We start from the raw sequence: 144,179 nt of genomic DNA, 5'->3' as shown, positions 1-144,179 counted from the left end.
ACTCCTTTTCCTATTTGGAACTAGTCTGTTTTTCCATGTCCAGTTCTAACTGTTGCTTCCTGACCTGCATACAGGTTTTTCAAGATATGAGAAAATTTTACTAACTTCATAATAAACAATGTGGGAGTTTTTACTTAAACTTTAATTGGATACAAATGTTGATGTGAGAGGATGGGAACATATAAAAATGAACATTTATGTAGGGGAAAAAGCTAAGCATGGGAAAAATCTGTCACATAGGCTAAGAGCAATATCTTTTAAATGCATGTTATGGATAATTTTACCATCTAAGTTTTTGTTAAGACAAGTTTATATCTTTCCTAATGAATTATGAAAGGTGTTTAAATTGGAAAATAAATAAGAGAAGTAATGATGAATTGTAAAATGCTGATGTTGAAAATACTCAGATGCATTCAATTATTTTTAGCATATTGTAATTTCTGAAAGGCTGAAACTGCTTCTCTTATTGAAAACTTCCCACCTGGCTAGGTAGAATTATTTAAATAGTAATGCTTGAAACTAGTCTTTGTGTAGAAACTGTTAACAAACATAGGGAGTGATTTTTATCATAGGATTGAGTCTGTCATCCTCCTACTATTGTAATTTCACATTTGTCACCATAGCAAAATCTAAAATTACTTTTGTGCTCTACCTACCTCTCAGTATTACTTAAATAATAAATATCAAAAACTGCTTTGCCTGAAACTTAGATTTAACTTGAAGTAGTAAATTTCTATTTAAAAGAAAATATGCTATTCTCGTTCAGAAATCTAGCTCCAAATCATTTCTCCCCAGTGAAGTGTGCTTTTATTGTTTATATATTTCCTACTCTAACTGTTGAAAAATTGTTGATATTTATTATTTAAATTACTGCCATGTACACAAGAGTCTTAAATTTGATTCACATGGTGTCAACAATAACTTTAAAACTTTAGAAATTTCCCTACATGATACCATGTCCTACCTATAAAAAGTATAATCCAATGTGAACATCAAGTAGTTTATTAACTAGATATAACAGCAAGGCAATAGAAATGGAAGAAATCGTTGATGGTTTCTTCCATGGGGCCTTAAAATCATGAAAGCATATGCAATTTATGTCTTGGCCACAAGTTACTGTTTGTAATTTCCTTCAGGTTACAGAGTCTTTCTAAATTCAGTAGATATTAATAACTTTTCTTCAATGGGTGATTTAATTAATTGTTGGTATTTGGAAAGGTAGATTAGAAAAGAGTGAGAAGCTGGAAAATGCTGATTAACAAAATAAGCACAGTTGGTTCTACCTGGCATATAAAGAGTTTAGAAACTGTCCCTCCATCCTAAAAACATTAGAAAGGTGAATAAAATGAAAAGTTAACAAATCTCCATAGATTTCTCAGAGTGAGGTCACAGGACAAACCATTGTATTTAAAATTGGAGAGAGAAACAGGCAGATACAGAGACCAGAGCAGAACCGCAAGAGCTGAAACTCCATAGGACCAGTACTGGTGTAGGGAAACCTGAGCTATAATTAATGAATTGCTAGAGACTCAGTGTGGAGACAATAGATAGAAAAACTCCAAGGGGACCCAGTCACAGGGGGCGCCTACACTTCTGTGAGTTTAACTCCAGGAGCCCCATTAGGTTCTTGCAGTGGAGAAAAATTCCCTCCTGTTTCCAGCAGGAGAAAGAGAAATGGAGCTATTTTGAAATATGCCTCTTCTATCTCCCAAACTACAAAAGTCTGATGAAAGATATTAAGGACCTGAAGAAGTGGAGAAAGAGTCTATGTTCATGTATAAGAAAACTCAATATGTCAAGATGTCAGTTCTTATTTTGTGGCTATCAACAAGTTGATTCTAAATTTTTTGTAGAGGACCAAAAAATTCAGAATAGTCAACACAGCATTGAAAGAGAAGAACAAAGTCAGAGGACTTACACAACCCAACTTCAAGACTTTCTACGAAGCTATAGTAACCAAAATGATGAGGTATTGGAAAAAAAATACAAATATAATAGAACAAAGAGAGTTTTTTCATCAAATAGTGCTGGAATAACTGTACATGCACATACAAAAATTTAGAGACTGACTTTATATCCATCACAAAAATAGCTCAAAATGGATCACAAACTAAATAAAAAATCTAAGAGTATAAAACTCTTAGGACATAAGAAAAAATCTGCATAATCTTGGATCTAGTAATGACTTTCTAGATATAACACTAAAATAACAATCCATGAAAGAAAGAATTGATAAGCTGGACTTCATTAAAGTTGAAAAATTCTGCTCTGCAAAAGACATTGTCAAGAGAATGAGAAGACAAGCTAAAGACCAGGGAAAGCATTTGCAAAAGACACATCTGAAAAAGGACTATATCCAAAATACAGGGTACTTTTAACTCAACACAAGAAAATGAGCAAGCTAATTGAAACATAGGCAAAAGATTTGAACACCAAAACCTCACCAAAGAAGATAAACCGAAGGCAAGGAATCATTTGAAAAAATGTTCAACATCATTAAGTCATTCAGTTCATTTCAGTTCAGTCACTCAGTCATGTCCAACTCTTTGCAACCCCATGAACCGCAGCACACCAGGCCTCCCTGTCCATCACCAACTCTTGGAGTTTACCCAAACTCATGTCCATCGAGTTGGTGATGCCATCCAGCCATCTCATCCTCTGTCATCCCCTTCTCCTCCTGCCCCCAATCCCTCCCAGCATCAGGGTCTTTTCCAATGAGTCAACTCTTCGTGTGAGGTGGCCAAATTATTGGAGTTTCAGCCTCAGCATCAGTCCTTCCAATGAACACCCAGGACTGATCTCTTTTAGGATGGACTGGTTGGATCTCCTTGCAGTCCAAGGGACTCTCAAGAGTCTTTTCCAACACCACAGTTCAAAAGCATCAATTCTATATATGGAATTTAGAAAGATGGTAACAATAACCCTGTGTACGAGACAGCAAAAGAGACACTGATGTATAGAACAGTCTTATGGACTCTGTGGGAGAGGGAGAGGGTGGGAAGATTTGGGAGAATGGCATTGAAACATGTATAATATCATGTATGAAATGAGTTGCCAGTCCAGGTTCGATGCACGATACTGGATGCTTGGGGCTAGTGCACTGGGACGACCCAGAGGGATGGTATGGGGAGGGAGGAGGGAGGAGGGTTCAGGATGGGGAACACATGTATACCTGTGGCGTATTCATTTTGATATTTGGCAAAACTAATACAATTATGTAAAGTTTAAAAATAAAATTAAAAAAAAACACATCAATTCTTCAGTGCTCAGCTTTCTTCACAGTCCAACTCTCACATCCGTACATGACCACTGGAAAAACCATAGCCTTGACTATTAGGAAATTACAAATTAAGACAATGAGATACCACTACACATCTATTGGAATGGCCAAAATATGAAGCAAGCAATACCAAATGCTGATGAGCATATGAAGCAACAGGAACTGCTGATGGGAATGAAATGATATAGCCACTTTGAATACAGCTTTGCAGTTTCCTACAAAGCTATACATACTCTTACCATACGATCCAGCAACTGCTCTCCTTATATTTAACCCAATGTGTTGGAAACTTTGGTCAACATGAAGTGAAGTGAAGTGAAGTCATTCAGTCATGTCCGACTCTTTGCGACCCCATGGACAGTAGCCTACCAGGCTCCTCTGTCCATAAGATTTTCCAGGTAAAGTACTGGAGTGGGTTGCCATTTCCTTCTCCAGGGGATCTTCCCGACCCAGGGATTGAACCCGGGTCTCCCGCATTGTAGGCAGATGCTTTATCTTCTGAGCCACCAGGGAAGCCCATACACAGAGACTAGCAAATGAACATTTGTCACAACTTTGTTCATGATTGCCAAAACTCGGAAGTAACAAAGATGCCCTTCAGTAGGAGCATGGCTAAATAAACTCTGGCTGTTTCAGGTATATAATAGTCCAACGTGGGTTTGAATTATGGCTTTATCTTTTAAATGTTGTGTGACTTTGGGCTGCCTAATTTTTCCAATCTCACTTTTCTTCTCTCTAAAATATGATAATACCTGCATTATATGCTCACGAGACTTGTACGAGGTAATATTTGTAAAGATACTCCCTCCAGCTCTTTCTGCTCCTCTTCTTTTGCTGTTTTTCTCCTCTTTTCTGTCTCCCAAGTAATCTTTAGGCTGAAAATGAAGATCAACAAAGGCAGAAATGGATGAAAAAACTGCAAGAAGATTGTGACATCCAAAATGCCAGTTATGCAAAGAGGAAAGGCCATTTGAGTTCTCATTTGCACATTCAGTTCAACTCAGCTGTCTGGGGTTCCTTCTGAACTAAGACATGGGAAGCTGGTCCTATTCCTGTACTAAGTAACAATTGATGCTAATATGTCTTCAGCAGGTGCTCTCTTGTTTACCAGGCTTTTGCTTTTGCTTCTAGAAAACTGACTTCCCTTAAAATTCTCAACTTTTAGAAGGTGTTCATATTTGTGCACTTTTAAATTACATATTCCCTGATCAGAATTAGAATCTTGCCTTGTTTTTACCAGGATCTTTAATCTAGTCCCTGAACTCCAAAAAGACACTGGAATGATATTTTCTGCTTATTAAACAGCATCCCTGTTGTTAACTGTCAAGTCCCAAGAGATGACAATCAACACATTACACATTCATGACTTTAAATCTGATTCTCCTCAGAAATCTTTTCTTTTGTATTTAGTCATTTCTTCCCAAATTCTTCAAAAAAGACTCTTACTTCTAAAGGACAAGAAGACTCTAAAACTCACTTAATACTTGATTCTTATTTAAACAAGAAATTGGACCACCTGATAAGGACATTTTCAACTTCTTTCCCTACATGTAGTCTTATACAAAGCTTGATTCTTGTGTATTTATTTTTAAGGGCTGCCTTACAAACACAGGGGCTTAAAGCAACAGAAATGTATTCTTTCACAGTTCTGGAGGCCAGAAATCCAAAATCAAGTGTCAGTAAGGTCAAACTCCCTACAGAGGCTTCAGAGAGAATCTCTTCTTTGCATCTTCCAGCTTCTGGTGGTTCCCAGCTCCCTTGGCTTGTGACCACAACACTCTGGTTTCTTGCTTTTGTTTCCATGTTGCTTTCTTCTTTTCTGTGTTTCTGTGTCAAACCTCCCTCTACTTTTCTCTCATAAAGACACACATGATGACATTTAGAGCTACTTAGATAATCCAGATTTTTTTCATCTCAAGATCCTTAACATAATCATATCTGCAAAGACTCTTCTTCCAAATTAGGTAATGCTCACATGTTCCCAAGATTTGATGTGAGTATATTTTTTAATTTTTTATTTTTTGGAGGGAAGCTATTTTTAAGCCTACCACGTTGTGTTTTCCTCTCTCTTTTATCTTCAAGTGCTATTACATGCTTAGTCACTCAGTCATGTTCGACTCTCTGCAGCCCCATGGACTGAGGCCTGCTAAGCTCCTCTGTCCATGGAATTTTTCAGGCAAGAATACAGGAATGGGTTGCCATTTCCTATTCCAGGGTATCTTCCCTACACAGGGATCTAACTTGTATCTGCGTTTCCTGCATTGGCAGGCAGATTCTTTACCACAAGTGCCACCTGAAGAGTCATTATCTGCTTGTTGGCCTTCACTCTTGATCCCATTCTACTTTAGTTTGGTTCTCTGAATAGCAAAACCCAAGACAGGGACTTGGTTATTTGGAAGGTTATTCAGAATTGAAAATATCTCATCCTACCCTGTGGCTTCTCTTTTCACCCACTACCTGTCAGTCTGGGCCAGAGTTCTCTCTTCCACATGATTTCTTGGTCCTGTTATTCAGAGTTTTCCTTAGCAAAGCTTCAGTCTTATCCTATTGTATTAGTGTCACTATTATTTAATTCTTTCAATAAAGACATTTTAATTTTTCATTTCCCAAAATATATTCTATATGAGCACATGTTTCAAAGCCTTAGGTCTACCTACATTGATTTTCTTAGGGATTTTCTGCAGAAACCTCCTGGCTTTCTCTCACATAGACTAATATATGGGGATAGCTCTATGGTATCTGTTTTTGTTGGTCTCCTGAAAATAAGATAAGACATCTTTTTTGCCAGGCTTTTGAATCATCCTTCCAGAAAAATGGTTTCACCACATCAGGTCTGCATACATGCAAACATTCAGTTTCATTCAATTAGGTGCAAATATGAACAAGACAGACTGTCCTAAATTAATTCACTATGCAGAAGGAGAGAATAAAACAAATAAACAAATCACAATGAACCCAAGGTAAGGTAGACTTTTAAAAAGAGAAAAGAGGAAAGGATAGTACAAATGAAGCTCCTAGTCCACAATGTCTCCTAGAATAGGGCCTGGGCTAAACTGTAGTTGTAATTGAAATTATCTGTTTATATCTTGGAGGTGGGTTATGGAGTAAAACTAAGTAGAAGGTTATTGGTGAGGTGAACTAAATGGATAAATATCTTTTCTTGGCCAGGGTTTAGACAGCCATATAATTAGAGAACACAATGAAAACAGGAGCAGAGAAGATGGACAACAGTAGAGTGTTTGATGTGGTCTGTGTTATCTGTGGGTTGGCCTTGTGCTTCACCAGCGCTGGTTACAAATGAGATGACATGAACATTACCATACCAAATCCCAATGACTTTGAGTTACTACCCATTTGTCAGCACAATTCTGGGCTTACTTAGTGGGTCCTTTCCCTCAATATTTCTGGGGTTCCCTGGGGGAACATTTCTGTGCCCTTGATTCAAGTTTGCCTTGCAGATTGATTGCTGCCAAGTGCTGGGGAACTAAGACACTGTTTTCAGCTACAACTCCTAGTCCTCAAAGCCTCACCTGCTTGTTTTCTTTCCTCCAACAATCCTGCCATGCTACAGATGATGGGGTTGATAGAGATCTGAAGGTCCCCATATATTTGCATCTCTCTGAATCACTTATTTAAGTGATTCCAACCACTTCCATCTCTGATGTTGCTGAGCTTCACTCTCACTAACTCTAAATCAGTCTTTACTTGATCCTGCCCTTGCTATAGTCTGGCAGATGCACTCTACTGCAAATTCAAATCTGTGCATGTGTATACACACACACACACACACACACGTAGAGAATGTTTGCTTGCCTGCTGCAGGAAGGATTTCAGTATCAACTAGATCCAGTTTCCCTTTAACAAGCTAGAATGGTGTGAAGTCTAGCTCACTGATTCACATTTCCTACTTTTAGAGAGGTAGTACTATTTTTTTATATGTAGACATAAATGTATCTCCAAAACAAACTTTAGGCATCAAATAAATGCTTTTTAATGACTGAGTGAATGAACTGGATTTTCCTAAGTGATTTCGATGTCATTTCTTTTTATTTGACTTTTATAGGGATAAGCACAGTCTTACGGATTTTAAAAATATATTTGTAACATCCAGAGTAAGAAAATGTTAGGATCCCATAGATTTTTCTATATAAAGCTCCTTTAAAAATTTATAATTAGTAGATGCAAACAGACAAATGGTGTTGACTTCATGATCTCTTTGCAGAGTCAACATCTGTGAGAGACACAAACTTGGGTAAATGCTTGGGTTGAAACAAGTCGTATCTGTACCACAGCTCCTGTCCTCTGGATATGGCTAATAGATACAAGATTCAGTCTAATCACCCAAGCTAGGACAGTCTAATGACCCAAGCTAGGGCAATCATGGAAACACATAAAGATAGAAGTGGTTGAAACGAAATCATCATATGATAGAAGTTGCTGCTAAGATATCTGGAGCTGCCCTAGTTTTTGTCATTATCATGCTTGGAGACTCAGTCTTTGCTTTAATTCAAACAGTGACCTTAATGTCCTTCCAATAAATCTCTGTTTTGCTTAAGTTAGCCAGTGCCAGCGTCTGCTATTTGCAACCCAAAGAAACGTAAAGAATAAATTATGTGGTCCTAAAAATAAATGACAATGTGTGGAAGAGGGATGCTTTATTCACCAGCCAACAAAATTGGAAGCCAAGTCCCAGAATCTAGTTAAAATGTCTTGTCAGGAAGTCCTGACTTGATAGAATTGGGTACGCAGGTTTATTGGAAATCCCAAGGACTTTGGTACTAGAAAAGCTAAATCTGAATCGTAGCAACATTTTTTCTTTGTGGGATTTGGTCAAGTTAATGTTAATTTAAAAATATAAAGAGATACAAGAAGGATTATAGAAATATAAAGTTAACATATAACAATAATATTAGGTAACATTAAGAAATATTATGTTATACTTCTATACATTGGAAATGCTGATACCTGATCAGTGCTATTATGAGAATTAAGGAGAGGGTAGTTCGCAAGACAGAGAGCCAATATTTATAGTATTTGTGTAGAAATGGTTGAAGATAAGGACAGAAAGACACATTGGAGCTACATTTTGGAAAACTTGAATGCCACAGTGCAAAACTGGGAATTGATTTATTTGGGAACTTGAAGGCATTGCACTGAAGGTCATTGAGCACGGGAGTGATATGATTGTTGTTGTACGGCTTGAAGATTAATATGACACCATGATATAGGGTGGACAGTTTGGAGATGGTAAATGGCAGACTCTCAGGAGATGTTACAGTAATCTAGGTGGTAGCAATGAAAGCCTGAACTAGGCTGGTAACAGAGGGAACAGTAAAGGGTGAAGGTACTAGAGACACATAAAGTGCAATGAGCTGGCTGTGGTGATAGCTAAAGGAGAAATATATAAATCAGAGATTCTTGAATTTCCAATCCTGAGGGCTTGAGATAAAACCAAATATGATTCAGGAGCTAGAAGTACTTCACGAGATACAATTAAGCAAAATAAAACTATAACATTTTTACATTTTGTAACATCTAAAGTTTCTTGCTGCTGCTGCTGCTGCTAAGTCACTTCAGTCGTGTCTGACTCTGTACGACCCCATAGATGGCAGCCCACTAGGATCCTCTGACCCTAAAGTTTCTTAGCCATTTTTATTTGTGTTTCTTCATTCATATTGGGTTACAAATCACTGCAAGGAGATCCAACCCAGTCCATCCTAAAGGAAATCAGTCCTGAATGTTCATTGGAAGGACTGATGCTGAAGCTGAAACTCCAATACTTTGGCCACCTGATGCAAAGAACTGACTCATTTGAAAAGACCCTGATTCTGGGAATGATTTAAGGTGGAAGGAGAAGGAAACAACAAAGGATGAAATGGTTGGATGGCATCACCGATGTGATGGACATGAATTTGAGTAAGCTCCAGGAGTTGGTGAAGGACAGGGAAGCCTGGCGTGCTCCAGTCCATGGGGTCACAGAGAGTCAGACATGACTGAGCAACTGAACTCAATTGACAAATCACTCACCATTTATGTAGTAAGCTGATTACATTTTTCTGGAATTGTGTTAAAAGAAAGAGTTTGGCTTTTCCTCAGACCTCCAGTGCTTTCTTATGTATCACATACCATTAAATTGTGGGTATCTACTTCAACCTTACCTGTGATTAACTGAGCAATTCCTTTGTACCTGAAGTACTGCCCATAATTTTACATTAACTATCTTATTTTATGTTTTTAATCTGTACAAGCTCCTTGGAAGAAAAGTTATGACCAACCTAGACAGCATATTAAAAAGCAGAGACATTACTTTGTCAACAAAGGTTCATCTAGTCAAGGCTATGGTTTTTCCAGTAGTCATGTATGGATGTGAGAGTTGGGCTATAAAGAAAGCTGAGCACCGAAGAATTGATGCTTTTGAACTGTGGTGTTGGAGAAGACTCTTGAGAGTCCGTTGGACTGCTAGGACATCCAACCAGTCCATCCTAAATGAAATCAGTCCTGAATATTCATTGGAAGGACTGATGCTGTAGCTGAAACTCCAACACTTTGGCCACCTGATGCAAAGAACTGACTCATTTGACCCTGATTCTGGGAATGATTGAAGGTAGGAGGAGAAGGAGACGACAGAGGATGAGGTGGTTGGATGGCATCACCGACTCAATGGACATGAGTTTGAATAATCTCCGGGAGTTGGTGATGGACAGGGAAGCCTGGCATGCTGCAATCCATGGGGTCACAAAGAGTCAGACATGACTGAGTGACTGAACTGAACTGAATCTTTACAAGCAACTCTTTGAAGTAGACACTATTGTTCTTTCTCCAAAAATAGGGAAGCAGAAGTTCCAAAGGTGCCCATTACTCAACCCATGGCTGGACTTACTTTCTTGAATGAACTTCTTTTATTTTTCCAGCCACAAGAACAAATCAGCATCAGGGACTTGCCTCTTGAGACAAATGAAACATGGTTCTGAATGATTATTCTTTCTTTCTGAAGCCTAAATTACCTTTCCTTAGAAGATTTACTAGCATTGAAAGTATCCAACCTAATATGTAACAGGTTGTTAAAGGTGATTACTTTGAAACAAACAAAATTAAATTACAGATAAGAGTTCTAAAATCTATTTTTTTATGGCAGTGGTTTTCCAACACTTTGTACCACAAAACACTGAATCTGAGTTACAAAGCAACCAGTGACAATGGTTCTTTAAAGCAGTTGGGTCTTATGGGTTGGGGTATTTATGCATGGCACAAAAATATTTGGAGCTGTGTGACATTGCAAAAGTGACCCAGAATTTTTCCTGATTGATTCTTTAAGTAGTGTGCTGCTGTCTTATCCCCTCTTGATCTCTGCAAAAAATAAATACATACTTCATGTGCCAAATCTGACCCAAACTTCATCTTAAATTTGTAACTACATTAATCCATTTGAAAGAGGTTACTGACTGCTTAAAATCACTATAGCACGTTTCAAGGCACATTCTGAAAACAAGTGACTCAAGTACAGTCTTAATTGTACATTTTACATTGATGTGCTCTGGCTGAGAATTACATAAAAAAAAAAAAAAAAAGGATGACCTTTAGAAGTTTAGAGTTATCTGTTAATATGTAGATACGTTGGTGAAGTCAGGTAAATTTCTGGCCTTTTCTGGGCCTAAGTTTCATCATCTGTAAAATATAGGTCTATGAAAACTTACAGTAGGTGCTCAGTAAACACCAGCTGTCTTTCTACCTAAATGTGTTACTGCTCTCAGTGTCCTTGTTAAAGGGACTTTCTCAGTTCAAGTTTCTTTCCATCTACCACACATACTACATTCACACTTGGTAGTTTTTCTTTTTTTTCCCATTTTCTCTTGTCAACACCTGTTCTTAGGGAAGCTTTTGACATAATTTGTACGATGAATACTTAGAATGAACAAATCTTTAAAATCAAGGTAAGAACTTGGTCATTAGGCAAGTAGCAGTGGTGTTGATTGATTTTGTCCAAAGTAGGATTGAAAAGAGGAATGTGTGTCGATGTGCAAGATTTGTGTTCAAAGAATATCATTTAAGCAGTATCTTAAAGGATAAAGAACTTTTAAAGCTTAGGATGAAAAGAAAATTTCTTAATTAATTTGCTTAACAAATATATTTCTTTATTCCAACTTGTGTTTCTACCTTGGAACTCTAGTCTGAGAACACTCTGCAATCTTTGTACTGAAATCTTAAATAGTCCTTAGTTCATAAAAGCTGACTTCCCACTATCAGCTAATAATTTATGAGTCATGATGCCATTCCTATCTCTTTTTTTTGCCATTCCTATCTTAAAGATAAATGACTCATCCAGAAAGAAAAAAAAATGTGAAGTTAAATTGCCTTGCAATAATTTCATTGGATTTATTTTATGTTCCAGGAATCTTGAGATCAATAGAACACAAAGGGAATTCATAAAAAATATGGCGATTTTGCTTTACATATTTCCATTTAGTTCTCTATATTTTAAAAATAGTACCAAGTACTTTGGTATTAAAATACCAATTCAAATTTTAACTGAATGAACAAATAAAAATTAATGATAATCTTTGATATTGCAATTAGTGTATTTATTGATGTGGACAGATAGTCACAATGAATGACAAACACATAAAAAGGTTATAGCAAAACACATATTTATATGTAGTAGCTACATGTACATATTATGCTATGTACATCATATAAAGTTCAATCTCTTTTTTTGGAACTTTTACACATATCTAGGTGAGAAAATCCTAAATATGGTTTTCACTGAATTTTACAGTGATCAGCACATCAGTGTAATGACCACCCCACTTAAGATGTAAAGCATTAACCTTAGCCCAGATGTAACTCTTATGGTCCTTCCCAGTCATCAACCCTGACAAAGATAATCATTATTAAACTATCAAGATTTTTGCTAACATAAATTAATTGTGCCTATTTTAGAAATTTATGTAAAGGGAATGATAGTGTATTTATTTCTGTTTATAGTTTATTTTATTCAACATATGCTGTTGAATGTATACCTTATATATGACTTATTTGAATGAACATTCTCCAATGAATATATGCTTTCTATAGTTGAGGATGGATACCTGAGTATTTATTTCATTTTTGACTATTAAGAATAATGATTCTATATACTTTTTAAATATATATAATAATATATATATTAGGTTTCAGGTGCATAGCATTGCAATATGACATCTATGTACACTAAAAAATGATCACCACAAGTCCAGTTGCAATTCATCACCATGTAGTTGACCCCGTCACCTATTTTGTTCACTCTCCAGCCCCCTTTTCCTCTATGTGTGTGCTAAGTTACTTCAGTCATGTCTGACTCTTTGAGACCCCATGAACTACAGACTGCCAGGCTCTTCTGTCTATGGAGTTTTCCAGGCAAGAATATTGGACTGAGTTGCCATTTCCTTTTCCAGGGGATCTTCCTGACCCAGGGATCGAACCCATGTCTCTTACGTCTACTGCACTGGCAGGTGGGTTCTTTATCATGAGTGCTCTTGCCTGGAAAATCCCATGGATGGAGGAGCTTGGAAGGCTGCAGTCCATGGGGTTGCTGAGGGTCGGACACGACTGAGCGACTCCCCTTTCACTTTTCACTTTCATGCATTGGAGAAGGAAATGGCAACCCACTCCAGTGTTCTTGCCTGGAGAATCCCAGGGACGGGGGAGCCTGGTGGGCTGCCGTCTTTGGGGTCGCACAGAGTCGGACACGACTGAAGTGACTTAGCAGCAGCAGCAGCAGTGCCACCTTGGAAGCCCCCTTTCCTCTAGTAACCACTAATCTATGCCTGTATCTATGAGTTTATTTTTGTAGTCTGCAGATATGAGTGAATTCATATGGTATTTGTCTTTCTCTCCATGACTTCTTTCACTTACCATAATATCCTTCAGGTCCATCCATGTTGTCACAGGCAGCAAGATTTTATTCTTTTTTAAGAACATAAGTCTGGGTAGTATTCCATTATAGATAGATATCACATCTGCTTTAATTCATTCATCCCTTTGAAGGTATGTAGCATGTTTCCATATCTTGGCTATTGTTAATAATGTTGCAATGAACATTGGGTTTCATATATCTTTTTGAGTTAGTGTTTTTGTGATTTTTAGATAATACCCAGAGATAGATAAATACCCAGAGTACCTGGGTTATATGTCAGTTCTGTCTTAAATTTTCTGAGGAAACTCCACGCTGCTTTTCGTAGTGGCTGTGCCAATTTACTGTCCCACCAACAGTGTAAACAGAAGTTGCCTTTTCTTTGCATCCTCTCCAATGTTTGTTTGTTTATTTTTCTTTTCAATAATGCCATTCTAACAGGTGTAAAGTGACATCTCATTGTGTTTTTAATTTGCATGTCCCTAATAATTAATAATGTTGAAAATCTTTCATGTGCCCGTTGGCCATCTCCATGTCTTCTTTGGAAAAATGTCTACTCAGATCCTCTGCTCATTTTTAAAATCAAGATTTTTTGTCATTGTTGGATTGTATGAGTTTCTTATATTTTTTGATTTTTAACTCCTTATCAGACATCTGATTTTCTAATATCTTCTCTAATTCAGTAGGTTGCCCTTGCCCTTTTGCTTTGAAGATGCCTTCCCTCACTGTGAAGAAGCTTTTGAGTTTGATACAATTCTATTTGTTTAATTTTGCTTTTGATTCTCTTGCCTTTGGACTCAGATCCACAAAAACACAGCTAAGATTGAGGTCTATGAAGTTCCTGCCTATGTTCCTCTGTTTTCTTCTGGGAATCTTATGGTTTCAGGTCATATATTCAAGTCTGTAATTTATTTTGGGTTAATTTTTGTATGTGGTATATGATAGTGGTCTAGTATTACTCTTGCATGTGGCTGTCCGGTTTTCTTAACATTATTAATTGGAGAGACTGTCCTTTCTTTGGGCTTCCCAGGTGACTCAGTGGTAAAGAATAAGCCTGCCAGTGCAGAAGATGCAGGTTCAGTTTCTGGGTTGGGAACATGGAGATAAATGGCAACCCACTCCAGTGTTCTTACTTGGATAATCCCATGGACCAGTAAGTCTGGAGGATTGCAGTCCATGGGGTCTCAGAGTTGTACACAACTAAGCAACTGAGCACAGCACAGCATCTTTTCTCTATTGTATAGTCTGTGCTCCTTTATTGTAAATTATTGTCTTTATATAATGTGGTATATTTCTGGGCTCTAAACTGCATTCTATTGATCTGTGTGTCTGTAGTACATTCTTGTCTACTCACTTTTTTTCAACTATTCTGTGTTAATTTTTAAAAATTTTGCTGAAATATGTAGATGTGGAAGTTCTTCAGAATAAATTTGTGGATACTAAACTTTTAAAATTCTTTAATGTCTAAAAGTGCCTTTGTACATTCAATGCCATTGCATTTGAAGGTGGTTTGATTGGATATACGTTTCTAATCTCTGATGAACATTTTTGTTTTTTTTGTTTTTTGTTTTTTTTCCTTTGAAATTCTTTTTTTTATTAATTAATTTATTTTTTTACTTTACAATATTGTATTGGTTTTGCCATACATTGACATGAATCCACCATGGCTGTACTTGTGTTCCCCATCCTGAACCCTCCTCCCACCTCCCTCCCCATCCCATCCCTCTGGGTCATCCCAGTGCACCAGCCCTGAGCATCCTGTATCATGCATCGAAACTGGACTGGCAATTCATTTCACATGTGATAATTTACATGTTTCAATGCCATTCTCCCATATCATCCCGCCCTCGCCCTCTCCCACAGAGTCCAAAAGACTCTGTGTCTCTTTAGCTGTCTCGCATACAGGGTTATTGTTACCGTCTTTCTAAATTCCATATATATGCGTTAGTATACTGTATTGGTGTTTTTCTTATGAGCATTTTTCTTCAGAGCTTTGTTACTCTTCTGTCACTTACTTGGTGTTCCGTCTCAAGCTTGCTGCTTTTCTCAGAGCCCATTCGTTCCTACCTTAGCATTCTCTTGGAGTTCTCCTGGACTCGCAGCTTGGGAGCCTCTTTCCAAATGTACAAATTTGCAGATGTCTCAGCTCTTTAGGCTTCCATTTTCAAATGGGCCCCTCTAACAAGCCCTTGTTACATGGGAACTCAGCCCTTGACTTTCCACACTACTATGAATCTATAAATTTTGTTTAATATTTTTATATTGTTATCCTCACCTTAAGGTGAGGATAATATCTTGAACAGGATTTCTATAAGGACATAGTCCTTAACATCTTATTTATTTTGTACCTTACAATTTAATATTGGGAACAATGTGAGTTTATTCAGACATCTGTGCTCACATGCTAGCTTTGCCTCTGTGATAGCTGTATGCCCACCACCAAGCTATAGATCCCCTTTTTAGTTCCAATATTTTCATCTGCGGTTCAGAACTAGTTATCATAGGGTAGTAATACAGATACAGGGAAAAGAAGTCAATTAACTCAATGTTAACCACATTATGTTGGTTGTTCCAACACTTCCTTTGTAAGTGTTGTGGGAAATGGGGCCCAGGTTGTAGGACTTCAAGCTTAGGATTCTAATTCTTGCTAGCATATCCTTTGTCTTGGTGAGTAACCTTGGGCTTGTGATTCCAGTTTTTTGAGGCCCACTTTCTCCACATTTTAAAAAGAAAGGTTGGAGGCTTTGTATAAAACAAATCCCACAAAACCCTTAAAAAGCCTATAGTTCCAGTAGCCTCTGTTTCTAAGCTTCTTAAAACTTATGTTTAATCTTTGAGTGTATTTTACAGTTCCCTTTTTTTGCCCCCACTGCTACCTTCTGTAACATTCACTTATTCACTTTTTTATTTAAAATTTAAAATTTTTTCAATGAAAAAAAAAAACAACACAGTTATTAAGTACTAGACATTGCACATAGTTGAAAAGGCCAAATGTATGCTTGCCCCTATGGATCTTACAGATTAATAAAAACACATGCATAAAAATTACACCTAGGCATATATATTAATGGGTCTTCCCTTGTGGCTCAGCTGGTAAAGAATCTGCCTGCAATGCGGGAGACCTGGGTTGGATCCTAGGGTGGAAAAATCCCCTGGAGAAGGGAATGGCTACCAACTCCAGTATTCTGGCCTGGAGAATTATATGGACTGTATAGTCCATGGGGTTGCAAAGAGTTGGACATCACTGAGCAACCTTCACTTCACTTTAGTATGTATTAATAGTTACAGGTCCCAATAAGAGATACTAAGTAAAGGAGCTGGCAGCTAAGAAAGAGAGTAGCCTCGGTGGGGAATTATTTTGTTGAGAGTCAGGAAAAGTTTCTCTGGAAATGATATTTAAAATGAGAATTGAAAGACAAGAGTAAGGTGAACAGTTGGCACACATTCTATAGGGAGAAATGCTATTTAAACACTTAGGGCAGGGCCATAATTCATCCACTGGTCAATAGGTTCTAGTACTTAGAAAAACACCCTGGTAGGTCTCAATGGGCTTTTTGATTGCTCAAATGGGGGAATGTGAAAAAAGCAGCAAAGTATAGTTGCTCTACATGTCAACGTAGGAGTTTGAGATTATGAAATGAGGAAAGAGGTGACAATAAAGGAAAAGTATGAAAGAGAAATAACGTGGGAGGGCCTGTGGATGAGGACCTATCAATAACAATGTTAGAAGAAACATAGAGAAAGATACAGGGAGAAATTCCTAATTGGGGATATAGGCCATAATTTTGCAGACACAGTAATGACTGATGTTGAATGTAACATTGTTACTTGCCTTTTGATGTATTTATTCTCTTACACTTATCAACATTGTATAAAATAGGGCAACCACATGAGCCTTTGGCTTAGTGATTGCTTTTTGGGGGGAGAAGATTGAAAGAAGTTAGCGTGGACAAGCATAGCGGCTGAGGCAATTGCAGAGGCTACATGACAGGCGAGGCTCAGGATGCCACATGGATGGTATAGGAGCAGTTTAAAGTGTGGAGATTCCTTAAAAAACTGGAAATAGAACTGCCTTATGATCCAGTAATCCCACTGCTAGGCATACACACTGAGGAAACCAGAAGGGAAAGAGACACGTGTACCCCAATGTTCATCGCAGCACTGTTTATAATAGCCAGGACATGGAAGCAACCTAGATGTCCATCAGCAGATGAATGGATAAGAAAGCAGTGGTACATATACACAATGGAGTATTACTCAGCCATTAAAAAGAATACATTTGAATCAGTTCTAATGAGGTGGATGGAACTGGAGCCTATTATACAGAGTGAAGTAAGCCAGAAAGAAAAACACCAATACAGTATACTAATGCATGTATATGGAATTTAGAAAGATGGTAACAATAACCCGGTATACGAGACAGCAGAAGAGACACTAATGTATAGAACAGTCTTTTGGACTCTGTGGGAGAGGGAGAGGGTGGGATGATTTGGGAGAATGGCATTGAAATACGTATAATATCATATATGGAATGAGTCGCCAGTCCAGGTTCCATGCACGATACTGGATGCTTGGGGCTGGTGCACTTGGACGACCCAGAGGGATGGTATGCGGAGGGAGGAGGGAGGAGGGTTCAGGATGGGGAACACATGTATACCTGTGGTGAATTCATTTCTATATTTGGCAAAACCAATACAATATTGTAAAGTTTAAAAATAAAATAAAATTAAAAAATAAAAATAAAATAAAATAGCCACATCATCTAAAAAAAAAGAATGACTTTGATGAAGCAATAAAATATTAATTATATTAAAAATAAATAAATAAAATAAAATAAGACAGTAAAAAAAATAAAATAAAGGTCCACTACCAAGTAAAGCCTATACTTAATTGGATAAGAGCTGAGAATATTTATTTGTGTACTCAAGAAAATGTGATCCTGGAAACCTGGAGAATTGAGAGTTTAGAGCAGTGGTGCTCAGGTGGAGTGATTTTTTTCTCCAGGGGACATTTGGCTGTGTCTGCAGACAATTTTTGTTAGTATCGAATGGAGTTGAGGTGGGGCTGCTGGGATTTAGTGGGTACAGGCCAGGGAAGTTGTTAAGCATCCTACAATGAACAGAAAAGCCTCTCACCCCTCACCCTGCTCATCCAAACAAAAAATTATGTCTCAAAATGTCAACAGGGCTGAGGCTGAGAAACCCTGATCTATCTGAAGACATTTTGTTATTATTTCCTAGTTTTGTTAAAAAAATACTGGTTAAAAAAATGTCATAAAGAATTTATATAACCTTTATGTGGCTCAGACAGTAAAGAATCCACCTGCTAATTCAGAAGACCCAGGCTTGATCACTGTGTTGGGAAGATCCCCTGGAGGAGGTCATGAAAATCCACTGGAGAATTCTCCACTGGAGAATTCCAAGGACAGAGGATCCTGGTGGGCTACCATTCACGGGGTCACAAAGAGTCGGACATGACTTAGTGATTAACAATTTCATTTTCTCTTATGTTAGATCAATCTGTGATACAATTTACTTTCCACAGTATCTAAAAAAAAACATGCATAAAATCACATTTTTTTAGTTAAAAAACTTTTTCTAAAAACAAGGACTAAAAAACAAAAAACCCACAACATTTTGTGCAGTCAGACCCAAAGTTGTATTAGACTAACAAATAAACTAGTTTAGTCCTAGTAGGCCTAGACAAGAGAGCATGGATAGTAAATAAAATCCATTCCTACATACAGAAATCATTTCTCAATGGCAGTTTCATTGATAGTGTATCCACATAGACCACAAGAAATGACATTTGAAGAATGAGCATAGGTGAAATCTGTGCAGAAGGACATGGAGGCAGATAGTATTTGTATTATAAAGGAGGCATGTGTTGTGATGTATATATTGGATGAGGAACAAGAAAAGAAGGGACACTGAGGAGGGGTCTATGGTGTTAGGTTTGGTGAATTTTGATCAAAGTTCTGCCAGTATGAATGAAGAAGAATCTGGAACAATGCTGGTGTTCATATAATATTAATTAAATGGATACATAAATAGAGGACAAATAAAATGGATATGACTTGTTGATAGATAGGGCATAGGACAATATCTAAGCTGTCTCTAGGGTTTCTGAAGTGGAGCACTGGATGAATGGCTCTGTCTAGGAGACAGACAGGAAGGAGTAGATTTGCAAGAAGGATAGGGGAGTCTGGAGTTTCAGAAAGAGTCTCAGATTAGCACTAGAGATTGGGAATCATTTACACAGTAGATAATGAATTAGATGTAAACTAGATAGCTATTTTACAGACATTCCAGTTCATCTGACAGAAACATCAAGTTAACCTGCCAGTGTATTCAGGTAAAGTGACAAGGATTATTACCCCAAGATGTTTAAGTATTACCTCAGATGTTTAAAAAAGTATCGAATATAAACAAAACTCAATCTCCTTGGAAGCAGGTGCCTTGGAAACGCAACACTCTTGTTATGACAATGCTGCCAATACTCATATTTTTAGATTTCCTCTTTAGGAATTACCTCGAAACTTTACAGATCTTCTCTAGGAAAATCATCTTTTCAGGAGTGCATTTAAATATACATGCTTCTTGAAAAATACATAATAAAAATAATAACAATCACAACAATATGGAGTACCTACAATGTGTAGCAAATCCTGTACTAAGAGTAATGAACGCTATCATATTTAGTCTTCATAACCACCCAATGAGCTAAGTACATCTAATATTTTTTAGTTGAGGAAACAGGCTCGGTTCATTTCAGTTCAGTTGCTCAGTCATGTCTAACTCTTTGCGACCCCATGAATTGCAGTACTCCAGGCCTCCCTGTCCATCACCAACTCCCGGAGTTCACTCAAACTCACGTCCATTGAGTCCGTGATGCCATCCAGCCATCTCATCCTCTGTTGTCCCCTTTTCCTCCTGACCCCAATCCCTCCCAGCATCAGAGTCTTTTCCAATGAGTTAACTCTTCGCATGAGGTGGCCAAAGTGTTGGAGTTTCAGCTTTAGCATCAGTCCTTCCAAAGAACATTCAGGACTGATCTCCTTTAGAATGGACTGGTTGGATCTCCTTGCAGTCCAAGGGACTCTCAAGAGTCTTCTCCAACACCACAGTTCAAAAGCATCAATTCTTTGGCGCTCAGCTTTCTTCACAGTCCAACTCTCACATCCATGCATGACCACTGGAAAAACCATAGCCTTGAATAGACGGCCCTTTGTTGGCAAAGTAATGTCTCTGCTTTTGAATATGCTATCTAGGTTGGTCATAACGTTCCTTCCAAGGAGTAAGCGTCTTTTAATTTCATGGCTGCAGTCACCATCTGCAGTGATATTGGAACCCAGAAAAATAAAGTCTGACACTGTTTCCACTGTTTCCCCATCTAGTGAATTCCCCATGAAGTCATGGGACCAGATGCCATGACCTTCGTTTTCTGAATGTTGAGCTTTAAGCCAACTTTTTCACTCTTCTTTTTCACTTTCATCAAGAGGCTTTTTAGTTCCTCTTCACTTTCTGCCATAAGGGTGATGTCATCTGCATATCTGAGGTTATTGAGATTTCTCCCGGCAATCTTGATTCCAGCTTGTGCTTCTTCCAGCCCAGCATTTCTCATGATGTACTCTGCATAGAAGTTAAATAAGCAGGCTGACAATATATAGCCTTGACGTCCTCCTTTTCCTATTTGGAACCAGTCTGTTGTTCCATGTCCAGTTCTAATTGTTGCTTCCTGACCTGCATATAGGTTTCTCAAGAGGCAGGTCAGGTGGTCTGGTACAGGCTAGGTAGGAGGACTTAAAATAAGTTGCCCAAAGCCACACGAGTCTGCCTGACTCTCTAAGCAAAGTCTTTTGAATAGTTTGAATAATAATAATTTGATTTTAAAATATAAGTATAGAATAACAAAACTCATTTCTAAGATATCCCTAGAGAATCTCCATCCCCCTCAATAAAAGGAATTCTCAAAGCCACTGAAATGTGTATAACTTATTAAAAAATTATTTTGAAGAATAAGCTCTAATTAGGTATATTTTGTTTGGGTAGAGTTTGATGAATTATTTTAATTATTTTACTGCCACATATTGTGTTCAAATTGTAGGATAAAAAACAAAGCTGAAATATGACTTCTACTTATGTCGAATTTAATTACAAACCACTTTTATTCTTTTTGTTTTCCAGATTTGTTCTTTTTGTCTTTTCTAGATAACATGGTCTTGAAGCAAGTGACTGACAGAAAAAAAAAAAAAAGATTATAGGAGTATAGTCACTTACAATGTGGTGCTAATTTCTTCACAGCAAAGTGAATCCATCATATATAGGTACATATATCTCCACCCTCCTGGATCCCCATTCCATCAAGGGAGCCCTGAGTAGAGTTCCCTGAGCTACACAGTGGGTTCTCATAAGTCATCTATTTTATTTTATTTTTTTCCTTCATAAATTTTAAATACAAGCAGAATAAAAATCACATTTTTTTCAGGCAACAGTAGCAGTTCAGTAGGTAAGTGGCTTGATCACATTTGTCTGTATTAGTAACGCATGCAAGCAGCTTCCGTACCCGCCTGGGCTCCGGTCCGCCTGGGGCTCCTCCCTACAAGGGCCCCGCTACGGGCCTTCCGGTCTCCTCCCCGGGGCCGGAGTGGCGGGCCGGCTGCTGCTGGCGCTGCCCTGCTCGAAGGGCTGCGGGGGGCTCTGGCCGTCGTATCACAGGAGTATATACATGAGTATACACAGGAGTATACACAGGAGTATATACACCGTCGTATACACAGGAGTATATACATGACTTTTAATTCTTTCATATTACAGAATTTTGCAGATTTTTTCCTGCAAGAGCCTCAATTAAAAGAAGAGACTCAATTAAAGAGAATAGAAGAGACTCAGTTAAAACTTGAGATGAATCAATTTAACTTACTCAGTGTTTTCAAATGTAGAGAACAACATGTATGCATACACACATGTATGCACTCACACACACCAAGAATGAATCCATATACTTTTGGTATACACCAAATTCTTACCATAAGTGAACTTTCTGAAAGCCACCCAAGAAATTACTTATGAAGGCTGGTAACATAATAGATATTAATTATTAAAGGGAATAACTTCTAAAATCTGTTATTCCATTAAACATACAGCTACAAAATATTTTTAGGTCCTCATATGATATCAACTGTTAATATCTTTCTTTTTACTGGATATGATAGAGGAAGTGGTACAGCTATGATCTGAATATGATATGATATGAAAGAGGAAATGATATGAAATGGATATAATACAGGAGAAAGTTCATCTATACTCTTTTTCTTTCTGCCTTAGAGCAGGGTAGCTATATGAAAAGGGAAGAAAAAGAATATACATGAAAGCAAAACAACTCTAATCCTTCCCCATGAAAAAACCCTCCAAGACCTATTTCCCTCAGTAGTATCTTTTTCGTTGTTAAATTCATAAAAGAAGAAATGCTTAATGTAGACAATATATTTGTACAGTATTGTTATATTTGAAAATTGTGTACACAAAATGTCTCAAAGATAATTGAATAAAAACAATGGGTAGTCAATATATAAAAGTAACCAATCATATTATTACAGTATGGAACTCGGAGTATTTCTAAGGGTTTAATGTGTCTTTGCCTTAAAGTATAATCATGAGATATCAGAAAAACCAGATTCAAAATCACTGGTTAATACTCTTCAAAATGTATATCTTCCTAGGCACTGTGGCTAGTATAATTTTAGTAAAGTACCCTAGAATCAGAGAAAGCCATGATGCCATCCAAAATCCAATAGGAACTAATTTAAAATATACATAAAATGGTGCTTCCAGATGACAAAAAAGAAGCATACAATATGAAATTCCATTTACACAGTTCAGATGGTAAAATATAAAATTTGGAAGCATTGCATGAACTATTCAAGAGCATGCGATTTTCAAATTTGAAGAAAATAAAATGTCTTAAGAGAGCCAAAGGGTTTCACTGGTACCTCAGTGGTAAAGAATCCACTTGCCAATGCAGGAGACATGGGTTTGATCCCTAGTGGGGACGATCCCTGGAGGAGGAAATGGCAACCCACCCCAATATTCTTGCCTGAAAATTCCATGAATAGAGGAGCCTGGTGGGCGTATGCACACCAACCACAACTACTGAAGCCCATGTGCCCAAGAGCCCATGATCTGCAACAAGAGAAACTACTGCAATGAGAAGCCCACGCCCTGCACCTAGAGCATAGCCTCCTCTCACCACAGCTACAGAAAAGCTCAGGCAACAACAAAGACCTAACACAGCCACAAATAAATGAAATTATATATGTAAAGAGAGAGCCCAAAATGCAAAATCGGAATATTAAAGTTGGATGAGTAAGTAGACTACTCAGATGTGATGAACTAATTAGACTAATATGTAAGTAACTTGAATTAGGGAATGAAAATTGTAAAACTGCACACCTTTGTAATGTGAAATGAAAATATCTCCTGCCATATCAATAAATAAGAAATGTCACAGCCATCAGTGACTTCTGGCCTCCAAATGTGAATGAGGGCTCCCCAAACTGTGATGGAGTGGATACTGCCACCCCCCACGGTGATTGCTGAAGAGCTGGGAGCAGGCAGGAAGCAGCCATCTGCCACTCTTTAAAGTGAACGAGGAAACAGGCTTGGCCCCTGAGAGCTGAGGTGTATGAACTATGAATGGAATGAATTCAGTGAGCCCAGAGGCTTGCATTTTCCCATACACAGAATGCTAAATTCTTTAACTTGATACTTGATCTTTGATGTTCAGACTGCCTGCTCCCTTTGTTGCAAACAGGTATGTAGCCTTACTTCCCCTACCTCCTCCTTGGAGTAGTTTTCTCCGAGCTATTGAGATGCTGTCTCCTGGGCTCAGAGTCCTAAACATTCCCACCAAATAAAATAGCTCTCTACTTTCACGTTGTGTGTATATTTTTAGACAGTAACTATGGAGTCTGTTTAGTGAGTCTTTCAGCATTTTCCAGTTTTGTCTTGGGAGAAAAACAGAAAACAAAGCAGGTAAAACCCACTTCCCTGCCAAGTCTTTCTTTAGTCAATATACAATCTTATTTGCCAGACAGGAAAATCCCAGTTTGCTTGGGAAAATATGTGGAATGAAATTCTCTCAGTTGTGTCTGACTCTTTGCTACCCATGGGCTGTAGCCTGTCAGGCTCCTCTGGCCATGGAATTCTCCAGGCCAGAATACTGGAGTGGGTAGCCATTCCTCTCTAAGGGATCTTCCCAACCTAGGGACTGAACGGAGGATTCCTGCATTTTAGGCATATTCTTTATCATCTGAGCTACCGAAAGTATATTGGCCACTTTACTGGCAATTCATGACACCACCCTTATGGCAGAAAGTGAAGAGGAACTCAAAAGCCTCTTGATGAAAGTGAAAGTGGAGAGTGAAAAAGTTGGCTTAAAGCTCAACATTCAGAAAATGAAGATCATGGCATCCGGTCCCACCACTTCATGGGAAATAGATGGGGAAACAGTGGAAATAGTGTCAGACTTTATTTTTCTGGGCTCCAAAATCACTGCAGATGGTGACTGCAGCCATGAAATTAAAAGACACTTACTCCTTGGAAGGAAAGTTATGACCAACCTAGATAGCATATTGAAAAGCAGAGACATTACTTTGCCAACAAAGGTCTGTCTAGTCAAGGCTATGGTTTTTCCTGTGGTCATGTATGGATGTGAGAGTTGGACTGTGAAGAAGGCTGAGCGCCGAAGAATTGATGCTTTTGAACTGTGGTGTTGGAGAAGACTCTTGAGAGTCCCTTGGACTGCAAGGAGATCCAACCAGTCCATTCTGAAGGAGATCAGCCCTGGGATTTCTTTGGAAGGAATGATGCTAAAGCTGAAACTCCAGTACTTTGGCCACCTCATGTGAAGAGTTGACTCATTGGAAAAGACTCTGATGCTGGGGGGGATTGGAGGCAGGAGGAAAAGGGGACAACAGAGGATGAGATGGCTGGATGCATCACGGACTCGATAGACGTGAGTCTGAGTGAACTCTGGGACTTGGTGATGGACAGGGGGCCTGGCGGCCTGCGATTCATGGGGTCACAAAGAGTCGGACATGACTGAGTGACTGAATTGAACTGATTGGGTAAAAACATTTTATCACAGGTTAATATGATAAGCAAATCAAGCTACAGTATGAATAATTTTATGTGAAGGAAAAAAATCTGTCTACTTTTGTTAAAGTGCTTGTGCTCTTTATTTTTGTTATAGTATCTCAGTTGTAATTTCAATTTAAAATGTTTAAGGAAAAATTAATTATAGGTTGAGATTTTATTTTTATTTATTTTTTAAATTAATTAATTAATGTTTTACTTTACAACATTGTATTGATTTTGCCATACATCAACATGCATCCTCCATGGGTGTACACATGTTCCCCATCCTGAATCCCCCTCCCACCTGCCTCCCCATACCATCCCTCTGGGTCATCCCAATGCACCAGCCCCAAGCTTCCTGTATCCTGCATCGAACCTGGACTGGCGATTCGTTTCTTATATGATATTACACATGTTTTAATGCCATTCTCCCAAATCATCCCCCTCTTCCCCTCCCACAGAGTCCAAAAGACTGTTCTATATATCTGTGTCTCTTGTTTAGTGTTTGACAACATGGGAATAACTTTGAAAGTTTAATATTTACTATTAATCTATTTATAATTCACTAGGGGTAAAAGGGAAGCTTGGCATGCTGCAGTTCATTGGGTCGCAGAGTCAGACATGACCGAGCAACTGAGCAACAAGGGGTAAAGAAATACTTAAGAATTTGTGAAAATTTTGTTTGTTAGAAGAGTTTGTGCTGGTGTTTTCCATTTTGTGCACATATACACACAAGGTCCCACTCAGCCATCGCGAACTCAAAGGAGATCAATAATAAGCTTTGCAATTCCTGCACAGCACACCAATATGCTTTCACATCTGCACTGAGAATACTCTCAGTGTGATAGTTAAATTATAGATAAAGTTTGCTTCCCTCATCAGGGAAGCAGGTAAAGAATCAGTCTGCAATGCAAGAAACTAGGGTTTGATCAGGGTCAGGAAAATCACCTGGAAGAGGAAATGGCAATCCGTTCCAGTATCCTTGCCTGTAGAAGCCCATGGACAGAGGAGCCTGGTGGGCTGCAGTCCGAAGAGCTGCAAAATGTCAGACATTACTGAGCATGCAATTTGAATATTTAAAATGGTAAATGTAGATGTTTTGGTTAAATACAATTATAAATTAGGTAAAATATTAATCAAAAGCCACTGTTATGTATATTTATAGCTTATTCATGGTGTTGTATGGTAGAAAAAAACACAATATTGTAAAGCAATTATCCTCCAATTAAAAATAAATGAAGAAAAATAGAAAAAATAAATATAGAATTAACTAAAATAAAGAATCTTGTCATTTGAAAAATTTTAAAGTATTGACTATATCTAGATAACTGTTTGAATAAAATATAAAACAAAAATAAAGTGATTGCTAAATATTTATTGTATTTATAATTACAGGAAAAGATTATAAATTGACTTAAAAAGTTTAATGTGTAACTTAGGTGGCATAGTGGAGGATCAAAGGCACTTTTCTTCCTGAAACAATTAAAAAACCAGGCAAGTGATGTGAAAATAATTTTAAAGAAATTGCGCATTAGGCAATGAAGGCCAATGAGCCTGGAGATGAGAAATAAATGAGGTGATGAGCCTTCCAGGTTACTTCCAGGAAACAATTTTCAGGTTGTACCAAGGGAAACACATTCCAGACTTTTTCTTGGGTTACAGAGACACCATTGGGTGTCCAGGGAGGCCAAGGCAGCCACATTTTGCAGGACAGAATACCAGAGAAAAAAGAGTTGCCTGGAGAAACAAGTAGAGTCCTGAGAGGGATTCCCTGGAGTTTTCAGCTAAGGTTTGATCAGCACATACATGCAGAAACTATTCAAGGCTGAGGAAGAACTATCTGAAAAGATCAGAAGGAATAATACTTGAACTCACATAGGGCCTAGAACAGTACTGTTCCCAGCAGCTAGAGTGGAAAATCTTACAAATTACAGCCCATGGCATAGATCACTAAGAAAGTTCTTACATCAGTAGTGGGGAAAGATTAAGCCTTGACTATGTCCTCATCTTGCCAAACAAAGAGGCGCATATAACCTTCCAGGCTCCTCTGTCCATGTGGATTCTCCAGGCAAGAATACTGGAGTGGCTTGCCATGCCCTCCTCTAGGGGTACTTGTCTAATATACAATTTAAACATACATAATTTATTTCATGTCAATTATACTTCAATAGGTTTTCCTGGGTAGCTCAGTGGTGAAGAATTTGCCTACCAAGCAGGTTTGATCCTTGGGTGGGGAAGATCCCCTGGAGGAGGAGTCTTCTTGCCTGGGAAATCCCATGGTCAGAGGAGACTGGCAGGCTACAGTCTATGGGATTGTAAAGAGTCTGACATGACTTAGCAATTAAACAACAAATACTTCAGCAAAGGATCTATAGAATCTTCATTTCTTAATTCATTACTTTAATAAGTTGAATTTTAATTTAAAAAATAAAAATATTTCTATAAATAAAAACTTTCATGTACATTAAAAAATTGATGCTGTCAGATGTAAGCCAGCCTAATTAAGACTCTTTGCCGTGGGGTTCAGAAATTTGTTACAACAGCCCCAGTTGATTCTAACTCACACAGGTTTTGAGAATTATACCTTTAGACAGTCAGAAGCTTTATAAATTTTACATTTGGCACAAATCAATTTGTGCATCTTTTAATTCCCCTAACAATTTCATAATTTTAGCTTAGAAGTTTTTCAAAGGATGAATAATAATTGAATTGTTGGAGAAGGAAATGGCAACCCACTCCAGTATACTTGCCTGGAAAATTCCATGGACAGAGGAGCCTGGCAGGCTGTAGTCCATGGGGTCGCAAAGAGTCGGTTATGACTGAGCATGCGTGCACAATGTTTGGCTAGGAAGATGATAAAATGTATTCAAGTATAAGTAAGAAATGCACTTGCTTGGTATTTTATACAATTGTCCGTGCTGGAAAAACATCAGAAATAATTACATCAGAGGCCCACCGTCCAGGTTCTGTGTGGCAAATATCGTTCCATTACTTTCAGAGTTTCATAAATACATCAGGATGTAGTGGAAAAGGAAGTGGTTTGGAGCAGAGGAGATTTTAATATATAGGATGTTGCTTTCATATTTCTGCTTCTTAATTGAATGCCCTTGTGAAGAACAAGGAAGTGGAATGTTTGAAAGGAGGAATTTGGGGAGTAAAGGAAACAGAAGAGGGTCAAGAGGGGAGCAATGAGGGGAGGACATCACAATGACAAAAGAGACTTGTTGAAAGTATATGGAGTCCCAACACATAGTTATAATAGGATTTACTGTGTATATAGTTTCCTTCTGCCAAGAACACCAACTGAATCATAATTACTTCAATAACTTGGTAGATTCTTACTTTTGAAATTGATAAAATAATTCTCACTGTGTTTTTATTTTTTTTATGAACCCATGATGACAAGAATATACTCTTTAGAGAGATTCTGGTGGGTATTAATGCTCACTATTCCTCATTGCCTAGGTCTGAATGGAATGTACACCATTTTCCTAAAGCACAGAGCTGTGTCTCACAGTCCTGATTTTAATTCAGAGTAGTAACTGGCAGGAGGTGGATTCTGGAATTGTTTACAGATTGTCTGTTGAATAATTGTTATTGAATATGTAGTAGGGACTGTGCAATCAGGCTAATTCAATGAAGGGTGTTTCTTCTGAAATGGGATTAAAGCTTGTAAGGATTCATTAATGTAATGCATGTAAAGCACTCCACCATTGCTTGGAACATAGTGATTGTCTAATATTAGCTATTAGAAGTACAGAGGCAACATGGCACAGTTGAAAGTCACTAAATTATGAAGCAGAAAACCAAAATACTAATGCCCTATGTACAGGATTTTGGGGAAATTTCTTATCACATTCAGAGTTTCTTTACTTAATCTATGAAATGCATTTAATACAATCTCTGACTAGGAGCTAGATCAGATGGATATGTTGAAGTCCTTTCTAGGACTAGGTTCTGTTCTACCGAAAGAGGACCCAAATGAGAAAATGAAACGTCTGAGGGATTAGATAGAGACTTACTTGAAAAAGACACATGAAAACAACATTCACAAGGTGCCTCTTGGAGGCATTGAGTCTCTGGCGTTGAGTTGTGATTTGCCACGTGTCCCCCAGATAATTCCCTTTTGAAACATTTTGTAATAAGATCGAGTCAAAATAGAGGCAGGTAGAATGAGTGGCACTTTGGTCATGCAAGAGCTAAAAGAAGAAAAGTAATGAGTTGAGGAGAACTGCTAAACAGATTGAGTACCAAGGTTGCTGATCCATTCCTGATTCCAATTAACCTTAATTTGTTTAGAGGCTCAGCAACGCCAAATGAATATAGCTGGACAATTAGCGGATCAGCAACATGAGTTCAGCTCACCAAAGGCTGTTTATCAGCTGGGCATGATGAGGGCTCATTTCTGCTTATTCTGTGATAAATGTCAGGGCACGGCTCTGTCTTGTAGAGCTCCTTAACTTGGAAGTCATAGAATGTACACATTCTGAGATACTGAGTGTAGGAATTGTAGGAGGAATGACCTGAACTTCATCAGGGGATTTTATTAGTAAGTACAAGCTATTTACAAGTGAATATTAATAAGACTATCTCTTAAGCCCAGGAGGTTTAGACTATGATTAATTCTTTGTCACATACAGTGCTTAGCAAGGACTGGGTGTCCAACAAATGCTAATGAAGATATTTCTTCCATTTTTAAACTTTACTAAGTATTTCCGGGAGAAATATCAATAACCTCAGATATGCAGATGACACCACCCTTATGGCAGAAAGTGAAGAGGAACTAAAAAGCCTCTTGATGAAAGTGAAAGAGGAGGGAGTGGAAACAGTGTGAAAAAGTTGGTCCGTCTAGTCAAGGCTATGGTTTTTCCAGTGGTCATGTATGGGTGTGAGAGTTGGACTGTGAAGAAGGCTTAAAGCTCAACATTCAGAAAACAACAGAAGATCATGGCATCTGAGTGAACTCCACCACTTCAATTCACGGGAAAAGAGATGGGTGAAACAGTGGAAACAGTGTCAGACTTTATTTTTCTGGGCTAAACATATGAAAACCAAAATCACCACTAACTTGCAGATGGTGACTGCAGCCAAACTGAAATTAAAATTCAGTTCAGAGTTCAGTCACTTACTTTGCCAACAAAGGTTGTCTAGTTAAGGCTATGGTGGCCATCCAAATCCTCTGTACTGGAGTTTTTCAGCAACTTTCAGCATCACTCCTTCCAAAGAACACCCAGGGCTGATCTCCTTTAGAATGGACTGGTTGGATCTCCTTGCAGTCCAAGGGACTCTCAAGAGTCTTCTCCAACACCACAGTTCAAAAGCATCAATTCTTCGGCACTCAGCTTTCTTCACACTTCAACTCTCACATCCATACATGACCACTGGAAAAACCATAGCCTTGACTAGATGGACCTTTGTTGGCCAAGTAAAGTCTCTGCTTTTGAATATGCTATTTAGGTTGGTCATAACTTTCCTTCCAAGGAGTAAGTGTCTTTTAATTTCATGGCTGCAGTCACCATCTGTAGTGATTTTGGAGCCCAGAAAAATAAAGTCTGACACTGTTTCCACTGTTTCCTCATCTAGTGAATTCCCCATGAAGTGAATTTCCCATGAAGTGATGGGACCAGATGCCATGATCTTCATTTTCTGAATGTTGACCTTTAAGCCCACTTTTCCACTCTCCTCTTTCACTTTCATCAAGAGGCTTTTTAGTTCCTCTTCACTTTCTGCCATAAGGGTGGTGTCATCTGCATATCTGAGGTTATTGATATTTCTCCCGGCAATCTTGATTCCAGCTTGTGCTTCTTCCAGCCCAGCATTTCTCATGATGTACTCTGCATAGAAGTTAAATAAGCAGGGTGACAATATACAGCCTTGACAAACTCCTTTTCCTATTGGGAACAGTCTGTTGTTCCATGTCCAGTTCAACTGTTGCTTCCTGACCTGTATACAGGTTTCTCAAGAAGCAGGTCAGGTGGTCTGGTACACCCATCTCTTTCGGAATTTTCCACTGCTTATTGTGATCCACACAGTCAAAGGCTTTGGCATAGTCAATAAAGCATAAATAGATGTTTTTCTGGAACTCTCTTGCTTTTTCCATGATGTTGGCAATTTGATCTCTTGTTCCTCTGCCTTTTCTAAAACCAGATTGAACATCTGGAAGTTCATGGTTCATGTATTGCTGAAGCCTAGCTTGGAGAATTTTGAGCATTACTTTACTAGCGTGTGAGATGAATATCATTACTGATTACTAAATGTGAATTAAAATGATTCAAATGTGTGTCCAAAATGATAAATACAAATATGCAAATCATATTTGCAACACACTGTTGATTCTTTATGAAAATTATGCAGAAAGTGGACTTGGGTTCTTATAGGGCAGGAGGAGAGATATGGTGAGGTCTTAAAATGAGAATGGGAAGCAGCAGCTAATTTCAACTCTGATAATAACTTGATGTGTGGCCTCAGGCAACTTATTTAAATTCAGGGAGCCTCCAGTTCTGTCAGGGTGATAATAATATATGCCTATTTCCCACATGTGTTGTGCGGATTAATTATTTAATGTTTGTCAAGTGCTTTGAAGATGAAGACTAAAGACTAGATGCAAAGTTTATTACTTGGAATAGGTTATACAAGGAAAACGCAGTCTTTGTTGCTGGTGAGTGCTGATGTGCAGAAAGAGGAGTTTGAAGGGATACCAGTTGAAAGTGTGAAAGAATTGAAAACTTGATGATGAGCAGCTACTTCTCAAGGAATCAGGAATTGTTTATCTGTCCTCTACTTTGGAAGAAATGTGTTTGACAGCTAAGCATAACAAGAATGTATTTTAAAGTTATGTCTAGAAAATATCTCCATCACCAAAGCAGTGTCAGTTTGATTTTCCACCATATCTACATTAACTGCACAATGAGAATTCATCCTCTAAATGGCTCTTAGACAGCAAGAATTCCCCAGCACAAAGAATTTATTATTTTATGTTGAATCTACCTTAGAAGTAAGAATTTAGGCACATTAAAATTGTTGGTTTGAATAGAGTTTTAAATTAAGGAACTGATAATTTTATGATTTCTGAAAGTGGCAGAAACTAAAAGTATTTTCTAGTTAAGTAAACAGATAATCATTTTATTCTTTCATGTTCATCTATTTCCTAAGTGTGTAAGGAATTTACTCAAATTCATAGATGAGGGTTAATGGAAACTCAATGAGAAGGATTCTAGAAGGCTTTACAGCAAGCAAATGTCAAGGTTAGTAATTGCTAATTTGGTTAATTCAGGACTAAAACAGCACTGTGTTTTAGCTATCACAAGTCACTAGCCACAGATTGAATGACCAAACCCTTTATTTTGGACACCTATTAGAAAAATCACAGAAATATTGAAAAATAATGTTACAGTGTTACATTATGCACATGAAGAAACCAGGGCCCTGAAATTAAAATGACTAGACCAAGATTCCATTGATAGTTGATAGCTGAACAAATATCCTAATATGTATACATTATTTTTCCACACTGAATCCAACTATTATATTCTAGAGGTTAAAAATAACAAAAATATGACAGGATAAATATATATGATATATATATACATGCATATATATGAGAGGTATACTTTTAAATTATATATTTAAATTTACAAATTTAGATAAATTAGATTTTTCTGACAATATTATTTGACATAGAATTAATTGAGATTAATTAATTAAATTTATTGTTGCTGTTCAGTAGCTAAATCATATCCAACTTCTTGCTACCTGATGGACTGCAGCATGCAAAGTCTCCCCTGTCCTTCACTGTCTCCTGGGGTTTGCTCAAATTCATATCCATTAAGTCTATAATGCTATCTAAACACCTCATCCTCTGCTGCACCCTTCTCCTTTTGACTTCAATCTTTCCCAGCATCAGGAGCTTTTCAAATGAGCTGGCTTTTCACATTTTTATTAAAGAATAACATATTTCCACTCTGTTTCACAGTAATGACAATATTACTTCCAGTTAATAATTATATTATTGTTTTAAATTAACTAAAAACTTAAACATGTTATATCATTTACTCTTTACAGTAATCATTTGTGTTTAGTATTCTTTAGAAAACTCATAGCTGTTATATAATAATAAAGATAATGTTCATAATGATAACAATTATTAAAATAGTAATTTGAGTACTACATGCCAGTCCCATGATTCATTTAATTTTAACAACTATGTGACAGAAGTTTATTACTGTTCATTTTACTGTAGAAGAAATGAAGTTCTGAATGTCAAAGTTCATACAGTTGTTCCAATATAGAGCTGGATTCAAATGCAGTTCTCTCTGAAACAGTATGAAAGTTACATGCAAGTTTCAGGCTGAAAAGTTTTACACTTTCCACCACACTGTTCTGCAGTTTCTGTGTGTACTACAAATGTTACATGATTTATTGACTCTACTGTGACTCACCCTTTGTGTGTATTCATCTCTTCTTTCAAATAAAGCCTTTAGGGATCTGAAGGCAGAAACCATTCCTAGTTTACTTCTGTATATTCACAGTTCCTAAGTCGTTATCATTAAGAATATTAAAAAATATTATTCCAGGCAATTTGGGAAACGGAGAAGGCAACGGCACCCCACTCCAGTACTCTTGCCTGGAGAATCCCATGGACGGAGGAGTCTGCTAGGCTACAGTCCATGGGGTCACAAAGAGTCGGACACGACTGAGCGACTTCACTTTGACTTTTCACTTTCATGCACTGGAGAAGGAAATGGCAACCTACTCCAGTATTCTTGCCTGGAGAATCCCAGGGACAGAGGAGCCTGTTGGGCTGCCGTGTATGGGGTTGCACAGAGTCGGACACGACTGACTTGACTTATCAGCAGCAGCAGCAGCAGGCAATTTAGGAATAGCCAGTGGAAGCAAAGATCTTATCATCTTGTAGTAGAAATAAACCATTATACAGCTAGCCCAAATCACGTCATACAGGTAAAAATATGATAGTATTAGCTGAAGTCACTATCACTATAAATATCATGTGTTACATTTTGTGATGTTTAATTTTATGTGTTAACTTGACTGGGTCACAGAGTGCTTAGACGTTTGGTCAAATGTTATTCTGGGTGTGTTTGTGAACGCACTGCTGGGTGATATTAACATTTAAATCATTGAGCTGAGCATTGGTTTCCCCAAAGAGAGTGGCCCTATCCAATCAGCTAAAGGCCTGAACAAGACATAAAGGCCAATTCTTCCATGAGTAGGAGGAAATTCCTGAATACAAAGCTGAGACATCAGTCTTTTCCTGGCTCTGGATTCAACTGAAAATTCAGCTGTTCTTGGGTGTTGAAATCTACTGGCTTTCAGGCTTGAACTCATACCTTGAGTTCTTGTTCTCAGGCCTTGGTCCTCAAACTATAACTACATGTTGGTTCTCCTGGATTTTTAACTTTTTGACTATAGGTCTCAGGATGTCTCACCCTCCGTAATCATGTGAGCCAACCCCTTATAATAAATTTCTTTATATATGCACTATATATATATTTTATTTATAAACATATATAAATACACATACATATAGATAGATAGCAGAAACTATTGGCTGTGTCTGGAGAGCCCTGACTAATGCAGATTCCTTCAACAAACATTAATTAACCATTAAATCTGTTCACACACTGCCTTAAACATATCTCCTGAGTGCTTGTGTTAGGATCTGGAGAAACAAACAAATAAATGCCATCCTCTCTGCTCACAAAGGATATTATAAAACAAGTCAAGGCCACAGAACTTACATGTAGAATATAAGGAACCCCCTGTAGCACGTGCTGAACGTCAAACAAGTAAAACTCGCAGTAAATACTGTTAGAATCTTGAGGGAATATTGCTCACTTCATGGATAGGGAGGCCATCCATCACACTTTAGCAGGGACAGTCAAGTTTATGCCTGTTGTCTCAGCCCTGTTATTTATTGCCCTATTTCACTCTCAACAGTATTCTAGTTAGACAATAAACTATGAGGTCACCTTACTCACAGATGGGATGGAAGAAAAGCTCTCTTTAAAAGGTGAATTGTGGACCATGTCTTAAAAGAAGTAACAGACATGAATCACTGATTCAGCATTGTGAAATGTGTCTTTTATTATTTCCTTAAAATTTTCAGCTATCTGTTGCTTCAATCCCACTGTCTGCCTTCATTCTAGAAAGTCCTCTGAGAAAATAAGACATATTTTACAGGAAGGGAACAGAATATTTCACTGATGTCTCAGTTCTCTTTCTCCAGGAGGATGGCAGGCAGTTCAAGTTCAGCATTACTCGGCCAGTGTGTTTGGTAGGGAGGCAGGGGGTCCCATAAGCGCTTTCATTTTTACAGTTGCTGAAGTAATTACTAGTTAGGAATTAATATTAACCAGAGTAAATTAGGTAAAAAGTCACTTCCATTCACTCAAAATAATTGCCTGCTAAATTAAAATTGGCTCACATTTGAGGAAATAATGTAAAAATGTCTTCAGTGGATATATTTGAATACTTATCAACACAGATGAAAAGGGGACGCATTTGGGGAATGCTAATATAACATTTAAGTATGTTTTACATGAAAATCATGTTCAACTTTTCAGAGCAAGATAAAGATCCAACCTTTGGCAAATAACGCCACATCCTCTGCTAGAATTTACTCTGCCTATGATAGTGCTCAATAGAAGCGGACTTGGAATAAAAGATAAGCAGTGGACTTAGGTACAAGTTTCATAATGGAAAGTGATGTATTGTAGTCTTCATGATAACACATATAAATTAAAAATTTAGAATATATGCTTTCACAGTGAAAAGTCCACACCATCTCCCAGATTGGTAGATGCCAATTTTTGAATGTGAACACTTTGAGAACAAATGCCATAGAATATTTATTTTGTTATCTCTCGTATATAATAGAGTGCCTGCTATATACTAACTAGGTAGTTAAAAACTGCTTGTTGAATTACTTTGACTCAACTAAACATTTTTTGGGGGAGTGGGGGTTAGGGAGCTCCCTTGGTAGCTCAACTGGTACAAAATCTGCCTGCAATGCAGGAGACCCCAGTTCAATTCCTGGGTTGGGAAGATCCCTTGGAGGAGGGCATGGCAACCCACTCTAGTATTCTTGCCTGGAGAATTCCCATGGACAAAGGAGCCTCGCAGGCTACAGTCCAGGGGTCGCAAAGAGTCAGACATGACTAAGCACACAACACAAGCCATTTTTACATTATTAAAAGCAGAGACATTACTTTGCCAACAAAGGTCCATCTAGTCAAGGCTATGGTTTTTCCAGTGGTCATGTATGGATGTGAGAGTTGGACTGTGAAGAAGGCTGAGCGCTGAAGAATTGATGCTTTTGAACTGTGGTGTTGGAGAAGACTCTTGAGAGTCCCTTGGACTGCAAGGAGATCCAACCAGTCATTCTAAAGGAGATCAGCCCTGGGATTTCTTTGGAAGGAATGATGCTAAAGCTGAAACTCAAGTACTTTGGCCACCTCATGCAAAGAGTTGACTCATTGGAAAAGACCCTGGTGCTGGGAGGGATTGGGTGCAGGAGGAGAAGGGGACGACAGAGGATGAGATGGCTGGATGGCATCACTGACTCGATGGACGTGAGTCTGAGTGAACTCCAGGAGTTGGTGATGGACAGGGAGGCCTGGCGTGCTGTGATTCATGGGGTCACAAAGAGTCAGACACAACTGAGTGACTGAACTGAACTGAACTGAACTGAAACTATGCACAAAAATAGTTATAAGTAGCATTGGGTTTTAAAATAGATTTCTCTCTCGATATATATATATTTGATATCAGGGCATATGAATTATACTTTTGAATCATATACTTACTAATCATATACTTATGATCACCAAATGCACACCCAGAAGTGAATTAGGACACATTTAGTAAAATTCTTAGAGAATAATCTATCCTGGCTTCTTTTGTTTATTTTGCTGTGTAAAAATTAACATACAGATGAAAATACATATTTCTCCTTTCTAAATTCATCTGTCATTCTGGCATATTTCAACCATATTTCAAGTCTTAAGACTGGTCTTCAAACAGTCTTTTGTTTAAATATTAAGCTTTACTCATTTCTTCTATGTCAGGTATACAAAGAGACACTTCCCATTAAATAATTTCTTTAAGAAATCTATTTTAAGTTTCCAGTTTCTTATGTGTATAATCATCAATTTAAACATTTATTCATAGGAAAATAATTCTGTTTGAGTTTTTAAATGAATAAACATGAAGAGCAAGAGAATTTTCAAAATCTTATTGTTTTGACAGTACCAGATAGGTGTTCACTCCAAGGCTAAAGAAAACTTAATGCTTTAGCAATATAGCTTTCACTTTGAATCACAATATTTTTTAATGGACTTGAAAATATAATGAGCTTAATTTCTATAACCCAACCATGGCATAAGCTACAGTTTATTATTCTTCCATTGTGACACTTTTATTGTATGTATCTTAGGAAAAGAATAATTTACAGGATTTTTAAGAACTATGCAATCCTTTTAAACTATAGTCTTTGTACACGAATCTTTAAGGGAATGCTTTTCCTGGTTAAATGAATATTCTGCTCAATACTAAGTTGCTTTATGTTCCCACATGGACCACCAATTTCAATGACTTAGAAATCGATGAAATATAAAGAGTAAAAGATTCTGAATGTTTTGGGTATCAAAGCACACCGAAAGGAAATTAAAATGAACATTAAAAGGTTCTATAAAAACACATCCTATTTATTTCTCTTTGCTTATATTCTTGAAAAGTTGACTTTCTGTACTTCGACCATCAATGTGGATATTTTTGTTTTAGTCTTTCCCTCTAATACTGTCTTGCAGCATTCTCAGCTCCTCCAAGAACTTGATCCAAACCTCAGTATTTCAAATTCTGAACATTTTCCTTCTTTCTCCTTGGATATAAAATGGGGATAATATGCCCATATGGCCATGCAGATGAGAGAACGTATTGGGAAAATACAGTAGAGAGTTGGTGGTCACATGTGAGCTTGCTTGTCCTGCCTGAATAGGGCTATGACTATTCAGTTTCCTCTGACTGTCACCATGTAGAAAAGTGGACTTCTGTTGTAATATAATCAATTTTTGAAAAGAAGCCACAGAATGAAATTTTATGTAAAAATTTTCAAGTAATAAATATTCTCCACTAACATTCCTTTCTTTTTATCTTAGTTGTAAAGCTAAAAAATTACATTGAAGGCAAAATACACTGCCAGTCTGAGTTATCTATTTCATATCCACACTTATATACTTCCTCAGAGTTCTAGTGTCTTAGATACTGTATCTTATGTTAGCGTTTAAGTTATAAGATGAACCCAACTTTCATGGCTTTAATAATCTTAATCAATGATTGCCTATACACCTTGATAGAAAATGGAATCATATATATTCAATTATTTATTGAACAGAAATATTCTGCAGCCTGAATAATACTAATTTGAAAATTTTGCAAGTAAATTATTCATATCATGTTCTCAGATATTAGTCAACCTCTAAGAATTAGTGCAAATCATTTTCTCATTTTGATTGTGTTTATTTTTTATTTTGGGGAGATTTAGAAGATGAAGGTTACTAAAGCCACAGTAAGTTTCAAGAATAGGGTTTCCCTGGTGGTCCAGTGGTTAAGAATCCAGCTGTCAATTCAGGGGACATGGGTTCAAGCTCTGGTCTGGGACGATTGCACATGCCTCAGGGCAACTAAGCCCATGCACCCCAAGTACTAAGCCTACACTCTAGAGCCCGTACTCCACAACGAGAGAAGCTATTGCAATAAGAAGCCTACACACGGCAACTAGACGGTAGCCCCCCACTCACCATAATTAGAAAAAGCCCATGAGTGGCAATGAAACCCAGTGCAGCCATGCTAACAAACTAAATACATAATGTTAAAAAACTAAAATAAACGTTTACAAAAAGAATCTTTATAATGTTGACTTTTAACTACCCTTTTGCCATCAAATTATTTGCATAATTAACAATGGATATGCATGATAGTATATTATTTAAACACACTTAAAATAATAATTTTGGATCATATTTCCTGGTGGTCCAGTGGTTAGGACTACATGCTCTCACTGCCGAGTGCCTGGGTTCAGGGTTTCAATCCCTGGGCTCAAAGCTAAAATCCCACAAACTACACAGTGTGGCCAAAAGAAAAAGCAAGAAATTGTTTACATCAATTTAAGACAGCATCTAATTGTAAGCAAGGAAGATAAATTGCATTAAAATTTATACTAATTGAATAAGACAATTTGACTCATATTTATTGAATTGAATATTTATTTCCATTTTTCTTTGTGCTAAGAAACATATTTAAAGCAACTGTTTTCCTCTTTTTTTTGGAATCTAGCTTTAGCTGATTTTATATGTCTTAAAGTATATATAAATAATTGGTTTTGTTTCTTTTAGTATTTAAATCCTTACAAGCTTTTTAAATTGAAATAAGTCATAAGGTGAGATGTAACTGAAAGTTGCTAATGGTGGTTTTGAAAGAATGGAATGTGCTTGGCTTAGAATCATTTTGGTGGCCTAGACAAGATTGTTATCTTGAAATTATCTTCTCAAATTAAATTCCCTAAGATCAGCCTTCCCTGGTAGCTCAGTTGTTAAAGAATCTGCCTGCAATGCAGATGACCTCAGTTCAATTCCTGGGTGGGGAAGAGCCCTTGGAGTATTTTTGGTCTTCCCTGGTGGCTCAGACAGTAAAGACTCTGTCTGCAATGTGGGAGACCTGGGTTTGATCCCTGGGTTGGGATGATCCCCTTTAGGAGGGCATGGCAAGCCACTCTAGTATTCTTGCCTGTAGAATCCCCATAAACAGAGGTGCCTGGTGGGCTACAGTTCATGGGGTCGCAAAGAGTCAGACATGACTGAGCAACTAAACAGAGCACAGAGCAAGATCAGATTGTAGCTCAGTTGTGAAGTCGTGTTCCACCCTTCGCAACTGCATGGATTATAGCATGCCAGGCTTCCCTGTCCCTCATCATCTCCTGGAGTTTGCCCAAGTTCGTGTCCTTTGCACTGATGATGCCATTCAGCCATCTCATCCTCTGTCACTCTCCCATCAGGGTCTTTTCCAATGAGCTGGCTCTTCGCATCAGGTGGCCAAAGTATTGGAGCTTCAGCCTCAGCATCAGTCCTTCCAATGAATAGTCAGGACTGATTTCCTTTAGGATGGACTGGTTGGATCTTCTTGCAGTCCAAGGGACTCTCAAGAGTCTTCTCTAACACCACAGTTTGAAAGCATCAATTCTTCAGATAAAAATTATTAAAAAGAAGCCTAGCACATTGAGGAATAAAATGGATACATGGTTCAGTATTCTTGAGTTATCTTATAATTATTTATTATTTTGGCATTTATTTTTACATTGCTATTCTATAATGCAGTGATTACTGAAAAAATTTAAGTTCATTTCCTGATTCATTAATATTTTAAGGTATTTTATTATTCAAAGCTTTGACATTGAATAAAACTATTATATCTTCTAATAAAATATAATGTTCTATTTTCTTTGACTATTTATTTGGTATTCAGATGGTCTAAATCTAATTTATAAAGAAATCAGAAAATTATGCATTAAAATGGAATCTAAGATCTCTAATGTTCTTCCCAAGAGAGGAATCTTTTCAGCTGTGTAACTGATGAATAATTACCCAACCTACAGTATAAAATCTTCAAGGACAGGTTTTCCGTGTGTGCATGTTAAGTTGCTTCAGTTGTTTCTGACTCTTTGTGACCCTCTGAACTGTGGCCTGTTAGGCCCCTCTGTCCATAGGATTCTCCAGGCAAGAATACTGGAATGGGTTGCCACACCCTCTTCCAAGGATTTTCCTCCCCAGGGATCACACCCAGGTCTCTGTTCTGCATTGGCAGGCAGGTTCTTTACACTAGCTCCACCTGGGAAGCTCTGTGTTTTCTACCTACATCAAAATTTAATCTTTTGAAAGTTTTCTACATTCTGAAATGTGTGTCATCAACGTACAGTAAACTGTTCAGGGGACACACCATGGTTTATTTGATCTTATACCTCCAAAATCTATTTCTGGCCCATAATGGTAGTCCAATAAAATGCATGCAAGTAAATTGAGTTGAATATCCTAATATTACTTGTTAAGAGTTGTCAGGTTTTATCTCTTGGAGCAAATATGGACATTTTCTGCAGGTCCTCTAATGGTGTGGAAAAGGCTTGCAGTTTCTGCTTTATTCTTAAGTGTATTTGAAATTCCAGCCTGTTCTTGACTGAAGTCAAGTTAGGACACTTATTGATCAAATTTTAATGCCATTTTAAATGGCATTAATGACATTTATTAATGTCAGTGTAAGTCCTGACATATTGCATTGTTATGCTCATTTTAGATACAGTATTTGGGCACGTTGTGTGTCTTCCAGCCCCAGCTCTCAGAGACAGAGGAAGCATATAGTTATTGGCAGGAAGCTTGCAAATATCAGAACATAGTCTAGAAAAACTGTTCATGGAAATATTTAAATTTAATTTAAATTATCAGCTTAACTATGTTTTTGCCCATGAAATAATGCTTTCTCATTGTAGAAGCGAAATATTTTTATTGAATACAAAGCATGTTGAATCCTGAGAGACTCCTGGCTCAAATCCTTGTATAGTTTCTAGAGAAGGAAAAAAGAATAGGTTAGTAAAAATATTTCAACTGAGGCTTTTGAAGAAAATCCCTAGCAGAATAAAATTCTTTATCTGGGCCAAGTGAATAAAGTACTAATAAACTGATAGACAGAATGATGCACTCACAGATTATTATTTAGGAGAAGAATTTAGGCCAAAGAGTAAAAGGATGGTTCATATATAATTTTCAATACATAAAAAAAAGTAATTGTGTTTTGAGTGTGTGTTTGTTCCAGTGCTAGAGATGTTATTCAAACTGCTTTGGGAATTATGCTATACAGAAAAATGTGTACTAGATGGCAGTCTAAGAACCCTTTTCATTTATGTCTCAAGCTAATTTTTGGATTCCAATCCATGAGTGGGGGAAAGAAGAACGTATAACACATTATTTTACCAAATAAATGCTTTTATTATTACATAAGCATAATGTTTAAATAATTAAACAAATGAGTTGTGATTCAACTTTAAAATGTCATAATGTATCTTTTATTGGTACATTATCCAGAACTGTAGCTGCATCTTGATGCAGAAATACCCTGTGAGACACGTTGACCCAAGTTAAAACTGTGTTTATAAAATCTATGGTCCCTCTGCCTTTATACAATTCCTTGTTGCTTGTCCTCAACATCTTTTTTTTTTTTTTTAAGCAATGACCAAGTGAAATTAGAAGCAAAGCACATCAATATTTTAGAACTTTCAGGAACTTCAGGACTCTGAGAATGCAGGTACAATCAAGTTGCAGCCACATCTTAGATTATTAGTGAGTGTTTGAGTTATGTATGTGGATTTACGCTGTTCTTAAAGCTGGATAACTTTATTCTTAAAATCTTATGTTTATTGCCGTTCCCCATTTCCAGATTGGTGCAGAATTTTTTATTTTCATTTTCTTCGTATATTTGCCCACATAGTGGCTCAGACAGTAAAAAATCCGCCTGTAGTGCAAGAGACTCAGATTTGATCCCTGGGTCGGAAAGATCCCCTGGAGAAGGGAATGGCTACCCACTCCAGTATTCTTGCCTGGAGAATTCCACGAACAGAGAAGCCTGGCAGGCTGCAGTCCACGGGGTCACAAAGAGTAGGACATGGCTGAGCAAATAACACTTTCTTTGTATTAATATATTTGCCTTCCATTCAGGTTCTGTGTCTTTACCTGAATGCTATGCAGAGACAAAACATATTTAAATTAAAAGCCAAAATTATACCTTTGGAGGGGGCTTCCCTTGTAGAGCAGTTGGTAATGAATCTGTCTGCAATGCAGGAGAATCCCATGGACAGAGGAGCCTGGCAGGCTATAGTCCATGGGGTTGCAAAGAGTCCAACATGACTTAGTGACTAAACCATCACATACCTTTAGAATTTTAGTTTGCTTTCACTGTATTTGATCATGATCTTGTTTTTTTTTTTTGTCATTTTTACAGAAGATATTTGTGAGTGCTGAAATTTTTTCCTCATAGGTAATTCAAGCTGACTGTTTAAATTCAATCTGCATACTTGGTTCAAAAACTTTTGAAAAGCGACAGACAGCCCCTCTGGTTCTATTTGCACAAGCTCCAAAGTTCTAAGATGTGAGGCAGTTGGTGAATCTGGAAACTGAGTACCTTAGGCTAATAGAGTGGCTGAGGAATTTAGGGGGAATGATAGATATTTAAGCTTGGATCTGAGAAGGCAGTAAAAGTACTAGCTAATGCATTTTTTGAACTAACTAAATGCCAACTGTTGCAATAAACTCATTACATGCATTATTTCATTTAACTTTTCATCATTTGTGGTAGGTAGTACTACTAATATCACTTTATAAAATCAATAAACTTTGCTCAGCTTGGTTAAGCTATGGCCAAACATCATAGAAAAAGTAAGTTCTGAAGCCAAAGCACAAATCCAGGTATCTAGTCCACTCCACAGATTTTTACCTGAAAAAGTATACCCAAAAAATTTAACTGAAAAAATGCTGTAGTCCAAATGACAGGATTCAACGAGCTCTGAAGTTCTAGGTAGAGGTGCTTGAAATCAGTTAAAGTGTCATCACTGTGGTTTCTGATAGAACATTGTCAAAAAAGGTCCAGAGATTTACATTCATTGAAGCTACAGTGTCTCATCCTAGGGACCAGGACTAGTAAGAATTAAGCAGATTGACTGAACAATCAGTTGACAATTTTCAGAAAGAAACAGAAATGCATGTCAGGCACTGAGGAAGCAATCCATGCAAGTATATACAGCTACCATAAATACTAATACAATTTGTACAACTAATGACTACTTAGAAGACCCCACAGGCAATCTCTGGAGCAGGTTTTCATACTCTGTGCACACATTTTAAAGAGAGAAATAGCAATAGTGCCACAGACCTTTTAAAACAAGTGTATCACAATCGCACTCCCTGCTTCCCACTTTAGAGGCAACCATTTGCAACTCTTACTCTTATTACCTTTGCTGCTGCTGCTAAGTCACTTCAGTTGTGTCCAACTCTGTGCGACCCCATAGATGGCAGCCCACCAGGCTCCTCCATCCATGGGATTTTCCCGGCAAGAGTACTGGAGTGGGGTGCCACTGCTTTCTCCATTAGTATTACCTCTACATCTCTACTGTTTTTGAATTTTTCTTTTTTTGGCTTTATCAATTTACTTCCTAATATGGAAGAGGAAGATTGACTCTTTTTTATGCATAACCCTATCAACCCTTCGCACTCTTTCTATCTCCCCATGTTGCCATTATCCTTCTATTCTAATTTTATTAAGATGAATATTTAATATTCATATTATTATAACTATTATGATTATATGACTGCCTTCCCAAGTGAACCCTATAGCATGCCTTGAGTACTTTTCATTCTTGGGCATGTTTATTTTTCTTAGAGTTAATAATTGCCCTTTTAAAATGTTTAGTTTTCCAAACACATCAGAACCAGGTTTGATTCCTGGGTTGGGAAGAGTCCCTGGAGAAGGAAATGGCAACCCACTCCAGTATTCTTGCCTGAGAAATCCCATGGACAGAAGAGCTTGGCAAGCTACAGTCCATGGAGTTGCAAGAGTCAGACCCGACTTAGCAACTAAACCACACACACACTTATTTAGCCCCAATTTGTTCCCTAATTTTACAGACACCTCTCACATCATTTGAGGGCTTCCCAGGCTCAGTGGGTAAAGAATCTGCCTGCAATGCAGGAGATTTAGGCAGGTGAGAGTTTGATCCCCGGATCAGGAAGATCCCCTGGAGGAGGGAATGGCAACCCACTCCAGTATTCTTGCCTGGAGAATCTCTGATACATCAGAGATCTCAAAATCTCTGATGAGAGGAGCCTGGTGGGCTACCGTCCACAGGGTCACAAAGAGTCGAACACAACTGAAGCGACTAAGTGTGTATGCACGCATATCATTTAGTCACAGGTTTTCTATGAGTGAGTGAAAGTTGCTCCATGTCCGACTCTTTGTGATCCCACGGACTATACGGTCCATGGAATTCTCCAGGCCAGAACACTGGAGTGGGTAGCCTTTCCCTTCTCCAGGGCATCTTCCCAACCCAGGGATCAAACCAAGGTTTCCCAAGTTGCAGGCAGATTCTTTACCAGCTGAGCCATAAGGGAAGCCCAAGAATACTGGAGTGTATAGCCTATCCCTTCTCCAGGGGTTCTTCCTGACCCAGGAATCAAACCAGGGTCTCCTGCATTGCAGGCAGATTCTTTACCAACTGAGCTATCAGGGAAGCCCTAGTTTTTCTATAAATTTCACAATTTTTGAAGAAATTCTTTCCGGAAGTTTCTTGTTCCAACCTAGATTGGTTCATCCCTAGATCTGATGGTTTTTATATTGATATCTCCCCACACCATCACACTAAAAGTTCTGTTAATCTCTCTCAATTTGGATCTCCAGTTTCCTGGATCCTATTTGTCCATATTTCTGTTTTCCATCCTGATTTTGCTGAATCAGTACCCAGGAGCTTCCTAAGCATGGAGTCACACTTTCTAATTCATAAGAATGAAAATATCTTTGTGTGTTTGTGTTTTTGGTGGTCACGCATAATCACTTGACTCCTTATAGGATTGTAAGTGGGAAAACATTTTTCGCCGAGTCTTTTAAGACATTCCTCCATTGTTTTCTAGGCCTCAGTATTGTTGTTGAGAAATCTGTCTTCACATGAGGCCTTCTACCTCTCTCAGAAATCCCATGGAGTCTCTTTTTATATTCTGCTTTCTAAAATTTCAGTGTGGGGTACATTGCTGAGAAGAACTGCTGCACTATAAAAGCCCAGGGCACCATTGCAAAAGGCACATGTCAAAGGAAGTTTATTCATATTATCAGTGACACTTGCCCCTAAAGTTGTGCCGTTTACAACCTGTGTGACCGTATAAGACAATCCTATTAATTTTGACTATATTCAGCTATTGCGCTGGGCACTAGGGGAGTATTTCAATGTGGAATCATGACTCTGAGACCTACAACATTTTTCTTGAATTATTTTGCCCTTTTCCTCCTCTCTCTCCATTTCTATGCTGTCCTTTTTAAATCACCTATTATTTGGATGTTAAAAACCCCACATTGGTCCTCTAGTTTATTATTGTAAAAATTTACTATTTTTTATCTAATTATTCTACTTCCTGGGAAGTTTCCTCAGCTTTATCTCCCATTTATATTACTGATGTTTTCATTTCTAATATCATGTATCTATTTTCCAAAGACTCATTTATTTGTTCTCTGAATGTTTCTTTTTTTCAATATATTCATATTCCTGTTATTTCTCTGATAGTATCTATCCAGTTGCGTGTGTATATGTGTGTGTGTGTGTGATTTTCGTCTCTCTTTGCAGTCTATTTTCTTTGTTACTTATTTCTATTCATCTTGGCTTTTATCTTTCATAATAGAGGTATGCTTCAAACGTCTGTTCATTTTTGACAGTAGACTCATATTTAAAAGAGGGGCACTAAAAATCCAATTGGATTCTCTATGCATATGGAATAGACTATGGGCTTCCCTGTGGGGTAATCTGCCAATGCTGCTCCCTAGGCAAATTCTTCAGAACTTTTCTGTGGGCTGGCCAGACTTTCAGGAAAACTCAAGTAGCTTGCAGTACAAAATTACAACTTTCAATTCTGAGATTCTGCTGAGATAATAGGGCTTCCCTTGTGGCTCAGATGGTAAAGAATCTGCCTGCAATGCAGAAGACCTGGGTTTGATCCCTGGGTTGGAATGATCCCCTGCAGGATGGCATAGCAACCCACTTGAGCATTCTTGCCTGGAGAATCCCCATGGACAGAAGGGCCTGGGGCTACAATCCATGGGGTGGCAAATATATTTAGTGTCTAAATTTCCCTTCAATTTTCTCATTTTTTAGTATAATACTCTGAACTTCAACTCAGATCAGAGATATTCTAATTTTCCCTCTCATATTAATGAACCAACATTCATCTGCCTAGCTGGTGTACATGTGAGGAAGGGAGGCAGCAAGTTCTCAGCTTTGCAGATGAAAGGAGGTGACCTGGAGATTAGTCTTTTGACTGATCTTCCTGCTTTTATTCTACCACTTTTATTCCAACTTCCATAGGTACCCAATACTACCAATTCCTGAGTCATTGGTTCCTCAGAATGCACTGGGTCATCCTAGGTATTCTCAGATTTCATTGTTAGAATTTTTTAGATTAGGATTTGGTTTTCTTGGATCTTTGAAATCACTTACTGCTTTTTCCATATGGCTTCAACTTCCAATATGTTTCTCTCTTTGTTCTTTGGGTTTATTCCCTTTTTAAACCATCTATCCTTAAAATGGAATTTCAAAAAGTAGGGGATATATCTCTTGTGTTGCCTTAGTCATCTTGAATGAGGTGTCACATAGTTCTATTCTTTTAACTTACTGTATTTAAGTAACACTTAAACTGTGTCTTATTTTCCATTAACCGGGAATATATTTTATATTACATGTTAAAACTATATTTAAAGTATTATAAGCATTACTTATATAAGTTATCTTGATTTATCTATCACAAGTAATATTTCCTTTTTTATAACTTCCATATCTCTCTTGATCTTTTTCCTTTCTTTATGCATATTGTATACCTTTCCATTAGAATTTTTGAATTTTTATCATATTTAATTTAAAGTCCATCTGGTCCATCTCTATGTCCATTTCCATTGACTGTTTCCTCTCTTGATCATGAATCACATGGTACATGTGATCCTTTAGTTGATGTTGTTACTGCTGCTCTTTGCTTTATTTTGCTAGGAATGGAACAGACATAAATAACTTCTCTCCTATAAAGGGCTTGGTACATTTTGGAATTTATTTCATTCAGAGTTCTTTGTGTTGTCAGTTCTTCAAAGAAATTTTTGAAAATTATAATTTTGTAGCATTTGTCTCTTGATACTTTTACCATTCAAATGGTGGCATAAAGCTTATAAATTATTTGGAAACAGTGAACTTTGAATGCAACATGTTTCACCTACAGACAGATAAATATACTTTCACACTGAAAGGTGGCCATGCCTGTAGCCTTTGTAACTTCTGAGGTAGGATGGGATAAAGTAGACAAACAGATCACTGTGAGATTAGCATCCCATAGTAGCAACATGAATGCCCATAGTAATTTGAAAAACTAATGTTATAGTGGAAGTGCAGGTTGTCAAACAGCTTGACAGAGAGGATTTGCCATTAGAGATGCAAGCAGTCTGTGCTTCTGTTCATATTCACAAAGGTTTGCTTAAAGTTTCCAGTATTACTAACAGCAGTTAGAACTCTCAATTTCATGGAGTTCTTAAGTATCAAAGAACTGATGTTGATTTGAATCACATACAGAAAAATTTTTTTAAGATGATAAAATTCTATGTGTATTTATTTTATAAAATAGCACTTTAATATTGAAAATTCTGACTTTGACTATGTTCTCCTCTAGGAGTTTTATAGTTTCTGGTCTTACGTTGAGATCTTTAATCCATTTTGAGTTTATTTTTGTAACGATAACCCTGTATACGAGACAGCAAAAGAGACACTGATGTATAGAACAGTCTTATGGACTCTGTGGGAGAATTTTGAGAATGGCTTTGAAAAAAAAAAAAAGAAAATTCTGACTTTGAAAAAAATTACAGCATTTGTGAATCATCTGTATATCAGTCTTCTATCACAGCTCAAATAATGGCCTTCTAAGCTCTTTTCAAATGCATCAGCAATATATGTGAAACTGGAATTAAAATGAGAGAACTTATCATAATTACATACTTCAGCTAGTTCAGTGAGCAGAAATTGTTGGCACCATCTTGCTACATTTTTCCAAACTGAAGCTGCCATGTTTTGTATTATGAGCAGTTCAGCAGCTTTGTGCATCTGTACCTCCCCTCCAATTTAATTAGACTGTCTGTTGCAGACAAATCAGACTGTGGCTTCCTTTTTTTCCACCCAACTGCTATAAATGCCAAGTCAAAATATGAATAAGAGGAAAACAAGATGTTCTACAAACACATGCCACTTTATTGGGCAAAAACATAATAGGAGGATCTGCTCACATTCTCCATGAGAGATGAGAGAAGTGAGGCCCAGAGAATGAGGCTATAAAAGGGTCAGACTGATGCTATTGTCTTTGTCGGCTTCAATGGAGCAGGAACTTGCTTCTTCCCCCAGTGTAATCTGGCTTTGACACTGCAGCCAACACAGATTTATGATTACACATTCTCCTATCATGAAGGGAGTGAGAATCACAGCAGAGGAAACATGAGAGTCAAATAAACTGGAGTTCCATGTAGGAATTTACAGTCTTATATGCTTTCACATTCTTGCGGATCGTTTGAACCATTATGCCCTCATAGGTCACTATAATGTCACGTTTTAGAAATCTGTAATAAGGCTGAAAAATAGTTGCTTTTACATAGGAGAATATTATCTACAGGCAGCCGTTAGTTATATTATGTGGGAGATAAGAGCTGAGTTCTATGGGATGTGTTTCTGCAGATTATTGCCCCAGTTAAACAGTGAGCCATAGGAAGCACTCAGTCCTAATGGTAAGTGTAACAGCAGGAGTAAAGGTAAAGCAGTGGAGTGAAAAAACTCAACAGGTGAGTAAAATGTAGGGGTATGTATCAGAGCAGATAGGTGACTGGGGGCCAGGACGTAGTCACAGTTGTGAGCACAGTATAAATCAGATCAAATCAGATCAGATCAGTCACTCAGTCGTGTCCAACTCTTTGCGACCCATGAATCGCAGCACGCCAGGCCTCCCTGTCCATCACCAACTCCCAGAGTTCACTCAGACTCACGTCCATCGAGTCAGTGATGCCATCCAGCCATCTCATCCTCTGTCGTCCCCTTCTCCTCCTGCCCCCAATCCCTCCCAGCATCAGAGTCTTTTCCAATGAGTCAACTCTTCGTATGAGATGGCCAAAGTACTGGAGTTTCAGCTTTAGCATCATTCAGTATAAATAAATATACATCATACAGTATAAATAAGGTCAAGCAAATAAAATTTCAAGGCTGCAGGATGGGTTGGAAAGCAAAAGGCTCTTAACTACTGGGCTTCCGTGGTGGCTCAGATAGTAAAGAGTCTGCAATGCGGGAGACCCAGATTCAATCACTGGTCAGGAAGATCCCCTGGAGAAGATATTGGCTACCCACTCCAGTATTCTTGCCTGGAGAATTCCATGGACAGAGGAACCTGGCAGGCTATAGTCCATGGGGTTAGAAAGAGTTGGACAAGACAGAGTGTCTAACACTTTTATTTTCACTAGAGAACAGTCATATGAGAATCATGAATACAGTTCTGAAGTAAATCAGCCTGAAAAAAGATTTACATTTCCACTGGACTTTATTAAGAAAACCAGAAAACATGAGTCCTTTTTAAGGCCTTGAAGCTACACTTGACTACCAAATTATCCCACTGATTTCTTGAAATTATTTTTTTCTAATAATTATGGTGTATTGCATGAAATGATCCAAATTTTTCTTATTTAATTTTCCATCATGTTGATAAAATTTTTTATTGAAAATGAAGTTTCAATTTGCATCCATGGGAGGAAATGTAGATAATTTGTTTATCTTGAAAATTGTTATCTTTAGTTTGGCTTTATGTACTTAGCAGGTGAACTATTTGGACCTGTTTGCTATTTCTTCTTGGTAAACTTCTTATCACCAAACAACATGGTGTATGTGTGTGTGAAGTCGTTTCAGTCGTGTCCAGCTCTTTGCAACCCTATGGACTGTAGCCCACCAGGCTCCACAGTCCACAGGATACTCCAGGCAAGAATACTGGAGTGGACTGTCATGCCCTTCTTCAGGGGATCTTATCAACCCAGGGACTGAACCCATGTCTGTTACGTCTCCTGCCTTGGGCAAGTTCTATGTGGGAAGCCCCAAACAACATGGTACTTTCTCTTATAAATCTTTCTAATTCCCAAAGAGTCAGTTATTTTGTATTAACTTTTGCATGTAATTCTTCACAGACACTATTATTTCCCAGAGTCCATTCACATTAAGCTTTGTGATGCCAGTATGCTTCTGAGTTAATGTGATGAAGGTAGATGTCTGAATGGCTGCTGGCATCTTGAGGACTGAAAATTGCACACCCCAAGCACAATTTATAAGATAGATCTTTTCTCCACTGTGCAGGCTGTTCTCCTGTGCAGAGAAAGTATCTTCTACATTACCTTTTCATCTCATTCCTCCATCAATCAATATAACGGACTCATGGTGAGTGTCATGAGGGAAAGAAAGGAAGAGCTTTTGACATTTATATTTGGAAATTTCCTCTTATTTTCTGATTTTTATTCTATGAATATTGGCTTCTTATTACAAGCAACTCCTGGAAATACAGTAACATAAACAGCAACTTTGTTGTTGCTATTCATTACTTCAGTCCTGTAGGACTCCTTGCAGCCACATGGACTGCAGCACACGAGGCTTCCCTGTTCTTCACCCTCTCCCAAAGTTTGCTTCAATTCATGTCCATTGGGTCGGCTATTCCCATTATTGTGGAAACGTGTTCAAATTAAAACCATTTGTATCTTGCTTATATATGTCAAAATATGAGTCTATACTCATAAACAATTCATTGTCAGTTAAGTAAAGGTAAAACTGTGTAACTTGACTAAATAATTATATCCACTTGATTTGCATCATATAGAAAGTTATCAAAATTTTTTGGGTCAAAGTGCAAGCAGAGTGCTACCTTTGATCCCACTCTAAGCTAAGGAAATGTAAATGTTTGAGAATAAATTGTATACTGGGAAGGATTCTTCTCACTTAAAAGATGAAAGGGAGTAAAGTATCAATAATTTAGCCTAAGTACCCTCCCTTTGGAGGTTCCCTGATAGCTCAGTTGGTAAAGAATCCTCCTATAATGCGTGAGATCCCAGTTCAATTCCTGGGTTGGGAAGATCCCCTGGTAAGCTACCCACACCAGTATTCTTGGGCTTCGTTTGTGGCTTAGCTGGTAAAAAATCCACCTGCAATGTGGGAGACCTGGGTTTGATCCCTGGGTTGGGAAGATCCCCTGGAAAAGGAAAAGGCTACCCACTCCAGTATTCTGGCCTGGAGACTTGCATGAACTGTATACTCCATGGGATCACAGAGTCGGACACAACTGAGTGACTTTCACACACACACACACACACACACACCCTCCCTTTAAAATGTCCCTTTCAGTTTCCCTTAGTGGAGTGTATTGAAATAATTCTTGCAGGCATTTATACTGGGAAAATAGTAGTTGTTAAGTTAGTCTTTGTGGAACAAATGAATCGATAAATCTAAAACAGAAGGACCACTGGGAGACCTAAGACATGTTATTTTTTCTCTGTATAAAGCATATAAATAGTTTCTATTATTTTCAATTTCCTAGTAGAGGGCTTTGTAAATTACAAAGCTGTTGAGACTTAAAACCAATTAAAATGAAGTATCAGAGATTCTTTCCATCATTAAAACTGTGATAACAAATGCCAATCCCTTTCTTTCAGTTCAGTTCAGTCGCTCAGTCATGTCCGACTCTTTGTGAGCCCATAGACTGCAGCACACCAGGCTTCTCTGTCTGTCATCAACTCCCGGGAGTTGCTCAAACTCATGTCCATCAAATCAGTGATGATATCCAACCATCTCAACCTCTGTCATCCCTTTGTCCTATTGCCTTCAATCTTTCCTATCATCAGGGTCTTTTCCAATAAGTCAGTTCGCATCACGTGGCCAAAGTATTGGAGTTTCAGTTTCAGCATTAGTCCTTACAATGAATATTCAGGGATGTTTTCCTTTAGGATTGACTGGTTTGATCTCCTTGGAGAGTCTCCAAGGGACTCTCAAGAGTCTTCTCCAACACCACAGTTCAAAGGCATCAATTCTTTGGCATTCAGCTTTCTTTACAGCCCAGCTCTCACATCCATACATGACTATTGGAAAAACCATAGCTTTGACTCAATTGACCTCTGTTGGTGAAGAAATGTCTCTGCTTTTTAATATGCTGTCTAGGTTTGTTATAGCTTTTTTTCCAAGGAGCAAGCATCTTTTAATTTCAAGGCTGCAGTCACCATATGCAGTGATTTGGAGCCCAAGACAATAAAGTCTGTCACTGTTTCCATTGTTTCCCCATCTATTTGCCATGAAGTAATGGGATTGAATGCAATAATTTTTGTTTTTTGAATGTTGAGTTTTAAGCCAGCTATTTCACTCTCCTCTTTAATTTTCATCAAGAGGCTCTTTAGTTCTTCTTCACTTTCTGCCATCAGGGTGGGGTCATCTGAGTATCTGAAGTTATTGATATTTCTCCCGGCAATCTTGATTCCAGCTTGTGCTTCATCCAGCTCAACATTTTGCATGATGTACTCTGCATATAATTAAAATAAGCAGGGTGACAATATATAGCCTTGACGTACTCCTTTCCCAAATTGGAACCAGTCTGTTTTCCATGTCCAGTTCTAACTGTTGCTTCTTGACCTGAATACATATTTCTCAGGAGGCAGGTAACGTGGTCTGGTATTCCCTTTTCTTGAAGAATTTTCCACAGATTGTTGTGATCCACACAGTCAAAGGCTTTGGCTTAATCAATAAAGCAGAAGTAGATATTTTTCTGGAACTGTCTTGCTTTTTCTATGATCCAATGGATATGGCAATTTAATCACAGGTTCCTCTACCTTTTTTAAATCCAGTTGGAACACCTGGAAGTTCACAGTTCACATACTGTTGAAGCCTGGTTTGGAGAATTTTGCTAATTATTTTGCTAGCATGTGAGATGAGTGCAATTGTGTGGTAGTTTGAACATTCTTTGGCATTGCCTTTCTTTGGGACTGGAATGAAAATGGACCTTTTCCAGTCCTGTGGCCACAGCTGAGTTTTCCAAATTTGCTAGCATATTGAGTGCAGCACTTTAACAGCCTAATCTTTTAGGATGTGAAATAGCTCAACTGGAATTCCATCACCTCCACTAGTTTTGTTTGTAGTGATACTTCCTAAGTCCACTTGACTTCACATTCCAGGGTGTCTGGCTCTAGATGATCTAGATGAGTGATCACACCATCATGATTATCTGGGTCATGAAGATCTTCTTAGTATAGTACTTTTGTGTATTCTTGCCTCCTCTTCTTAATATTTTCTGCTTTTGTTAGGTCCATACCATTCCTGTCTTTTATTGTGCCCATCTTTGCATGAAATATTTCCTTGATATCTCTGATATTCTTGAAGAGATCTCTAGTCTTTCCCATTCTATTGTTTTCCTTTATTTTGTTACATTGATCACTGAAGAAGGCTTTCTTATCTTTTCTTGCTGTTCTTTTGAACTCTTCATTCAAATGGGTATATGTTTCCTTTTCTCCTTTGCCTTTAGCTCCTCTTCTTTTCTCAGTTATTTACAAGGCCTCCTCAGACAACCATTTTTCCTCTTTTCCTTTCTCTTTATCTTGATCCCTGCCTCCTGTACAATGTCATGAACCTCCATTTTTAGTTCTTCGGGCACTCTATCAGATCTCATCTCTTTAATCTATTTGTAACTTCTACTGTATAATCATAAGGGATTTGATTTAGGTCATACTGAATGGTCTAGTGGTTTTCTCTACTTTCTTCAATTTAAGTTTGAATTTTACAATAAGGAGTTCATGATCTGAGCCATAGCCAGTCCCTAGTCTTGTGTTTCCTGACTGTATAGAGCTTGTCTATCTTTGGCTGCAGAGAAAATAATCAATCTGATTTCGGTATTGACCATCTGGTGATATCCATGTGCAGAGTCTTCTCTTGTGTTGCTGGAAGAGGGTGTTTGCTATGATCAGTGCATTCATTTGGCAAAACTCTGTTAGCCTTTGTGCTGCTTCATTTTGTATTCCAAGGCCAAATTTGCCTGTTACTCTTGGTATCTCTTGACTTACTTATTTTTGTAGTTCAGTCCCCTATGATGAAAAGGACATCTTTTTTGGGGTGTTCCAGAATGTCTTGTAAGTCTTCATAGAACCATTCAGCTTCAGCTCCTTTAGCATTACTGGTTGGAGCATAGACTTGGATTACTCTGATATTGAGTGGCTTGCATTGGAAACGGACTGAGATCATTCTGTCATTTTTGAGATTGCAACCAAGTACTGCATTTGGACTCTTTTGTTGACTATGAGGGCTACTACGTTTCTTCTAAGGGATTCTTGCTCACAGTAGTAGACATAATGGTCATCTGAGTTATATTCACCCATTCCAGGCCATTTTAGTTCACTGATTTCTAAAATGTTGATGTTCACTTTTGCCATCTCCTGTTTAATCATTTTTAATTTACCTTGATTCACAGACCCAACATTCCAGGTTCCTAAGCAATATAGCTCTTTATAGCACTGGACTTTACTTCCATCACTAGTCACATCCACATCTGGGGATTATTTTTCTTTGGCTCCATCTTTTCATTCTTTCTGGAGTTATTTCTCCGCTTCTCCAGTAGCATATTGGGCACCTGCCAACCTGGGGAGTTCATCTTTCAGTGTCCTATCTTTTTGCTTTTTCATACAGTTCATGGGGTTCTCAAGGCAAGAATAATGAACTGGTTTGCCATTCCCTTCTCCAGTGGACCACATTTTGTCAGAACTCTCCATCATGACCCATCCATCTTGGGTACCCTGCATGGCATGGCTCATAGTTTCTTTGAGCTAGACATGGCTGTGATCTGTGTGATCAGTTTGGTTAGTTTTCTGTGATTGTGGTTTTCATTCTGTCTGCCCTCTGAAGGTAAGGATAAAAGCCTTATGTTCCTGATGGGAGAGGCTGCCAGTGGGGGAAATTTGGTCTTGTTCTGATGGGTGGGGCCACCCTCAGTAAATCTTTAATCCAATTTCCTGTTCATGGGTGGAGCTGTGTTTCCTCCTTGTTATTTGACCTGAGACCAAACTACGGTGGAGATATGGAAGATAATGGTGACCTTCAAAGCGGCCTGTGCAAGCACTGCAGCACTTAGTGTCCCCGACCCTGCAGCAGCCCACCGTCAACCAACACCTGTGCCAGAGACTCATGTACACTCACAGGCAAGTCTGTGTCAGTCTCTTGTGGGGTCACTGCTCCTTTCTCCTGGGTCCTGGTGCACACAAGGTTTTGTTTGTGCCCCGCAAGAGTCTGTTTCCCAGTCCTGTGTAAATTCTATAATCAGATCCCACTGTCCTCCAAAGTCAAATTCCCTGGGGTTCTCAGTCTCTTTGCCAGATCCCTAGGTTGGGAAATCAGTTGTGGGTAGTAGAACTTTCTTAACAGTGTGAGAATTTCTTTGGTATAATTGTTCTGTGTTTGTGGGTCATCTGCTTGGCACCTGTATGGTGGGGTTAATGGCGACTTCCTCCAAGAAGGCCTTTGCCACAGGCTGTGTGACCCAGATCTGCTGCACCCAGAGCTGCATGCAGAGACTGAGCCAGACCTGTGTTTTAGCCAATCCTTTTAATAGACAATATACTGAATTTGAAAAACTGAATATTAATACCTCCATTATTTGAGGTAAAGGGTTCATAGTTCTGCAAAGTCCATGGGCTTGTTCCTTAAAATCATGTGCTGAAATATTTGAGATAATTGTATTAACAAAATTTTGGCACTTTTTCCTAAATGTGAAAAACAAGACACATATGCCAGGCAAAGTGCTAAAGATCCAAAGCTTTATGGCTTATTTTTGCATTTTAAGTATACACCACTTATGCCACAAATAAATGGAGGCTTTGTCATTCTTTAGACAAATAAGATTTGTCTGAAAATCTAGATTCTTAAGGAGGCATCTCCAGTATATAGGAACTTTGCCACCAATTTTTGTACAATAGTGACGTGATCTCTCCTTGAATGACTGGTGTCATTGTGTTCACATGATATCATAAAAAGTCTTGGAAAAAATGTCACTTAGGAAAAATATTATTTTTACCTTTAAGAAGCATAGCAAAATTTTGATGACACTGAAAAGTTAATTCTGTCTTTAAGAAAATCCTAAGGGAAAATGAGGACAATTTTAGAGAATGAACCTTATCATATTTTCTTTTAAGGATCTCTTTCATGTGTTTAATGATAAGAAACTTGTGCTAACAATGACATTTGAGCACTGCACTTCTGATTATACTCCAGTATGTTTTTCCTCAGTCTTTTTATGAATATTAAATGAATTTATGTTCTCTTTTTGATGAGAGAGTTTCAAACTTAGATTTCCCTTCTTTATATCAGATCCTTCTAAATGGCTTTTATTTGGGCACATAATTTCTCTCACTAAACTACCATCTTACTAAACTCCATTGCATTTTCCAATTTCCAGTTTTATTTTCCTTGATAAACTAGTATGATTTTCCTGATTTGCATTTATTTTCTTGCCCACTTCTGAAATGGAACTGAGTGGGTGTTTCAATTCTGACTCCAGCTTTCTATAATGAACCACCCAACTTAAATATATTTTCACTGGTGACTAACTACCTGGACCTTTGTCTCCCAACTCCCCCTGCCTCCCTTCTAACACATGGTTCACCAGATTTACTTGTTGCCCTGCATTCCTGCATTGTTGGATCCAGAATAGATTTACACATGGAAATACAACGTGGTATAGGTGTTTGGAATAGAAAATGTTTGGAAAAGATTTGAAGGTATACTCTTATACTTGTAACTCAAAAAGTTCTGTTACAAAAACAGATCAAATACTTGATGCATTTTTCTCAAATGTGCATCTTTCATAGTTTTTTTTTTTTTTTGTATCATATTTCTGTGTAAGAAATATTTCTCCTCATTTCTCTTTTGGAACAAGCCTGGTAACTTTGCACAGAATGGACATGATGCCCTATTAGATTAGGTCTGCTAGGCAGAGTGCCTGAAGAACTATGGATGGAGGTTTGTAATATTGTACAGGAGGTGATGACCAAAACAATCCCAAAGAAAAAGAAATGCAAGAAGGAAAAGTGGTTGTCTAAGGAAATCTTACAAATAGCTGAGAAAAGAAGAGAAGCATAAGGCAAAGGAGAAAGAGAAAGATATAGCCAACTGAATGCAGAGTTCCAGAGAATAGCAAGGAGAAATAAGAAAGCCTTCTTAAGTGAACAGTACAAAGGGATACAGGAAAACAACAGAATGGGAAAAACTAGTGATTTCTTCAAGAAAACTGAAGATACTAAGGGAGCATTTCATGCAAAGATGGGTACAATAAAAGACAGAAATGGCAAGGACCTAACAGAAGCAGAAAATGTTAAGAAGAAGTTGCAAAAATAAACAGAAAAACTATACAAAAAAGGTATAAATGATCTGGATAACCGCAATGGGGTAGTCACTCACTTAGAGCCAGACATTCTGGAGAGTGAAGTCAAGCAGGCCTTAGGAAGCATTACTAAGAACAAAGCTAGTGGAGGTGATGAAATTACAGACGAGCTACAAAAAATCCTAAAAGATGATACTGTTAAAGTGCTGCCCTCAATACGCTTCAAACTTGGAAAACTCAGCACTGGCCACAGGACTGGAAAAGGCCCGTTTTCATTCCTATCCCAAAGAAAGTCAATGCTAAAGAATGTTCAAACTGCTCTACAATTGCATTCATTTCACATACTAGCAAGATAATGCTCAAAATCCTTCAAGCTAGTCTTTAGCAGTACATGAACCGAGAACTTCCAGATGAACAAGCTGGATTTAGAAAAGGCAAAAGAACCAGAGATACATCCACTGGATCATAGATAAAACAAGAGCATTCCAGAAAAACATCCATCTACTTCTGCTTCATTGACTATGCTAAACTTTTGACTATGTGGATTAAAACAAGCTGTGGAAAATTCTTAAAGTGATGGTAATACCAGGCTACCTAAACTGTCTCCTGAGAAACCTGTATGCAGATTGAGAAACAGTTAGAACTGGACATGAAACAATGGACTGGTTCAAAACTGGGAAAGAGTAGGTCAAGGCTGTATACTGTCACCTTGCTTATTTAACTTCTATGCAGAGTACATCATGCAAAATACTGGGCTGGAGAATCATAAGCTGTAATCGAGATTGCTGGGAGAAATATAAAAAACTTATATGCAGATGATGAGCTTCCCTGGTGACTTAGATTGTAAAGAATCTTCCTGCAATGTAGGAGACCCAGGTTCAATCCCTGGGTCAAGAAGATCCCCTGGAGAAGGGAATGACAACTTTATCCAGTATCCTTGCCTGTAGATTTAATGGACAGAGGAACCTGGTGCACTACTGTCTATGGGGTCACAAAGAGTTGGACACAGCTGAGCAACTAACACTATAGGAAGCAGATGATACCACTCTAATGGCAGAAAGTGAGAAGGAAAAAAGAGCCTCTTGATGAAGGTGAAGAAGACAGTGAAAAGGCTGGCTTTAAACTCAACATTCAAAAATCTAAGATCATGGAATCTGACTGGTTCCAAATAGGAAAAGGAATACATCAAGGCTGTATATTGTCACCCTGCTTATTTAACTTATGTGCAGAGTACATCATGAGAAACGCTGGTCTGGAAGAAATACAAGCTGGAATCAAGATTGCTGGGAGAAATATCAATAATCTCAGATATGCAGGTGACACCACCTTATGGCAGAAAGTGAAGAGGAACTAAAAAGCCTCTTGATGAAAGTGAAAGTGGAGAGTGAAAAAGTTGGCTTAAAGCTCAACATTCAGAACACTAGGATCATGGCATCTGGTCGCATCACTTCATGGGAAATAGATGGAGAAACAGTGGAAACAGTGTCAGACTTTATTTTCCTGGGCTCCAAAATCACTGCAGATGGTGACTGCAGCCATGAAATTAAAAGACGCTTACTCCTTGGAAGGAAAGTTATGACAACCTAGATAGCATATTGAAAAGCAGAGATCTTACTTTGCCAACAAAGGTCCGTCTAGTCAAGGCTATGGTTTTCCCAGTGGTCAGTATGGATATGGGAGTTGGACTGTGAAGAAAGCTGAGCACCGAAGAATTGATGCTTTTGAACTGTGGTGTTGGAGAAGACTCTTGAGAGTCCCTTGGACTGCAAGGAGATCCAACCAGTCCATCCTAAAGGAGATCAGCCCTGGGATTTCTTTGGAAGGAATGATGCTAAAGCTGAAACTCCAGTATGTTGGCCACCTCATGTGAAGAGTTGACTCATTGGAAAAGACTCTGATGCTAGGAGGGATTGGGGGCAGGAGGAGAAGGGGACAACAAAGGATGAGATGGCTGGATGGCATCACTGACTCAATGGACGTGAGTCTGAGTGAACTCCCAGAGTTGGTGATGGACAGGGAGGCCTGGCGTGCTGCAATTCATGGGGTCACTAAGAGTCGGACACGACTGAGCAATTGAACTGAACTGAACTGAATGGAATCTGGTTCCATCAATTCATGGCAAATAGGTGAAGAAAAATTGAAAGCAGTGACAGATTTTATTTTCTTGGGCTCCAAAATCACTGCAGACAGGAACTGCAGCCATGAATACAAGAGACACTTGCTCCTCAGAAGAAAAGCTATGGGAAACCTAGACAGCATGTTGAAAAGCAGAGCTATCACTTTGCTGATAAAGGTCCATATAGTCAAAGCTATGGTTTATCAAGTAGTCAGGTACAGATGTAAGAGTTAGACCATGAAGAAGATTGAGCACTGAAGAATTGATGCTTTTAAACTGTGGTGTTGGAGAAGACTCTGGAGAGTGCTTTGGACTGCAAGGAGATCAAACCAGTCAATCCTAAAGGAAATCAACCCTGAATATTTATTGGAAGGACTGTTGCTGAAGCTGAAGTTAGTGCAGTTCTAGTTAGATCATATTGTGCAGACTGACATAGATACATGGTGAGAAATGTTTTTCTGAGGCAAAAGTGCTAAGGATCACTTAAACCTCAATTTCCAGGAAGCAACTTAGCTACCACATGAAGAGAGTCAAATAGAGAATGAAGCCAATAAAGGAAGTAGACCTGAGGGATAGAGAGAAAATGCCAAGGCCTTGCTGACTGCTTTTGAAACTCTAGATTCAGCTTCACATGAAAAATTTTCTTGAACTTTTCAAGGATATATTCTTCATTTCAGTTCAGTTCAGTTTCTCAGTCTTGTCCGACTCTTTGCAACCCCATGGACTGCAGCACGCCAGGCCTCCCAGTCCATCGCCAACTCCTGGAGCTTGCTCAAACTCATGTCTATTGAGTTGGTGATGCCATTCAACCATCTCATCCTCTGGCGTCTCCTTCTCCTTCTGCCTTCAATCTTTCCCAGCATCAGGGTTTTTTCCAATAAGTCAACTCTTCCCATCAGATGGCCAAAGTATTGGAGTTTCAGCTTCAGCATATTCCATGAATATTCAGGGCTGATCTCCTTTAGGATTGACTTTTTTGATCTCCTTGCAGTCCAAGGGACTCTCAAGAGTCTTTTCCAACACCACAGTTCAAAAGCATCATTTTTTCAGCACTGAGCTTTCTTTATGGTCCAATTCTCACATCCATACATGACTACTGGAAAAACCATAGCTTTGACTTCTTTTTGAAATTGGCAATGGCAGCCCAGTCCAGTACTCTTGCCTGGCAAATCCCATGGATGGGGGAGCCTGGTAGGCTGCAGTCCATGGGGTCGCTAGGAGTCGGACACAACTGAGCGACTTCACTTTCATGTTTCACTTTCATGCACTGGAGAAGGAAATGGCAACCCACTCCAGTGTTCTTGCCTGGAGAATCCCGAGGATGGGGGAGCCTGGTGGGCTGCCTGTCTGTGGGGTCGCACAGAGTCAGACACGACTGATGCGACTTAGCAGCAGTAGCAGCATTTATTTTTTACTTAATGAATTTCTGTTATGTTTCTATCAATTGATATTTTAATTACCAGGATTTCTTTAATTGATGATGATGATAATACAAAAGGAACAAAATAATAAAGATTTTCTTAAGGAAATATTTTTCTTCCTTTGAGCTAAAAGTAAGATTTACAGAAGTTTAAAGATTTTTTTTATCATATTTGAATCTTTTTTTCCTGACCCTAATTTGCAGAGACACTGACAATGAGCCCTCACAAACAATGAAGCATTGGCTGTAAAATATTGTACTAATATTTCACACTTCTATATTCTCCTACAGCAAGAGTATCTTTAGCACATGAATGTTTGGTTATTTATTTATTTAATTTTATTTAATTTTTAAACTTTACATAATTGTATTAGTTTTGCCAAATATCAAAATGAATCCACCACAGGTATACATGTGTTCCCCATCCTGAACCCTCCTCCCTCCTCCCTCCCCATACCATCCCTCTGGGTCGTCCCAGTGCACTAGCCCCGAGCGTCCAGTATCGTGCATCGAACCTGGACTGGCATCTCGTTTCATACATGATATTTTACATGTTTCAATGCCATTCTCCCAAATCTTCCCACCCTCTCCCTCTCCCACAGAGTCCATAAGACTGTTCTATACATCACTGTCTCTTTTGCTGTCTCGTTCACAGGGTTATTGTTACCATCTTTCTAAATTCCATATATATGCATTAGTATACTGTATTGGTGTTTTTCCTTCTGACTTACTTCACTCTGTATAATAGGCTCCAGTTTCATCCACCTCATTAGAACTGATTCAAATGGTTCCAGAAGAAGAAGACAAAAAGAAAAACCATGAGAAAATACTTGAGGAGATAATAGTTGAAAACTTCCCTAAAATGGGGAAGGAAATAATCACCCAAGTTCAAGAAACCCAGAGAGTCCGAAACAGGATAAACCCAAGGCGAAACACCCCAAGACACATATTAATCAAATTAACAAAGATCAAACACAAAGAACAAATATTAAAAGCAGCAAGGGAAAAACAACAAATAACACACAAGGGAATTCCCATAAGGATAACAGCTGATCTTTCAATAGAATCTCTTCAAGCCAGGAGGGAATGGCAAGACATACTTAAAATGATGAAAGAAAATAACCTACAGCCCAGATTATTGTACCCAGCAAGGATCTCGTTCAAGTATGAAGGAGAAATCAAAAGCTTTTCAGACAAGCAAAATCTGAGAGAATTCTGCACCACCAAACCAGCTCTCCAACAAATACTAAAGGATATTCTCTAGACAGGAAACACAAAAACGGTGTATAAATTCGAACCCAAAACAATAAAGTAAATGGCAACGGGATCATACTTATCAGTAATTACCTTAAACTTAAATGGGTTGAATGCCCCAACCAAAAGACAAAGACTGACTGAATGGATACAAAAACAAGACCCCTACATATGTTGTCTACAAGAGACCCACCTCAAAACAGGGGACACATACAGACTGAAAGTGAAGGGCTGGAAAAAGATTTTCCATGCAAATAGGGACCAAAAGAAAGCAGGAGTAGCAATACTCATATCAGATAAAATAGACTTTAAAACAAAGGCTGGTTATTTATTTTTAAAGTTCAAGTACAGAATGTCAAAAGGGCACTACATTTGTTTAGAAGTCCCAACTCTCTAATCCTATTTTCTATGACAGAAAAAACTGCAGAGATTTAATTGCAGATAATTTTTTTTTGAATGTTTATGTAAAGTCTTCCAATTTTGTTTCTGTTCTTAGCATAGGTTAAAAGTCTCTGTTTTATCATACTACCTAAATGGCAGGGAATTAGTGCTGAGGACACAATTGTGCACCTGACACATAGTGGGCTTTTAATTATATTTCTGATCTTGTGGATCTTTGTGCTCAGAGTCAGTCTGAAGCAGTGGTACCCGGCAGAAGAATAACATGGGATTTTAAAAAACATATAGTTAATATTTGAGTCACAGTCTATAATAATAATAGTTTTTTTTTCCCTATATGATCTGTAATCTCAACCACAAACGCAGAACCCTCCTATGTAGAAAGGTGAGGCATCCTGCTTATTTCACAGCACCCATGGAGTTGCCCTATAGGATGATATGAAGGCTTCAAAACGGTGGTGACATTAGGTCTTTCCTAATGACCTAATGTCATTGACAGAAGCAAAACAGGAAAGCAATGCTCTTATTGTCCAAAGTATGCCATACTAAGTGCATGCAGGTATAGAAATCATAAACTTTAAAGACACTTATAGCACAGTTAGAAAACTTTCACTTCTCACTCCTTACTACTATAATGATTCTTCTCCATTAAAGTATAAAATGATGTATCTATTGTTCTGACTTCTGGAGGAATAGAAAAACAAAGTTAATTAACCTATAAAATGTTTTTTTTTTTTTTTTTTTAACTCTTTGGGCCATTAAGACAGGATGAAAAAGCTCAAAATAGCTTGTAAAAAATACCCCAAGGTTTATAAGAAGTCAACAGTGGGTAATTCATCATCAGAAATAAAACAGATTTCACTTTCTTTTGTTACTTCTGATGAAATGTATTGAGAAAATATATAGGAAATGAGGTACTGTGTAACAGAATCAAAGCATTATAGATGCACCTAGTGTGAGCTTGTATGTTCCTAGAAGTCGAATATGTTAACATGCTAACAAATGTCCTATTCTTCATTCCTTATCCACAAAAACTTGGCTGAACATGTAGAAACACCAAATTATCTTATTTATGCCTATAGGCAGAACAATGATTTAGCGGGTTTACCAAAATGTATGCATCATATGTACTGTAAACCACTGTTTCATGTCCTCTGACCTTGCAGAATGCAAAATTATGCTAATGTCAAAATTACACATACTTTATCATCTGCAAATAGTTTTTGCATGTATTACTTCATTTGTCTATGAATATATCAAAACTGGCCAAAAAACCTTCATGTTGTTCTCCAGATTCATTTTTCTTATGTAATGTAATTATTAATGCCTCACTTTTATATCAGTTCCATTCAAACAACAATGATATAAGCTTACTCATTGCTAGGAACTATGTATTAGGAGAGTGTGATGATAATGATGATAACAGATATCATATAATAATGGTATGATAATCATAAATGTGGTGATGCTGATTATAACATTTAGTAAACAATTTCCATTGGCTATATTCTCACATGTACTTGAACCCATTTCTGGATACACTAGTTTATTTCAATGCTTTATTTTCCCATATCAATCAAATCCCTTATGATTATATGATGGAAGTGACAAATTCAAGGGATGAGATCTGATAGAGTGCCTGAATAACTATGGAGGGAGGTTCATGACATTGTACAGGAGGCAGTGATCAAGACCATCCCCAAGAAAAAGAAATGCAAAAAAGGCAAAATGGTTGTCTGAGGAGGCCTTATAAATATCTGAGACGATTAAGGTAAAGGAGAAAAGGAAAGATATACCCATTTGAATGCAGAGTTCCAAGGAATAGCAAGAAGAGATAAGAAAGTCTTCCTCAGTAATCAAACAAAAAATAGAGGAAAACAATAGCATGGGAAAGACTAGAGATCTCTTCAGGAAATTTAGAGATATCAAGGGAATATTTCATGCAAAGATGGGCACAGTAAAAGACAGATACACTATGGACCTAACAGAAGCAGAAGAGATGAAAGGAGGTGAGAAGAATACACAGAACTATACAAAAAGACCTTCATGACCCAGATAACCATGATGATGTGATCACTCACCTAGAGCCAGACATCTTGGAATGCAAAGTCAAGTGGGCCTTAGGAAGCATCAATATGAACAAGGCTAGAGGAGGCAATGGAATTCCAGTTGAGCTATTTCACATCCTAAAAGATGAGGCTCTGTAAGTGCTGCACTCAATATGTCAGCAAATTTGGAAAACTCAGCAGTGGCCACAGAACTGGAAAAGGGCAGTTTTCATTCCAATCCCAAAGAAAGGCAATGCCAAAGAATGTTCAAACTACTGCACAATTGCACTAATCTCATACGCTAGCAAAGTAATGCTCAAAAGTTTCCAAGCTAGGTCTCAACAGTACATGAACCGAGAACTTCCAGATGTTCAAACTGGATTTAGAAAAGGCAGAGGAACCTGAGATCAAATTGCCATCATCTGCTGGATCATAGAAAAAGCAAGAGAATTCCAGAGAAAATCTATTTCTGCTTTATTGACTGTGCCAAAGCTTTTGACAGTGTGGATCACAGCAAACTGTGGAAAATTCTTCAAAAGATGGGAATACCAGACGTTACCTGCCTACTGAGAAACCTGTATGCAGGTCAAGGAGCAACATTCAGAACCAGACATGGAACAATGGACTGGTTCCAAAATGGGAAAGGAGTACGTCAAGGCTGTATATCATCACCCTGATTATTTAACTTATATGCAGAGTACATCATGCGAAAGGCTGGGCTGGATGAAGCACAAACTGGTATCAAGATTGCCAGGAGAAATATCAATCACCTCAGATAGGCTAATGACACCACCCTTATGCCAGAAAGTGAAGAGGAACTCAAGAGCCTATTGATGAAAGTGAAAGAGAAGAGAGAAAGAGCTGGCTTAAAACTCAACATTCAGAAAACTAAGATTATCACATTTGGTCCCATCACTTCATGGCAAATAGATGAGGAAACAATGGAAACAGTGACAAACTTTATTTCCTTGAGCTCCAAAATCACTGCAGATGATTACTGCAGCCATAAAGTTAAGAAATGCTTACTCCTTGGGAGAAGAGCTATGACCAACCTAAATAGCTTATTAAAAAGAAGAGACATTATTTCACTGACAAAGGTTCAGTTCAGTTCAGTTGCTCAGTAATGTCCAACTCTTCGAGATCTCATGAGCCACAGCATGCCAGGCCTCCCTGTCCATCACCAACTCCTAGAGTTTACCCAAACTCATGTCCATTGAGATGGTGATGCCATCCAACTCTCTCATCCTCTGTCATCCCCTTCTCCTCCCACCCTCAATATTTTCCAGCATCAGGGTCTTTTCAAATGAGTCAGCTCTTAACATCAGGTGGCCAGAGTATTGGAGTTTCAGCTTCACCATCAGTCCTTCCAATGAACACCCAGGACTGATCTCATTTAGGACGAACTGGTTGGATCTCCTTGCAGTCCAAGGGACTCGCAAGAGTCTTCTCCAACACCACAGTTCAAAAGCATCAATTCTTCAGCACTCAGCTTTCTTTGTAGTCCAACTCTCACATCCACACATGACCACTGGAAAAACCATAGCCTTGACTAGACCGACCTTTGTGGACAAAGTAATGTCGCTGCTTTTAATATGCTGTCTAGATTGGTCATAACTCTCCTTCCAAAGAGTAAGAGTCTTTTAATTTCATGGCTGCATTCACCATCTGCAGTGATTTTGGAGCCCCTCAAAATAAAGTCAGCCACTGTTTCTGCTGTTTCTCTATCTATTTGCCATGAAGTGATGGGACCGGATGCCATGATCTTCATTTTCTGAATGTTGAGCTTTAAGCTACTTTGTCACTCTCCTCTTTCACTTTCATCAAGAGGCTCTTTAGTTCTTCTTCACTTTCTGTCATAAGGGTGGTGTCATCTGCATATCTGAGGCTATTGATTTTTCTACCGGCAATCTTGATTCTGGCTTGTGCTTCCTCCAATTCAGCTTTTCTCATGATGTACTCTGCATATAAGTTAAATAATCAGGGTGACAATATACAGCCTTGATGTACTCCTTTTCCTATTTGGAACCAGTCTGTTGTTCCATGTCCAGTTCTAACTGTTTTTTTCTGACCTGCATGCAGGTTTCTCAAGAGGCAGATCAGGTGGTCTGGTATTCCCATCTCTTTGAGAATTTTCCACAGTTTATTGTGATCTACACAGTCAAAGGCTCTGGCATAGTCAATAAAGTAGAAATAGATGTTTCTGGAACTCTCTTGTTTTTTCGATGATCCAGCAGATGTTGGCAATTTGATCTCTTGTTCCTCTGTCTTTTCTAAAATCAGCTTGAACATCTAGAAGTTCATGGTTCATGTATTGCTGAAGCCTGGCTTGGAGAATTTTGAGCATTACACTGCTAGTGTGTGAGATGAATGCAATTGTGCAGTAGCTTGAGCATTCTTTGGCATTGCCTTTCTTTGGGATTGGGATGAAAATTGACATTTTCCAGTCCTGTGGCCACTGCTGAGCTTTTCAAATTTGCTGACATATTGGTTGCAGCACTTTCACAGCATCATCTTTTAGGATTTGAAAGAGCTCTACTGGAATTCCATCACCTCCACTAGTTTTGATTGTAGTGATGCTTCCTAAGGCTCACTTGACTTTACATTCCAGGATGTCTGGCTCTAGGTGAGTGATCACACCATCGTGAATATCTGGGTGGTGAAGCTTTTTTTTTTTGTACAGTTCTTCTGTGTATTTTTGCCACTTATTAATATATTCTGCTTCTTTCAGGTCCATACCATTTCTAACTGACAAAGGTGTGTCTAGTCAAAGCTATGGTTTTTCCAGTTGTCATGTATAGATGTGAGACTTGGTCCATAAAGAAAGCTGAGAGTTGAAAAATTGATGCTATTGAACTGTGGTATTGGAGAAGACTCTTGAGAGTCCCTTGGACTGCAAAGAGATCAAACCAGTCAATCCTAGAGGAAATTGGCCCTGAATATTCCTTGGAAGGACTGATGCTGAAACTGAAGCTCCAATATTTTGGCCACCTGATGGGAAGAACTGACTTATTGGAAAAGACCCTGATGCTGGGAAACACTGAAGGCAGGAGGAGAAGGGGATGACAGAGGATGAGATGGTTGGATGGCATCAGTGACTCAATTGACATGAGTTTGAGCAAACTCTGGGAGTTGGTGATGGACAGGGATGCCTGACATGTTGCAGTCCATAAGATCACATGACTGAGTGACTGAACTAAACTTAATGCCAATGATATATAAAGTACAGAGGCTTTATAATAAACTGTGATATCTGATAAGAAAGTTTCTGTTCACTACTCTTTTTAAAAATGTTCTTGGTAATTCTTAGGCATTTTCTTTTCCTTATAAAGCATAAAGTCTTTTGTTTTTATTTTTTTCAATTGCTCTCAGAAACACTCCCTTCTCTTCCCCAGAATTTAAGCTCTTTTGGAATTCTATTAGAACTCTATTAACACTTGCTCATTCGTTTTCTTTTATTTTTATGAAGCTCAAGTTCTTTATGTTTCATCACAGAAAGAATTTAGTGAGAGAGAAATTGATTGGTAAGAAGTGGATTTATTTAGAGAGATACACATTTAATAGACAGAAGGCAATCCATCTCAAAAGGTGATAACGGCCTTGGGGGAAACCCACTCCACAGACAGCATGAGCCATCTCAGAAGATGAGGGGCCTACTCATTCATTTTTTAACAACTAGCGTATTCACAATAGTAAGTCTTTTTGTTTAACATTATGATTTGGTTTTAATTGGTTCATTGTGTTTTATGTCCTTCAACAAGATTTTACACATGTGGATCCTATGCCTTCACTATTAAATTCAGTCATGTGCGTGTTTCAATTTTTGTGGCCAATAGGTGTAAACAATTTTTTTTTCTTTTTTTTGTAAGTGGTGGTGGTGATTTAATTGCCAAGTTGTGTCGAAATCTTGTGACTCCATGGACAGTAGCCTGGCAGGCTCCTCTGTCCATGAGATTTTCCAGGCAGGAATACTGGAGAGGGTTGCCATTTCCTTCTCCAGGGGGTTTTCCTGAACTAAGGATCAAAACCTGGTCTCCTGCACTGCAGGCAGATTCTTTACCAACTCAGTTACCAGGGAAGTATTCATTGCTAAATTAGACACAATATTTGAATTGCTCATTTTTATCAAATGTGTAGGCACCTGAATATCTTATGAGTTTATTCTTAACAAGATTGCTTTGTTTTTGTCTATTTAAGAATCAAATCATTCATTAGCCATATTTCTTATATTTCTATTTTTATAAATATTATTTTATTTTATTGCATGATCTGATTTACTAAAAACTCTGAAGCAATATTGAAGATAATGGAGGTTGGGAATCCCTGCATAGTTTCTGAATTTAAATGAAATGGTTTTGGTGTTTTTATCTATGGTTGATTTTACTAAAATCTTTGTTAATTTTCATTTATTCCAATTTAGTTATAATATTTATTAGCTCTTAAAAATTAATACATGTGTGTTTAATCACATGGTCATATTACTTTTGTCTCTAACCATGTTGATGGAGTACACTATATTGACAGGTTTTATGACAACATTTTTGTAATTAATCTTACTTGGTTATTTTATAATAATATTTTGATACATGGATAGTTTTCTTTTACTATTTAAGAGATTTGGAAAGTATTTAATTTAAGAGATTTGGAAAGAAGCTATGAAGGTCTTACTAGGATAACTTACCACAAACACCAGGGAGTTTTCCAGTCTCCCCAGGCTCTGTGGGCCACTCTTCATTCTGCCCGTTCTGGGTGAAGGCCATCATGCTTGCTTGTCAAAACACCTGTCCTGCATAAATGCAACTCTTTACATAGTCTGTACCTCCTCTGAGCCTCTTTATCATTTTTTATCATGCCCACTAATATCAAGTAGGGCTTTAGTGCTACCTGGAAATCCTACTAGATTTCCCTAATCCAGTCAACATTTATCACTTCCCTGCTTATCTATTTCATATCTATTCCTATAGTTCCAAATCTGGAATCTTCTCCCAAATATTCATCTGAAGTCGTTTAGATTTGGTAATGGAAGGAAGAGTAGTTACACTGAGATCTCATTATTCCTATAATTTCCTGCTTGCCAATGCTCTAGTATATAGGTTGCTTATTCTCATATTCAGATTATGAATAAAGGGCTATTATACTAGGACAGGGTTTACAGAAAATTGATGAATACAAAACTGAGAAAAAAAGTAGTCTCTTTTTTTCCATAATTTCAAGCAAGCAGTGCAATCTTCAAAGGTCTGAACAAGAATTATTAAAAAGAACTGGACAGACTTGACAAATAATAGCTAAAACTTAAACACAACACTTGTATGGATAGACATTGTTCTCCACTCAGTGACTTCATAAATTCAAAACTATTAATGTCCCCACAAGCTACACTGAGAAATGGGAGTCACAGGGGAGTTAATCAACTTGCCTCTTTCTAACAGTTACCAAGAAGTGTTGGCAAGACTTGAACCCAGGTAGTATGGCTCTTATTCCTTCTTTGAAGGGAGGAATGAGAGGAGGAAGAGAGTGCAAGTGGTAATAAAAGTTCAAGGGAAATCCCTCCTTATAGAAGTCAGGAGTGAGGAAAAGAGTTGTCTTACTTTTTATTCATATAAACATGCAGGGTTTAACAAAATGGGAGCTTGTCAATTGTCTACCAAAGTGATCAACACTGTCCATTGAAGTGATCAGCAATATGTATGGAAAGTCTTCCATTTTCAAGATGTCACTCTTATGTACTAGTGACTTCTTTTTTGGAGCATTTTCTTAGAGTCGATGTGGATGATAATCATTTTGCTTCCAAAGTCCTAAAATGGATTAAAATCATTAACTAAACCCAATGCCACTCAGCCTCCAAGGTCTATGTCTACTCAATATTTGATTTCTTATCCAATAATATGGCCAGTCACATAACATAATATGTTAAAGATTCTTCAGTGAGATTAAATGAATTAAGATAGTCCAAGATGCCAATATCCAGATGCTAACATTTGAATGCAAAGTATTGACTTCTTAGAAACTAAACATATAGCCCACTTTCATACTCAATAAATTAAACTCTCTTACCCTTTTAATAAACTAGTCAATCTAATCACACTAGGACCACAGCCTTGTCTAACTCAATGAAACTAAGCCATGTCCATGGGGCAACCCAAGACGGGCGGGTCATGGTGGAGAGATCTGACAGAATGTGGTCCACTGGAGAAGGGAATGGCAAACCACTTCAGTATTCTTGCCTTGAGAACCCCATGAACAGTATGAAAAGGCAAAATGATAGGATAGTGAAAGAGGAACTCCCCAGGTCAGTAGGTGCCCAATATGCTACTGGAGATCAGTGGAGAAATAACTCCAGAAGAATGAAGGGATGGAGCCAAAGCAAAAACAATACCCAGCTGTGGATGTGACTGGTGATAGAAGCAAGGTCCAATGCTGTAAAGAGCAATATTGATGCTTTTGAACTGTGGTGTTGGAGAAGACTCTTGAGAGTCCCTTGGACTGCAAGGAGATCCAACCAGTCCATTCTGAAGGAGATCAGCCCTGGGATTTCTTTGGAAGGAATGATGCTAAAGCTGAAACTCCAGTATGTTGGCCACCTCATGCGAAGAGTTGACTCATTGGAAAAGACTCTGATGCTGGGAGGAATTGGGGGCAGGAGGAGAAGGGGACGATGGAGGATGAGATGGCTGGATGGTATCACGGACTCGGACATGAGTCTGAGTGAAATCCGGGAGTTGGTGATGGACAGGGAGGCCTGGCGTGCTGCAATTCATGGGGTCACAAAGAGTCGGACACGACTGAGCGACTGAACTGAACTGAACTGACCCTCTTAATAAAAAATTAAAAGAATAGAAATGAAAATTTCATCTTCGCCAACTTCTTCAATTCAGCCCTAGCTAGAAATACTCTTCTTGCTTTGGTAAACCTGGGTTGTATCAGCAACTACAGCTTGTACTGTTTTCTTCAGGAATGAATCAAATTCTTTTAAAGGTCTGAGAAGTTCTGTTAATTCAACCACAATTTGTAGACTCTCACTTTTTAAAGAGTTCAAAGAATTAATAGGACACACAAAATTATCACACTATTGAAATTAAGGAATTTCAAATTAAGCTAGTTCTCACTTCTAAAAACAGTTATTCCAGGAAAAAATATCATCACAGCCCGATATTTAATGATGCCAAAGACCAGAGAGGAAGATCCTTTTGAGAGAAAAAGAAAATGTTCTTGGTAGAAGCCTGGCCAGGGTACCACTCAGTCTACTCCAGGTATTCTAAATCCATGATGTGTGAATTTAAACTCACTTGGAAGAACTCTTTAGGAAGAAATTAACTTTGGTGCTCTGCAATCATACATCTGAGGGGATAATCCATTTATGCACCTCACCTGCAGCCTATAAGAGTGACACTTAGCTTGCTTGCACAGTTTAGAAGTTTGCAAAGGTGGCAACTCAGGCTCCAGGGACCCACTCTCTTATAAGTATGTACTTCCATTCCTGAGCTGTTGTGGATATTTGCAGTGCTTCTTGCCAGGAAACCTGCCTCTTAGGTAAGTTTTCTCTCTCAACCCAGAGTTAACCAATCTACTAAATCCCTGAAACAATCAAGTGGGAAATGTTTTTGAAATTTGTGGACAGTCCTCATAACTGGTTCTCTCATTCTTATATTCTTAGCCCTACACACAGAATGGAATTTAGCACATCTAGTCCAGAAATGGAGGAGCCTGATAGGCTGCAGTCCACAGGGTCTCTAGGAGTCGGACACGACTGAGCGACTTCACTTTCACTTTTCACTTTCATGCATTGGAGAAGGAAATGGCAACACCCTCCAGTATTCTTGCCTGGAGAATCCCAGGGACGGGGGAGCCTAGTGGGCTGCTGTCTATGGGGTCGCACAGAGTCAGACACGACTGAAACAACTTAGCAGCAGCAGCAGCAGTCCAGAAATGTCTGGCAATAGCTTCCTAAGGCCAAACCTCACTGGTGTTGCAGCTTATGCAGGACTTCACCACCTGGCAATTTTACTTTTCTATTTATTTATGGCTGTGTGAGGTCTTAGTTGTAGCATGTGGGATCTTTTGTTCTTTCTCTCTAGCTGTGGTAAGCAGGCTCAGTAGTTGTGATGTGTGGGTCTAGTTGCCCTAAGGAATGTGGCATCTTAGTTCCCCCACGATGTCCCCTACACTGGAAGGCAGTTTCTTAACCACTGGACCAGGGAACCCACTATCTGTCAATTTAAAAGGAGCAAACAGTTTCCCTCTAAGATCTAAGACACCTCTACTGTCTTCCGAGAAATGGAGCATTGACCTCAGCCATATCTCCTTAGTAAAAGCTATGCCTACAGAGGAGGTTGCAGTTCGTTCCCTGAATTGGGATCTCTGTCCTTTCCAGGCCCCAGCCCTTTGAGTCTTTGCCACTCTCTGCATATCTGCTGAGAGCTGAGTGACTTCATCCTGCTCAGCTAAGATGCCCACATTCTGTCCCTCATTTTACGTTATCATTCAAAGGCTCCCTCTTATTGCCATCCCTTCTTGAGAACCTTTCTTGCAGCCCTAGGGCTGTTATTTAAATCTCTGCTTCTAGGAAAATAGTCATTTGCTTTTGGACAAAAAGACTACTAAATACACTATGCTGTGTTGTGCAGTCCGCTCAGTTGTGTCTGACTCTTTAGGACTCCATGGACTGTAGCCCACCAGGCTCCTCTGTGCTTGGGGAGTCTCTAGGCAAGAATACTGGAGTGGGTTGTCATTCCCTCCTCCAGGGGATCTTCCCAACCCAGGGATCAAACCCAGGTCTTTTGCATTGCAGGTGGTTTCTTTACCGTCTGAGACGCCAACTTATCTACTGTAACCCAAAACACCATGAAGCTGGGTAAAAATATTTCAGTTTAGTCAATCACAGAATGTAAAAATTTCAATGAGACTAAAACTGGCTTCTTCAAGTCACTGAAGTCAGAACAGCAAGGCCCACACCATACATCTTTAAATCCCCAGCGCTCTTCTGTGCAGATAATTTGCTGCCCATTCTGGCTGCCTGTCCCAGTTTCATCATTTTGTTTTTTTATTTTATTTTATTTTATTTTTTTAAATTTAAATTTAATTTTAAATTTAAATTAAAAAAATTTTTTAAATCATTTTAATCATTAAAACCATCATTTTGGTTTTAATTTTCATTGCTTTTGGTTGATGCACATAATGTCAGAATATTGACAGAACCACTATGCAATTACTATTGTCCCCCTTCACCCTGGTGTGATCTGAGCAAGCTGAGAAAAAAATCAATTCAAAATGGAGGCTGAAATAATATACTGATGGCTCAGTGGTAAAGAATCCACCTAAATCCAGGAGACACAGGAGATGCGGGTTTGATTTGTGAGTCGGGAAGATCCCCTGGAGAAGGAAATGGCAACCCATTCCAGTACTCTTGCCTGGGAAATCCCATGAACAGAGGAGTCTGGCCGGTTACAGTCTTTGAGTCACAAGAGTCAGACATGACTTAGCAATTAAACAAAATACAATAACAACAATAAATACTACCAGAGACCAGGTTGGCAGGTATGGTTTCTCGATTAGCTAGGCAAATACTCTAATCTCAGATCTCAGAAATAAGCAGATTTACCCTCCTATCCTGGACAACACAGAATGGAGGAAAATGTATGATCTTTGAGGACAAGTTCATGAGTACAAGAGAAAAGAGAAGAACCAAACATGTAGTTACTTGTCTCAAAATAACTAATGAGTTGTGTCACTTCACTTCCATTAAAGTGGAGTGAAATGAAGAATGGTGAAAAGCCAGCATGCGCTAAGAGGAAATACCTGCTCTTGGAAGGCTGGAGAGGGAAATGGCATTTCCCTCCTGACCAGAAAGCCTGATAACACACCCATGTCCTATAACTCACTAAAGGAAACTGTGGTTGTTTGGTTCTAAGACTCCCGCTGTTTCCACAATGACCTGCTGTCTTTGTCTGCTGGTAACTTAACAACTCTGTCTTACAGCCTTATTAGTTGTCATTATTGTGGTTATGAGATTACATTTCAAGTATGAAATTCTATGTATCTATTTATATCTCAAGAAACGACTTGCCAAGATGATTTCATTTCCTATAATAGCCTGCTCTGTGGCCACTGGCAAATTTTAAGTTGAAAGGCATAATTATTTTTTTCAATTTTATTATGTGTTTTTGCTCATATCATTGACTAATCATTAAAATCAATTCACTGGGGTTTGGGCAACATACTTGAGTGCCTTAAAATGTTGAAATTATTTGCAATTAGAATATTCCTTATTCAAGTGTTATTTTAGGCATCACTAAAGCTTTACAAATTATATCAACTTTAAATTTTTAAAAATATGATTAAAATAATAATCTTATAATAATAAAGCCAAAGACTTTAAAAAGTGTGTTCATACACATCCATTTCATTTAAATTTCATGTCACCCTGTGAGATAGCTATTATTATCCTCTTTGTCAGCACTGAAAATGGAATTAAAAGGTATATGTGACTCTCCAGGGTTATACACTTAAGAAGTAGCATGTCTTGAACCTAGACTGCTATGACTTGCTGGTCAGTGTTTGTTTTCAGACACAGACTTCAGACAAAGAAGGACCCACATGGACCAGCTTCACTTGCTAGATCTGACTAATACCCAGCTCTGATGGAGATTGAAGTATGTTTTCAAATAACATATTTCTCAAAGTTCTCTGAAAAGTTAAATTATTAAGTGGTGGTTCAATATTTCCTTGAAGATTCATCAATGCCTATCTTCATGTGTTTCTTCTAGAATGGCAATAATTATTTCAGCTGATTTTTATTAATTTTGTATTACAACATTGCTGCTGCTGCTGCTAAGTCGCCTCAGTCGTGTCCGACTCTGTGCGACCCCAGAGACAGCAGCCCGCTAGGCTCCCCCGTCCCTGGGATTCTCCAGGCAAGAACGCTGGAGTGGGTTGCCATTTCCTTCTCCAATGCATGAAAGTGAAAAGTGAAAGTGAAGTCGCTCAGTTGTGTCCGACTCTTCACGACCCCATGGTCTGCAGCCGACCAGGCTCCTCCGTCCATGGGATTTTCCAGGCAAGAGTACTGGAGTGGGGTGCCATTGCCTTCTCCAATTACATCATTAATATAACCCAAAAACCTAGGATAGGTTCTGCTCAAGGACCTGACAAATGTGGTGTCCATTTTCTGGGCCACTTGCATCTAAAATTGTCCCATAGTGATGTGACTAAAGATTTTAGTATAAATAAAAATGATCAAAATTATAGTAACAATAACCATTTGCATCACTGCTGCTAGGTAAAATGCTCTTTGTCTTTCTTGTTTTCAGGTTTCTTGTAGAAAGTGAACAAATTATGAAATACCAGATGTAAAATCAAGATGTATTTATCCCTTAAAAACCTTAAAACTTGAGAGGTATTTCTCACTTATTACTTAAATAGGAAGCTAGGGTCTTGGGTTCAGGTCTCAATTCAGCAATCAGGAAGAAATCTGTAAAATTAAGTCATAGAACTTCGTCTCTTAGAGTCATATTCTGTCGGCTTATGACATGAAGTTAGAAGCAGATTCATTTGATGCCCTAGAATGTCTCTTTTCTGACCCACACATGGACCTTTGCTGTCATTTGCTGGTATTTTTATCTCACACTCTATAGAGTCATGGAGGAGAATGTCATTCACCTCTGATTACTGCCTTTTTCATCTGTGCCACTTACAGACAGAATTATAACTATAGCTTAGCCTGATTATTGCAGAAAGATATGCACTATCTCAAGGGTCACTGAAAACCAGATGAAAGAATGATGTGGACTTTCAATTATTCATGTGAAAAGACAGAGTTCTGGGTGTGGAAATTTTTAATTCTGTTCATGATTGTACCAGTAGCAGTGGAGATAGGAAGACTGAACTTCTTAGAAAGAGAGGAAAGCCCTCTTGTAAAGAACTCATCTCCGATGGTATTGACACTGCTTCTCTTACTTGACACTTTTGATGATTGACCTCTAAATTTTTATCTGTTTTATGTGAGGGGACAATAAGGACATTTTTGTTAAAATGTGATTATTAGCTTGTTTGCTTTTTTCCCCTCAAACTTATTTTCTAGAAGGCCCTGCAGAAAGCAAAAGTTTTTTAAAATTTCTAGAGCCTGGAGAAAGGGATTGAGGGAATATTTATTTATTTCCACCTTTCTCTCCTATCTTCTTTCTCCTGATTCTACAATCTTTTCTCTCTCCAAGATATTTTCTCTCACTTTTTCTCAAAAACTAAACAATGAATGAACTGATGAATAAATCTGAGGCTGTAGAATGGAATGGAGAGAAAGCAACTGAGGAAAAGTTAGCTGAAAGGTAGTTGAGAAGATAAAACAGAGCCAGAATGCCTAGGTATTAGGAAGAAGATAATCTGTCCACAGCAAAGTCATTAATCGGTTAGATCAATACAAAGTGCTGAAAGCTCCCCAGTAAAATGCAGCACCAGTAACCCTTAGTTGCCATATATACATCCATAAAAATTACTAGAAATGACAATCTAGCAAGCACATCATTTAATATTTATGCTTGTAGAGCCAATGATATCAACAAACACCTCTCTATTTAGCCTTCACATCATTGCTAAACACAAATAGGTAAGAGAAGGGTCATCATTTTCCTCTCTGTGTGGGCTGTCCTCACTCAGCCTGGTTCAGCATATCTTTGTCTGTTCTCTCAGGAGACAGGTTATATACCTGACCTGCATTAGAAAAGTTAGCAAGTGAAATGAGATTTCCCTTAAGACCCTAACAGTGTTCGTTGGAATATATTTGAAAGCTTATCCTTTAATATAGCAACATTCCTTTCTCTACACTTTTATTACTTTGCAATTGGATCTAATCCCCACAGTCAGCACAGAGGCACACAAAGAAATAGCATCTTGACTGCCTCCTGAAGAAACTCATTGGTCCTCAGACACACACACATACGCACACATGCACGTGTGCACACACACACACATTTTCTATATACCATGGAGTTTGCCTGGCAAACAGAAGAAAAATGAAGAAGATCTAGACCCAGAATTTTGATGGAATTAGACCTCAGCTGCATTTACCTCACTATTTTCCGTGGAGTTCAACTCACAATGTTGCATACACCATCAATCTCAGATTTCCCTAATCTAGAACAACCTTCACAATCATTTCCTATTTTTAAATCTTATCTATCTTCATAAATTAACTGATATTTTTTACACCCCACAAGACAGTTCTGGACCAATCTACACACACATATGTTCTTTCTTTTATAAACTTAAGCCACTTCTAATTATTATCAAAATCCATCATCTGAAAACACCCCAGACACACACTTATGATATGTATAGAACTCTCAAATACTATCCTATTTTATTTTAATTTGTACAAATTGGAGCTTATTGGATTCTTCTTATGTATATTAGTCTGTGAATAAGATCTATGGCTGTAAGCCAGCTCTTATGTCATGAGTCATAGCTCCAAAAAGGCATTTTCTAAAGCTTTGTGTGGTTATGAGCTTTACATTTTTCACTTGTGTATCAAAGGGGAAAGGAAAGAAGAAAATATTAATAATGCAGGAAAAGAGACAAAGGAAAAGAATAGAAATATGCTCCAAGATTCATACTTCTTGTAAAGGCAGCACTCATGAGCGCAGAGCACGGAGCTGAGAATGTATGAAGGGAATGGAAACGATAATGGCTCCCAGAGAGATAAGAATTGCAACTCAGTGAGAATGTAGTAACGTAATAAGGACAGAAGTGCACTGGTAGCTCTGGAAGTAGGGTTAGTGGAAAGGGTCTCTGTCTCCAGAGACTGTAAATGTCAGGAATGAATATGTAAAACATTGAGATTTAGCAGGACTTTCAGTTTACACATGTAATCTCTTAAATTGATTCCCAAAATTATTTTCCCCCTAAACTTTCTTCCACCTTATGTTGGGGCCATTCGAAAAAAGGTAAATATGGCATATTTCTCAGATATACTGTATACTGCAGGCTCAGTCTCAGGAAAATCAGTAAGTGTTCCTAACGCTACCGGAGGGCTTTGATTCCATACAGTTATGCCTTATTTGTCTACAACCAAATAGTGAAATCCTTGAGATTAGCAACTATTTTTAGTCATCTCGCTTGGACCAAATATTTGTGTCCCTCCAAGTCCATTCTAAAGGAGATCGGTCCTGGGTGTTCTTTGGAAGGAATGATGCTAAAGTTGAAACTCCAGTACTTTGGCCACCTCATGCGAAGAGTTGACTCATTGGAAAAGACTCTGATGCTGGGAGGGATTGGGGGCAGGAGGAGAAGGGGACGACAGAGGATGAGATAGCTGGATGGCATCACCAACTCGAAGGACATGAGTTTGAGTGAATTCCGGGAGTTGGTGATGGACAGGGAGGCCTGGTGTGCTGCGATTCATGGACTCGAAAAGAGTCAGACATGACTGAGCAACTGAACTGAACTGAACTGAAAATTGATATGTTGAATGCTAATTCTGATGTGATTGTATTTGGAGGTGGGCCTTTGTAAGGTAATTAGGTCATGAGGATGAAGTTCTCATAAATAGCATTAGTGCACTTATAGGAAGAGGTCAGAAAGCTAGCTAGCTCTCTTCCCACCACATGAGAATACAATGAGAAGTCAGTCACCTGCAAGAGAACTCTCACCAGAAACCTGCTGGCACCCTGATCTGACTTACAATATCCAGAACTATGGAAATACATTTTTATTGTTGATATCCAGTTTATGGTATTTTGTTATAGCAGCTTGAGGAGACTAAGACATCATTCTTATATTTCCCCCAAACTTATCACAACATTTTTCACATGATATTCAATTAATATTATGTTAATGAACTTGTCCTTCTTGATTCTTCATGCTTACCATTTCAATATTAGGAATATTCAACATTCTTTCCTAAATGATGTAAACTTGTCCAGTTAATTAAAGAAAATTACAAAACCAGCAACATTATTGATTTATCTTGAGTGTAATGAAAAGTCAGGTGGGTGGAACTGATAATACACCAAAGGCTTCTTTTTCACCATTATTTTTACAGCTTAGAGCTGTGTGTGGAATTGCCTTTGAAAACATTTGTGCTTCTCATTTAGATGAGCTCTATGACATGCAGAGAAAGATGAAAAACAATCTCTGTGTGAAGTCGCATATGAAGGGTTAGTTCTAAATTTACCAGCCACTAATTCCTTTGAGTGATCACATTTGTTCTTTGATTACACATAACCTTACTGATTTCAAAGCAAAAGAGCAGGAGGAGATGAAAATGCTTGAATCACACAACAGCCTCGGGTGGTGCCTTTGGCACTGAAGAACTGACATTCTATTTCCAAGTCTCAAAATATATGAGACATAACAGACTTGGGGCAAATTTGGTGCAGTAGCAACAACCCGTGGCTAACCCGGAATAAATGCCCAGCAGAAGACATAGTGTTCATGCAACCCAGACAAGGAGCTTGAAGGGACGGAATCGGAACTCCCTGACTTACGGTTTCTTGAGGAAAGTTTAGTGGTGTCACAGGAAGGAGCATGGAGGAAATGCCTCTGAACCTTGGGAAAGATCTGTGCCAAACAAGAAAAGACTCTTCTCTCTTGAGAGGAATTAAAACTCTTGCTTATTATTGATTGCTTAAAGCACTTTGTGCCAGAGAGTAGCTGGAGATAGATGTAGAGCAATCGAGTAAAAGACAGGAAGTTGCAGAGCATACCAGAGATAATCATCTCCCTTAAGAAATTAACAGATTAAGACCACATAGTTAAAGTCATAGGTTGAAAAAGCACATTAAACTATATATTAAATCATTTTATGCTATAAGTATACAGTTGCTCATTTTTTTTGTACAATTTACAGTTGCTGAGTGATTATATCAAGTATTATACTGAATATTTCACAATATTATTGTTTTTAAATATAACCAAGATATTTAACCAGATATTTATATCTTGGTTATATCTATTAACCATAGATAACCAAGAAGATATCTATCTATCTATCTATTAGTCCTAGAAAAGCCAGTGGTGCTTTCCAGTCTGAATCCGACAGCCTGAGAACTGGGATGTTAATAATGTAAATCCCAGTCTGACAGCAGAAGATAAAATGAGATGTCTCACTCCAACAGTGATGCAGAAAAATAAAAGGTTGAATTCCATTTCCCTCCACTTTTTGTTCTATTCAAGCCATCAAGAGATTGGATGGTGCCCATCCGCTTTGAGGAGGACAGTTTACTGATTTAAATTGATTCAAATGCTAATCTTATAGGAAACACCTTCACAGACACACCAGAAAAAATGGTTAATCTGGGCATCCCACAACAAGTCAACACCCAAAATTAACCATCAAAATGTCCTTATGTGATAATATCTGGTAGATGTCTTTTAACTCAGGTATCTATAAAGGTAATTTTTTTTTTTTTTTTGAGAATCACTGAACCTAAATTGGGACACATTATAATTGTGTATGTCTAGCTGAGACATGTGATGTTGGAGAAGACTCTTGAGAGTCTCTTGGACTACAGTGAGATACAACCAGTCAATCCTAAGGGAAATCAGTCCTGAATATTCATTCCAATATTCATCCTTCCTGAATATTGGAAGGATTGATGCTGAAGTTGAAGCTCCAATACTTTGGCCACCTGATGCGAAGAACTGATTCACTGGAAGAGACCCTGATGCTGGGAAAGATTGACGGTGGGAGGATAAGGGGACAACAGAGGATGAGATGGTTGGATGGCATCACCAACTCAATGGACATGAGTTTGAGTAAGCCCTGGGAGTTGGTGATGGACTGGGAAGCCTGGTGTGCTGCAGTCCATGGGGTTGCAAAAAGTCTGACATGACTGAGTGACTGAACTGAAATGAATCGAGACATGCTATAAATATAGAATTAATGGAGGAGAATAAACAATAATTCCTGATTTCTGATAGAGATTGCCAATGCCATATTATTGAGAAACAAATTTTGTCCCATTTGACTTCTCTCTGGAGTGCATAGTTTTGCTGCTACCCACCACAGTCCATGATAAAATATTTGCTTCTTGCTTCAGGGATCACCAAGGTTAGTAATTTTGAACATGTTGAAGGGAAGAAACCAATTCTGACTCTATGTTGGAACTGTTTCTTTGACTTGCATTCATTGCTTTTGTTATTACAATCATATAGAATGGTTTGCCTCAGAGAATCCTGCTCCTCTGCCTGACTGTTAAACTAAGTGCCTTTGTTCAGAACCCTGTCCATCTGTGGATGATAGGAAGGAAGAAATTAACACATCCCCTGCCTGAGGTTTGCCATTCTAGGAGATGTTTGCAAGATGAATGTCCCTTTTACTTTGCTTCCTCCGCTCCCCTCATCTCTAATCTATAAAAGAACCTGGCATCCAGACCTCAACAAGATGGCTATTTTGAATACAGAACAATCAGAATCCTCTTTGTTCTGTTTCTCTGGAGAACCCTGATTAATGCAGACAATTAGGTTAGGAGATAAAGATTCTGGTGCCCAGAGAAGATGAAGTTAAGTAAACAACAACCTGTGCAGAATCCTGCCTTAGCAAAGTTTTTCTTGTTTTTCTCCTGGGAATGCTGTGAGCTACACCTACAAATGTAAACAGTCAGTCAATAGCATTGTAAACAAAGGCAGCTGTGTTTTGTAGTTCATAGAAATTCAATTAGAAAGAAATTTCACATGTTACTTCCCCTTGTGAAAACCAATTGTCTTCACATTGCTAAATTTAAGACTGATGGGTATAAAAGTGTCTTGACATTGGTGAACTGTATTATAGTCTTCAAATCTTCTTGCCAGCACTTTTTGGAATACATTGTGTTCATACATTAATTCATCTATTCATTAATCTAGTCATTTCATAACAACATGTGGAATGCCTACTCGTATTCCATGTCAGACATGTTTTACATGTTGTGAAGGAAGGGATGGGCAAACAGGAAAATTCCTAGGCTGGCAAACATAAACAAATAAACATGCAATGTAATATCAGTTATAAGAGATAAGAGAATGAAAAAAATCTGGGAAAAGAAAGAGAGGGTATCTAGAAGGCTTGAGGTACATTTTAAAATAAAACATTCACTTATTTACAAAATAGACCCATAGACTTAGAAAACAATCTTACGATCACCAAATGGGAAAGGGAGGAAGGATCAATTAGCTTGAAATTAACAGATGCACAACTACTATATATAAAATAAATAAGTAACAAGGACCTACTGTATAGCACAAAGAATTATACTCAATATCTCAAATAACTTATAATGGAAATGAATCTGAAAAATTTAACTGAATCACTTTGCTGTACACCTGAAACTAACACAACATCATAAATCAATTATACATCTATGAAAAGATTTTAAAAATAAAATAAGGTGTTCAGAGATGGGCTTTGCTGAGGAAGTAGCAGTTGAAGAGCATCAGGAATAAGGTACAGGAGGAAGGGAACGTATTTCTGGGGTGTGATATTCCAGGATAAATAAAAAACCAGAAAAACTCTGAAAAGAAGCCCTAGTAAGTATATTTAAGGTTCTGTGAGGAATCTGGAGTACTAGGGCAAAGCAAAGAATAAGAAATGAAGTCAAAGTAATGACCAGGGGCCAGATTATGAACAGCCTTGCTTACTGTGGGTTCTGTTCTAAGAGTGACATAAGTCGTGGGGAATTTGGAGTAGAGTATGGAAAGATCTGATTTGTGTTTTAAAAAGTTTATGTTTATTGTGTAGGATAGATTGTATTCTGTACAAACTATGACTCTATAATTCTTATGTTAAAGACAAATAGACTCATCACTTGTTCTTTAGAAAGACATCAGTGTTATTTTTCAGAGAAAGCAATGGCACCCCACTCCAGAACTCTTGCCTGGAAAATCCCATGGATGGAGGAGCCTGGTGGGCTGCAGTCCATGGTGTCACTAAGAGTCAGACACGACTGAGCAACTTCACTTTTACTTTTCACTTTCATGTATTGGAGAAGGAAATGGCAACCCACTCCAGTGTTCTTGCCTGGAGAATCCCAGGGATGGCGGAGCCTGGTGGGCTGCCATCTGTGGGGTCGCACAGAGTCGGACAAGACTGAAGCGACTTGGCAGCAGCAGTAAGAGTTCTTAGGTATCACCAAATAGATTATTTTTTTGTTGGTCCAAATTTTCTCATTCTCTTTAATGAGAATGTAGATATGAACAAGTGGGTTCACCTTTACCATAATATTTTGATAAAGTTTTGATCATTTTAAAAAATAGTTAATATTATCAATGCCTTGAATTTGCTATAACTATTGTCATCAGTTTGAAATTCTATAGATCATTCTTAAATGGAAACTCTTCATTCACAAATGTAGTATCTTTACCAACCAGTAACAAACTTAAAAAACAAATGTTATACATGTTTATTTTCATGAAATCTTTTCCAGAATTTCTCTAGGATATCACAGATAGGATTTCTAAATGTTGAATTTAAAATTATGTTTCCTTGAAAAGAAATACAGACTCTTAGCATATACTGCAAAGAGTTTACCACTCAGAAATAAACAAATACTGACTAAATCAATGTGACATGAAGAAAGGTAAATCGTATACACTAGCAACAAAGAAAATATCTTGGATAGATTATTCCTATTTAGATGAATTGTGTTTATAAAGTTATTTCACTTCCATTATTAATGGTTGCTCAGATGGTAAAGAATCCACCCTCGATGCAGGAGACCTGAGTTTAATCCCTGGGTTAGGAAGATCCCCTGGAGGAGGGCATGGCAACCCACTCCAGAATTCTTGCCTGGAGAATCCCCATGGACAGAGGTGCCTGGTGGGTTGTACAGTCTATGAGATCACAAAGGGTCAGACATGACTGAGTGACTAAACACACATTAATTCTTTAAATTATTTTATATCTGAGGGAGGATGTGACTTCCCTATGTCACACAGCAAATAAGTAACAGAAACAGACTTCAGGCGCTCTTGACTGATGTGGATATTCTCACACCTTCCCCAGCCCTTCTTTCACTCTTAGTTTGTGTCTAGTTACGATGTTCTCCCCTCCCTATATTTCCTAGTAAAATTTCTTGAAAGTAAAAGAGCAAAGATTATTTTCTGAACTTCTTCAATCTCTGTTTTCAGTCTGAATTACTAAGGATTGCTTATATTTTCAAGTTTTTGGAATTTTATTTTTTTAAAATATCAGTTTATTTATTTTATTTTATTATTTTTTTTCAGTTTATTTATTTTAATTGGAGGTTAATTACTTTACAATATTGTATTGGTTTTGCCATACATCAACATGAATCTTAAAAGCTAAACAGACAATACATAACCTTATCAAGATATTGAAAAATGAATTTCTGCATTAACTGAATGGTTGAACAAAATCACTTCAAAATTACCTTCCAAGTTTAATACTGTGTAATGTTATAACTATCTTCAAAGTGTTTTATTATCTAAAAAATCTTAAAATAATTTTGAAACATTTAAAATATTTTACAATAATGATTGTTTTATTCAAATATATGTAATGTTCAAGTGTAAATGACCATCAAACCTTTTGTGAGACGGATATAAAGACACTATAAAGCTCTATGAATAGTGTCTTTATTTGCCACTTGTGTTTCTCTTTCAAAATATATGTAAGTTGTTTTCCTATAAATAGTCTATCTCTGAGCCCGGTCAATATGGTATCTAATAATGGCTCTCTGACATCAATCGGTGGTGCCTTTTCTGACGGAAATGATGTAGTCTATGTGAAATGCCTATTGTCTGTTTGTGGTGCACAGTGTCTATGTGGTAATTAACGCAAGAAACTAGTGCAATCATGAGTTATTAGGAGGAAATGCTTGTGATTAGAATAAAAGATGATTGTTGTATTAATATTTCAGGTGGCAGAATCTGTCTGAAGGGAAGCTATTTCTGGAAGGACTCTAGGACTGTCTTTTAGATGCATATGCTAATTCAAAATCTCATAACTAAAAACCTGACTCTTGTTTTTTTACTATATTTATCCAATATGAACCTGACCGACTTTTCCCACAGACTTCTTGAGACTCTTTGGATATAGAGAGAAGAAGGAGAAAGGGTAGAATATACTACTGTAAGAGGAACATCGGATCAATCAAATAAATACTGAACCCTTCCCACTATATGGAAAGCAACATGTTAGCAAGCAGAGCTATAGTTTATGAACAGAGGTATCAGATGGTCTTCCTGACCTCAGAGAGCTTGTGTTATTAATAGCAAGGAGGCAAGACTATGCACATGTTTTTTAATTGAACATCACTGTATAATATCATATTAGTTTTCCATTGCTGCTGTGACAAATTACCACCAACAGTGGCTTAAAACAACACTCATTTATTGTCTTTCAGTTCTATAGCTTCAAAGTCTCACCAGGCTAAAATAAAGAAATCTCCAAGGCTTCATTCCTTCCTGGAAAGTCCAGGGTAGAGTTTGTTTCCTTGCTTTTTCTAGCTTTCAAAGCTGTCCATATACATCTGCTGGAAGCTCCATTACTCTATCTTCCAAGTTAACAACATCAGATTTCTCTCTGACCCTTCCGCCTCCATTGTATCTCATCTGACATCAGAGGGTTCAGTATTTATTTGATTGATCCGATGTTCCTCTTACAGTATTATATTCTACCCTTTCTCCTTCTTCTCTCTATATCCATAGAATCTCAAGAAGTCTGTGGATTCTTCACTTTTAAGGACTCATGTGGGCTCACCTGAAAAATCCAAGATAATCTTTCTCAATGTTCTTAACCTTTAAACTCCCTTTTGCTATGTAAGGTAACATATTCACAGGTTTCAGGGATTAGTTCATGGACATCCTTGGGGACCATTATTCTTCCTACCGTAAATGCTGAAAACATAGTTTAGACATAAAACCTAAATGAAGATTCAGAGAAAAAGAAAGAGATTATGTGGGCAAGATACTATGGGAAGCTTTATCAATAAGGTGGGAAATAGACTGATCTTTGAAAAGTAGATTATTTGCTTCTTGATGTTGTATGCCTCTTGAATCAATTTTACTTTCAGAAAATCAATTATTTCCTCAAGTTTGCCAAGTTGTTTGCGTAAATGATGACATTATTTGTCATCTCAATTTATTCTCAAAACAACCTCATTAGGGAGTTATTATTATTATTATCCCTGTTACATAAATGAAGAAAAATTGTTACCCCAAATTACATTCTTTGTATATATTGAAACTCACTATGAATCTATGTAGTTGACACCTATGCCTACACTTAACCACCATATCTCTTGTTTTATGCTTTCTTAGCATTTATAATATTTTGTTAGATATAATATTTGTTTGAGAAGGCAATGGCACCCTACTCCAGTACTCCCCCGCCTGGAAAATCCCATGGACAGAGGAGCCTGGAAGGCTGCAGTCCATGGGGTCGCTGAGGGTTGGACATGACTGAGCGACTTCACTTTCACTTTTCACTTTCATGCATTGGAGAAGGAAATGGCAACCCACTCCAGTGTTCTTGCCTGGAGAATCTCAGGGATGGGAGAGCCTGGTGGGCTGCCGTCTATAGGGTCACACAGAGTCGGACATGACTGAAGTGGCTTAGCAGTAGCAGTAGCAGCAGTTGTAGTATTTTCCTTTTCAAAGATAGGTTTATGTTTATCATTTAACACTTAGATTATTACATTTGATAGTTTTGTTTGTTATTTTTTAAGTATTTTTTTATTGAATGATAATTGCTTTATGGAATTTTGTTGTTTTCTGTCAAACTTCAACATGAATCAGCCATAAGTATACATATATCCTCTCTCTTTTGAAACTCCCTCCCATCTCCTTGCCCCATCGCACCCCTCTAGATTGATACAGAGCCCCTGTTTGAATTTCCTGAGCCATAGAGTAAATTACCATTGGCCACCTATTTTACATATGGTAATGTAAATTTCTATGTTACTTTTTCCACATATATCATCCTCTCCTCCCCTCTCCCCATGTCCATAAGTCTGTTCTCTATGTCTGTTTCTCCACTGCTGCCCTATAAATAAATTCTTCAGTACCATTTTTCTAGAGTCCATAAGTATGTGTTAAAATATGATATTTATCTTTCTCTTTCTGACTCACTTCACTCTGTATAATAGATTCTAGGTTCATCCACCCCATCAGAACTGACTCAAATGTGTTCCTTTTTATGGCTGAGTAATATTCCACTGTGTATATGTACCACTGTTGATGGACATCTAGGTTGCTTCCATGTTCTAGCTTTTGTAAATAGTGTTGCAATGAACAATGGGATAAATGTGTCTTTTTCAATTTTGGTTTCCTTAGGGTATATGCCCAGGAGTGGGGTTACTGGGTCATATGGTGGTTTTATTCCTAGTTTTTGAAGGAATCTCCATACCGTCTTCCATAGTGGCTGTATCAATTTACATTCCCACCAACATTGTAAGAGCATTCCCTTTTCTCCACATCCTCTCCAGCATTTAGTGTTTGCAGACTTTGATGATGGCCATTCTGATCTGTGTGAGGTGATATCTCATTGTAGTTTTTATTTGCATTTCTCTAATAATGAGCGACGTTGAGCATCTTTTCACGCGTTTGTTAGCCATCTGTATATCTTCCTTGGAGAAATGTGTGTTTAAGTCTTTTCCCCAGTTTTTGATGGGTTTTTTGTGTTTCTGACATTAGTTGTATGAGTTGCTTGTATATTTTGGAAATTAATCCTTTGTCAGTTGTTTCATTTGCTATTATTTTCTCCCATTCTGAGGATTGTCTTTTCACCATGCTTATAGTTTCCGTTGCTGTGAAAAAGCTTTTAAGTTTAATCAGGTCCCACTTGTTTACTTTTGTTTCTATTTCCATTACTCTAGGAGGTTGGTCATAGAGGATCTTGCTTTGATTTATGTCATCAAGTCTTCTGTCTATGCTTTCCTCTAAGAGTTATATAGTTTCTGGCCTCAAATTTAGATCTTTAATCCATTTTGAGTTTATCTTTGTGTATGGTGTTAGGAAGTGTTCTAATTTCATTCTTTTACATGGAGCTGTCCAGTTTTCCCAGCACCATTTATTGAAGAGGCTGTCTCTGCCCCATTGTATATTCTTGCCTCCTTTGTCAAAAACAAGGTACCCATAGGTGCATGGGTTTATTTCTCGGCTTACTAACTTGTTCCATTGATCTATATCTCTGTTTTTGTGCCAGTACCATACTTTCTTGATGACTGTAGCTTGTAGTATAATATGAAGTCAGGAAGGTTGATTCCTCCAGCTGCATTCTTATTTCTCAAGACTGTATGGCTATTTGGGGTATTTTGTGCTTCCATATGAATTGTGAAATTTTTTGTTCTAGTTCTGTGAAAAATGCCATTGGTAATTTGATAGGGATTACATTGAATCTGTAGGTTGCATTTGGTAGTATAATCATTTTCACAATATTGATTCTTCCTACCCAGGAACATGGAATATCTCTCCATCTATTTATGTTGTCTTTGATTTCTTTCATTAGTGTCTTATAATTTTCTGTGTACAGTTCTTTTGTCTCCATGAGTAAATTTATTCCTAGATATTTAATTATTATTATTATTTTGCAATGGTGAATGGAATTGATTCCTTGATTTCTCTTTCTGAATTTTTATTGTTAGTATATAGAAATGCAAGTGATTTCCGTGTATTGATTTTGTATCCTGCAACTTTGCTAAATTCACTGATTAGCTCTAGACATTTTCTGATACTGACTTTAGGGTTTTCTATGTACAGTATTATGTCATCTGCAAACAATCTCTGACCTGGATTCCTTTTATTTCTTTTTGTTCTCTGATTGCTATAGCTAGGACTTCCAGAACTATGTTGAATAATAGTGGTGAAAGTGGACACCCTTGTCTTGTTCCTGACCTTAGGGGGAATGCTTTCAGTGTTTCACCATTGAGAATAATGTTTGCTGTAGACTTATCATATATGGCCTTTACTATGTTGAGACAGGTTTCTTCTATGACCATTTTTTGAAGAGTTTTAATTGTATATGAGTGCTGAATTTTGTCAAAGGCTTTTTCTGCATCTATTGAGATGATTTGTGTGGATCACAACAAACTGGAAAATTCTTAAATAGATTGGAATACCAGACCACCTGAACTGCCTCTTAAGAAATATGTATGCAGGTCAAGAAGCAACAGTTGAAACTGGACATGGAACAACAGACTGGTTCCAAATCAGAAAAGGAATACATCAAGGCTATATTTTGTCACCCTACTTATTTAACTTATATGCAGAGTACATCATGAGAAATGCTGTGCTGGATGAAGCACAAGCTGGAATCAAGATTTCCAGGAGAAATATCAATAACCTCACATATGCAGATGACACCAAACTTATGGCAGAAAGAGAAGAATAACCAAGGAGCCTCTTGATGAAAGTGAAAGAGGAGAGTGAAAAGGTTGGCTTAAAGCTCAACATTCAGAAAACTAAGATCATGGCATCCAGTTTCACCACTTCATGGTAAATAGATGGGGAAACAATGGAAACAGTGAGAAACTATTTTTTGGGCTCCAAAATCACTGCAGATGGTGACTGCAGCCATGAAATTAAAAGACGCTTGCTCTTTGGAAGAAAAATTATGACCAACCTAAACAGCATGTTAAAAAGCAGAGACATTACTTTGCCAACAAAGGTCTGTCTACTCCAAGCTATGGTTTTTCCAGTAGTCATGTATGGATGTGAGAGTTGGACTGTAGAGAAAGCTGAGTGCCAAAGAACTGATGCTTTTGAACTGTAGTATTGGATAAGACTCCTGAGAGTCCCTTGGACTGCAAGGGGATCCAACCAGTCTATCCTAAAGGAGATCAATCCTGAGTATTCATGAAAGGTTTGATGCTGAAGCTGAAACTCCAATAGTTTGGTCACCTGATGTGAAGAACCAACTCATTGGAAAAGACCCTGATGCTGGGAATGATTGAAAGCAGGAGGAGAAAAGGATGACAGAGGATGAGATGGTTGGAGGCATCACTTACTCAATGGACATGAGTTTGAGTAAACTCTGGGTTTGGTGATGGACAGGGAAGGCTGATGTGTTGCAGTCCATGAGGTCACAAAGAGTCGGACACGACTGATCGACTAAACTGAACTGAGATGATCATATGGTTTTTATCATTCAGTTTGTTAATATAGGGTATCACACTGACTGATTTGCATACATTGAAGAATCCTTGCATTCCTGGAATAAACTCAACTTGATCATGGTGTATGAGCTTTTAGATGTATTTCTGAATTTTGTTTGTTAAAATTGTGTTGAGGATTTTTGCATGTACATTCATCAGTGATATTTGCCTGGAGTTTTCTTTTTTTGTGTGTTGTCTTTAACTGGTTTTGGTATTGGGATGATGGTGGTCTCATTGAATGTATTTGAGTGTGTTCATTCCTCTGCAATTTTTTGAAAGAGTTTTAGAAGGATAGGCGTTAGCTCTTTTCTAAATGTTTGATGGAATTCTCCCGTGAAGCCATCTGGTCCTGGGGTTTTGTTTTTTGGGAGATTTTTGGTCACAGCTTTCAGTTTCAGTGCTTGTAATTGGGTTGTTCGTGGTTTCTATATCTTCCTGGTTCAGTCTTGAAACATTGAACTTTTCCAAGAATATGTCCATTTTTTCCAAGTTATCAATTTTATTGCCATATAGTTGTTCATAATAGTCTCTTATAATCCTTTGTATTTCTGCATTGTCTGTTGTAACCTCTTCTTTTTCATTTTAATTTTGTTGATTTGATTCTTCTCTCTTTTTTTCTTGGTGAGTCTGGCTAAAGATTTGTCAATTTTATTTATGTTCTCAAAGAACCAGCTTTTAGTTTTATTGTCTTTACTATTGTTTCTTTCATTTGTTTTTCATTTACTTCTGCTAGGATCTTTATGATTTCTTTCCTTCTACTAATTTTGGGGCTTTTTTTGTTCTTCTTTTTCCAGTTGTTTTAGGTGTAAAGTTATGTTGTCTATTTGATGTTTTTCTTGTTTCTTGAGGTAGGATTATATTGCTACAAACTTCCTTCTTAGAACTGCTTTTGCTGCATCCCATAGGTTTTGAGTTGTGTTTTCATTGTCATTTGTTTCTAGAAATTTTTTGATGTCCCTTTTGATTTCTTCAGTAACCTGATGGTTACCCAGAAATGTGTTGTTTAATCTCCATATGTTTGTGTTTCTTACAGTTTTTTGCTTGTAATTGATATTTGGTCGCATAGCATTGTGGTCAGAGAAGATGCTTGATATTATTTCAATTTTCTTAAATTTACTGAGGTTTGATTTGTGACCCAAGATGTGATTTATCCTGGAGAATGTTCCATGTGCATTTGAGAAGGTGGATTATTCTGCATTTGGATGGAATGTCCTGAAGATATCAATGAGAGCCATCTCATCTAATGTAGTACTTAAGACTTGTGTTTCCTTATTAATTTTTTGTTTTGATGATCTGTCCATTGGTGTGAGTGGGTGTTAAAGTCTCTTGCTATTATTGTATTCCTGTCAATTTCTCCTTTAATGTCTGTTAGTGTTTGTCTTATGTATTGAGCTGCTCCTATGTTGGGTGCATGAAAGTGAAAGAAAGTAAAGTCACTCAGTCGTGTCCAACTCTTTGAGATCCATAAACTGTAGTCTACCAGGCTTCTCTGTCCATGGGATTTTCCAGGCAAGAGTACTGGAGTGGGTTGCCATTTCCTTCTCAAGGGGATCTTCCTGGCCCAGGGATCAAACCCAGGTCTCCTGCATTGCAGGCAGACACTTTACCCTCTGAGCCACCAGGGAAGGTATTTACAATTCTTATGTCTTCTTCGTGGATTGATCTCTTGATCATTATGTGGTATCCTTCCTTATCTCTTGTAATCTTCTTTATTTTTAGCTCTATTTTGTCTGATATGAGGATTGCTACTCCAGATTTCTTTTGCTTCCAATTTGCATGAAATATATTTTTCCATTCTCTCACTTTCAGCCTATATGTGTCTTGAAGTCTGAAGTGGGTTTCTTGTAGACAGCATATGTATGGGTCTTTTTTTTTTTTTAATCCATTCAGCCCATCTGTGTCTTTGGTAGGAGCATTTAATCCATTTACATTTAAAGTAATTATTGATATATATGTTCCAATTGTCTGGATCATGGAAGAAGCAAGAGACTTCCAGAAAAACATCTATTTCTGCTTTATTGACTATGCCAAAGCCTTTGACTGTGTGGATCACAATAAACTGTGGAAAATTCTTCAAGAGATGGGAATATCAGACCACCTGACCTGCCTCTTGAGAAATTTGTATGCAGGTCAGGAAGCAACAGTTAGAACTGGACATGGAACAACAGACTGGTTCCAAACAGGAAAAGGAGTACGTCAAGGCTGTATATTGTCACCCTGCTTATTTAACTTATATGCAGAGTACATCATGAGAAACGCTGGACTGGAAGAAACACAAGCTGGAATCAAGATTGCCGGGAGAAATATCAATAACCTCAGATATGCAGATGACACCACCCTTATGGTAGAAAGTGAAGAGGAACTAAAAAGCCGCTTGATGAAAGTGAAAGTGGGGAGTGAAAAAGTTGGCTTAAAGCTCAACATTCAGAAAACGGAGATCATGGCATCATGGTCCCATCACTTCATGGGAAATAGATGGGGAAACAGTGGAAACAGTGTCAGACTTTTTGGGGGGGGGGGCTCCAAAATCACTGCAGATGGTGATTGCAGCCATGAAATTAAAAGACGCTTACTCCTTGGAAGGAAAGTTATGACCAACCTAGATAGCATATTCAAAAGCAGAGACATTACTTTGCCAACAAAGGTTCGTCTAGTTAAGGCTATGGTTTTTCTGTGCTCATGTATGGATGTGAGAGTTAGACTGTGAAGAAGGCTGAGCACTGAAGAATTGATGCTCTTGAACTGTGGTGTTGGAGAAGACTCTTGAGAGTCCCTTGGACTGCAAGGAGATCCAACCAGTCTGTTCTGAAGGAGATCAGCCCTGGGATTTCTTTGGAAGGAATGATGCTAAAGCTGAAACTCCAGTACTTTGGCCACCTCATGCGAAAAGTTGGCTCATTGGAAAGGACTCTGATGCTGGGAGGGATTGGGGTAGGAGGAGAAGGGGACGACAGAGGATGAGATGGCTGCGTGGCATCACTGACTCGATGGACATGAGTCTGAGGGAACTCCGGGAGTTAGTGATGGACAGGGAGGCCTGGCGTGCTGCGATTCATGGGGTCGCAAAGAGTCGGACACGACTGAGCGACTGAACTGAACTGAACTGTACTGATTGTCATTTTCTTAATTGTTTGGGATTGATTTTGTAGATTATATTTCCTCTCATGTATTTCTTCAACGTCTGTTGTAAAGCTGGTTTGGTGGTACTGAATTCTCTTAGCTTTTGCTTGTCTGAAAAACTTTTCATTTATCCATCAATTTTGAATGAGATCCTTGCCAGGTAGTTTAACCTTGGTTGTAGATTTTTCCCTTTCAGTAGTTTAAATAATATCCTGCCACTCCCTTCTGGCCTGCAGAGTTTCTGCTGCAAAATCAGCTGTTAAGCGTATGGGATTTCCCCTTGTATGTTACTTGTTGCTTTTCTCTTGCTGTTTTTAATATTCTTTCTTTGTGTTTAGTCTTTGTTAGTGTGACTAGTATGTGTCTTTGGTGTGTTTTTCTTTGGGTTTATCTTTAATGGGCCTTTTTATACCTCTTGGACTTGACTGACTGTTTCCTTTTCCATATTGGGGAAATTTTCAGCTATAATCTCCAGAAATTTTCTCATACCCTTTCTTTTTCTCTTCTTCTTCTAGGACCCCTATTATTCGATTGTTGGTGCATTTGATATTGTCCCAGAGTTTTCTAAGACTATATTCAGTTCTTCTCATTCTTTTTACTTTATTCTGTTCTTCAGAAGTTATTTCTACCATTTTAATCTTCCAGCTCACTGATTGGTTCTTCTGCTTCAGATATTCTGCTATTGATTCCTTCTAAAGTATTTTTAATTTCAGTAATTGCATTGTCTCTGTATGTTTATTCTTTAATTATTCTTGGTCTTTGTTAATTAATACTTGCATTTTGTTGCATTCTCCATTTTGTTTTCAAGGTTTTTGATCATTTTTACTATCATTATTCTGAATTGTTTTATAGGTAGTTTGCCTATTTCCTCTTCATTTATTTGCACTTCTGTGTTTCTAGTTTTTTTCCTTCATTTGTGTAGTATTTCACTGCCTTTTCATTTTTTTTTATAACATTATGTTTGAGATCTCCTTTTCCCAGGCTTCAAGGAAAGTTGAACTTTTTCTTTGAAGAAGGTTGAATTCTTTCTTCCTTATGGTTTCTGCCCTCCTGATGTTGGTCCTGCCTTTTGAGAAACCTGTATGCATGTCAGGAAGCAACAGTTAGAACTGGACATGGAACAACAGATTGGTTCCACATAGGAAAAGGAGTACATCAAGGCTGTATATTGTCACCCTATTTATTTAACTTCTATGCAGAGTACATCATGAGAAACGCTGGGCTGGAGGAAGCACAAGCTAAAATCAAGATTGCTGGGAGAAATATCAATAACCCCAGATATGCAGATGACACCACCTGTATGGAAGAAAGTGAAGAACTAAAGAGCCTCTTGATGCAAGTGAAAGAGGAGAGTGAAAAAGTTGGCTTAAAACTCAACATTCAGAAAACTAAGATCATGGCAGCCAGTCCCATCACTTCATGGCAAATAGATGGGGAAACAGTGGGAACAGTGGCTGACTTTATCTGTCTGGGCTCCAAAATCACTGCGGATGGTGATTGCAGCCATGAAATTAAAAGACACTTACTCCTTGGAAGGAAAGTTATGCCCAACCTAGACAGCATATTAAAAAGCAGAGACATTACTTTGTCAACAAAGGTCCATCTAGTCAAGGCTATGGTTTTTCCAGTAGTCATGTATGGATGTGAGAGCTGGCTATAAAGAAAGCTGAGTGCTGAAGAATTGATGCTTTTGAACTGTGGTGTTGGAGAAGACTCTTGAGAGTCCTTTGGACTGCAGGGAGATCCAACCAGTCAATCCTAAAGGAAATCAGTCCTGGGTGTTCATTGGAAGGACTGATGTTGAAGTTGAAACTCCAGTTTTGGCCACCTGATGTGAAGAGCTGACTCATTCGAAAAGACCCTGATGCTGGGAAAGATTGAAATCAGGAGGAGAAGGGGACAGCAGAGGACAAGATGGGGTTAGATGGCATCACTGACTCAGTAGACATGAGTTTTGGTAAACTCTGGGAGTTGGTGATGGACAGGGAGACCTGGCGTGCTGCAATTCTTGGGGTGGCAAAGAGTCTGACACAACTGAGTGACCAAACTGAACTGAACTGAAGGTTGGTCCAGTGGTTTGTGTGAGCTTCCTTATAGGGTGAGATTTGTGCTAAGTTTTTGTTTGTTTGTCTTTCCTCTGATGGGAAAGGCTGAGTGAGGTGGTAATTGATGATTGGGTTTGTATTTTGTTTTGTTTGTTGGTTTAGATGAGGCATCCTGAACAGGGTGCTACTGGTGGTTGGATTATGCGGGGTCTTGTATTTAAATGGTTTCTTTTGTATGAGTTCTCTCTATTTGATACTCCCTAGGGTTAGTTCTCTGGTATTCTAGGGTCTTGGAGTCAGTGCTCCCACTCCAAAGGCTCAGGGCTTGATCTCTGCATTACTGAGGAGGAGGAGGAGGAGGAGGAGGAGGAGGAGGAGGAGGTTGGAGCATGGTACATAGGGGCAACGGTGGAGCTGGGTGGGTGTAAGTAGGAGTCTTAGGAAAGGAAATTAACCCCATCAGCAGCCTGGACACCGACTCCTTTTGCTATTTTTTGTCATTTCAAATATACCAATTTCTCCCTTTATGTTTATAATTATCTTGCTCATGTTTTCCTAAAAATTATTTTTTACTTCTAACATCTGGTGTTGAATTCTTAATTGTTTTCTTCAAAAAGTGTTAGTCATAGAATTAGCTTCTACATGTAAATTTTATCATATCTCAAAAATATTGAAATTCAGTATTTTTGTTTTAATTATTTTAAGAAAGTTGGCAATTGAGTTTTTGAAGTTTTATCTCTATAGAAAGTCATAACTATTGCAGAAAAATTTTAAATCAACAAAGAACTAACTAAAAATGAATGATTTTCACCTAGACACCTAGAGATCTTGATAGTTATGATGAGATGTTTGGTAAACAGCTTCTAGAACTCCAGGACTCTTTTTTTTTTTTTTTTACAAATATTTACAAAAATAAGTTAACAAAATATAAACTCCCTACAATTTTTAATTTTTCTTGCAGAATTACATTAAGGATGTGTTATGTCAACAAATGTATCTTTCACATCATTATTTTTGCTGATTGCATAGCAGGCCTTTGATGGGGATAGAATAATATATTTAACTAACTCTCTATACCAAGACTGTTTTTCCTAATTTTGGATTACAATAAATTGCATGGCAATGAATATCTATATATTCTAGCTCAATCCACCTATCTATCAATCTACTGATGTGTCTATCCAGCCTCTCCATATGTATTATTTGTGTTTTTGATTATATTTTTTGTAAGGAGCATAATATATTGTTAAGTATTTGAGCTTCGGTCTCAGTTTTCCTGGAATTGAATCCCTTCTCCACTACTCACTCAATACATGAGTTTGGGCTAGCCATTTAGCCCCTCTGTGGCTTGGTTTTTTCATGTATGACCAAGGAACAGAATTGACCTCATGGGATTGTGGTGAAAATTAAGTATAACAAACCACTTACAAAAGCACCTGATGTATATTGTTACTAAATGATAGCTCATTATTATTTGGATATATTGCTGGAAATGAAATGTCTAGATCAAAGGTAACTCACATTTTATGGTAATAAAGACTGCTAATATTATAGATTTAAATTCAGAAAATTTTAAAAGATAGCTTCTCCTAAAGTAAACAAGCTTCTTCTTAAAAACAAAAAGTCATTTGAATTTAAGACTTTTAAAAAATCTTCTCCTGATTTTAGACATGGAATCAAGAGAACAATTCTGAGGTAATCATCCATATATATATAAAAAAAGTATCCAGAGGAATAGATGGAAGATTCTGTCACTTAGAAAATGAAAGCAATAAAAGGAAAATCTAGAAACAGATTATTGATATTGAATATATATCTCTAATTGTTCTAACAACCAAGTCATGCTCATATTGTAATATGTGTGTAAATGTTATCTTATAGTCATTTTGACTGTCTTTGAACAAATATTATGAAAAATTAAAATTTAAAAATAAAGCTTTACTTCAATTAATAGAATCACTGCAGTATAAAGGAGACATATTAAAGAGGTGTAAAAAATGCCATCTGTCTTTATTTTAATACTGTCAATACACTCAGTTAGCCTTTGGATATTCTACTGGCTAGCTGTTCTTTCAAGAAAAGGTAAAATCATTTCTGTAGTTAGAATATGATGCTTTCAGAAAGATCATGCCATACATGAATCCTACCTGCTGCTGCTGCTGCTAAGTCACGTCAGTCGTGTCCGACTCTGTGCGACCCCATAGATGGCAGCCCACCAGGCTCCCCTGTCCCCGGGATTCTCCAGGCAAGAACACTGGAGTGGGTTGCCATTTCCTTCTCCAATGCATGAAAGTGAAAAGTGAAAGTGAAGTCGCTCAGTCGTGTCCGACTCTTAGTGACCCCATGGACTGCAGCCTACCAGGCTCCTCTGTCCATGGGAGTTTCCAGGCAAGAGTACTGGAGTGGGGTGCCATTAATCTAAATAAATATTTCTTGGATTGAATATAATTCTTTGCAAAATGGTCTATTGGTCTGACACTATGGGTGTACTCTGGACTACTTCTGGGGACAGAGTGATTTATTGACACTGGGCATGTTGTGTATCTAGACACCATATCTGTATGTAGGTTCTCATCAATTTCAGCATATGCTAAATGATAATATGATTGAAAATCTTTGTGATTACACTAGAGTTTAATTCAATTTTACTTAATTAAACATGAAGAAGAAACATAGTGTGAAATGAAAGATATTTAAGTCAAATGAGTATAATCAAAAAGCATTAAAAGGAAGCTTAAATTTGTTTACTAAATAGCACAAGAGAACTTTGAATGTAGATCTAAGGTTTTTCTGTGTCGTCATCTTTGTGTTAATGTTGGATGAGTGAGGTATAATGAACCTATGAAAATAATCATCTCTTTTATTCCTTAGTATTAAATGAACTACTGTTGTTGGCTTTGATGAACTTAAAATACCCAGGTGGGGCTGATACCCAAGGCTTACAGGCCTTAATGGCTACTGGGCCATTATATGTTACCATCAGCAATGCCACATGGCCTATTGCACTGAAAAGCTGAGATCATGTCACTGCCACCAGCTGGGATGCAGTAAAGGGGACTGTACTTACCCTCTCATTTGAAACAATTGAAAAGTGGACAATATATATGAAATGACAGCTTTCCTAATTATGTATCAGGCAATAAAGGAGAGTGATCCTTGAGCGCAGTAAGACCTAAAACTGGCCCAGGATAATGCTTGGAGTTTCCTAGTTGAAGTACAGGGTTTCCCCTTCCCGTGATCTCTCTGCATTGAGAAAGTGGGGCTGTAAATTTGGTTTTACTCATTTAATGAAGAGCAGGTGGCATTCATGGGCTTTCCAGGTGGCTCAGTTGTCAAGAACATGCCTGTGAAGGCAGGAGATGCAGGTTCAATCCCTGGGTCAGGAAGATACCCTGGAGAAGGAAATGGCAACCCACTCCAGTATTCTTGCCTGGGATATCCTATGGACAGAGGAGCCTAGTGGGCTCTGGTCCATGGGGTTGCAAAGAATCAGACATGACTTAGAGGCTAAACTACCACTACCACCAGGTAGCATTCATAGGGCACAGGAGTAGAGAGGAGAGCAGCACAGAGAGAGCTGAGGTGATTTGCTGAAGGTCAGAACTCTTGAGTCTCCATCTGAGCTCTAAGCAGGGCAGGTGTGTGAAGAAATTGCCCAAGGCTGGGAGAAAAAAAGAAACCACACAAAACAACAAGAGAACAGTAATAGGAACTCACAAAGGCCAGGAAAATTATGTTCCCAACAACCAGAGTGGGAAAACCACAAAATTCATGAACCACTGAGTAGTGGACTCAGACAAATTTTGCTGCAGTAACAGGGAAAAATTAGCCTTAAAATAAATGTTTCCTGGGCCCTGTCAAACAAAGATTAAAAGCAAGATTTAAAATAACAAACCTTTTTTTTTTTAAATTAACTGTGTTGTGAAATAAATCTCAAGAATATTTATAACTAAGTCTAAAAATATACCACAATATGAATTACAAGCCAGAATCAAGGTAGGGGAGAGAAAAATCAACAAGCTCAGATATGTGGATGATACCACTCTAATGGCAGAAAAACTAAAGAACCTCTTGTTTAGGGTGAAGGAGGAGAGTGAAAGAGTCAGCTTAAGGCTAAATATTAAAAAAAAACTAAGGTCATGGCATCCGGCCTCATTAGTGAAAGTGAAAGTGAAATCGCTCAGTCGTGTCTGACTCTTTGTGACCCCATTGACCGTAGCCTACCGGGCACCTCCATTCATGGGATTTTCTGGGCAAAGGTACTGGAGTGGGTTGCCATTTCAGAGAAGGGGAAAAGGTGAAAGGAGTGGCAGAATTCCTCTTCTTGGGCTCCAAAATCACTGTGGATGGTGACTGCAACTATGAAATCAGAAGATGATTGCTTCTTGGCGGGAAAGCGATGACAAACCTAGACAGTGTGTTGAAAAGCAGAGACATTACTCTGCCGACAAAGGTCCATATAGTCAAGGCTATGATCTTCTAAGGGTCTCAAAAAGTTGTGAGAGCTGGTCCATAAAGAAGGCAGAACGCCAAAGAATTGATGCCTTCAAACTGTGGTGTTAGAGAAGACTCCTGAAAGTTGCTTGGGCACCAAGGAGATCAAACCAGTCAATCTTAAGGGAGATCAACCCTGAATTTTCATTGGAGGGATGGATGCTGAAGCTGAAGCTCCAGTATTTTGGTCATCTGATGCAAACAAATGACTCATTGGAAAAGTCTCTGATGCTGGGAAAGATCAAGGCAGAAGGAGAAGAGGGCATCAGAGGATGAGATGGCTAGACAGCATCACTGATGAAATGAAGATGAACTTGGGCAAACTCTGGGAGATGGTGAGGGACAGGGAGGCCTGGCGTGTTGCAATCCATGGGGTTGCAAAGAGTTGGACATGACTGGGCGACTGAACAACAATATATATTCATGCACACAGACACCACCTGAAATGCAGGAGACCCATGTTAAATTCCTGGGTCAGGAAGATCTCCTGGAAAAGGGATAGGCTACCCTCTCCAGTATTCATGGGCTTCCCTGGTGGGTCAGATGGTAAAGAATCTGCCTGCAATGTGGGAGACCTGGTTTGGATCCCTGGGTTTAGAAGATCCCCTGGAGGAGGAGGATATGGCAACCCATTCCCGTATTCTTGCCTGGAAAATCCCCCATGGACAGAGAAGCCTAGCGGGCTATGTCTATGGGGTCACAAAGAGTAGGACATGACTGAGTGACTAAGGAAAACACAGCACTATAAACATTATCCATAGATAACACACATATGTGTATATATAGGGATGTTTATAGACAACTGATGTTGCAGATTTTGATAATTCATTAGAAGCGTGGTGCCTGTGTTTGAATGTGGCTTTATTAGTACTGATTAATCAACTTTTACAATCATGAGAAAAAAGGGAAAGACTACATATGCAAACCATACTTTCACACAAAGTGACATCATGGTACATAACATAAAGAATTTATAATATAAGATGCATTGTGGCAGAATTATATTTTCATCTGGCACATTGAAACAAGGCCAAATTTATTTCAACAGATCATTTCACATTGTGCCATCCTCAGAAATTATCACATTCAATTAATTATTTGCATTATAAACTTAATTGGGCCTATAGTTTTCTTTGCATTCAATTAAAAAATGATCTTCCTTTTATAATTTTATAGCAGCAGTAACCATAGTGAATATATCACTAGTTATATTTGTACATATCAAATAAATAATTTAACCAGGACAACATGAGACTTTTTTTTTAAACGAACACATATAGCAATTAACCTAGAAATTTACAGGTTTATTTTATTAGAAAAGAAAAATCGTAACACACTTAATGGATCCACATTTTGTCTGGCAATGTTTCAAATGTTAACTTTAAAGGCAAATTGGATTAAAAGTGCAAGAAATGATATCTAATATGTTGTTTTTGTTTTTAAAATAATTTTCTTCTTTTCCTCCATGTAAATGAAGTTGTTCTCTGTTTCATTTATTTTAGCTATCTGTGCAATCTAAAGTAAAACAAAAACAAACTGTATCTTGCTAGAAATTTTAGTTCAGTATCTGCAAGGGATGGAGGTTTTGAGGTGGAAGGTCTCTTGTTTCCATTACTAGAAGGTCTCTTGTTTCCATTATGCTTCCTGGCTGGTGTATTTCATTGGTACAGTATCAGTGTAAAGGGATACACATAAACTTGTATACATTGCAGCAACCTTAAGAAAGTTAAATGAAAAAAATGATGTGTTAGGAGTACAAGAGATGACTAAAAGCTAAAAATCTGACTTTAGGGAAAAAAAAAAAAAAAAAGGGAGTAGTACCCAGAATCTAGGCAAGGAGTGACAGCAATAACTTCTGAGAATCTCATCTAAATTGAATGGGCTCTAATCATGTCTTTCCTTGTGGCTCAGCTAATAAAGAATCTGCCTGCAATGAGGGAGACCTGGGTTGGATCCCTGGGTTGGGAAGATATCCTGGAGAAGGGAAAGGCTACCCACTCCAGTATTCTGGCTTGGAGAATTCCATGGACTGTATAGTCCGTGAGGATGCAAAGAGTCAGACACTACTGAGCGACTTTCACTTTCAATCATGTTCTGGTATTATATCTTCATTTAAAAAATATGCCAATGCTTAACAGTTTAAAAATAATTTTATCTTACTTATGAATTCTGCATGTCAGGAATCCAGACAGAAGTCCTTAGATTGAGACTCTAGCTGGAAAATCTCAACAATAGGTTGAGGCACTCTGCATCTGGGTGCTGAAACTATCTGCAGGCATCTTTATTCTCAACTGATAGTTGCTGTCAGCTATAGGCTAGGACCTTAGCTAGACTTGTCAACTGAAGCACCATCACAAGTTCCCTCCATGATGGCCTCAGGAGAGTCAGAATTTTAATGTGGGCTTTCAGGGTGCCATAACATATGTCCCACACGACAAGGCAGAAGTTTCACTGCTTTTCAGGATGTAGTATTAGGAGTCATATGGACTTCTCAGTGGCTCAGTGGTAAAAGAATCCACCAGCCAATGCAGTAGACATGGGTTCGATTTCTACGTCCAGAAAATCCCCTGAAGTAGGAAATGGTAACTCTCTCCAGTATCCTTGTCTGGAAAATCTCATGGACAGAGGAGCCTGCATGGAGTTGCAAAGAGTCAGACACAACTGCTCACAGAATGCAGTGATTAGGAGTCATGTAATATCATTTCTGCCATATTCTATTGATTTAGTTAGTCACAAATGCATTCAGATGCAAGGGAAGAAGATCCATTTCTCAAAGGTAGTGTGGCCACCTTATCTATTAATGTAGAAGATTATGTGGGTTGAGAGATGTTACGGTTACCTTTGGAGAATATTATCTGTCAACCTTTAACCTTTCCTATTTATATTCAAGCACATTCCTATTTACATGCAAGCACGTGTTTGATTCCAGTGGACATCAGAATAGACAGGTTGCACCTCTGTATTTCTGCCTGGGATCTCACCTTCTTCACTAGGCAGAAGGTGTCTTATGGAGAAGAGCATCTTCAGAAAAGAAGACGATGCATCTGAGAGAAATGGTTACTGGACAAAACACCAAAGAAGAAAGTTGGAGTCTAATATGCCTTCTGGAATCATAAATGTCACAGCAGCAGACAAAATAGACCAGGAACAGTAACTCTAAGAATGCCATGAAATTTTGTAGAACTCTGAATTTCTCTTTGTTTGTTATTTGGTTCTTCTGTTTCCCCAGAGGGATTTGAAGAAAGAACTTTAAAACCAAAAAGGCAAGTACTTGTCTTTGAGCCTACCAAGAAAATGTTGAACTGGAGAAAAGATAAACCACTGAGGAGGAGGCAAATGTGGGAAGGAAAGGGGCCCCATGAGAAGGGGTGTGTAGCATCAACTGTTAAAGTGGAAAAATAAAAGCAGTCTGGGTCCACAGGGACCACACAGGCAGAAAAGAAAATCACCGGAAACTGGCCTTCGCATTAGATGTAGCCCTGGGGATTTTACCATCTGAAATTCCTAGAAAATTGATAGCAAACCTGCTGCTCACTCTGCCAGCTGCGTCAAGACTAGATCCAAAGTTTTTAAAATGAAAAATATCAGGATGTAAACCATGAACTGTTCAAAAGGGCCAATCTGTGATTATGATTCTTTTCTCTTGGGTCCTTCCATTGGCTCTATTTTCTCCTTTCCCTCTCTCTTTTCTAAACCCCTCACTACTTTTGTTTATTCTTAAGTCATTTTTAATATCTGTTCTCCTTTTATACTTAGTGAAGATGGAAAGGCAAAAGAAAAATATTGAAGATCATGTACTTCAACACTCTCATTTAACAAAAAGAAAGCAGCCCCAGGGAGGCAGTGACAGGCTCAGTCAACATGGATTATTGGTAACAGCAGAGTTGCAACTGCAAGCAGCTCTACGGACCCTCCTATGTTTCTCTGTATATGTTTGCCTTTCCAGCTTCACTTGCTGCTGAAGTCCCAGAAAAGGAAAAGGGTCAATTTGAGTTATCTGGAACACTGATGCCAAAACACAAGGGAAAGGGCACGAGATTTTTGAGGGAGGTGCCATGAAGAATAACGAAGAATAAATGACAGGGATTCAGATCACAATGCCAATCTGACACTGTGAGGGAGAGAGGGGGAAAGAAGGAAGAGACTTCCAAGTGCTATAGAGCTCTGAGAAAATGGCAACCAGACTGATGGAGTGCTTGGAGCAAAGATTAACCCTAGAGGAGGCCCACACTGGGCAGAAATGTCTCAGCTCTAATATTACCAGGCATTATTCAAGTCAGTGTCTGAGAGGAGCCTGAGGTGGTAGAGGCTAGGGAAGTGAGGGTTTGCTGTGGGAGGTGGAGAAGAGAAGAGTAGTGAGAGCAACACAATGGATTCTGAAAGTATGGCAGCCATAGGCTTTTGGTTAATCACACTCCTTGCAGCTGACTCTTTTTAAGCAGATCTGAGTCATACCCTCCTAAGACCACCTCAGTTCCTTTCTGTATGTGTGCATTCTTCAGTAAGTATATATAAGTCACTTCAGTCATGTCCAACTCTTTGCAACCCCATGGACTGTAGCCTACCAGGCTCCTGTGTCAATGGGATTCTCCAAGTAAAATTCTGGAGTGGGTTGCCATATCCTCCTCCAGGGGATCTTCCTGACCCAGGGATTGAACCCAAGTCTCCTGTATTGCAGGCAAATCATATCTTACTTCAAATTACACTGTAGTAAGGTGGGTAAGTTCATTAGTTGTCTATTGCTGTGTACAAATGACCACAAACAGAGGCTTAAAACAGCATATATTCGTTATCTCATTGTTTCTGTGTGTTGAGTCTGCACACAGCTTACTTTGATCAACTGCAAGACTGCAATCTAAGCATTGGCTTGGGCTGAGTTCTCATCTGGGGTTCCAATGGCAGAGGATCTCCTTCCAAGTTTATACAGTTGTTGGCAGAATCCAAGTCCTTATAGGTTTTTAGAGTGAAAGCCTCATTGTCTAGCTGACTATTGACTAGACACTATACACTTGACCCCAGTGTAGGGTCAATCTAGGAGACAGACTGACCCCAGGCTAGGCATTTGCAACTAGCCTCTTGTTTGCATTTCCTGAAACAGGGGCTAGGTGAGCTCCAGATTATATATTTACAATCAGTCTTCTGTTTGCTCTTCAAAATGGAAGTAACAATTGAAACAGCGTAAATAGCAGGCTTTGTCTCCCTTGGACACCTTCAGATAACAGTCATGGCAGGGACAGAGAGAGTTTAAACCTTGTTTAAGTAAAGGATTGGGAGGTCATATATTTTCCATCTCTGAAAAAGGGAGATATTTTGCATGCGTAGAAAAGACTCCTTGAGGGTCAGAAAGAGGGTGGCACCACCTCATAGTATGTGATGCTAATATGTGGTCCCATAGGCCTCTGGGCTGGAATCCATCTTGGAAAATGGTGTGTATGCTTGTCAGGGAGGGTCCCAGGAAAGGTGAGGTGTGGAAAATGAAACCAACAATTGACCAAAAGGAAGACAAAGACCCAGAAGAACGGTCCTGTATAAATTTGTTAACCATCTCTTTACTACACTACTCTTCACATGCGGGCGGGGGGACCCACACCCCTTCTCTCTGGGTGTGCATCTCTGTCTTGCTTCTATCTTAACTAAACAAACTGTTTTTCTCCAAAGTATCTTACTTGTTGTTGTGCTATGTCTCTAATAATAAACTTTGTACCTGCATTTACAGTTTTTGCCTCCATGAGAAATGCATTTTTCACTGGGGTAAGATTCAGGAAAAAATAGCTTCTAGCCTTTAGCCCTTGCTGGTCTGGTGACTAGGATTCCTGGGATTCATCCAGGCTATGCTATGCTAAGTCGCTTCAGTCGTGTCCGACTCTGTGCGACCCCAGAGACGGCAGCCCACCAGGCTCTGCCATCCTTGGGATTCTCCAGGCAAGAATACTGGAGTGGGTTGCCATTTCCTTCTCCAGTGCATGAAAAAGAAAAGTGAAAGTGAAGTTGCTCAGTTGTGTCCGACTCTTAGCGACCCCATGGACTGCAGCCTACCAGGCTCCTCCGTCCATAGGATTTTCCAGGCAAGAGTACTGGAGTGGGCTGCCATTGTGGCTACCCAGGTTCTATTCCTGGGCAGGGAAAAAAGAGCTAGCTTCACATCTGTACTCACTCCTGCCTCTCCAAGATTAGCCTCTGGTCCTTGTGTTGTTGCTTTTTCCACAAGGCAGCTCTCAACAAGGCAGCTCACATTTTCAAAGCCAGCAAGGGATAAATTCCTCCAGCAAGATGGACAGTAGAGTCTTATATAATGTGATCATGTACATATAGTCACACACAGCCCATCATCTTTGCTGTATTCTACCCAACAGAAGCAAGTCACAAGTCCCACACATGCTCAAGGGGAGGAATACAGAAAGACATGAGTATGAGGAGGTGCAGATAATTGGAGTCATCTTAGAATCTGAGTGCAACATGGGGAGGTTCTGTTTATTGTCTATTGAGCATTTGTACACATGAGCATTTGGATTCTCCCCTCTAAGACTAAAACCTTGAGAAATTCAAACGTAGTAGTGCTAGTGATCTCAAGTTATTTTAAACATTCACTAATGGAACTAGTTCATTACTTATTGTAAGTTTTATATATATATATATATTTTAGGGTGAATCTGGTGGGAAACTTAGGAGACACTGAGTATGTGAGTTTGCTAAGGACTGAACATGCTTTTTTTCCAGCCTGCAAAATACTCTTTTACTTAGATTCACCCAAACTCAAACACATCACTTAATGTTCTTGAGCTTCAGTTTCCTCTCCTGCTCCCATCTGAGGAGACTTGGCAACTTAAGTTAGTTGTTCCCGTAGCCATAAATGCTTTCCTCAGATACAAGCATGACTTTGCAGTCTCCTTCTTGAAGGCATTGCTCAGTTACCAGTTCTCCAGAAACTTAAGCTCACAATTTATAGAAAAATGCAGCATAACAGCAAATGGCAACTTCCCTGGTATCCAATGGTTAAGGATCCACACTTCCAAAGTGGGGGCACAGGTTCAATGGCTGGATGGGAAACTAAGATCCCACATGCCATGCATTGTGCCCAATATGATTCTGGCACATGGATGTCTATATTACTTTTAAGTGCCATTAAATTTTCCTCCAAATAAAATAAGCAGTATTTTCCCCTAGAATTCTAACATTTTTCCTGAGCAACTGAAAATCTGAACATAGTAAAGAAAGCAAATATTATTAATAATGTTCCTTTTAGTGTCTCTTACTTAGATGACTCCTTAGCAAGGAGAGTGCTAAACAGATTTAAGTAAATGACTGTTCAGAGATTCCAAGGTAGTTTGTAGTTCTCAGTGTTTGGGCTAGTTTACCACACTTAATGGATCTTACTCTCTTTCACTAAAATACTCCTTTTCAGTTAAGTTTGACATCAAAATCTGGGTCAAAATTATCTCAGATTGATGGCACCCCACTCCAGTACTCTTGCCTGGAAAATCCCATGGATGGAGGAGCCTGGTAGGCTGCAGTCCATGGAGTCACTAAGAGTCAGACATGACTGAGCGACTTTACTTTCACTTTTCACTTTCATGCATTGGGGAAGGAAATGGCAACCCACTCCAGTGCTGAAGTGACTTAGCAGCAACAGCAGACCTTGAAGAAAACTGTAAAAATAATGGACATGATCTAAACAGGGAATTCCTGAAGCTTGTTACAATTAAGAAAGCTTTCACTAAAAATATTTCACAGGATTGATTTCCTAATCCTGAGAAATCGTGGGAGTCACAATAGAAGAATTCTGTGTTCAGAGCCAAGAGACCCAGCCCTACTGCTGCCATTGTCTTATAATGTACATGATGTAAATAATTTTCATCTCTGGACCTCCAATATTTCTTCCATTGGGAATAGTTACAGTCTTTACTATGACTTCTAACTCTAATAAAACCTATGAATTTATGAGATGTGAGAAATCCACCTTTAATAGTGAAGGTACATAAAACAGCATTCTTTCCCGAGACTGTGATTTGAATTCTGCTATCCTGGAATCCTGAATTTCAGTGTGTCTGAAGAATTTGTGTCTATCTGTTTTATTTATGTTACAAGCATAATGGAAGGGACCTCAAGGAGGGACATTTTGTGCACCTTTCCTAGACACTGACTTAGTTGGCCATTATAAACAATGTGTGCTCAGTCCCTCAGTCCTGTCTGACTCTTTGCGACCCCATGGACTGCAGCCCTTCAGGCTCCTCTGTCTATCAGATTATTTCAGCAAGAATATTGGAGTGGATTGCCATTTCATACTCCAATAAACAATAACACCATATAACAAAATGCCAAAATATAATGATTTACAACAATAAATATTAAGTCACATATTCACAAGCCAGGAAATTGAATGCAGGCCGAGCTGCTCGATTGGGTGGCCTAACTCAGGCAGTGGATAAGCTGAACCCCCCTGAAGTTTATCAGTTGGACTCAGATCTACTCTATGTGCTTTGATCTAGGGACCAGGTTTATGGCACATCAGTTACTAGGAAAAATTCTTCTCACAGCAGATTTCCAGAGCACAAGACAAGTCAAACTATGCAAGGCCATTTAACAGTTCTCCCTCTGCTATTTATGCCAATATCAAGGCAAATCATGTGACCAAGTCTAGTTTCACCAGGAAGGGAAATATACCTGGACCACCAAGAAATGGATGAAGATGTAGGATGGAGTAGATGGATGTATTAACAGATGCAAAGTAAGCAAAGAACTGGACATGGAACAACAGACTGCTTCCAAATAGGAAAAGGAGTACGTCAAGGCTGTATATTGTCACCCTGCTTATTTAACTTATATGCAGAGTACATCATGAGAAATGCTGGGCTGGAAGAAGCACAAGCTGGAATCAAGATTGCTCGGAGAAATATCAATAACCTCAGATATGCAGATGACACCACCCTTATGGCAGAAAGTGAAGAGGAACTACAAAGCCTCTGGATGAGAGTGAAAGAGATGAGTGAAAAAGTTGGCTTAAAGCTCAACATTCAGAAAACTAAGATCATGGAATCTGGTCCCATCATTTCATGGGAAATAGATGGGGAAACAGTGGAAACAGTGTCAGACTTTATTTTGGGGGGCTCCAAAATCACTGCAGATGGTGACTGCAGCCATGAAATTAAAAGACGCTTACTCCTTGGAAGGAAAGTTATGACCAACCTAGATAGCATATTCAAAAGCAGAGACATTACTTTGCCAACAAAGGTCCATCTAGTCAAGGCTATGGTTTTTCCAGCGGTCATGTATGGATGTGAGAGTTGGACGGTGAAGAAGGCTGAGCGCCAAAGAATTGAGGCTTTTGAACTGCGGTGTTGAAGACTCTTGAGAGTCCCTTGGACTGCAAGGAAATCCAACCAGTCCATTCCAAGGAGAGCAGTCCTGGGTGTTCTTTGGAAGGAATGATGTTAAAGCTGAAACTCTACTACTTTGGCCACCTTATGTTAAAAGTTGACTCATTGGAAAAGACTCTAATGCTGGGAGGGATTGGGGGCAGGTGGAGAAGGGGATGACAAAGGATGAGATGGCTGGATGGCATCACCGACTCGATGGATGTGAGTTTGAGTGAACTCCAGGAATTGGTAATGGACAGGGAGGCTTGGCGTGCTGCAATTCATGGAGTCGAAAAGAATCGGACACAACTGAGTGACTGAACTGAACTGAACTGAACTGAAGAATTGACAAGAATAGCTCAATCTATATCAGGGGCAAGATGAAGGGGACACATATTCCTGAGGCTAGCTTTGTGGACTAGTTTGAATCCTATGGAAGGAGCAAATCTTTCCCAACTTTGACAAATCTCACAGGATTCATCAGGATTCTATCCTTGGTAGGGACTGGAAGACCATGGTGCTGTTTCATGCATGAGAAGATTTTTTTTTTTTCACTAGTTTTACTTTATTTTTTTTAATTTTATTTTATTTTTAAACTTTACAATATTGTATTGGTTTTGCCAAATATCAAAATTGCAGAACTGCTTGGGGGTCACCACTGTGGCCTGGGAAACTGTCATGTGGGGCAACAGCAGTGTCAAAGGCATTGGTGGTCTGTGGGTCTCAAGTGCCTGTTTAGGTACTAAGGATCATTGTGGAACACAAGGATTTGAGTAGATTTGTTCATAAACAGATACCACATTTCCTGGGGGCTTTAAAAACTACATGAAAAGAATATGAAGTGTTAAGGGTGAAATTGTTTTTGTTGCTGTTGTTGAGTTGCTAAGTCCTGCCTGAGTCTTTGTGACCCCATTGACTGCAGCACCCCAGCCTTCCCAGTTCTTCACTATCTCCCAGAGTTTGCTCAAACTCATGTCCATTGAGTCGATGATAACATCTAACAATTTTATCCTCTGTCGCTCCTGTCTCCATTTGCCCTCAATCTTTCCCAGCGTCAGGGTCTTTTCCAATGAATGTGCTTGTGAAGATCAGGTTGCCAAAGTACTGGAGCTTCAGCTTCAGGATCAGTCCTTCCAATGAATAATCAGGATTGAAATCCTTTGGAATTGACTTGTTTGATCTCCTTGCAGTCCAAGGGACTCTCAAGAAGTCTTCTCCAGCACCACAGTTCAAAAGCATTGATTCTTCAGTGCTCAGCCTTCTTTATGGTCCAACTCTCACATCCATACATGACTACTGGAAAAACCTTAGCTTTGACTATATAGACCTTTGTCAACAAAGTGATGTCTCTGATTTTTAATACACTGTTGAGGTTTGTAATAGCTTTCCTTCCAAGGAGCAAGTGTCTTTTAATTTCATAGCTGAAGTCACCATCCACAGTGATTTTGGAGCCCAAGAAAATAAAGTCTGTCACTGTTTCCATTGTTTCCCCATCTATTTGTCATAAAGTGATGGGGCTGGATGCTATGATCTTAGTTTTTGAATGTTGAGTTTTAAGCTAGCTTTTTCACTCTCCTCTTTTACCTTCATCAAGAGGCTCTTTAGTTCTTCTTCACTTTATGCCATTAGAGTGGTATCATCTGCATATCTGAGGTTGATATTTCTCCTGGAAATATTGATTCAAGCTTGTGATTCATCCAGCCTAGCATTTTGATGATGTATCTTCATATAAGTTAATTAAAAGGTGAAAATATACAACCTTGTTGTACTCATTTTCAATTTCGAACCAGTCCATTGTTCCATGTTTGGTTCTAATTGTTGTTTCTTGTCCCACATACAGGTTCCTCAAGAGACAGCTAAGGTAGTCTGATATTCCCATCGCTTTAAGAATTTTCTAGAATTTGTTGTGATCCACACAATGTCTTCTCTTGTGGCTAAGCTGGTAAAGAATCTGCCTGCAATGTAGAGACCTGTGTTTGATCAATGGGTTGGGAAGAACCCTGGTGAAGGGAAAGGCTTCCCACTCCAGTATTCTGGCCTGGAGAATTCCATGGGCTGTATAGTGGTTCCATGGACTGTGGTCCATGGGATCACAAAGAGTTGGACACTACTGAGTGACTTTATGACCAACCTAGATAGCATATTCAAAAGCAGAGACATTACTTTGCCAAAAAAGGTCTGTCTAATCAAGGCTATGGTTTTTCCAGTGGTCATGTATGGATGTGAGAGTTGGATTGTGAAGAAAGCTGAGCACTGAAGAATTGATGCTTTTGAACTGTGGTGTTGGAGAAGACTCTTGAGAGTCCCTTGGACTACAAGGAGATCCAACCATTCCATTCTAAAGGAGATCAGTCCTGGGTGTTCTTTGGAAGGATTGATGCTAAAGCTGAAACTCTAGTACTTTGGCCACCTCATGCAAAGAGTTGACTCATTGGAAAAGACTCTGATGATGGGAGGGATTGGGGGTAGGAGGAGAAGGGGACGACAGAGGATGAGATGGCTGGATGGCATCACCGACTCGATGGATGTGAGTCTGAGTGAACTCTGGGAGTTGGTGATGGACAGGGAGGCCTGATGTGCTGCAATTCATGGGTCTCAAAGAGTCGGACACGACTGAGCCACTGAACTGAACTGAACTGAATGACTTTCACTTTCACACAGTCATAGGCTTTAGCGAAGTCAATGCAGCAGAAGGAGATGTTTTTCTGGAATTCCCTTGCTTTCTCTATGATCCAATGGATATTGCCAGTTTGATCTCTGGTTTCTCTGCCTTATCTAAATCCAGCTTGTATATCTGGAAGTTCTTGATTGGTGAAGACTAACTTGAAGGATTTTGAGCATTACCTTGCTAGCATGTGAAAGGAGCACAATTGTATGGTAATTTGAACAATCTTTGGCATTACACTTCTTTGGGATTGGAATGAAAACTGAACTTTTCCAGCGGCCACTGTTGAGTTTTACAAATTTGCTGACATATTGAGTATAGCACTTTAACAGCATTACTTTTCAGGATTTGAAATAGCTCAGCTAGAATTCCATCACCTTCACTAGCTGTGTTTAAATTATGTCCCGTAAAATTCAAATGCTGCAGTCCTATCCTTTAATGTATCTCAAAATGTGACTGTTTTTGGAAATAGAGCCCCTACAGGAGTGATTGAGGTAAAATGTGGTCGTAAGGGTGGGGCCTTAATCCAGTAAGAAAGGTGTCCTTATAAAAAGAGGCAGAGACACCAAGGATGTATACATAAAGAGAAAGGCAATGTGAGGACACACCAGGAAGGTGCCCTCTACAAACCGGAGGACCATTGTCAGGAGAAACCCAGCCTGAGGGCACCTTGATCTTGGACTTTCAGGCACCTGAATTATGAAGAAAATAAAATTCTGTTGTTTAAGTAACTCAGTCTCTAGCATTTTGTTATAGTAAACTTAGCAAACGAATATAGATTTTGGTATCTAGAAGAGATTGCTGCTATAACAAATACCAAAAAATGTGAAAGTGATTTGTGGAAAAGTGGATAATGGGCAAAGGCTGGAAGAGTTCTGATGTACATGTTGGAAAAACCCTAGATTGTTTCAAAGGAACTGTTTCTAGAAAAATAAACATTTCAAGGTGATTCTTATGATATCTCAAGTGGAAATAAGAATATGGTTTTGGAAACTGGAGAAAGGTGATCCTTGTTATAAAATGGCAAAACTCTTGGCTGAATTTCATTTAGTGTTTTGTAGAAAGTAAAACTTGTTTGAAATTAACTGGGATACTTAACAGATGAAATTTCTAAGCAAAGTGTTGAACATACAGGCTTGGCTTCTCTTTACTGTTTCTAGTAAATATAAGAGGAGAGAGATGAATTGAAGAAGGAATTGTTAAGCCTATAGGAAACAGAATATGAATATTCAGAAAATTCTCAGTCTATCCACATTTTAAAATACTAGAAAATATGTTCTGGAGAGAACATCAAGGACTTGGCTGAAAAAAATACTTTAATGAAAAAATTATGAGTATGACTCTTGGTCACAAAGGAAAGAGTTGAACTGGGACTTGAACCTATTGATCCCAGGTCTAGCATTTGAGTCTTCAAATCCAAGTCTCCCATAATTGGAACTTCCCAGGGGTTGCTAGCAGTAAACAACTTGCCTGTCAATGCAGGAAATGTGAGACTTGTGCTTGATCCTTGAGTCGGGAAGATCCCTTGGAGAAAGGCATGGCAACCTACTTTAGTATTCATGCCTGGAGAATCCCACAGACAGAGGCCCTGGCAGGTACACGTCATAGGGTCACCAAGAGTCCGATATGACTGAAGCGATTTAGCATGCACACATGCTCCCATAATTAGTAATATTTTAAAGACTTTGATGAGTTCTTTTGGAATCAATTTACTTTTGTTTAAAATCTCAAATTTATTTATCACCTTTTGTTATCCATAGAATACATAAATATATGACTCTATGGGATACACATATGGGGATTTAACAAGAGATTTTGGAAGACAAGACGGTTTTTATGAGAAGTTACAGGGTTATAAATGTAATAATACTAGTACTAGTGGTGAGGAATGTTGGAGGGACACTTTATCAGCATTAAAATGTGTATCTATATTAATAATGTGGACAGGTCTGGGATCTTGTTTCCTGGACTGAATCAAGCAGTAACTTATATTTGGTAAAAAGAAGAGGGAGGGCCAGGTGGTGCAGTGGCTAAGATTCTGCATTCCAAATACAGTGGCCCAGTTTGATCCCTGGTCAGGGAACTAGATCCCACATGCCATAACTAAGACCTCAAATAGCCTATATATATATATATATATATATATATATATATACATATATATATATATTAAAGAACATCATTTAAAAAAGAAGGGAAGTCCCCATGTCCCATTGTGAAAATTTAACAAGAGTTTTAATATATAGGGACTGAGTATCATTGGAAAATACTCCAGATGTCAGGAATTAATTGAAAACTGGGAAGAAACTTTTGTTTTTGTCAGTAGTAAGCTCATTGGCAGCTAAGAAAGGCATTTCTGTAGAGTGGTAAGAAAGTTCCAGCTTATTATGCTCATGCATTAAGAGAATGTACTCTTGCCAGATTTTCCTTTTTTGGTTTGCTTTCGGTTTTTGAGATTTTATGCATCTCAGTTTTTATGTGAAGTTGTCGTTTTTAAATTTGGGAAAGTATTTAAAAATTAAATACCATAAAACAAAGAAAAGCATCTATATGTTGAATTAAGACCCAAGACCTCTTGTTTGTAATATCTGTCTGACAGTCAAACAGTGATGAAAATAAAGGATAAGCAACAGTCTCATTATGGACCAGCTAAGACTGAATAGCAGAAATCTACAGTAGCTGAAAAGCTCGGTCATATTTAGCAATATTGGAGGAAATACTGGAGGAGAGGAAATAGATAGCTCTAGCTAACAAAGAAGTCTTGTTCTGTGGGTTTGGCAGGAGAACAAGAGAGGGAAAGGAATCTGTATACAGAGGGAGGGGCATTCATGAAGAGTATGGTTACAAGTTGAGAGAATCTGGAGAGGCCTCCTTTGCTGCTTCCAGGATAGGTTTATAGAAAGAATAAATAGATCAATCATCAGAGTCACTAGGGCGAGACATGTGACAACAATGGAGTACAACATTCAAGGAAGCATCATTCCCAGGGCCGTGCAGGTTTGGGCTGGGGGTCTGCACAAATCTGGGAGTGAATGCCTCCTTATATTGTATGTCTTAGATGCATCATTCACCAGTTCTGCTTCTGGTGCTGGCCTTACTTCAAAAATCACATATGTATTCTCTTCTTCTGTGATATGGCTATGTTTCAAGATTCAGAATAGCAAATCTCAATTTAAAAAAGGCATAGATGGGCACAATAAAGGACAGAAAGGGTATGGACCTAACAGAAGCAGAAGATATTAAGAAGAGGTGGCAAGAATACACAGAACTATACAAAAAAGGTTTTAATGACATGATGGTGTGATCATTTACCTAGAAGCAGACATCCTAGAATGTGAAGTCAAGTGGGCCTTGGGAAGCATCACTGTGAACAAAGTTAGTGGAGATGATGGTATTCCAGCTGAGCTATTCCAAATCTTAAAAGTTGATGCTGTTAAAGTGCTGCATTCAATATGCCAGCAAATTTGGAAAACTCAGCAGTGGCCACAGGACTGGAAAAAAGTCAGTTTTCATTCCAAAACCAAAGAAAGGCAAAGCCAGACTGCCACACAATTGCATTCATTTCATACGCTAGCAAAGTAATGCTTAAAATTCTCCAAGCTAGGCTTCAACTGTCCATGAACTGAGAACTTCCAGATGTACAAGTTGGACTTAGAAAAATCAGAGGAACCAGAGATCAAATTGCCAACATCTGTTATTTAGGGAAAAAGCAAGAGAATTCCAGAAAAATATTTAATTCTGCTTCATTGACTATACTAAAGCTTTTGATTGTGTGTATCACAACAAATTGTGGAAAATTCTTCAAGAGATGGGAATACCAAACTATTTTACCTGTCTCATGAGAAACCTGTATGCAGGTCAAGAAGCAACAGTTAGAACCAGACATGGACAACAGACTGGTACCAAATTGGGAAAGGAGTGCCTAAGACTGTATATTGTAGGCCTTATTTAAATTATATGCTTATTTAACTTATATGCAGAATACATCATGTGAAATGCTGAGCTGGATGAAGCACAAGGTGGAATCAAGATATCCGGGAGAAATATAAAAAATCTCAGATATGGAGATGACACCACCTTTATGGCAGAAAACAAAGAAGAACTAAAGAGTCTCTTGGTGAATGTGAAAGGGGAGAGTGAAAAAGCTGGTTTAAAACTCAGTATCCAAAAACAAAGTCATGGCATCTGTTCCCATCAGTTCATGGCAAATAGATGGGGAAACAATGAAAACAGTGACAGACTATTTTCTTGAGCTCCAAATTCACTGCAGATGGTGACCGCAGCCATAAGATTTAAAGACGCTTGTTATTGAAGAAAAGCTATAACAAACCTAGATAGCATGTTATAAAGCAAAGATACTACTGTGCCAACAAAGGTCCATCTACTCTAAGCTATGGTTTTTTCACTGGCCTGTTCCAGGGTTGGGGACAGTGAGTGTTGCAGTAAATGCATGGGATCTTTTGAAAGAGGTCACCATTATCTTCATTACCTTCAGCATAGTTTCAGTTCAGTTCAGTTCATTTGCTCAGTCATGTCCGACTCTTTGCGACCCCATGAGTCACAGCACACCAGGCCTCCCTGTCCATCACCAACTCCCAGAGCTCACTCAAAATCATGTCCATCAAGTCAGTGATGCTATCCAGCCATCTCATACTCTGTCATCCCCATCTCCTCCTGCATGAGGTGGCCAAAGTATTGGAGTTTCAGCTTCAGCATCAGTCCTTCCAATGAACACCCAGGACTGATCTCCATTAGCATGGACTGGTTGGATCTCCTTGCAGTCCAAGGGACTCTCAAGAGTCTTCTCCAACACCGCAGTTCAGAAGCCTCAATTCTTCAGCGCTCAGCTTTCTTCACACTCCAACTCTCACATCCATACATGACCACTGGAAAAACCATAGCCTTGACTTGACAGACCTTTGTTGGCAAAGTAATGTCTCTGCTTTTGAATATGCTATCTAGGTTGATCATAACTTTCCTTCCAAGGAGTAAGCATCTTTTAATTTCATGGCTGCAATCACCATCTGTAGTGATTTTGGAGCCCCAAAAAATAAAGTCTGACACTATTTTCACTGTTTCCCCATCTATTTCCTATGAAGTGAAGGGACCAAATGCCATGATCTCCGTTTTCTGAATGTTGAGCTTTAAGCCAACCTTTTCACTCTCCTCTTTCACTTTCATCCAGAGGCTTTTTAGTTCCTCTTCACTTTCTGCCATAAGGGTGGTGTCATCTGCATATCTGAGGTTATTGATATTTCTCCCGGCAATCTTGATTCCACCTTCTGCTTCCTCCAGCCCAGCATTTCTCATGATGTACTCTGCATGTAAGTTAAATAAGCAGGATGACAATATATAGCCTTGACATACCCCTTTTCCTATTTGTAACCAGTCTGTTGTTCCATGTCCAGTTCTAACTGTTGCTTCCTGACCTGCATATAGGTTTCTTAAGAGGCAGGTCAGCATAGTTTGCTGCTACTGCTGCTAGGTCGCTTCAGTGGTGTCCTACTTTGTGCGACCCCAGAGACGGCAGCCCACCAGGCTCCCTGTCCCTGGGATTCTTGAGGCAAGAACACTGGAGTGGGTTGCCATTTCCTTCTCCAATGCATGAAAGTGAAAAGTGAAAAGTGAAAGTGAAGTCCCTCACTTCACAGCATAGTTTGGCCCCAGGTAAATAGCAGGGAGGGAACACAGCTCCACCCATCAATAGAAAATTGGATTAAAGATTTACTGAACACAACCCTGCCCTTCAGAACAAGACCCAATTTACTTCTTAGTCAGTCTCTCCCATCAGGAAGCTTCCCTAAGGCTCTGATCCTTCTCTATCAGAGGGCAGAGAGACTGAAAACCACAATCACATAAAACTAACCAATCTGATCACATGGACCACAGCCTTGTCTAACTCAATGAAATTATGAGCCATGCCATGTAGGGACAAACCGGTCATGGTGGAGAATTCTGACAAAATGTGGTCCACTGGAGGAGGGAATGACAAACCACTTCAGTATTCTTGCCTTGAGAACCCCATGAACAGTATGAAAAGTCAATTAGATAGAACACTAAAAGATGAACTCCCCAGGTCAGTAGGTGCCCAATATGCTACTGGAGATAAGTGGAGAAATAACTCCAGAAAGAATGAAGAGACAGAGCCAAAGCAAAAACAACACCCAGTTGTGGATGGGACTGGTGATTGAAGCAAAGTCCAATGCTGTAAAGAGCAATATGAAATAGGAACCTGAAATGTTAGGTCCATGAATCAAGCCAAATTGGAAGTGGTCAAACAGAAGATGGCAAGAGTGAACGTCGACGTTTTGGAAATCAGGGAACTAAAATGGACTGGAATGGGTGAATTTAACTCAGATGACCATTATATCTACTACTGTGGGCAAGAATCCCTTAGAAGAAATGCAGTAGCCCTAATAGTCAACAAAAGAGTAAAAAATGCAGTACTTGGATGCAATCTCAAAAACAACAGCTTGATCTCTGTTCATTTCTGAGGCAAACCATTCAATATCGCAGTCATCCAAGTCTATGACCAGACCAGTAATGCTGAAGAAGCTGAAGTTGAACAGTTCTATGAAGACCTACAAGACCTTCTAGAACTAACAACCACAAAAGATGTCCTTTTCACTACAGGGGACTGGAATGCAAAAGTAGGAAGTCAAGAAACACCTGGAGTAACAGGAAAATTTGGCCTTGGAGTACAGTATGAAGCAGGGCAAAGGCTAATACAGTTTAGCCAAGAGAATGCACTGGTCATAGCAAACACCCTCTTCCAACAACACAAGAGAAGACTCTACATGTAGACATCATCAGATGGTCAATACCAAAATCAGATTGATTATATTCTTTGCAGCCAAATATGTAGAAGCTCTTTACAGTCAGCAAAAATAAGACCTGGAGCTGACTGTGGCTCAGATCATGAACTCCTTATTGCCAAATTCAGACTGAATTTGAAGAAAGGAGCTGACTGTGGCTCAGATCATGAACTCCTTATTGCCAAATTCAGACTGAATTTGAAGAAAGAATTTGAGGAAAGTAGGGAGAATGACTAGACCATTCAAGTATGACCTAAATCAAATCCCTTATGGTTACACAGTGGAAGTGAGAAATAGATTTAAGGGATTAGATCTGACAGACAGAGTGCCTGATGAACTATGAATGGAGGTTCATGACATTGTACAGGAGACAGGGGTCAAGACCATCCCCAAGAAAAAGAAATGTGAAAAAGTGAAATAGCTTTGAGGAGGTCTCAAATTGAGGAGACCTCAAATTTGAGGAGGTCTCAAATTGCTGTGAAAAGAAGAGAAGTGAAAAGCAAAGGAGAATAGGAAAGATGTAACTATTTGAATGCACAGTTCCAAAGAATAGCAAGGAGAGATATGAAAGCCTTCCTCAATGATCAATGCAAAGAAATAGAGGAAAACCACAGAATGGGAAAGATTAGAGATCTCTTCAAGAAAATTAGAGGTACCAAGGGAATATTTCATGCAAAGATGGGCAAAAAAAGTACAGAAACGGTATGGACCTAATAGAAGCAGAAGATATTAAGAAGAGGTGGCAAGAATACACGGAAGAACTATACAAAAAAGATCTTCATAACCCAGATAATCACAATGGTGTGATCACTCACCTAGTGTCAGACATCCTGAATGTGAAGTCAAGTGGGCCTTAGGAAGCATCACTACAAATAAAGCTAGTGGAAGTGATGGAATTCCAGTTAAGCTATTCAGTTCAGTTCACTTCATTCGGTCAGTCATGTCCGACTCTTTGCGACTCCATGAACCGCAGCACGCCAGGCCTCCCTATCCATCACCAACTTCCGGAGTCCATCCAAACCCGTGTCCATCGAGTCAGTGATGCCATCCAACTGTCTTATCCTCTGTCATCCCCTTCTCCTCCTGCCCTCAATCTTTCCCAGCATCAGGGTCTTTTCAAATGAGTTAGCTCTTCACATCAGGTGGCCAAAGTATTCAGCTATTTCAAAGATTAAAAATGATGCTGTGAAAGTGCTGCACTCAATATGCCAGCAAATTTGGAAAACTCAGAAGTGGCCACAGGACTGGAAAAGTTCAGTTTTCATTCCAATCCTAAAGAAAGGCAATGCCAAAGAATGCTCAAACTATTGCACGGCTGCATTCATGTAACACGCTAGCAGTGTAATGCTCAAAATTCTCCAAGCCAGGCTTCAACAATATGTGAACTGAGAACTTCCAAATGTTCAAGCTGGATTTAGAGAAGGCAGAGGAACCAGAGATCAAATTGCCAATATCTGTTGGATTATTAAAACAGCAAAAGTGTTCCAGAAAAACATCTATTTCTGCTTTATTGACTATGCCAAAGCCTTAGACTGTGTGGATCACCACAAACCATGGAAAATTCTGAAAGAGATGGGAATACCAGACCTCCTGACCTGCCTTTTGAGAAATCTGTATGCAGGTCAGGAAGCAACAGTTAGAACTGGACTTGGAACCACAGACTGGTTCCAAATAGGGAGAGTACGACAAGGCTGTATATTGTCACCCTGCTTATTTAAGTTATATGCAGAGTACATCATGAGAAACACTGGGCTTGAGGAAGCATAATCTGGAATCAAGATTTCTGGGAGAAATATCAATAACCTCAGATATGCAGATGTCATCACTGTTATGGCAGAAAGTGAAAAAGAACTAAAGAGCCTCATAATGAAAGTGAAAGAGGAAAGTGATAAAGTTGGCCTAAAGCTCAACATTCAGAAAGCTAAGATCATGGCATCTTGTCCCATCACTTCATGGGAAATCGATTGGGAAACAGTGGAAACAGTGTGAGACTTTATTTTTCTGGGCTCCAAAATCACTGCAGATGGTGATTGCAGCCATGAAATTAAAAGATGCTTACTCCTTGGAAGGAAAGTTATGCCCAACCTAGAGAGCACGTTAAAAAGCAGAGACATTTGTCTACAAAGGTCCATCTAGTTAAGGCTATGGTTTTTTCCAGTGGTCATGTATAGATTGAGAGTTGGACTATAAAGAAAGCTGAGTGCTAAAGAATTGATGCTTTTGATCTGTGATGTTGCAGAAGTCTCTTGAGAGTCCCTTGGATGTGAGGAGATCCAACCAGTCCATCCTAAAGGAGATTAGTCCTGGGTATTCATTGGAAGGACTGATGTTGAAGCTGAAACTCCAATACTTTGGCCAGCTGATGCGAAGAACTGACTCATTTGAAAAGACTCTGATGCTGGGAATGATTGAATGTAGTAGGAGAAAGGATGAGATGGTTGTTCGGTTGGATGGCATCACTGACTCAATGGTCATGAGTTTGAGTAAACTCTGGGAATTGGTGATGGGCAGGGAGGCCTGGTGTGCTGCAGTCTGTGGGGTCGCAAAGAGTCGGACATGACTGAGCGACTGAACTGAATTGATGTATGGATATGTTAGTTGGACCATTAAGAGGGTTGAGTGCTGAAGAATTGATGCTTTTGAACTGTGGTGTTGGAGAAGCTATTGAGAATCCACTGGACTTCACAGATATTAAACCAGTCAATCCTAAAGGAAATGAATCCTGAATATTCATTTGTAGGACTGATGCTGAAGCTGAAGCTCCGGTAATTTGGCCAGCTTATGTGAAGAGATGACTCTTTGGAAAATACCCTGATGCTGGGAAAGACAGAAGGCAGGGTGAGATGAGGATGAGATGGTTGGTTGGCATCTCTGACTCAATGGACATGAGTTTGAGCAAGCTCTGGCAGATGGTAAACAGAGAAGCCTAGTGTGCTACAGTCCATGGGGTCACAAAGAGTCGGACACTTCTGAGAGACTGAACAACAAAAAAAAGTGATGAAAAGAAAAAAAAAAAATTCTGGACACCAATGATCTATTTTATGATGATAGAATTTGAAATCATATATGTGTTTTGTCCCGGAAAATCACTTTCTATTTTCACCTATAGATTTTTCAATTGTACTCCTAAATTATGTTGCAATTATATTCTCCTGGTTTATATATTTATTCAAAAATATTTATTGAGTGCCTAATGTAGTGTTTTTATGGTAGGCAATGACAATGTATTGGTAAATAAAACAAAATCAGTCACTGCCGTCTTGGAGTTTATGGTAATTGAAAAAGAAAGAGACCATTAACATGTATGTAAGTAAATAATTATGTACTTATCAGTGTGGTAAGACAGATAAAATGCAGAAATATTTACTATTAGTGGGTCTTATGAGGTAGGACAGTCAAGGATCACCTCCAAGATCTGAATAATGGGGAGATCAGTCATGTACAAAATGTTTGGGGAATATAGTGTTGTTAGGGAATATTCCTGCCACAACCCTTGAGACATTTGAGAAAGTAAACTGTATAACATCTTTTCCTTTTAAATATTAAAAAATAAAACTAAATAATACATGTGTGCTGAAAAAGATTGGAAATTAATTTTTAAATATTATGGAATAAAACTCAAACACGTATGATCATACCAGTATGATACTACTGTTAAAAGGGTTTTTATTTATTTCTACTTTTCTCCCATGTTAATTCTAATCAAATACTTGTTGGTCTGATTACTCATCTCTCTCCTTTTCCTCTTCTTTCTTTTTATTCTTATACATTTAGTATTTATTTAATTTAACTTTAAATTTTTTCTCATTTATGCTACTCTTGTATGCTTTAAGTTTTTGTTGTGAGCAACATTTCATCTCCATATTTACTTTTCATAATTTTTACAATTACTTAGTCTAAATGTTTAACTGTGGAGAAATTTAAAAATAGAGAAAATTCTAAAGAAGGAAAAATCACACAAAATGTGATATCTGGTTGATGTTTTCAGTGTAATTTTCCAGGTCTATGACCACATATATAAAATAACATTGTTTTGTTGAGTATATGTAGAATATATTGTGTAATTATTGTTTACTTATATAAAAGAAAGTATGAACTTATCTGTATGTAGCTTGCATATGACATTATCTTATTGTAGTTAATCACTAAGATTTTATAATCAAATGCTTTATCTTATTTATTGAAATAACTGGGCTTCCCTGGTAGCTCAGTAGGTAAAGAATCCACCTGCAATGCGGGAGACCTAGGTTCAATCCCTGGGTTGGGAAGATATCCTGGAAGAGGACGTGGCAACACACTCCAGTGTTCTGGCCTGGAGAATCCACTGGATGGAAAAGTCTGGCAGGCTGTAGTCCAGTCAGACATGACTGAGTGACTAAGCACAGCACACCATTAAAATGTTCATTATTTTTATGTTCTGTGTCGTGCTTTAGTCACTCAGTCATGACTGACTCTTTGTGACCCCATGGACTGTAGCCCCCCAGGCTCCTCTGTCCATGGATTCTCCAGGCAAGAATACTGGAGTATGTTGCCATGCTCTCCTACCAGTTGATTAATACAAGAGTAGATTTATAGATTTTCTTGAAACAGAAATGGCTTTGGGGGTTGGGGATTGAATGTATTTATTCTTAGTAGGTTATTTCTATTTAATTTGTATAAATTTACATAGATTTTAAAATTTACAGTTCAGTTCAGTTCAGTCACTCAGTCATGTCCAACTCTTTGTGACCCCATGGACTGCAGCATGCCAGGTTTCCCTGTCCATCACCAACTCCTGAAGTTTACCCAAACTCATGTCCATTGAGTTGGTGATGCCATCCAACCATCTCATCCTCTGCCATCCCCTTCTCCTTTTGCCTTCAATTGTTCCCAGCATCAGGGTCTTTTCAAATGAGTCAGCTCTTCACATTAGATGGCCTAAGTATTGGAGTTTCAGCTTCAACATCAGTCCTTCCAATGAACACCCAGGACTGATCTCCGTTAGGATGGACTGGTGGGACACTCCTTGCAGTCCAAGAGACTCTCAAGAGTCTTCTTCAACACCACAGTTCAAAAGCATCATTTCTTTCACACTCATCTTTCTTTATAGTCCAACTCTCACATCCATACATGACTACTGGAAAAGCCATAGCCTTGACTAGGCGGACCTTTGTGGACAAAGTAATGTCTCTCTTTTTTAATATGCTGTCTATGTTGGTCATAACTTTCCTTCCAAGGAGTAAGTGTCTTTTAATTTCATGGCTGCAGTCACCATCTGCAGTGATTTTGGAGCCCCCCAAAATAAAGTCAGCCACTGTTTCCACTGTGTCCCCATCTATTTGCCATGTTGCAGATTCCATATACATTTTATGGCAAAATACTGTTTATGTTTATAAGAATCTTCTGGTAGAACCTAGTAATCCCTCTATTTTTATTATTTTTATTCAAAGACTGTTATTTCTTTGACCTTTTGACATCTTACTCCAAAGTACATTTATTTAAAATTGAAAGCAATTTTATATTTTTAGCTACATTAATGGGCTTCCCTGGTGGCTCAGTGGTAAAGAATCCACCTGCCAATGCAGGAGATGTGGGTTCCATTCTTGGGTCAGGAAGATTCCCCAGAGAAGAAAGTGGCAATCCACTCCTGTATTCTTGCCTGGAAAATCCCATGGACAGAGGAGCCTGGTGGGCTACAGTGCATGGGGTGACAAAAGGGTCAAACACGACTTAGCAACTCAACAACGGCAACAAACTACGTTAATAGTGAAATTGTATAGAATTTACTGTACACGGTGATGTGGTAAATGTTTATCAATCAACTCTCCAGAAAGTGGAGCGGGGGAGCCTTGTTTTATTGCATTAGCTCATTTCCATGGAGTAAATACTCTCACCGTGGCTGTTTTCAAACTACCAGTGTGACATCACTGAACATGCACTTGAGAAGCGATGCACGTAATTGACTTTTATGAACTTGTAGGATTCAGTTCCAGTGCAGTACTGAAACTGGTGATGCAGGGATTAGTCACTGAGAGGCTGAGTATAAGAAAAGTCTTAATATCTATAAATGAAATGACCTTATGCAATGAGATAGGATTGTCCATATTTCATATGAATAATTCAAGAAGCTTTTGAAGGCTTCCTCACCCAACACATTGCAGTAAAAAAGTACTGAAACAGAAGCAGGAGACCTAGACAGCAATTTCAGCTTTACCACTGACTGGTTGTTCAGTACCTGAACAGGCAACCTCTGTACTAGAGAGAAGGGGAAGTGGCAAGGGAGATTGTGTATGTATATAGTCTTAACTCCAAGCTTCTGTGAGCGAGTCACAGAGAAATTTACCCCTTCATAAAGTATACAAATCCACCTTTCCTCAGCTGTTTTTTTAGAAACTATAACTATCTTTCAAGTAGTTCCTAATTGAGTTCCTAGGTCTTTTATCAAGCCTTCCCTAACTATATTAAATTTTCATCTTCACCCATTTCTTTCTTAATTCCTGTATATTCATTCTCTCTACCACACAGTGCAACACGTCTGTCTGTGATTTACATTATTCACACCTTCATGTGTCCTGATCGTTTCTCTTTCAGATAGATTCAAACCCCTCAGTGATTGAAATTGCGATGTACTAAAAAATGTTGCTTAAAGAATATTGCCACATAGAGAAGCTGTCCAAGTAATACTGTTCACTAAATAAAAAATAAAATGTTACTGTGAACTTGAAAGATGAAGAAAATAAAAACAATCCTTGTGCAATGGTAATTTAGACCTGTGTGGTATTTTTGAACTTGAATAGTTGCCATGTTTATTGTTGATTGCTTAATGTAAGTATTTGACAAATGATTATACCTATCATTTATTAGGGGTTTTCTACATGCCAAGAACCCTACTAGAAACTTGTACTATCTTTTTTTTTCATCCTTATAATAGCTCTAACTAGAAGGTCACTTCATTTCTTATTTTTGAAACAAAGAAAATGTGCCTTAGAGATATTAACACTGTCAAGATTATGAAATGATATTAAATGATAGATCCAGAAATCATATCCAAGTGTGCCTGACTCCAAAGTCCGTGTCTTAAAGTACAGCATTACAAATGCTAAAAGTATTTGCAGAAGTTCACGTAGAAAGTAAGAGCATATTCAAATATATGGAAAAGAGAAATGAAATTATGTGGGTCTAAATAATACTAATGGTTAGTCATATAGGAAATCACAAGACAGCTCCTTAAATTTAACCTTACCCTAGAAAGAACTCTAGTTCTAGCCAGCAAAATTGAATCAGCCATTAATAATGCAAGATGACGTGCAGAGAAAGACTCTATGCCCATAAAAGTGATTCATTCACCCTCCTTCCGGAAACAACATTCCATTGGGGCAAATCAATGCCGCAAGTTGCTACTGAACACACTATCTACACAAGCCCAAACTCACTGAAGTTCACTTTTATTCTTTGATTGTGATTCTAAAAGGTACTTGGCAAATACTGCAGGATGTTCTGTACAAGAAGGCAAATGGTAATAACTGGGGAAAACTGGGTATTGTACATGAGTGGACTTCTGAAGGATCTCTGGCATTAATTTTTTTAATTCTCTTTTATAAGTTTTAATTGAAGATTAGCAATAAAACAATTTTTTTGGAAAAATAGGTTGTGTTGACTTATATTCTAAACACAAATACCTGGAGGAAAGATTAAGAATTATAATAAGCTATATATATATATATATATATACCCTTAATATATTAGTTCTATATTAATGCTATATTATACTTTCCGGGTAGTTCATATGATAAAGAATCTGCCCACAATGTGGGAGACCTGGGTTTGATCCCTGGGACAGGAAGATTCCCCTGAAGAAGGGCATGGCAACCCACTCCAGTATTCTTGCCTGGAAAATTCCATTGTCAGAGGAGCCTGGTGGGCCACAGTCCATAGGGTCACAAAGAGTTGGGCACAATTGTGCAACTAACACTTTCACTTTCATATCAATGCTTAATTCCTTTGCATAAACAAAGATTTCTGTTACACATAAGATTAGCATCGAGATTTGTTGGTCCAAATTTTTGATAAATTTTGGGCTAATAGAAAGAATGGAGCCAGATTCACATTTGAAAGTCACTCTTCTTGCCTACATGTATCCATTATGTAATAAGTATTTGTTAAATGAGTAAATGTACTTCTGTTTGTGAATATATGCAATCAATTACACTGAGTAGTTTTCTTGTATGGTTAAAGTGGGTGGGGAGAAGAAAAGGAAAGTGAAGTTGTTTTTTTTTTTTTTACTTTTCTGTATCAGACACTCTGTTAGGCTTATCTGCTACATTCATCTCAACAAATCTGTAAAGGTAGGCAACAATGTGAACTGACAGACAACTGGCACTTAGAAAAAGATAAACTGCCGGAGGTTAGATTGGATAACAGTAGAACTAGGATTCAAAGCTGTGTGTGTTTACCTAAAAAGTTTGTTCTTCCCCTATAGCAAAGAGTACACAATAAGCAAGTATTGAGAATATTTCTAACTTAGGTTCTATATTTTAATAACAGGTGCATATAGATATATGTATTTATGTCTGTGTATATATCTATTTCTATGTCTCTCTATCTATATATAGAGAGAGGGTATACACCCTCTGTGAGAATATGTGTTATTATAACTCTTCCTGTGAAAATATATACATGGAAGACTTATAATATATAATATATCACAATTATAATATATCCTGTGAAAATATATACATACATAGATGTATATATATATGTACACACATATGCACACATTCATGGCTATTTCAAACATTAGATTAGGGTCTGACTCCTGAACTTGACCATTTAGCACACATTCATAGGACAATGTCTGCTGTCAGTAAGATACGTGCCATATGGGAAAAATTCAGTACGTTATCAATTTTATTTTTGACAATCCTTGGCAAATAACCTACAGTCAGCATTTATACTTTCCTTTTGTCATGACAACAGAATTTCAAACATGAAGTATAAAAGAATTCAGATGACCTCAACATTTTAATGTTATGTGCTTTGCATCTTTCAAGAATGCCATGGTGTTGTGTGATTCTTCCTATAATGGTATTTTTGATGAAACAAATATAGTATCATGATGACATGAAAAAGTCAAGTCTTGAATACACCAGTATAACTGAAATGTTATCTTCACTTTAGAATCTCAAACATAGATTATCACTTCATGGCCTAGATTTATATTGTTTATTTTAAGATACATAAACTCACTTTCTTGCTTCTTTGGTTTGCACACAACCCAGTTAAGTTCAGAAGTAATTTCCTTTTTTAATATTCATGAATTAATAAAGTTGTTTTTCTGCTAGAGTTTAGGCTGTTTTTATTTTATTTCATAATAGAGTGTGACTCCAGACATTCTATTAAATTAAATGGATTTGAAGAGAAATCAAATGTATAATTCAATGGGAAAATATATATTTAAAGATAATCCAAAAGATCTTATAATTTTATGAATAAGTAGCACCCACTCCAATATTCTTGCCTAGAGAATTCCACGGACAGAGGAGCCTGACCGGCTACAGTCCATAGGGCTGGAAAGAGTCAGACACAGATGAGGCAACTTATCACAGTACAACATAGCAGAAGTTTAGAGCCAATCAGTACATCCCATGATTTCCATTATAGAAAATTGGAAATAATATAAAAACTAACTTTAATTTTTAATTTGACAGTAAAATTTTTCTTAATTAATCTTTTATTATGAATAACTGTAGCATTTGTTAGGTTGGTGCAAAAGTACTTGGGTTTTCAGACCTTGAACTTTAAATCATTATAACTAGGCACAAACACATTTTTATTACTCAAAATAGAAACCATTACAATTAACACACTTTTGCCAACAAGAAATAAGTTTATTTATTCCTGTAGCATAAAAATCCATGCTTTGGGATTTGATGAACTCTTGGAAAAGAATTTCTGCATCCTGTTGGTTGTGGAAGCATTTTTCCCAGCAAAAAGTTGTCAAGATGCTTGAAGAAGTGGGAGTCATTTGGTGAGACACCAGGTGAATATGGCATGAGGCAAAACTTTGTAGCCCAATTCATTCAACTTTTGAAGTGTTGGTTGTGTGACATGTGGTCAGGCATTGTTGTGGATAAAAATTGGGCCCATTCTGTTGACCAATATAGCTGCAGGCTTTGCAGTTTTCAGTGAATCTCATAGATTTACTGAGCATACTTCTTAGATGTAATGGTTTCACCAGGATTCAGAAAGCCATAGTGGGTCAGACAGGCAGCAGACCACCAAATAGTGACCATGACCTTTTTGGGTGCAAGTTTGGCTTTGGGAAGTCTTTGGAGCGTCTTCTCAGTCCAGTCATTGAGCTGGTCATACCCAGTTGTTGTATAAAATCCACTTTTCATCCCACATCACAATCCTATTGAGAAATGATTTGTTGTTGCATAGAATAATTGACAATGAGAGTTCAGATGCCATTTTTTTGTTTGGTCAGCTCAGGAGGTACCCACTTATAGAGGTTTTTCACCTTTCCAATTTGCTTCAAATGCTGAATGACCATAGAATGGTTGACACTGAGTTCTTCAGCAACTTCCTGTCTAGTTGAAAAAGGATCAGTTTTGATGATGGCTCTCAATTAGTCATAGTCACCTTCTGATGGCTGGCCACTACACTCCTCATCTTCAAGGCTCTCCTTTCCTTTGCCAAACTTCTTGAACCACAACTGCACTATATGTTCATTAGCAGTTCCTGAGCCAAATGTATTATTGAGGCTGCAAGTTGCCTCCATTCCTTTAGGACCCATTTTAAACTTGAATAAGAAAATCGCTCCAATTTGTTTTTTGTCTACATCATTTCCATAGACTAAAATAAATATAAAATAAACAGCAAGTATCAAGTCATTAGTAAAAAAAAAAAAAAACATGAAGCAAGAAGTGAGCATTAAAATAATGTGTAGTACAGTTCAGTTGAGTTCATTTGTACAGTCGTGTCTGACTCTTTGCAACCCCATGGACTGCAGCATGACAGGCCTCCCTGTCCATCACCAACTCCTGGAGTTTACTCAAACACATGTCCATTGAGTCAGTGATGCCATCCAACCATCTCACCCTCTGTGGACCCATTCTCCTCCTGCCTTCAATTTTTCCCAGCTTCAGGGTCTTTTCAAATGAGTTAATTCTTTGCATCAGGTGGCCAAAGTATTGGAGTTTCAGCTTCAACATCAGTCATTCCAATGAATATTCAGGACTGATTTCCTTTTGGATCTCCTTGCTGTCCAAGGGACTCTGAAGAGTCTTCTCCAACACCACAGTTCAAAAGCATCAATTCTTCACCACTCAGCTTTCTTTATAGTCCAACTCTCACATCCATACATGACTACTGGAAAAACCATAGCTTTGAATAGATGGACCTTTGTTAGAAAAATAATGTCTCTGCTTTTTAATATGCTGCCTAGGTTGGTCCTAACTTTTCTTCCAAGCAGTAAGTGTCTTTTAATTTCATGGCTGCAGTCACCATCTGCAGGGATTTTTGGATCCTCCCAAAAAATAAAGTCTGTCACTGTTTCCATTGTTTCCCCACCTTTTGCCATGAAGTGATGGGACTGGATGCCATGATCTTAGTTTTCTGAATGTTGAGTTTTAAGTCAATGTTTTTACTCTCCTTTTTCACTTTCATCAAGAAGCTCTTTAGTTCTTCTTCACATTCTGCCAAGAGGGTAGTGTCATCTGCATATCTGAGGTTATTGATATTTCTTTCGGCATTCTTGATTCCAGCTTGTGCTTCATCCAGCCCAGCGTTTCTCATGATGTACAATGCACATAAGTTAAATAGGCAGGGTGACAATATACAACCTTGAGATACTCCTTTCCAAACTTGGAACCAGTCTGTTGTTCCATGTCCAGTTCTAACTGTTGCTTCCTGACCTGCATACAGGTTTCTCAAGAAGCAGGTCAGGTGGTCTGGTATTCCCATCTCTTTCAGAATTTTCCACAGTTTGTGATACACATAGTCAAAGGCTTTGGCATAGTCAAGAAAGAGAAGTAGATGTTTTTCTGGAACTCTCTTGCTTTTTTGATGATCCAGCGGATATTGGCAATTCGATTTCTGGTTCCTCTGCCTTTTCTAAAGCCAGCTTGAACATCTGGAAGTTCATGGTTCATGTATTGCTGAAGGGATTTCTTTGGAAGTAATGATGCTAAAGCTGAAACTCCAGTACTTTGGCCACCTCATGCAAAGAGTTGACTCATTGGAAAAGACTCTGATGCTGGGAGGGATTGGGGGCAAGAGGAGAAGGGGATGACAGAGGATGAGATGGCTGGATGGCATCACTGACTCGATGGACATGAGTCTGAGTGAACTCCAGGAGTTGGTGATGGACAGGGAGGCCTGGCGTGCTGCGATTCATGGGGTCGCAAAGAGTCGGATATGACTGAGCGACTGATCTGATCTGAGCTTGGAGAATTATGAGCATTACATTGCTAGCGTGCGAGATGAATGCAATTGCACAGTAGTTTGAATATTCTTTGACTTTGTCTTTCTTTGGGATTGGAATGAAAACTGACCTTTTCCAGTCCTGTGGCCACTGTTGAGTTTTCCAGATTTGCTGGCATACTGAGTGCAGCACTTTCAAAGCATCATCTTTTAGGATTTGAAATAGCTCCACTGGAATTCCATCACCTCCACTAGATTTGTTCATACTGATGCTTCCTAAGGCCCACTTGACTTCGCATTCAAGATATTTGGCTCTAGGTGAGTGATCACATCATTGTGATTATCTGGGCTGTGAAGATCTTTTTTGTATAGTTCTTCTGTGTATTCTTGCCACCTCTTGATATCTTCTGCTTCTGTTAGATCCATACCATGTCTGTTCTTTATTGTGCCCATCTTTGCATGAAATGGTCCCTTGGTATCTCTAATTTTCTTAAAGAGATCTCTAGTTTTAACCATTCTATTTTTTTCCTCTATGTCTTTGCATTGATCACTGAGGAAGGCTTTCTTATCTCTCCTTTCTAGCCTTTGGAACTCTGCATTCAAATGGGTATATCTTTCCTTTTTTCCTTTACTTTTAGCTTCTCTTCTTTTCATAGCTATTTGTAAGACCTCCTCAGACAACCATTTTGCCTTTTTTACGTTTCTTTTTCTTGGAGATGGTCTTGATCCCTGCCTCCTGTACAATGTTGCAAACCTCCTCCCATAGTTCTTTAGGCACTCTGTCTATCAGGTATAATGCCTTCAATCTATTTCTCATTTCCAGTGTATAATCATGAGGGATTTGATTTAGGTCATACCTGAATGGATACCCCACGTCCAAGATAAGAGAAAACCAAGTAAGATGGTAGATGTTGCAAGAGGGCATCAGAGGGCAGACACACTGAAACCATAATCACAGAAAACTAGTCAATCTAATCACACTAGGACCACAGCCTTGTCTAACTCAATGAAATTAAGCCATGCCCTGTGGGGCAACCCAAGATGGGCAGGTCATGGTGGAGAGATCTGACAGAATGTGGTCCACTGGAGAAGGAATGGCAAACCACTTCAGTATTCTTGCCTTGAGAACCCCATGAACAGTATGAAAAGGCAAAATGATAGGATACTGAAATAGGAACTCCCCAGGTCAGAAGGTGCCCAATATGCTACCGGAGATCAGTGGAGAAATAACTCCAGAAAGAATGAAGGGATGGAGCCAAAGCAAAAACAATACCCAGCTGTGGATGTGACTGGAGATAGAAGCTAGGTGTGATGCTGTAAAGAGCAATATTGCATAGGAACCTGGAATGTTAGGTCCATGAATCAAGGCAAATTGGTAGTGGTCAAACAGGAGATGGCAAGAGTGAATGTCAACATTCTAGAATCAGCGAACTAAAATGGGCTGGAATGGGTGAATTTAACTCAGATGACCATTATATCTACTACTGCAGGCAGGAATCCCTTAGAAGAAATGGAGTAGCCATCATGGTCAACAAAAGAGTCTGAAATGCAGTACTTGGATGCAATCTCAAAAACGAGAGAATGATCTCTGTTCGTTTCCAAGGCAAACCATTCAATATCAGAGTAATCCAAGTCTATGCCCCAACCAGTAATGCTGAAGAAGCTGAAGTTGAATGGTTCTATGAAAACCTAAAAGACCTTTTAGAACTAATACCCCCAAAATATGTCCTTTTCATTACAGGGGACTGGAATGCAAAAGTAGGAAGTCAAGAAACACCTAGAGTAACTGGCAAATTTGGCCTTGGAATACGAAATGAAGCAGGGCAAAGACTAATAGAGTTTTGCAAGAAAATGCACTGGTCATAGCAAACACCCTCTTACAACAACACAAGAGAAGACTCTACATATGGACATCACCAGATGGTCAACACCGAAATCAGATTGATTATATTCTTTGCAGCAAAAGATGGAGAAGCTCTATACAGTCAGCAAAAACAAGACCAGGAGCTGACTGTGGCTCAGACCATGAACTGGTCTTAAGACTTAAATTGAAGAAAGTAGGGAAAACCACTAGACCATATGACCTAAATCAAATCCCTTTTGATTATACAATGGAAGTGAGAAATAGATTTATGGGACTAGATCCGATGGATAGAGTGCCTGATGAACTATGGACGGAGGTTCATGACATTGTACAGGAGACAGGGATCAAGACCATCCGCATGGAAAAGAAATGCAATAAAGCAAAATGGCTGTCTGGAGAGGCCTTACAAATAGCTGTGAAAAGAAGAGAAGTGAAAAGCAAAGGAGAAAAGGAAAAATATAAGCATCTGAATGCAGAGTTCCAAAGAATAACAAGAAGAGATAAGAAAGCCTTCCTCAGCGATCAATGCAAAGAAATAGAGGAAAACAATTGAATGGGAAAGACTAGAGATCTCTTCAAGAAAATTAGAGATACCAAGGGAACATTTCATGCAAATATGGGCTCGATAAAGGACAGAAATGGTATGGACCCAACAGAAGCAGAAGATATTAAGAAGAGGTGCAAGAATACACAGAACTGTACAAAAAAGATCTTCATGACCAAGATAATCACGATGGTATAATCACTCACCTAGAGCCAGACATCCTGGAATGTGAAGTCAAGTGGGCCTTAGAAAGCATCACTACGAACAAAGGTAGTGGAGGTGATGGAATTCCATTTGAACTCTTTCAAATCCTGAAAAATGACGCTGTGAAAGTGCTGTACTCAATATGCCAGCAAATTTGGAAAACTCAGCAGTGGCTATGGGACTGGAAAAGGTCAGTTTTCATTCCAATCCCAAAGAAAGGCAATGCCAAAGAGTGCTCAAACTACCTCACAGTTGCACTCATCTCACACACTAGTAAAGTAATGCTCAAAATTCTCCAAGCCAGGCTTCAGCAATACATGAACCGTGAACTTCCAGATGTTCAAGCTGGTTTTAGAAAAGGCAGAGGAACAAGAGATCAAATTGCCAACGTCCACTGGATCATGGAAAAAGCAAGAGAGTTCCAGAAAAACATCTATTTCTGCTTTATTGACTCTGCCAAAGCCTTTGACTGTGTGGGTCACAATAAACTGTGGAAAATTCTGAAAGAGATGGGTGTACCAGACCACCTGACCTGCTTCTTGAGAAACCTGTATACAGGTCAGGAAGCAACAGTTAGAACTGGACATGGAACAACAGACTGTTCCCAATAGCAAAAGGAGTTCGTCAAGGCTGTATATTGTCACCCTGCTTATTTAACTTCTATGCAGAGTACATCATGAGAAACGCTGGGCTGGAAGAAGCACAAGCTGAAATCAAGATTGCCAGGAAATATCAATAAACTCAGATATGCAGATGACACCACCCTTATGGCAGAAGGTGAAGAGGAACTAAAAAGCCTCTTGATGAGATTGAAAGAGGAGAGTGAAAAAGTTGGCTTAAAGCTCAACATTCAGAAAATGAAGATCATGGCATCTGGTTCCATCATTTCATAGGAAATAGATGGGGAAACAGTGGAAATAGTATCAAACTTTAGTTTTGGGGGCTCCAAAATCACTGCAGATGGTGACTGCAGCCATGAAATTAAAAGACACCTACTCCTTGGAAGAAAATTTATGACCAACCTAGATAGCATATTGAAAAGCAGAGACATTACTTTGCCAACAAAGGTTCATCTAGTCAAGGTTATGGTTTTTCCAGTGGTCAGGTAAGGATGCGAGAGTTGGACTGTGAAGAAGGCTGAGCACTGAAGAATTGATGCTTTTGAACTGTGGTGTTGGAGAAGACTCTTGAGAGTCCCTTGGACTGCAAGGAGATCCAACCAGTCCATTCTAAAGAAGATCATCCCTGGGTGTTCTTTGGAAAGAATGGTGCTAAAGCTGAAACTCTAGTACTTTGGCCACCTCATGCAAAGTGTTGACTCATTGGAAAAGACTCTGATGCTGAGAGGGATTGGGGGCAGGAGGAGAAGGGGAAGACAGAGGATGAGATGGGTGAATGACATCACTGACTCGATGGACATGAGTTTGCCTGAAGTCTGGGAGATGGTGTTGGACAAGGAGGCCTGGCATGCTGCAATTCATGGGATTGCAAAGAGTTGGACACGACTGAGTGCCTGATCTCATCTGATCTGATCTGATACCTGAATGGTCTAGTGGTTTTTCCCTACTTTCTTCAATATAAGTCTGAATTTTTCAATGAGGAGTTCATGATCTGAGCCACAGTCAGCTCCAGGTCTTGTTTTTGCTGACTGTATAGAGCTTCTCCATATTTGGATGCAAAGAATATAATCAATCTGATTTCTGTATTGCCCATCTGGTGATGTCCATGTGTAGAGTCTTCTCTTGTGTTGTTGGAAGAGTGTGTTTGCTATGACCAGTGCCTTTTCTTGACAAAACTGTGTTAGCCTTTGACCTGCTTCGTTTTGTACTCCAAGACCAAATTTGCCTGTTACTCCAAGTATATCTTACTTCCTACTTTTGCCTTCCAGTCCCCTGTAATGAAAAGGACATCTTTTTTGGGTGTTAGTCCTAGAAGGTCTTGTTCAGTTCAGTTCAGTTCAGTTGCTCAGTTGTGTCCAACTCTTTACAACCCCATGAATTGCAACACGCTAGGCCTCCCTGTCCATCACCAACTCCCGGAGTTCACTCAAATTCATGTCCATCGAGTCAGTGATGCCTTCCAGCCATCTCATCCTCTGTCGTCCCCTTCTCCTCCTGCCCCCAATCCCTCCCAGCATCAGAGTCTTTTCAATGAGTCAACTCTTCTCATGAGGTGGCCAAAGTACTGGAGTTTCAGCTTTAGCATCATTCCTTCCAAAGAACACACAGGACTGCTCTCCTTTAGAATGGATTGGTTGGATCTCCTTGCATTTCAAGGGACTCTCAAGAGAAGGTTTTTTAGATCTTCATAGAACCATTCAGTGTCAGCTTCTTCAGCGTTACTGGTCCGGGCATAAACTTGAATTACAGTGATATTGAATGGTTTGCCCTGGAAACGAACAGAGATCATTCTGTCATTTTTGAGATCGCAACCAAGTACTGCATTTCCGACTCTCTTGTTGACTATGAAGACCACTCCATTTCTTCTAAGGAATTCTTGCTCACGGTAGTAGATATAATGGTCATCTGAGTTAAATTCACCCATTCCAGTCCATTTTAGTTCACTGGTTCTTAAACTGTCAGTGTTCACTCTTGCCATCTTCTATTTGACCACTTCCAATTTGCCTTGATTCGTGGTTATGTATTATACAACTGGACTTATTTAGGAATATATTTCTATGTCATATGGCAAAGTTCAACAATTCAAAAACTAAAATTATGTTTGCACCAAACTAATGTAAAGCTCTTATTCTCATCATATTTTATGAATCTTTTCCAGGTGTATGTATAGTTTTCTTTAAATTTCTAGTTCCAGAGTAGTAGCACTCATGCTACATCCCACCCCCATGTCTGTCAAACTTGGAAACAGTAGCATTATTATAAATATAATTAAGTAGATATCACACTGAAAGTAAGACAAAGGAAATATCAAGAAACTGAAATGAATCCTCCACAAAAGAGTAAAGTACAAGGGAATAGCACCTGTATTTCTTGACTACCATTAGAAAAAGACAACCTCTACAGGTAACTGACATCACCTGGTTCTGCTACAAAAAGGTGCAGTTCAAAATTTTCCGAAGACAATACAAAATGTGTTGCAATAAACTTAATCACCATATATTTAAGAAAATCCAGGTGTATGAAAGAAGAATAAATTAAACAAGTAGAATTTGCACTTGAAGAAACAGAATAGAATAATTAGACTCTGCCTTTACAATTAGTACATTTAATGTTTTAGAGAAGCAACATGAGGACTTATACTCTTGGAAATAAAATAAAGTGTATTAAACATCAAAAAGATGAATCTGCTAAACAGATCAAGTCAATGCATGTAATTTTTAAAATTAATTCTTATTAGTTTTAAAGGAAATATCACAGGAAATGGTGGTCACTGGGCTTCATTCTCTTTCTTTTTATCCTTCTTCTTCTAAATTCCAAGTGTCTTTTTGTTGTTTTGGTTTTCATTATTATTTTTGCCTGAAATTTAAATCCTTTTTATTCATTCATTAGAGAATTCCATAAATTCAGATGATTACCTTGTCTCTGAGAGCTACACAGATATTGGCCCTGTTACTCTGAATTCTGAATGCATAAATAAGCAAAGGCTAAATATAGCAAATTAGACTCAAATGCTTTAGGTTGAACATTCTACTTCCTATGACTACAATACAATTATCTAAATCTTTGATGTGAGCCTCAATTTTAGTAGTCATTAAAGTTCTCCATTTCTTATACTTTGCTTCTGCAGTCCCCTTAAGCAGGTAAGTTACGAGAAAACAGACTCCACTTCAGACTAATTCTCACCTATGGGCTTGGGAAATCTCTATTTTCCTAGCTCAACTGCCCTGCATGCCTTCTTCTGGATAGTATTAACTCATCTTGTGGAATCCATATTCAGTACAGACTTTGGTACCTGGTCCTCTGGATCCTCCATTCCTACTGCATCTCAATGCAAATGATATCTTCTTCAGTATCACTCATCCATTTAATCCTACTCTCATACCATCACCTGTAGGCCTAGCAGTTACCCCAACTCACTCCTTTCCAAAAAAGTATTCATTGACACTTCCCCTTTTCCAGCCCCTAATGTTTGCCTTTCCAGGCTATTCATTTAATCATTTCCACAAAAACTTTTTTTTCTTTGACCTTATTGGAAATTTAAACTCTGACTTCTCATTTTTGTAATTAGCCATCATTGCTTCCCTTCTTTACTTCCTTCTGTTTCATTTAGATTCGTTTAGATTGCATATTCCTCTATCTCGTTCATGCTCCTCCAAACCTGAAACTTTCCTACATCCTACAACAATTCCAACCATTCTCTGCATCTCCACCTGGGCAAATGAGCATTGCCAAAGGAATTTACACATCGAGATTGAAATGATACTATTGTTGATTTTTTTTCACCAATACAAACACTGCTTAAACTTCAAAGAGTAGTCTCCTATTCAGCTAATTGTCTTACATTCCACAATAACAATTTCAGATCTTTCTATTCCACCCAGACTTCCAGTCTCTTTTGCTTCACCACAATCAGCAGAGTTATAGAAATCTCTTACTTCCTATAGAAAATAAAAGTCAGAATTTTGGAACTCCTTCAACCTCCCACCACTAAACATAAATACCTCCCTGAATCCTCAGCCATCCTCCTTTTTCCCATGTTTAAAATAGAGGAAACATTTTTTCTCAAGAGCAGCCTAGAACTTTCATTTTCTTTATATTTCCTGATTCTTTAACCCACTCCAGTCCAATGTGTTGAATTGAAAGTGATAGAGACACCTGTGTAAAACTATGCTGCCTAAGGAAACCTGTGGGATCCCAATTCACTACTCTAATTTTTCAGCAGTATGAGCCTTTGCTGTATTATATTCTAACATCTCTTTACTACTCAGCCTTGTTGCTTGGCCCGTTTTTCCTTTAAGACCTAAGTATTTCCTTCTTCTTTCCTCAGTCTGCGTGCATGCTAAGTTGCTCCAGTCATGTCTGATTCTTTGTGACGCTATGGACTGTAGCCATACAGGCTCCTCTGTCCATAGGTTTCTCCATACAAGAATACTGGAATGGGTTGCCATCTCCTTCTCCAAGGGATCTTCAAGACCCAGGGATCAAACATGCATATCTTGCACCTCCTGTATTGGCAGGCAGATTCTTTACCACTTGCACCACCTAACTGCCTCATGTGACCTGGTATATGTCTAAGACTTCAATCAATATCCACAAAATGAACATTTCATATCTATATCCAGCCAAGACCTTTTTATGAGTTATAGATCCATACAATTATTTGCTTATTTGACATTTACGCTTAGATTTTTCAGAAACACTTCAAGTTTAATATGGTCAAAAGTGAACTCAAAGCTTCTTACTTTCCACATTCTCCTGTTACCTCCAAACAGGTCCTCAAGTCAGAACTGTAGAAGTCTTTATTGATACTGGTTCTTAAAAGAAAATTATCATGTCCAATCTGTTTTACTTCCCTTTTCACTGGAAGTCATAATGTCTCCCCATTTCCACTTTTCTCATGTATCTTCTGAATTATCTCAACAGCCTTTCAACTAGTCTACCTTCATTCACATATTTGTTCAATTAATGAGTTAATAATTGAAAGAATGAATGAGTTCCAATTATCTCTGTTGAAACAGTTTACTCCCTACCTAGAAATTAACTCCTATTCTATGATCTGGGACCAATTTATTTTTTTTTGGATGCTTAACAGATATTATCGCCTTCAGTCCTCCTTTTCCCGATACTATGTATCTCTTGGGACTCCTTCTGGATTGATTCATGAATTTCTCTCTCATAACTTCACACAGTATTACAGTATGAGACATAGGCATTGAAACCTCTATAGTACTAGGATGGGGGCATTCAGTACTTGTCCAGGTCCACCACTCTAAGCTTTAGGATATAGTCCATAGGGTCACAAAGAGTCAGTCTCTACTGAAGCAACTTAGCACACACGCATGCCTTCTTATTTCAGAGAAATGAGTTTCAACACCAAGATTAGAGAATAGGTCCAGTGGAAACTGTTCAAGCAAATAATATCCTCTACACAAGTGTCATTTTCTCATCACTTCCAGGGATTTTCTACATAGGTATATGGAACTGATAACTTACTTGTCTTTTCTAGGGAGTTAACTGATACTCTTGGCAGAACATGATTCTGCAATTTGGGGATGTGGGATTTGTGCATCTCTGACAATTTGGAATTTATAAAAAATCTTCTCCTTATCCATGCCTAGCTTTTATAACACTCTGATTTTTTTTCCATCGTGATTGGAGTATGCTGTTCTGAGGCAATTCTTGAAACAAGGGACCTGCTTACCCAGTCCTCCCCGTCTCTGACCAGTGGAGTCATCTCTGAGGCCCACTGTGGTGTTGTGTCTGTGACACCTGCTGGACATTTCGTCCACTAAACTCCTGGCAGGCTGCCTTTATATTCCACTGTCCTGCTTGAGTTGTCTGCCTTTATTTACTGCTGGAAGCTTGTTTCGGACATTTTTTCTGGACCTGGGGATGTTAGCACTATTCGTTTCATACTGAGCCTAGGTGCCAACATGAAGAGCCAATGCATTTTGCCTTTGTTTATTTCAATCTGATTAAAAAGATAGTACTTGCCCAATACAGAAAACTGTAAGATCTAGAAAAGCACTCAATCATAAGTCACACAACATGAATGTACACATAAACTCACAGTCACTTGTTAAAGGACTAGCATTGTATTGAAGTCAAAATATTAAAATCTTGAATTTAGAGAAGATTTTTGAATCACCTGGAGCTTTGCTATGCTTTGAATATACTGACAAGCAGTCTGACACATCTTTATTATAGCTGTATATTGATCAAATGAATACTATGGAAGTAATTAAATCAGCAGAGTGGAAAAAAGGGACTCACTTGGTAAACTAGTTAATAGATGGTTTATAAAATTATCACAAATATTACTCATGTTTTATCTTATTTAAATATTTTTCAACTTTGTGTTCTTTCATTTTTCACTAAATACAAAAAAAAAAAATCTATATCTTACAAAGATGGGCTTAATAGAATACATGTCAGTAGAGTTCAAAGTTTGAGATGCAGGTAAAACAGAATAATAAAATCCAGGTAAAAAAAAAAACGGTCCAATATATAATCAGTTCAATTCAGTTCAGTAGCTCAGTCTTGTCTGACTATTTATGAACCATGGACTTCAGTACACTAGGCTTCTTTGTCCATCACCAACTCCCTGAGCCTACTCAAACTCATGTTCACTGAGTCAGTGATACCATCCAACCATCTCATTCTCTGTTGTCCCCTTCTCCTCTTGCCTTCAACCTTTCCCAGCATCAAGGTCTTTTCCAATGAGTCAGTTCTTTACATCAGGTAGCTAAAGTATTGGAGTTTCAGCTTCAGCATCAGTCCTTCTGATGAATATTAAGGACTGATTTCCTTTAGGAATGACAGGTTGGATCTCCTTGCAGTCCAAGGGACTCTCAAGAGTCTTCTCCAACACCACAGTTCAAAACTATCAATTCTTCAGCACTCAACTTTCTTTATAGTCCAACTCTCACATCCATACATGACCACTGGAAAAACCATAGCTTTGACTAGACAGACCTTTGTTGGGAAAGTAATGTCTCTGCTTTTGAATATGCTGTCCAGGTTTGTCATAGCTTTTCTTCAAAGGAGCAAGCGTCTTTTAATTTCATGGCTGCAGTCACCATCTGTAGTGATTTTGTAGCCCCCAAAAATAAAGTCTGTCACTGTTTCGTTTCCCCATCTATTTGCCATGAAGTGATGGGAACAGATGCCATGATCTTAGTTTTCTGAATGTTGAGTTTTAAGCCAACTTTTTCACTCTTATCTTTCACTTTCATCAAGAGGCTCTTTAGTTCTTCTTTGCTTTCTTCCATAAGGGTGGTGTCATCTGCATAACTGAGGTTATTGATATTTTTCCGAGCAATCTTGATTTCAGCCTGGCGTTTCGCATGATGTACTCTGCTGCTGCTAAGCTGCTGCTGCTAAGTCACTTCAGTCGTGTCCGATTCTGTGTGACCCCAATAGACGGCAGCCCACCAGGCTCCCCGACCCTGGGATTCTCCAGGCAAGAACACTGGAGTGGGTTGCCATTTCCTTCTCCAGTGCATGAAAGTGAAAAGTGAAAGTGAAGTCACTCAGTCATGGCTGACTCTTAGCGACCCCATGGACTGCAGCCTTCCAGGCTCCTCAGTCCATGGGATTTTCCAGGCAAGAGTACTGGAGTGGGGTGCCATTGCTTTCTCAGAATGTACTCTGAATATAAGTTAAATAAGCAGGGTGACAATATACAGCCTCAGCATACTCCTTTCCTGATTCAGACCAGTCTGTTGTTCGATGTTCAGTTCTAACTATTGCTTCTTGACCTGCATACAGATTTCTCAGGAGGCTGGTTGGGTGGTCTGGTATTCCCATCTCTTGAAGAATTTTCCACAGTTTGTTGTGATCCACACAGTCAAAGGCTTTGGCATAGTCAATAAAGAGAGGTAGATGTTTTTCTGGAACTCTCTTGCTTTTTCAATGATTCAGCAGATGTTTGCAATTTGATCTCTGGTTTCTCTGCCTTTTCTAAATCCAGGTTGAACATCTGGAAGTTCATGGTTCACATACTATTGAAGCCTGGCTTGGAAATTTTTGAGCATTACATTGCTAGCATGTGACATGAGTGCAATTGCACAGTAGGTTGAACATTCTTTGGCATTGCCTTTCTTTAGGACTGGAATGAAAACTGACCTTTTCCAGTCCTGTGGCCACTGCTGAGTTTTCCAGATTTGCTGGTATATTGAC

Source organism: Bos mutus, chromosome 6, assembly GCF_027580195.1.
Source record: "Bos mutus isolate GX-2022 chromosome 6, NWIPB_WYAK_1.1, whole genome shotgun sequence".
NCBI lineage: Eukaryota > Metazoa > Chordata > Mammalia > Artiodactyla > Bovidae > Bos > Bos mutus.
This window is presented reverse-complemented; position numbering follows the sequence as displayed.